The sequence below is a fragment of the Eulemur rufifrons genome, chromosome 7, assembly GCF_041146395.1.
Source record: "Eulemur rufifrons isolate Redbay chromosome 7, OSU_ERuf_1, whole genome shotgun sequence".
Classification (NCBI taxonomy): Eukaryota; Metazoa; Chordata; class Mammalia; order Primates; family Lemuridae; genus Eulemur; species Eulemur rufifrons.
This window is the reverse complement of record NC_090989.1, coordinates 87292895-87437073: the sequence shown is the minus strand read 5'-3', so window position 1 is coordinate 87437073 and position 144179 is coordinate 87292895.

Here is a 144179-nt window from a genome sequence, read left to right as displayed (position 1 = left end):
TATATTAGTATGTACAAAGTGGCTAGAACCATGTCTTACTCAAAGTAAGTCCCATAAACGTATTAGCTATTATTGTTTGTAACAGCTGTAAAGTACTATTTTCTGGTATATAGATATACAAAAAGTGTATTCAACCAGAAAACCCCTAATGAAATAATTGATCTAGGCAATGATCATCAATATATTCTAAACTCTTTAGGTGAACAATGGAGGGTGATCAGACAGACAACACCTGAACCCATTAATCAATGTTAACATTGAAAAGTGGGACAACAGTATTTGCTTACGGATTTGATGTAATACGAAGTATGAATTGTCCAATTTCCTTAAGTGCTAAGTTTGACAATTGATATCTCTGACATTTCACTTTGACAATTCTAGTTTTATTTTTATTGTGAAGGCACATCCTCAGTCTTACAAATGCAAATGCACATTTTGACTTGTGATTATCTTTCAAATTTTTTTAGAGCAATTTTTGTGAAACCATGGATAAGTCAAAAATTCGTGTTATTTTCGAATATGAGTTCCATCGTGAAACCAATGCAGCACAGACAGCTCAAAATATCAACGAAGTGTTTGGAAAGGATCTGGCTAACGAACGCACAGTATGTCAAAGGTTTGAGAAGTTCCATTCCGTTGATTTTAATCTTGAAAATGAGCCAAGTGGGCGACCTGACACCAAGGTGGATAATGAGGAGCTGAAAGCTATAGTGGAAGTGAATCCATCTCAACCTATGAGTGAATTAGCAGCAAGGTTTGATGTTACTATTCCAACAATAGTGGACCATTTAAAACAAATCAGCAAGGTAAAGAAGTTGGACAGATGAGTTTCGCATGAATTAAATGAGAGTCAGAAGAGAAACCGTCTTGAAGCTTGCATTCCTTTGTTGTCAGTACATAAAGGCGAACCATTTCTACACAGTATTGCTACATGTGATGAAAAATGTTTTTTACAGTTTTTTACAACTCTAAGCGTTCAGCACAATGGTTGGATAAAGATTAAGTGCTGAAACACAGTTCATAACCAAATATTCATCAAAAAAAGCTATTGATGTCTGTTTGGTGGTCCAACACTGGTATTATCCACTACAGCTTCATGAAACCTGTTCAATCAATTACAGTGGATATCTATGGCCACCAACTGGACAAAATGATGAGGATGCTTGTAATTAAGCAGCTGAGATTGGTCAGTATAGACAGGCTAATCCTTTTGCAAGACCACATGTTGTAAACACAACAGTGCTCAAACTACACAAGCTGGATTTGGAAACTTTCTGTAATCCACCATATTCACCAGACCTTGCACCAACTGACTACCACTTCTTCCAGGCTTTGGACCACCTCTTGCAAGGAAAAATATTCTCACCAGAGTGGAAAATGCCTTTCTCAATTTCATTGCCACTCTCTCTCCAGGCTTCTTTGTTGCTGGCATAAACAAGCTACTGTTAAGTTAGCAAAACTGTGTCAATAGTTTAGGTGCATTCTTTTACTAATTGTACCGCTTCTTGTTTGAGATATAATAAACTAAACTTTTGACTCAAATTCAGACATTTCATGTTTAACAATCTAATATTTGAGCACCACCAAAATATATTTTTATCCAAATAATTTAACTTAAAATCTCATAGGCCTTCAGGATCTAATGTCTTACAAGTTTGTAAGAAAAAAATATGAGGTATCAAATAGTATATTCAATAAAATGACAAACATACAAATAGCTAAATCCAAATGCAGAAAATGCTATGAAACAAACAACCAAGTTTCTTCAAGTGGCATGACAAAAAGGGAGAGAGGGAACAGTTATAGATTAAAAGAGACTTGAGAAACATACCAACAAAAGGTAACATGTAGATTTTGTCTGGATCCTGATTCAAATAAATTTGCTATAAAAAAGCATTTTTGAATCAAAGAGAAAATTTAAACAAGTGGGTATTAGATATTAAACAATTACTATTAATTTCCTAACTTTAATGATGATATTGTAGTTATGATTTTTAAAGAATCTCTACCTGAACTATTTATGAGTGAAATGATATAATGCTAAGATATGGTTTGATAGTGTAAGAAGAAAAAAAGTGGAGGGGTGGATGGATAAAATAAAATTGGAAAAAATATTGATAATATTTTAACGTGATTGGATGAGTTCCTAGGGGTTCATTGCACTATGCTATCTAGTTTTATGTATGTGTGTATTTTTTGTCATAATAAAAGGTTTTCTCATTAACAATTTATTCAAACTTTTTCATATTTAGAGGCATTTACCTACTTCTAGTTTTTTAAGCCATAGGAAATGTGCAGTAATAATGCACTTGTGGATATGTGGTATTATATACAGATGCTTGTAGTTTTACAGGATAGATTTCCAATAGTAAAATTACTAGATCAAAGGCTATGTGTAATTTTTTTTCTTGAAAATCTATTGCCACATTGCTTTCTAAAAAGACTAGTTTTTGACATTTCCATCATTACTGTATATAGCTTTTTTCTCTCACGCTTACCAGCATTTGGAGTTAACACCACTTTTAAAGTTTACCAGTCTGAGAGACGAAAAATGGTATTGCTTATTGTTTTCTTAATTTACATTTTCCCTACTGCTAGGGATGTTTAGCACATTTTTAGTATTTAACAGTCATTTAGATGTGTTCCTTTGTGAATTGCATTTTAATATTCTTAGGATTTTTTTATTGGGATGTTTCTTTGTTATCAATTTATACGAGTTCTTTCTCTAATAGGCATTAACTTTTTATCTATTTTTGTGTTTCAAATATGTTTTATTATCTTTAATTTGACTATCAACTTTGTTTATAGTATATTTTTCCAGGCAATATGTCTTAATGTTTATATAGCTAAATATGTCTATCTTTCCTTTAATATATTTTGGGTTTTCCATCTTGGTTAAATAATTTTCTCCAAAACCTACATTATACATGTAATCTTCAAACTTTTCTTCCAAATTTATATTGTTTAATTTTATTTTTACCATCCAGCGGGAATATATTAATCAAACTTCTAAGTAGTTTACCTGTTTTATTGGACTTTTTAGGAGTCAGCTTTTAGATTTCTTCATCCTATCTATAATTGTTATCACTTTTCTATTTCATTAATTTCCGCTTTTAGCTTTAGCAGTTCCCTTCTCCTATTTTCTTTTGATTTTACTGTTCTTTTTTAAACTGTTTTGACATAGACATTAAGCTCCTTTTTTAAATATCTTTAACCACGAAGGGATTTAAGGCTAGACATATTACCCTGAATATTTTTTGCAGTGTGCCATAGGTCTTGAAACTTTTAATTCATTTCTGGATAATTTGTAATTATGCTTTTATTATCTCCTTGAGCTAAGAATTACTTAAGAGTGTATTCCTTAATTTCTAAGCAATTAGGGTTTTATGGTAAACTTTTATTATTTATTTTTATTATTTATTTTTAATTGCATTGGTTTGTGATTATATTGTAGAATGTATCATAAAAATCTCTCTCTAAAGAATGTGTTAAAGTTTCCTTTGTGTTCAAGGAGGGATTCATTTTGTAATATTCTTTGAATATATGAAATTTTTTCTCTTAAAGGATCTAAAGATACATAAATATATACGTATGCATGTTTATATACATAACCAAGTTTGTTAACTATCTGCTTTAATTTTTCTAAGGTTATACATTTTCTCTTTAGTCGAATCTATTAAAAAAAAATTTTAAATATTCCATTACAATTTTCTTCTTCTTGGGCTCTCATTATATTTGTAATATTTTTGCTTCATATATTTTGTGATAACATGTTTGAAGTACAGAGATTCATTGTACATTCAATCACTAAAATAAATCTTTATCCTTTTTAACATTAGATTACAAATTAACTGACATTATTATTGCAACTCTTTCTTTTAGGTTTTATTTGCCCAATATCTCTCTACTACCACCTTTCTTTAAAAAAAATTACATTTCACCTTCCCCCATCACATTAAGTGTTTTTTCTAGACAACCTATACCTAGGGATATTTTTTAACTGAAATTTTTGGGTTTTAATGCCATTTGTGTCTTTGAATTCGAAAATTTAGCACATTCATATTTAGATAACTGATATAATTGATTTATTCCTTTCATTTCATTTCGTTTCCTGACCACTTTACTCTTTTCATTTTTTCTCTGTCTTTGTGCTTTTCCCATCCTTAAGTTCCTTAATTTTTTCCTTGCTAATTTAGAGTTTTATCTCATTTGTCTATATTTATTTATCAACTATCACAATATTTTTTAAATTACTCATAATCAAACATATATCTCTTCCAAAATATGAAAACAAGATACCAATTTTTTTCCTCAACACACCATATTCCCCAATAGCTTCCTCCTTCCATCCCAGTAGGATGAGAACTTATCATGCTTTTACTTTCCAGCACACAATCCTTACCAACAAATCCCCAGTTTTACTGGAATGGTTTAGTACTTTTGTCGTCAAACTTTTTTAAAGTTTTCTCTAGAAATACATTTTCTACTTAGAGAAAATCTGTCTATCTATCCAGATCCATCCATCTGTCTACTTACAACTGTTTCCTCTTCATCCTCCCTTATCACAAGAACTCTCTTCTGATTCGTTATTGGTTAGGTGGTATCCTTTCCCAACCATTGACTTCACAAAAAGTGAGTGGAGATATGTTTTCTCTATTCCTGCAGCTCTGCAGAAATCATTCCTCTCATCCCACAGATGATGTCTAGGCTGAACTGCAATCCTATCCTTCCAGATATCTGTGTCTATAGCTCCACCAAGTTCTTGTTGATGAGAAATTCAATGTCAATCTGATTTCTTTTACTTGGTAAGCAATTAGTTCTTTACATCTACAGTTTGTAAAATGCTTTCTTTATTGTTAGAATTCAGATATTTTATCATAATACATCTGAGCTATCTTTTCCCTTCAACCCCACATGGAATTTCCTAAGCTCCTTCAATCTACAGACTCCGATCTATCTTCAGAATAGGACATTTTCTTCTATTGCTTGTGAAATTATTTCCCCTTCTCCATCAATTCCCTTTTCTTCCTCTATAACCCATATGACTTGAATTCTAGGATTCCTAAAGTTATTGTCTTTTATAACATTCCTTATTAGTTCTGTTTCCTTGTGGGATTTTTTCTTTTATTTTAAGACATTTCTTTTACCTAATCTTCAAGCCACTAGTTCAAGTCTCAACAGTGATAATTTTTGTCATAAAATTTCCTATTAAATTTTTTACCTCAAACACCAAGTTTCTCAATATCAGAAATATATATGTAAATACTACGTGTGTGTTTTTATATATAAACACACATACACTATTCATCTCCTGAAGTGTTCATTAGTCCCCTCCAGCTTGGCTAAGAACCACCATCGTAGTATTTAAATTTTCTCAGTGGGATTTGAATGAAGATGCAGTTGTGTCTGTGTCTGTAGGCCTCTCAGACTTTAATGTACCTGTGAGTCGCCTGAGTTCTGATTCAGTAGGTCTGGAGTGGGGCTGTTTCTGCATTTCCACTAAGCTCCCAGGTAACTCCATTGTTGCTGGGGTCAAGGACCACATTACGCATAGCAAGGGACTAACAGGTACCATCCAGCAGGTTGTCAGTCCCAAGTGGAAACATCACAAAAACTTCTTCCTGCTTATAGTCTTCTCATGTACAAAAGCTAGCATTTTCAAGGTCTTGGTGTGAGAAAGGATCTTTATCACCAGTTTGGCTATCGCTGCTGGACAAAGGGACCAGCAGGTTTTCCCAGGAACATTCATCTTTCCTCTTGGAGATTTGTGGAATTCTGCAAGGCAAACTCTCTCCGGGATTCATAAAATTTTGATCAGTACCTCATAGCTAGCTCTCCACCACTGGTCTCCAGAGGCATCACTAAGACCAGAAGGGGAAAAGGTCCTATAGTTCTCTCCGTCTGTCCTTGGAAGAACCTGTCTCTTAACCTCCAGATCCCTGCAGATTGGTCCAATAGCTGCTTGATGTGGATTTGAGAAACAGGTTTGAGCTGTCATCTTCATTTTTAAAAAGCCTCTACTATATATTTTAAATGAAGAAATGATTTTCATAAAGAGCACATATTAAGCAGAATAAGGAAGGAAAAGATCAGATGAAATTACATCGTTGAACTGTAAAGGAAAAGAGCTAGCATTCTGTTAGAAGAAACTCCCATTGACATTTCACTGAAGAAAGTCAAGATGATATTTTATACCTTGGGGTCCTGAACAGCTAGAAAAGAAAACAGAAAAAACATAAGTAAATGAACATTGAAAAGAGTCCAGAACCCCCATATTCTTTAGTCCCTATTTCTTCTCTGGGAATATCCTGACATTGTTGAGCATATAAGTAATTGAGAATGAAGTTTGTATATTCAGTTTTTTCCGCCACGGAGTGTGGCATCATATATGTACCTTTCCTTGAAATAAATAGCATTGTAAAAGAGGAAGTCAAATATACATGCTATGCAAATTCTAGCAGCCCTGTTTTATGTCTTTTCATTCCTGGAGATGTCCAGATATAGCCTGTAAGATTTTTTTTTCTAAATATCAGAAATATATTTTTTTATATGTATCATAACCAGTTAAGCCAACAGTGATGCACTTTCCATAGAAACCATTTTTACCTGATTTTAATAAAGTTGATCTGCATGGAGTACAGGGGAACAAAGAAGCTGTGGGTAGAATAAATGGGGTTGCAATGGAGCAGGAAAAGTTTCCCTTAGGAAAGAACTGTGCCTTTAACACTGTGACCTAATGGAAGAGCTCCAGACATACGAATTCAGCCTTCAAGCTTTCATTCTTTCCTAAGGCCTTGGTGAGAAAACCTCCAGAGAGACTGTTAAAGAGCAGTGGTGTTGTTATCATCATCCCTATGTAAAGAAAAAACATCTTTTATGTTAAAAGGTGTTTTGTTTTGTTTTGTTTTGTTTTTTTCCATTTTATCAGGGATCTTTGTTTGGAGACTTCAAAATACGATCTTAGGACTCTGATTCTAACTGATACACTAGTTCTAATATATTAAATGTTCAATTTCTGCTACTCAGTTCATCTCTACTTAAATTCTTTTCTTATAAAAGTTCAAAAGACAATCTACTTACAGACTTGATACTACCTCTGGAATGCTATGGCACACATCTGAACCAATAGCAACACAGTCAAATTTCATTGACTTATAGATAATAAACTCTGCAGTGAGGAGAACTCATGTATTAAGGTATATTTCACCTTCTCTGTTGGGGGCATAATTGTAAGACTATAGATCTGAAGAAACCCCTAGAGACTATCAGGTTTATACATTTTTCTTCAAATATCTCCATACCATTTGATACAGATGGTGGTTTGTTTTCTTCATAAAGATGTTCCAGGACAGACATCCCATAATTTTCAAGATTTTTATCATCCACTTCATAAAAGGTCTTGCATTTCTCCATCTAAAAATCTCATTTGTATTAATACTATCATTTTGAAAAATGTAGAATTTTTATTTTCTGAGAGAACCAGAGGCATAAAATGAGGAAACTGAGCCTTTAAAAGAGTGAGAATTAAAACTTCATTTTCTGACTGCTAACTCAATGTTCTCTCCAGTATAATATGCTACCTCAAAGGTGAACAAAATATAATGTATATAATAGTATTTTAAAAAATCTTCATGTGGCTCACGCCTGTAATCCTAGCACTCTGGGAGGCCGAGGCGGGTGGATAGCTCGAGGTCAGGAGTTCGAGACCAGACTGAGCAAGAGCGAGACCCCGTCTCTACTAAAAATAGAAAGAAATTATATGGACAACTAAAACATATATAGAAAAAATTAGCCGGGCATGGTGGCACATGCCTGTAGTCCCAGCTACCCGGGAGGCTGAAGCAGTAGGATCGCTTAAGCCCAGGAGTTTGAGGTTGCTGTGAGCCAGACTGATGCCACGGCACTCGCTCTAGCCCAGGCAACAGAGCAAGACTGTGTCTCAAAAAAAAAAAAAAAAAAAAATCTTCACAAGTTATTATTTAGAGTGACTTTGTTTTTTACTTTTTGTATCCTTAGTTCTGTCACCTTGTAGGCACAATATAAGAAAGAAATGATAAAGAACATATAAATGCAACATAATTTTTTAAAAATGATATGTTGCAATTGGTTAACAAGTTCTCATAAGAGAAAATTGTTTAATGCAGACTATTTTACTTATAGGCAAAATGAAGAAATTGGACTAGATGATTTGCAAGATGTCTTTCCATTGAAGGGGTTTCAGAACATGTCACCCCAAAATATGTCACTGTGACATATTAATTATTTTGAGCTTAAAAAATTAAGAACAAACCAACATAGGAAAAGTTCTTTACTTTCCCCTCAACTGAACAAAATAAAGTACAAATTTCCCCTTTTGTAAAGGACATTTACATTTATAAAGGAAATTTTCATTAGTAAAGTTATTTATACTAGGCAGAGTGCTACTTCAGGACAATTTTTGTCAGCTGAGAGACTTTTATCTGCATAACAAGGCAACTTTCATTCACCCTACATTTCCTTCCTCCCCTTACCTTCCCATAACTTGTCTCTACTACTCCCCTAAAAGCCCACACCCCTATTTCTTTCTGTATGATATGATTATACAAAAGTCTCAATTATATGCCGTTCCTTGAGCCTCATATTCTGTGGGACTCCTGTGCATATGTACATTGTTTTCCTCCTGTTAATTCATTTTATGCCACTTTAATCCATAGAGCAGCCAAAGAACCTAAAAGAGTAGAAGGAAACAATTTTTTCTCCCCTACACTATTTTAAAACTGTTTGAATCTATTCAGTTTTATTTTATGAAAATTTGCCTGTGCTTTTCAATGCTAAATGTTACCTACCATAACCATCATGAAAATATCTAAGACTTCGTGGAACCATAGGGAAGGAAAAAATAATTTTCTCTCTACCCTGTATAGTTCTTAATTAGGATAAATCACTATAACAAAAAACAGATTAATAAGTTAAAAACAAACAAGTTTATTATCATGTATACCTCATGTACACACAGGAAATAGAGAACTGAGTAAATTTCAAAGAAGTGGCTTTAAAATCAGGCTTAAATACCACCTTGGGTTACAAGTAAAGAAGGGTGTTGGGCATGTTGGCGTGGATGTGGAGAGACAGGAACACTCATACACTGCTGGTGGGACTGCAAACTAGTGCAACCCCTGTGGAAAGCATTATGGAGGTATCTTAAACAGATTCAAGTAGACCTGCCATTCAATCCAGCAATCCCATTATTGGGCATATACCCAAAGGAAAAAAGGTCATTCTATAACAAAGACACATGTACCTGAATGTTTATAGCAGCACAATTCACAATAGCAAAGATGTGGAAACAACCCAAATGCCCATCAATACATGATTGGATTAGTAAACTGTGGTATATGTATACCATGGATTATTACTCAGCTATAAGAAATAATGAAGATACGACATCTCTATGGTTCTCCTGGAGAGAGTTGGAACCCATTATATTAAGTGAAGTATCCCAAGAATGGAAAAACAAGCATCACATGTACTCACCAGAAAATTGGTTTCCCTGATCATCACCTAAATACACATCTGGAATCGACACCAATCGGATATCAGACTGAGGTGGGGGGTGGGGGAGGGGATACGTGTATGCCTACACAATGAGTGCATTGCGCACCGTTTGGGGAATGGTAACGCTTGAAGGTGCTGACCCGGGAAGGGGGGTTGGGGAAGGGAGGGATATATACCTACATGACGGGTGCAACGCGCACTATCTGGGGAACAGACACGCCTGGAGCTCTGACTTGGGGGGAAAGGCGGTACATGGGCAACATATGTAACCTGCAATTCTGTATCCCCCATAACGATAAGATGAAATAAAAAAAAAAAGAAGGGTGTTGGGGAGACCAGTTATGGGAAGGTGACAGGAAAACCATGGTAAATGGTAAATAAGAGTAGCATTTGTTATGCAGATTTCAGTCCATGCCTTCTCTGTTGATTAGAGTCTGTAGTGATTTAGAGTCATCTTTCTCTTCCAGATACTGAGAGGAAGACACTCTTACAAATGGAGATTTTGCTTATAGACATAAATTTTCCTTATAAAAGGATAACTTCTACTCTATTTTCCGAGCTTCTCCGATGGCTACGGTTTCTCAAAATAATCCTTATGCTAAAGAGGCATATTTTGGGGTGGCTTATTCTGGTCTCTTATAATGTGTACCTTTATAAAAGGAAACTGACATGAACATTACAATTTAATGGAGTGTTATTCATAGAAAAGATCTCTCTGAACTCAGCTTGTGTTTCATTAATACTACGGATTTTGGCTTTGAAGTTATGATCTTACATTTTGTTTTCCAGTTCTTTTGTGAGGTCCTGAAAAACTTGTAAGAAATCAAGGTTAATCCATTGATTAATCCATCAGAGACTAGTATGACAGTCATTTGTAAATTACAATTACTTTTTATATTTCAAGGTTCTTCTCTCACCCTCAGGAGTACACTATAATTTCAATGACATATTCTTTATAAACAGAACACAGAAATGAATGGGACTTAGGGAATGGATAAGAATTACTCTTTGCAAAATAAGAGGCTCTCAAGTTGCATATTCTTATGATAATCTGTACTGAATGAATACTATTGTGAGTCTCTTGCATCTTATAGCAAGATTTCTGCCTACTAAACTCAAATCTACTAAGAATGGGATGGTATCTTATACCTACGGTACAAGGAAAAAGACTAGAAAAAAATGTCAAAATCATCACAACTTCCTTCAACTTTCCCCACTCTACTCAAGCCTTCAACTTCCAATCATCCCATTAGTGCCCTTGCTGCCAACAGATGGTACAATATTATAATAATGTTGCTATAATAGGGTCTCCTGATTATAATTTCTTCAACTTCTATTTCCACCTGAAATCTCTATCATCACAGATTCTGTTTTCTTCATTATATAGAAGCCAGGCATGACAGACAGGTCTGTCCAGTTCTATTACGTACTAGCTAAGCAACCTTGGCTAAGCAAGCTAAGCAAGTTATTTAGTCTCTCTGATCCTCCGTTTCATTAAAATGGAAATAATATTGCTTCCCCCACAGGATATTGTAAAGATCAGAAATACCTCTCTATAGAGAGGTGTTGGGGCTCAGAAAACAATACCCCAAAATGAAGACCTCAGAAGCAGCCTCAGAAGAAAAAGGATTTCTCTGACCTTCTCCTGCCCTCTTGTCTGTCAGTCCCATTCTCCCGCAAGGATAGCCATAGAAACCAGAATCTTTGTTCCCCAAGGTGAAGCATAGAAACCATAACCCCTTTTCCCCAAAGCTAGCCACAAAACCTAAAAATATTACTCTAACTTTCCCTCTGCCTTTTTGTATAAAATCTGGCCATAAAGAAATTATATGACCTACCTTATTTGACTATTGGTCATAAGATCCCCATTCCAGAGAGGGTCCTGCCTCATACCCAGAAAAAAAGAAATGTATGTTCAGAGGCCAAGACGAATCTAGAAAGACAGGCCTTACTGGGTTTTCTCACTCAGTCTATTAGCATTAGATCATACACTTTTTGTCCAATCATATTTCTAAATGTCTGTCCATACTTTGTTGAATCTAAGCATAAAAATGAACAATTTTCCCTGTATCTTTGGGTCTTCATTCTGAAGGCTCTCGTATGTACATGTTAAATAAATTTGTATGCCTTTCCTCCAATTAATCTGCCTTTTGTCAGTTAATTTTTCAGAGAACCTTCCGAAGGCAAAGGGAAACTTTCCCCTACAATGGTACGCTTTAAGTTACTTAGAAGATTTGCTCTAGTTAGCGCATTATAGGTGTTATAGGTGCCCAATAAATGGTTATTGCTGTTTTTATCCCTGAGGAAAAAGTATCTTTCCCCAGCAAAGCTAATTTCTCTAAGACCATGACCACTCTTACTCAGCTCTTTAGTCATTAAAATTAAGTTTCATCTAGGTGTACAAACATGTTCAGATAAATATTTTTTAGTGTATAGTATTGTTTTGACAAATGTACACTGTCATATAACCACAACCACAATAAAAATAAATAACAATTCTATCACCCTCCAAATCTTCTCTCACTCTCAGCTCCTGGAAGCTGTTGATTTGTTTTCTGTCCCTATAGTTTTGCCTTTGCAAATAACACATATATATGTAATCATACAGTATATAGCTTTTTGACCCTGACTTCTTTCATTTAGTATAATGTATTTGAGACTCAGTCATGTTGTTGCATGTCTCAGTCATTTGTTCCTTTTGAGGTAGTGTTCCATGGAATGGAGGTACCATAATGTGTTCACCCATTCTCTATTTTAGGGGCATTTGAGCTATTTCCAGTCTTTGGCAAGTACAAATAAACAAAGGCTGAGTTTTAAACTGCCTTTGTTGTTCAAATTATTTTTTCAATTTTATCTTTAATTATTTGAGGTTGAGAAGCAGTTACTACCTCCATTCTTACAAATCCATAAATTCATTGCTTCTCTCTATTACAGTCCCTTTCATTCCTGCTTGCAAAGGGGCAATTTCTATCTGAGCTAACCTTATTATAATATTTTGCCAGACTCAGACTATGGCAACCTAATCATACTACCATCATTCTGTTTTCCATTCTTTTTCCTCTAGAACAAAAAAGTTCATTAGGTATATAATCTGCGATCTCCATCATTGAGAGCAACAGTTTCACCAAAATTTTACTACAGCAAAACATGATGAAATATTCCAAACTCCAATAATATTTTTCTTGTCACCTGCTTCCCAGACTCCATGGTAATGCAAGAAATTTTGAGTTTTTATTATAATATCCCCAAAATTCTAGACACTAATTTTTACATTAATCAAGTAATGCTATTGGTGGCAAAATCTAGTGATTTACCACTACAAAAATTTACTTCTCCCTTGTGCATCCTATTTAATGCAAGCAGGCAGGGGGATGTTCAGCTCATTGTGCCATGCAGAGCCTAACAGAGGTCCTATCTCAACATGCACTTCTATTATCACTGCAACAGCAGGAGAGAAAAGGGACAGTTGCATATCAATTGCGTAGAAGAGACACATTTTGCTTCCATGTGAAAGTGACACTTGCCACTTGTTCTTATATCTCATTGGCCAAAACAAGTCACAGGGCCACACCTAACTTCAAAGGCAATGGGGAAATATAATCCTACCATGTGCCCCCAAAAAGAGAGCTAAAAATATGTGATGGACAGCACTAATGACAACTGCAGGGTCTAGTTTTTCCCCAAGCACCTAGCCAATTTTTCTAACACTATTCATTAAAGATTACACTCTTTGCCCAGCCATTTTAAATGCCACCTTTACTCTCTATCAAAATCTCCTGAGAGATTTTGAGTTTGTTACTAGTCTCTGTTCTACTTTGTTTAGCTCTTTGTTGTTTCCTGTAACTGTACCTCAAACTGTACCTCATAGCTATATAAAACATTTTGATAGTGGTAGCGCAGGTCCTTCTTCACTATTCTTCTATTTCAAAATATTTATGGAATATTTCTCATATTTATTCTTTATAAGACTTATATTTTATCTACTCTAAATTCACAGATACTAAATGAATAAAAATAATCCAACAATAACAAAATGCATATAAATAAAGCGAGAATGCTCCTCTGCAGCCCCCTTTTCCATTCCCACTTTTCTGTTATGAAGTAATCTTTGATCTATATTCTCCCAGTTCTTTTTCTATATATGTACATGTATATTTTTGTATATTTATAAAATATTGCTAACTTAGTTTGTGTGGACTGCTATAACAAAATACCACAAATTGGGAGGCTTATAAAAAACAGAAATTTATTTCCCATAGTTCTGAAGGCTGGGAAGTCCAAGATCAAGGCACGGGCAGATTCCGTGTCTGGTGAGAGCCCACTTCCTTGTTGCTAGATGGAGGGCTGTCTTCTCACTATGTGCTCTCATGGTAGAATAGGTAAGGGATCTTTCTGGGGACTCCTTTATAAGGACACTAATTATAGTTATGAAAGCTCTACCTTTATGACCTAATCACTTTCCAAATACACCACCCCTAATATCATAACCTTGGGGATTAGAATTGTAACATATGAATTTTGGGGAGACACAAACATTTATATCATACATATTGGTTTGCTAGATTAATATTATTTAACATACACAAGTTCATACCATACATATTGTTCTGCTACATTTTTATTACTAATTTAATTTGGTTATAGACAGAAAACATAATTTTAAAACTTTGAAAGTTTTTAAGATTTGTGGTTCAGCATATGATTTATATTACTGCATGCTCCATATACTCTTGAAAAAAATGTGTATTTTTCAGTTGTTGGATATAGTGTTTTATAAGCATAAATTAAATCAAGTTGATTGATAGTCTGGTTTTAATAGTCTGATGGTTCGTATTGGTATTTTTTTCTACCTGTTCTATAAATTTCTGAGAGAAGTATTAAAATCTCCAGCTTTAAGGATTTCAATTTCTCCCTTTAATTCTGTTCATTTGTGCTTCATGTATTTTAAAGTATTGTTATTAGGTATATTCACATTAAGTTTGTTATGTCTTCTTGATGAATTGACCCTTTTGTGATTATAAAATGACCCTCTTTATATCTGGTGACACTTCCTAAGATCAGTTTTTTGTTTTTTTTTTTTGAGACAGAGTCTCGCTTTGTTGCCCTGGCTAGAGTGAGTGCCGTGGCGTCAACCTAGCTCACAGCAACCTCAAACTCCTGGGCTTAAGCGATCCTACTGCCTCAGCCTCCCGAGTAGCTGGGACTACAGGCATGCGCCACCATGCCCGGCTAATATTTTCTATATATATTTTAGTTGGCCAGATAATTTCTTTCTATTTTTAGTAGAGACGGGGTCTCCCTCTTGCTCAGGCTGGTCTCGAACTCCTGACTTTGAGGGATCCACCCGCCTCGGCCTCCCAGAGTGCTAGGATTACAGGCGTGAGCCACCACGCCCGGCCCAGTTTTTTTTTTATATTGACACAGCACACTAGCTTTCATTTGCTTAGTGTTTGCATAGTGTACCTTTCTCCATCCTTTTACATTCAACCTGTCTTTGTCATTATATTTATAGTGGATCTCTTGTAGGTTGAAAATAGTTGGGGTTTGCCTTTTTATGCAGTCTGATAAACTCTGAATTTAAATTATTACTATAATTGAAATTAAGTCTACCACAGTGCTATTTCCTATTTGTTCTTTGTTTCTTTGTTCTTCCTTTTCTGCCTTCTTTTAGATTAATAAAATTTTTAATATCCTATATTATCTTCTGTGTTGGCTGTTTAGCTAATACAGCTTTGGGAGGAGTAGCATGTTTCCCCTACAGATTACAATATACATTCTTAATTAATCATAAAATTCCTGAGTTAATATTATGCCACTTGTATAATACATTTATTAATATAATGTAAAAAACAGCAGTAAAATTCAATTTGCACTGCTCCTATGCTTTGCAATATTATACCATCTATTCTACTTCTACACATCATAAACCTCACAATATATTGTTTTTATTTTTGTTTTAAGTAGTCTATGACTTAAAGAATTTAAGAAAATAAATAAAAGATAATGTTTTATATTTACCTATAACCTTTGTATTTAATGTTTCTAGCATTCTTTATTCCTTCCTGTATATCTGAATTCCCATCTGGTATCGATTCTCACAGTGTGAAGGCGTTTCTTTAGCATTTCTTTACAGTGGCAAATTCTGTAGGCAACAAATTCTCTCAGCTTCCATTTTTCTGAAAATATTTTCTTTCATTTTCAAAAGATATTTCTGCTAGATCTAGAATTCTAGGCAAGACTTTTACTATGTTCATGAGAGAATAAGATGATCTAGAATTACTCCTTGTTGTCAGCTAGAATACAGAAAAGTTATAGAAAACAATTTTCAGATAGTGGATGCTATAGTTTGAATGTTTGTCCCTCCAAACCTTGTGTTAAAATTTAATCCTCAGTGTTAGAGGTGGGACCTAATGGGAGGTGTCTGGGTCACGGGAATAGATCCCTCATAAATAGGGATGTCGTCCTAGCGGTAATGAGTGAGTTCTTACTCTCTTACTTCCTGCAAAGGGCTGGTTGTTAAAAAGAGCCTGGTACCTGCTCCCCTGTCTCTCTTGCATCCTCTCTCACCACATGATCTCTACACACACCAGCTCCCCTTCACCTTCCACCATGAGTGGTAACAGTTTGAGACTCTCATCAGAAGCAGATACTGGCACCATGCTTCTTATACAACCTGTAGAACCCTGCTGAATAAGCCTGTTTTCGTTATAAATTATGCAGCCTCAGGTATTCCTTTATAACAACGAAGGACTAAGACAGTGGGCAACAAGCAGCACAGGACTCTGATCCTTGAGAAAAAGGACACAGCTGAGGTGAGTTCTATCATTGCCTTGGCTTTCTGAGTGGAAGTTATTCCCAGATTTTGGCATCAGAATGACAAAACAAAAAAGAGTCCACAAGCTCACTGAATTGAAGAGACAAATTAGAGGCCAATGCAGCTAGAATGTTTAGAGTTCAGAGAAAAGCTACCTAGAGAGTGAGTTTTCACAATCTACATAGGGACTTTTCCTTTCAAGGTTCAAATCTCTCCAGTTTCTATCTGACTTTGGTTGCTTTTAAACAAGCTTATTTTTAATATGTTCCCTAGAATTTATAATTGTTGTCAGTAGGATGATGAGTTTGATAAACCTTTATTAATATGTCCGAATTCCTATGATTTGTTTTTTACCTACAATATGTCTTAAACATCTTTTTCACCAGTATTGCATATCCCATCTTTTTCTTTTTACTATCTGCAGAGTATTCTATAGCACAAACATAATCTGATTTATTTAACCGTTCTTCCATGAAAGACAAGTAAATTATTTACAGGACTTTTACCATTAGAAATAATGTTATAATAGCCTTATAAATATGTCTTTTATACTTTTCTAAGAATTTTGTAGACTAGAGTCCCAGAAGTAGAACTGCTATGTCAAAGGGTCTAAATATTTAAAATTTTTATAGATATTTACAAATAGCCTTAACCAAATTAAATTTGATAATATATATTTTCCTGTTTCATTTACTTCTCAAGAAAAACTTTAAAATCAACTTATCAAATTCTTCTTTTAAATGCTATTAGAATTAAATTCACAATATTATCTAATTTTATATATTAATATGTTCTACATTTATTGTAATTTTATAAATTTACAATATTTATATTTGTAATTTTATAATTTTAGCCCATCAGAATTTTTGTTCATGGTGGTGTTGGGGGTTAGTCCTACTGTTAATACATTTGGTTTTATATTTCCAGCCTAAATTGATTAATCATTAATTAGGGAAAATCTAAAAACACAAAAGAAAAAAGTTTTAAATGATGGAAAAAAGTATTCATTTTCTTTTATCTTAGATAAGAACATTTTCTTTCAATCTTTTTTATATGCACAGGTTTGGGTTTTAAATAATGTGATCATACTGTATATAAACAATTGTAATATATTTTTCCATTTAACACAATATGAGAAGCATTTCCTCTCTTGTTAAATAGTCATATCCTTTTCAGTTTTTCTTATTTTATTTTATTTTATTTAAGACAGTGTGTTGCTTTCTTGCCCAGGCTGGAGTGCTGTGGCACAATCATAGCTCATTGCAATCTTGAACTCCTAACGTGATTCTCCTGCCTCAGCCTCCCGAGTGGCTAGAACTACAGGCACACGCCACTGCACCCAACTAACTTTTTAAAAAAAAATTTTTTTTTAGAGACAGGGCCTCACTATTTTGCCCAGGCTGGTCTGGAACTCTGGGCCTCAAGCAATCCTCCCATCTCAGGCTTCCAAAGTGCTGGGATTACAGGCATGAGCCACCATGCCCGATCGGTTTTGCTTATTTTAAATAACACTACAGTCATTTTTCATGATCCCCTTATAATAGTTTCCCAGAAGTAGAATTACCTAGTCAAAGGTACAAATTTAATAATATTGCTAAATTGCTTTCCAAAGTGTTTGGATACTTTACATTCATATTATTAAGTGTCTGTTTCATTATACCCTTGACAATGAGTTTTTTAAGTGTTTGCTAATTTCATTGACAAAATAAACGCTTTCTCATTTTTTTCAATTTAGTTATTGAACTAAATTTAATTTCTATTTGATTAAACAGAACTAATTTCAATTTAGTTATTGAATTAAATTGAAATTTTCAATTTAGTTATTACTTTACTAATTGTAAAATTGGACATTGTTTTATAGGTTTATTAATCAGTTAATTATACTCTTCTGAAGATCATTAATGTCTTTCAACCATTTACTTTTGGTCTTCACCAATACTAACATTCTGATCACTGTCTTTCATGTATTAAATGCTTTGTAAAATCATTCAGACTTTCTTAGATTCTGTAATTATTCTGGTTATCTATCAAGCTCCATCTAATATGTTTGCCTCTCATTTTACTGACTTCCTCACTTCTACTGACTTCCACCTCCACCTTGTTTTTGCCTAACGCTTCTTCTGCCACAGCTGTCATTGCAAGTACTTCAACTCTGAAGTCTTAAAATTCCTAATTGCCCTCTAACCTTAAACTCTCTCATTCTCCCAGCTCTCCTACTTCATTATTACCATAACACCCTGTCTTTACCTAATTATCAAGTACTTAAGAATCATCAATATTCTCTCTGTCAAAATCTATTTGTAATCTGTCTGTAAAATACCTCTTACCATCAGAACCACATCAGCTCCATGAAATAATTCCATAATCATCCTTTAGTTTAGGCTCTTATCTCTCTGTTCCATTGTCTTCATATATATACATATAAAAAAGATTATATGCACAAACATATATTATATAATATATAATATATTTAATATATTACATTTAATATTTATTATATGAATATATATTATATATATATATATTTAAAAACTCAACCCAGCTCAATTCACCTATCCTTTTCTCTGACTAAATTTTGTTTTGTGAACACTGATGACTGACCCCACTACAAATTGAAGGCCTTTTGCCTCAATTGGGCCTTCTGTGCTTCTCAGGAATCCTGTATATTTCCTGTGGTTTCTTTCTCTTCCTCTAATTCTCAACAATTAGTACCACAAATTTTCTTCCAGCTACCAAGATACATCTTCCAGTGTCACTTTCAGAACATGATCTCAATCATGACTTCATAAAAAATGGTTGCCAAATGTTCCTCAACTTCCTGCCACTCTATTTTTATTTTACACTCCATTCTTCCTTCTTTCCTGACATAATTAGAAAGGAATTCTTTCTCCTTACTAGGACCAATGGCTTTCATCCTTGCTTTTCTGATCACTGTGCTCCATCAATCACTCCAGCTCTCTCATATGTCTTCAATCTTCCGTGATCAAGTTTTTCTGTCAGCATTTAAATTTACTCAGGTCTCTCCCTGGTGCCAAAAAGGTTGGGGACCAAAAGGATATACCTGACCTGACCCATGCACCCATTGTTTTGAAAACAAAGATCACACACAAACATAACAAAGTAGTATGCATGTACATTTCCTAATCATACAATGTAATGAAAAAAAGTTTAGCTCTTCAACAGAGGTAGAAAAGTGATAGAGAGATAGAGAGCTCCTTTAGTTAAATTCCAAAGAATTGTAATATGTAAATTTGTTTTACTTTCTTATGACCTTATAAACATACAGTTTGTGTATTCAGGTGGGCCCCAGGTTACAAATGATATATATTCCTGAGAACATCTTTGGGTCAAATGTGTATATAACTTGGATCCCTGATGAAGGGCACATATGTGGTAATAATAATAATAATATTATAATGGCTCATGTGTGCTAATAATACAGTGTAATACTTAATAATAATAATACCCTTGTACTGTAATAACACATTACAGAAACTATTATGCTCTTTTAATTCAAACAAACAAAACATAAAGACAAATTCATATAAAAAGTTTAGAAAAGAGATAGGAGAAATTTTTTAAAAAAATATTAAAGGTTAACACTGACCTAATATTGCATGAATGTCTTACTTACTGGAAGAGCATTTTTGAGACAAGAAAGTAGCTAACATTAGTCAGAAGATGGTGATGGAAATGGTTCTGGAGAGAATGGAGTGGGTGCTGGAGAATCAGGATTTGATTCTGTTGCTGGAAAAAGGGAGCTTACCACTAACGGTTTCTTTAAAAAGATATCTAGTGTTGTTTCCACAACATTTTTCTTTCATCATAAATGGCCTTATAGCAGCTGATGTTCTCCCTAACTGCACTGTAAACCTTTGTAAACCACTCAATGTTAGGATCTTGCTCCTCAAGCTTAGCAAATCCTGCTTCAATGAGAGGAAAGACCAGCTAATTCTGTTGCTATAAATTTTCCTTGCTCTAGATCTTCTGATTGTTTGTGTTCTTGTTTTACTATCAGCTGCTTCTCTATCTATCTATGAGACTAGCTGCTAGTGTAAAGATGCGCCCCAACGAACCGCTTACACCTGAGGTCCTCAACCCTGGGGCCCACAGACCGGTACCAGAATCGCTCGCATCACCACCTGAGCTCTGCCTCCCCCCATACACTCTACCCTTGACCATGGAAAAATTATCTTCCATGAAACCGGCTCCTGGTGCCAAAAGGTTGGGGACTGCTAACTTACACCATGTGAGTTTGTTTACATGCTTGAAAGAAATGAATTTCCAAATTATAAATTTCATTTTTTAATTATAAGTTATCCTTACAGCCTTGGGAGCTGGTTTATAAGTACAGAACGTTGTAAGTTGGGTCATCCATAACCTGGGGACTACCTGTATTTATATTTTATTTTGTTCTGTTTTTTGTTTGTTTGTTTGTTTGCTTGTTTGTTTGAGATGGAGTCTTGCTCTATCGCCCCAGCTAGAGTTACAGTAGTGTCATCATAGCTCACCGCAACTTCAAACTCCTGGGCTCAGGTTATCCTCCTCCCTCAGCCTCTCAATAGCTGGGACTACAGGCATGTGCCACCATTCCAGGCTATCTTTTTCTATTTTTAGTAGTGGGTGGTGGGGAGCAGGGGGTGGGGAGGCAGGTCTTTCTCTTGCTCAAGCTGGTCTCGAACTCCTGAGCTCAAGCAATCTTCCATCTCAGCCTCCCAGAGTGCTAGGATTATGGGCGTGAGCCTCTTCGCTGGCTGTGTTCAGATTTTAATTGATTGTTTAGAAAGCAAATTTTGTCCTTCACAAATCCTGAAAATCTTTGACTAGGTGACAACTTTAAGGGGAGTGATTTGCATATAAAATATTGTCATCAGTGCACATCAAAACAGCATTTCTTCTGTAAATCTATTAATCTTATCTAGTTACTTGGTTTCATCTATTAAAAGAGTTTAAGAATTTTAGTCTCAAATTCTTTAAGTGTTCAAAGGGAAGAAATTTTAGATTTATTTTAACAATAAAATTAGCAACTATAATCTCATGCTACATATGGATTTTTGTAAAACCCAGACTACCTTTAGGAATAGAGTCCTTAAATTTCAAATATACACTAAGACCTGAAATTCACCGTTTTACACACCAGATGTCACTGTTTCTCCATCCTAGCAAAATGGACCAACAAATTTTGGCAGTTAAAAAACCCAAGTAAGTTAGGAATGATGGTGTATGCCTGTAGTCCCAGCTACTTGGGAAGCTGAGGCAGGAGGATTGCTTGGGCCCAGGAGTTCAAGGCCCACCTGAGCAACATAGTGAGATCAGATCTCTAAAACTATTTTAAAAAGCCAACTCAACTTACCCTCTATTTCCATTCTTAAGTATATAGTCAACAGAAATTAACAAACAAAAACAAGACTGAAACTGTTCTAGTGACACTATTTGTAATATCCCAAACTAGAAACTACCCAATGCCAAGCAAGAGTAGAATGGGTAAATACCCTGGGTGCATGTAACACAATGGTATACTATACAGCAATGAAAATGAAAAAAACTACAACCACATACAGCAAATCTCAAAAACACTGAGCAGAAGTCAGATAAAGTCCAAAAACATGCAAAACTCATATATAGATTAGAAGTCAGATTCATGATTACCCTTGGGGGCAGCTTGTGACTTGGAGAGGGCAAAAAGGGACTTCTGCACTGCTGGTAACATTCTGTCTCTTGACCCAGGTGGTAGTTATATGGGTTTGCTCAGTTTGTTAAAATTTGTTGAGCTGTATTTTTATGCTTTATACAATATTTTTTATGTGTGTTATACTTTAAAACATCAATAAAATCAATTCATCTATGAAGAATTAGTTGAAACTGAATTATTAACCCCCTGAAGATCTACTAAAAATATAATTCAAATTTGATGATTAAATATATTGAGAATTCCCAAGCTTTTCCCTTCAGGTGATTATAAATCACAGAATATTTTGATATGATTCCCATGGCTGCTCCCTCCTGTGATCCAAGGAAAATTCCTTCATCATAGCTTCCCATCTCATTATTCTATGTATCCAGGGAATGTATCTTTCAATGATTAGCTCAGTGTGAGCATGGTGGGTCACACCTGTAATCCCAGTGTTTTGGAAGGCTGAGGTGGGAGAATTGCTTGAGGCCAGGAGTTCAAGACCAGCCTGGACAACACAACAAGACCCTATCTCTACATTAAAAAAAAAAAAAGATCAACTCAGTTCTCCATTATTTCAATCATTTCCTTATTTACTCTTTCCCCTTAGCATATAAACATGTTTAAGTTTTTTCAATCTTCAAAAATAAAATATCCTTCTCTATTTCTCAGCTTCCTCTAGCTAGTATGCCATCATTTTTCTGCTTTTCACAACCAGGCTTCCTTTGCTCCATATTTTGATCTCCCAAGCACATCTCCCATTAAACACATAACTCCATGAAAATTGTTCTCCCTAAGGTCACCAGAAGCCTCTACATTGTAATTAGCCTTTGTGTTATTCCCTGAGACATTTCAAGCTATTAATAACCTTCTTTGGGAGGAACTAAACTGTCTAAAACATATAAGAAAGAGATTTCTATAGTGGTAACATTTGAGTCATTTCTCTTTCTTATTTGTGTGTTTGCTCTACCCAGTGTGTTTTATACTTTCATGCATTTTTGTACTTTTAGATATCACACAGTCCACAGTCGCTTCCAGTTATAGGACTCCCTTAAGCATTTCATGTAGGGCTAATCTAGTAGGGATGAGTTCTCTAAGCTTTTGCTTGTTTGGGGAAAACTTTATTTATCTTTCATTTATGAAAGATATTTTTGCTTGGTATAGTATCCTTGACTGGCAGGGTTTTTTTCTTTTAGAACTCCGAATATATCATCTCTTTCTTCACTAATAGCAATAGAAAAGGCTTGTAATGTTTCTGCTCAAAAATCTGTTGGTATGATGGACATTCCCTTATAAGTGACTGGACACTTTTCTATTGCTGTTTTTAGACTTCTGTCTTTGTCTTTGACTTTTGATAGTTTGACTATAATGTGCCATGGAGAAGACGTTTTTGAATTGTATTTCTTTGGGGATCTCTGAATCTTCTGTATCTAGATATCTAAATGTCTTGCTAGACTTAGGGAATTTGCAGCTATTACTTTATTAAATAGGTTTTCTAAGTCTGTTGTTTTCTCTTTGTCTTCTTTCTATGACACCAAAAATGTTAATATTTGATTACTTTATGGTGTCCCATATATCATGTAGGCTTTATGTATTTACTCTTTTTTATCCTTTTTTTTCTCCTTAATTTTGTCTGCCTATGTTATTTCAAAAAGACTTGTATCTTCAAGTTCTAAAATTCCTTGTCCTACTTGATCTGGTCTATTGTTGAAGCTTTAGAATGTATTTTGTATTTCATTTAATGAATTCTTTAGTTCCAGCATTTCTATTTGGCTCTTTATTATGTTATCTGTTTCTTTTGAAATTTTCTCACTTGTGTCCTTAATTGTTTCTCTGATTTCTTCTTATTGTTTTTCTGTATTCTCTTGCATCTCATTGAGCTTTGAAAGCATCATTAGTTTAGATTCTTTATTTGGGATTTCATATATTTCTTTTGATTGGAATTTGTTTGTGGAAGAATTGGAAGAATTATTGTCTTCCTTTGGAGGTGTCATGTTTTCTTGCTTTTACATGTTTCTTATGTCCTTATCTGTGCATCTGGTGTAACAGTTACTTCTTTTAAATTTTTTTAGTTTGTTTTTATAGGGAGAACTTTTTCCTGAAGATATATCTATGGCATTGTTTGGCTAGGGCACTGTTGCTTTGATTCTGGGTATACACAGTAGTGTATTCTCCATGTAATTTCTTAGGCTATAAAGAGCGTCAGTGGTGTCTGTGATTTCCTCTTTGGCTTAGGGTATAATTGTTAGTGGAAGTTGTAGTGAAGTTTTTCTGGGGAGGGGTACATCAGGGGATGGGCCTGTCCATAGTTCCCAATGGCAGCAGTAATAGGCCAAGAGTGCCTGTCCTTGGGCCCCAGGGTGAACATATGCTGGCATCATCGGTGTTAATAGGTCCAGGCAGGCTCATTATTGAGCCTCTAGGAGGATTTCTCAGGTCCCAGTAGTGGCAGTGGTGGGCCAGACAGGGAGGCAGGTTCTCAGGCCCCTGGGTAGCTGGTATGGTATGGGCAATGCAGTGATAAGGATGAGATTAACCTCTGGTTCCCAAGTGGTCCATGCTGGTATTAGCAGTGGCTACAATAGGTTAGACATGCTAGTGCCCAGGCCCAAAGGTGGCATGTGTGGGTGGTTGCCTGCTGTAGTGGTAGCAGCAGGTTGGGTGGGACCACCCTCAGCCTTCCAGAAGGAATCCCAATGGTGGTGGACTGGGCTGAGCAGATTCTAGGTCCTAGGATGGTGTGCCGTGGCACTGATGCTAGGGGCAGAGCCAGGCTGGGTGAAATTGTCCTTAGGCATCCTGTTGGTGTTCTCAAGCACTGGCTGTGGCAGAAAGGAGTGGGGTGATCCCCAGACCCTCAGGTGGTATGTGTGGGTGGATGCCTGTTGTTGTGGTAGCAGCCAGTCAGGTGGGCCCAACTTTATGTCCCAGGCAGAATGCTCAGGTGTACCTATGGTGGACTGGGCAGGGCAGTACTGAGGCCCCTGGATGGTATGCTTTGGCACTGGGGTTGGGGAGGTGGGGCTGGTCCAGCTAGGCCTGTACTTAGTCCCTCTGAGTGGTGCTTACAGGTGCTGGTTGTGGTAGACAGGGATGGTTGATTCCCAGGCCCAAATGAGAATACTCAAGTGGAGGCAACAGAAGCTGTACTGCAGCCCTGCTACTGGCGAGGGCAGGGCTGCTTTCAATAGCAGTATCCATACACAGGTGGCTGGGAGCGTGCACTTCACTAGCACTTTGGCCCTGAGCTGTTGCAGTCAGGGGCATTTATCCCTGAGACACTTGAAAATGTGCAGCAGCATCAAGGCTGGGTGCAGTGGAGAGGTCTTTGCCAATGATTGCACTTCGGCCCTGGAGGCAGCAGTCAGTCCTGGTCAGCTGTGGCTAAAGGTGAGTAATGTCATTAGGGCTCCAGGGACATGGAGATGTAGGGGATGTTGAGCCCCCAGGCAGGATGTAGTCTGGTGGGGACTGAGCTCTCAATATGATGTTTTACTATAGCTGCTTAGGGCTCAGGAGGTTTGTTGAACCCAATGTGACCTCCCTCTCTGGAGCAAGGCCTTCATGGGGTCTCCAGGCATCTTCGTATGTTAGTCTTAGGCCCACGATGGTCTAAGGGCTTTCCTGCGGCCAGAATACAGGAGTCCATGGCGGGAATGTGGACTGCTGGGGGTTACTCACTTACCCTTTCCCCACGTTGGTGAGCCTCTCCCAGCTCCCAGCCAGTCCTGGCCAAGCAGGCTGCCTCATTTCCCTTCCTTCCTTGCTTTAGGTGTTTCCTATCACTTCTCTGTAGAATTGCAGTGTTCTCTCTGAGATGATATATTTAAAGTGTGATTATTTGCTATTTTGGTTCTTCTTTGTGAAAGAGGCATGTATCAGAAGCCTTTAGACAGCTATCTTGAAGCTCCTCTGAATGTTTAAATATTTTCATGTGAACTAACCCCCGAAATTTTGATCTCTTATCCTCTTCTCTTGCCTGCCATCAACCATCACACTCTCTTATAGGTAGAAGCCGTGCTTAATTTACCTTAAATGGTTAATTATTCAATTAGTAGAAAAAGGAGTATAGTTTCCTCATGGATAAATTAGTCAAATAAACTATTCACTTGGTGGCAAAGGGTGTGTGACAATAATTATCTCTTCCAGGCACAGATCTAAAAGCTTTGATGTATTACCTCAATTTATCCCTGCTATGAGGAAATATACATTATCATCTTCTTTTTATAGACAAGGAAATTTAAGGGCAGTGGAGTTAAATAACTTGCAAGATTACACAGATAACTTTTAAAATGAAAGAATAAATTGAGTAAATGAATTCCCAATGTCCTCCCTGTGTCTAGTGAAATTCTTCCTATGAAAGACAACATTATATGTACATCTCATACAAACAGAATATTAGTGTAGGGTGTGTCTACCTAATTCATGGTTTAAAGTCAAGAGATGTGGCTGAGTTTATTGTCACATGGAATGGATCCATAAGCAATAGCTGACACTATCAAATCTGGTTTCTCTTTTTGCCTGTTGATTTCTTTTTCTTTGCAGATTTTCTATTCAACAGTCAGGATAAGAGCACATCTCATAGAACACGTATCTATTTCTAGAAACAAAGAATGTGAGAAGAGGCGTGTCTGTAGGTTGGGAATGTCTTCAGAATGTGCCTCTCTTTTTGCCTTCAGATAGGAATCCCGAAAAGAGGCTGGTAGAAATCTACAACGTTAACCCTACATGCTAACAGTTCAGTTAACTACTTTTATCTTTAATAGCCTTAAAAATTTATACCACTTTAAATGAATAACCCCCAGCAGATGTCTCATTTTTCTCAGTATTACAACTTTTTTTTTTTAAACTCAAAAACACATTAAATAGATTTCTTCATGAAGTGATATTTCAACACTACGGTTTCAGACAAGGACCAATTTATTTATTACAAGAGTTCTTAATGAGAAAGTATCATGTGATTAATTGGAATTGCACATTGTGTTTGAATGCATCCAAGAGGAATGAAGAGGTAGCTGCTTCTTTGACTTTTTGGTCTGTCATGCTCTTGGGCTATTTCCACATGCTTTGTAACACTCACATTTTGGTTGTATTTTCTCTTAAATGTCTTGATCCTAAAGGTTCTAAAGTTGTTTGACTGAGTTATAACCTTATTTTCAAATAAAGTTTTGTGTGCAATAGCTATGAAACTCAAAAGGACTGAAAAAATAGTTTTAAAAATGGTATAAAGAGAATGTACCTGCCAAAGAATGATTCCCTTGTACCCTTCCTCTACTATTCTACCAAGTTTTTTCCCTCCTTTGGCATACATAAGAAACCTCAGCTCACTGCATTTAGGGACCAACTATATTTACTTTCAAAGTTTTTATTATTAAATTGTTTTTGTTATTTAATTGACATACTTTTCTATTTATGAACATTCTTTGGTTACCTTAAGATGAAACACCTCATAAGTTTTTCCATTTAAACTAAAGCAAAAATTGTTTAATATAAGAGGTTTCACTGTGTTACAGTTTTCAGGAAAAATCAAAGTTGTCATTCAAAAGATAGATGTATTTATCCTTGACTTCTAAATGCAAACTCAGATTGCTTTTTTTCTATCTTCCCAGGGCTGTGGTAAAAGAGCTCTCACTGTACAATGTGAGTCTGAGGGAGGTGCCGCTGACGTGACCTGGGACTGTAATTGCTATTTAATCCTTTGTTCCCACCAAGAGAACAGAAAGGGAAAAGAAGATTCACTTGTAAATATAACATTTTGATTGAAAATTTTCTCTCTTGTTATCTAAGAATCATAGTCAGGGATTTCTGGTAACATCTTGTAGTTTACATTATAATTATATCATGATTAATTATTTGATAAATCAAGGAGAGGACAAATTAGGAAAGTTAAGCACAAATTAATGTTTCCATCTATAAATTTTATCTGTATTTGCTAATAAAGTATTCTAAGAGATATAGAGGATGAGAACACAAAAGCCTAACTAATTTCCCCTCTATGGCTAAAATTTTTTTCTTTCATCCATACCTACTAACCAGCCCCCAATTCCCACGAATAAAATTATCAAGGGAAAATTAATAAGTAGTATACCAATGTATTTATGTATAAAAGTGTAAAACATTGTTAAGCATTATGATAGATACCCTAGTTTATAGAATGCAAAATTATGCTGGCTTGAAAATTCTTTCTTGCACAAATGTATTAAATTTTCAACCAAATTTTATTTTATTATGAGTTTTTAATTTATTTTCTTTAAATTTAGGCATTGTTCCTACATCATTAGAAGCTAAATAATTATATTTTATGTGGGAAGACACTGCCGTTTATATCTGTTCAACTGCTGTTTAACAAGGAACTCCCCAAACCACATCTTTCACCTTATTCTGCTTTGTGTAACTTGTCTAGGCTCTTAAATTTGATGATAATGCATTAGATTAGTTTGCAAAACTAGTCTTTTTTGTCCCTGACTAAGAAAAATGGACATAGTATGAATTCATGTGAATGCAATGGCCTAGAACTACTCATTGTATCTCATTTAATGAACAAAGATATTAAGTTATGAACAAAGTTATTAAGCATCTGCGCCTGGCACTGTGCTAAGCACTGATTATTGAGAGGGGAACCAAAAAGATGACGGAATCTCTGCCCCTATGGATCTTAAATCTAGTGGGAGCGTGAGATAGATGATAACCAAGAAAACAAGTGTACAATTACTAATGGTGATGAGTGCTATAAAAAAAAGTTAAAATCTCAGGACCCCCCAACTCCTTATGCAAAAAGAAAGGTCAAGCGTGGAGGCACCCCCTTGCAAATGAATAGCTGTTATTAGCATTATGCATTAGCCAGATTTCCAGGGAAAGGTAAAAGTCCTTAAGGAGTCTATGAAGGACTGCCTCCACAGATCATTCATAAGGAAATTCTTTGCTGGCATAATTGGTTCCTCTTTTACTCCCTTTTTCTCTTCTAATATTCACATTATCTTATGCAAAATGTAGCTTTTCTGGGCCTCACAAGAATGTAAACATTTACTTCACTACCCACCCGCCTCCTCCATTTTTTTTCTGTGTGCCCTCTCCCCTTAAATACTAAGCTACAAAATCCCTCTTCGGGGGGGAAAAAACAGTCACAGACATATCTGTGGCTTGTGTTTCTCCTGGGTATATCCTCAAATTTTGGCTTAAGGAGAAAGTTGAGCACATTCAGAGGACTGATTAAGCTTCTCCTTTCTGTCTTCTTCCCATGATGAGATTGGGTGATTTTGAATATACGGTCCCTGTTACTAAGATTTTCGTAAGGATTCTGTATAATAGGTAAAAACTAGGGTAACTGTATCCCTCCTGTCATGTATACTAAATAGCCATACTAATAGTTTGTATAGTAATTCATAATTCAAAAATCCATACCTTTTGTGAACTCATTTTCTAATTAAAACATTTTGCCACCAGGGTGACAGAAATTTTTACAATAATTAATTTGTGCTCCCCCTTCCTCAAGGTAACAAAGTTCTAGGTAGCATTATGGCAGCAAAAATAATTGTAGCTATGCAAGTAAGCCACTGAACAAATGTGATTTGCAGGCCTACCTTGCTCTACCCTGGTAGATTCCCCAAAATGTTTTTAGGATTGGCCTTTGTTCAACTCTTGGGATCTCAGCTCTGACCTCTTGGAATATTCTTCCTGATTAAAAAAATGTTTTATACCTAAGGCATTGATTAACACAGTACCAGTTTAATCAGATAGTTTATACTAAAAATGTAATTAATGGTGAATGCCTCTTTTTGCTTGGAGATGTCGTGGTCTGAGTATCCGCAGCCAGTCACTCAGGTACTGCTTACATACATGATTGATCCCCAGTAGAAACCCTGGATGCTACGGTTCTGGTGCATTTTCCTGGTTGCCAACACTGCCTGTGTCTTAGTTCGTTTTCTATTGCTATAACAGAATACCATAGACTGAGCAATCTATAAAGAAAAGAAGTTTATTTGGTTCACAATTCTGGAGTATGGGAAGTCCAAGAGCATGGTGCTAATATCCGGTGAGAGTCTTCTTGCTGTATTATCCCACCGTGGAAGGATAGAAGGGCAAGAAAATATGTGTGAAAACAAGTTTGCTTTTATAACAAAGCTACTCCCATGATAACTAACCCACTCTCATGATAATGGCATTAATCCATTGATGAGAGTGGAGCCCCCATGTTCTAATCACTTCTTAAAAGTCTTACCTCTTAGTACTGTTACAGTGGCAATTAAATTTCAACATGAGTTTTGGAAGGGACATCCAAACCATGGCAACATATATTGGCAAACATCATTTCTGGGAGATTTAAGCACGTCCATGTGACTCCACAGGGAGAGTACACCTGGAATTTTTCACTTGGTTTCTCCTTGATTTCACCCCAGGCACCTGTTTCCTTTGCTTATTTTAAGCTGTTTCTTTTCATGATAATAAACTATAACTGTGTGTATAACAGCTTTTCTGGGTCCTGGGGGCAGTCTTGGGGACCCCCAACACAGTATCTAACATTTATATTTTGCTTACTACATGCCAGGCACAGTTCTAAGCTCTTTAGCAATATTAGCTCTTATAATCCATGTCTTAATCCATTTTTTGCTGCTATAACAGTGCTGCAGTTTCAGTGATTGTCCCTCTAACCCTTGTGTTGAAACTTGATCCCAGTGTTGAAGGTGGGACCTAATGGGAGGTGTTTGGGTCCTGGGGGCAGATCCTCATGAATACATTAATGCCCCAATGTGGGGATGGTGGGGGACTAGTGAGTTCTCACTATTAGTTCTCATGAGAACTCATTAAAGAGAGCTTGGCACTTCCGCTCTCCCTTTCTCTTGCTGCTTCTCTCTCCATGTGATCTCTGCACGTGACAGCTCCCCTTCACCTTCCACCATGAGTAGAAGCAGCCTGAGGCCCTCACTAGATGCTCAGTCTTCCAGCCTGCAGAATTGTGAACCAAATAAACCTTTTTTCTTTGTAAATTACTCAGTCTCCAGTAGTCCTACATGGAAAATACTAAACAGACTAAGATAGAAAATTGGTACCGAGGAGTAGGGTGTTGCTATTAGGATACTTGAAAATGTGGAATTGGCTTTAGAAGTGAGCAATGGGCAGAGGTTGGAAGAGTTGAGCGGTCAGAAGAAAACAGAAAGATCAGGGAGAATTTGAAACTTTTTAAAGATTGGTTAAGTGGTTGTGGCCAAAATACTGACAGAAATATAGACAGTAGAGGCCACGCTGACAAGGTCTCAGGTGGAAGTAAAGAACTTATTGGGAACTGGAGCAAAAGTCACCTGTGTTACATCTTAGCAAAGAACTTGGCTGCATTGTGTCCATGTTGTAGGGCTATATGGAAGGTAAAATTTAAAAAGAGTAAACTAATTTTTGTTGCAGAAGAAATATCTAAGCAGCAAAGCATTTAAGAAGTGGCATGGCTGCTTTTAACAGCTTACAATCACATATACGAGCAAAGGCATGACCTAAATTTGGGATTTATAATTATATGGGAAGCAGAGAATAAAAACTGGAAAATTTGCAGCCTGGCCATGTGGTAGAGAAGGAAAAAGCATTTGCAGGAGGGAAATCCAGTGGTGCTACAAAGCAACTACTTGCTAGAACGAGTAGCACAAATAAAAAAGAGCCAGGTGCTTATAGTCAATAGGAATAAGGCCCCAAAGGCATTTCAGAAGTCTTTCAGGCCATCCTTTCTGTCACAGGTCCAGAAGGACAGAATGGTTTCAGGTGCCAGGCCCAGGGCACTGCTGCCCTGTACCTCCTAGGGATGCTGTTCCCTGCGTTTCCACCGCTCTGGCTCTGGCCATAGCTCAAAGGGCCCCAGGTACTGCTTGGACCACCTCTCCAGATAGCACAAGCTGTAGGCTTTGGTGGCTTTCGTGTGGTGCTAAGGCTTGGCAGCTTCTACCTAGATTTCACAGCCTGTGTCAGAAAGCCTGGGTGCCCAGACAGAAGCCTAATACAGGACTGGAGCTACCACAGAAAGCCTCTACTATGGCAGTGCCTAGTGTTGCCAGGAGAGCAGGGCCACTGTCCTCCAGAACCCCGAATTACAGAGTGACTGGCAGTGTGCAACCTCAGCCTGGAAAAGCCCCAGGAATTCTATTCCAACCTATGAGAGTAGCCATGTAGGCTTCACCCCGCATAGCCATGGAAGGTGGGGGTTTGACCAAAGCCTTGGGAGCCCACCCCTCACACCAGTGTGCCCAGGATGCGGGACATGGAATCAAAGAAGATTATCTCTTTAATGCAGATTGGTAAGCTGTTTTTCATGGAGATAAGCATTGGAGAGAGTGAGAACAGAATTTTATCAGTGGAAAATAGAATTACTATAACACTGATTGTACTATAATACTCTTTCCCTGATCTCAGAATATGTCTTCAAATGGTGCTGGTAGATGAAAGTATCCCAGTGGGGCCCCATTCAAAAGAAGAAATTTTAAACTAGAAACAAAAGGGGATGGAGAAAGGGAAGAAGCTAGACCTTAGGCAATAGAGCTATTTAGTGCTCACAAAGCAGTACAAGGCACGTTTATAAATAGGGAGTGTGCTTGCTGGCCAGCAGAGGAAACCCTAGGACCTGCAGAGATTGTCACCACATGGAGACCTACCAAGCAGAGAGAGATCTTGCAAGTACTGTACTACAGAGTAACCCTTGGAGAAACAGACTTCTAACTACCAAGATAAATCCCACTGCTCAGCTGCAAGGAAGAACATGGGAAAGAAAATCCTGATCTTATCCATTGGAAAAGTAAAGAAATACACCCAGTCCCACCTATTTGGATCTGCTCATATAATTTGAAATAAATATTAACTTTATTAGATTAGAGCAATAAGTAGATACTATAGTAATGAGATCATTGTAATAGCTGCTTCATTAACCATTTGCAGGCATTATTTTCTTTTATTTTGTTCATAACAATGTATGTTATTTTATTTATTTGCTTATGGAAATATAATTTCCTTGAGAGCAGGGAATTTGGCTGTCTTACTGACTTCTGAGTGTTTATTGACTAGAAGAGGAATTGACTCAGAGCAGAGGCTCAATTAATAAACATTTGTTAGATGAGTGAATGAATGGTAGACAAGTATCCCAGGGATTCATTTTGAGCTTTCAGGAAGAGAGACTAAAGCAGAGGTTCATAGTGGCAGGACAGCAGTCTGAAATGTCCGTTCTTGGTGTGCTCTTGGCTGAAAAACGACCAATCACACGGAAAGCAAGGTAAGCACAAAACAAGGTTTATTGAGGAGACAAAGATAGGATTATAGAGCAAGAGCAAGATATAGGTTTACAGAACAAGAGCAAGATACATTTACCACAGACCACAAATGGACCCCTTATCATAAAAAAAGGCCTTGATCCTGGTCTGGGATCTTGTTTTACAGCTTCTGGATTAGGACCTCCTGATGGTTCAGACATCATCATGGAACCACTTTGATGGACAGTTGGGAGTGATATGACCTGAGTCTTACTGCACATGTGACTCTCCCATGAGCCTCTCTAGGAGCCCATTTGGGGGGATGAACTGCAATATCGATTTAAGCTAATGACATAATTAGCTTTAGGTTGTCCTAGGTCACCTTTCAGACTCCATTGTACCTATACTGTGTGGCCCATGGGCTGGAGAATGCTCTGCATTTTTTGTAGTTGGTTTGCTAAATTCTGATTGGCAGATTCATACGGTGTTCCCTTCTCTCTCAGATATAGCAATTGCACCCAGCTTTGTCTCCAGGAGGGGCCAGAGGTCCCTGGTTGTCTACCTAACAATAAGAATGAGAGAAAGGTAGTAGTATTTCACTGTCGATAAAAAGAAAAGAGAGGCAGCCTCACCCTTGCCATGGCATTGAGATGGAGATGGATGTTAACAGATTCACAACTTTGAAAACAATCATCACAGCCCATGGCCCTGATGTACTGATTTACCAGCCTGGAGGTGTCCTGAGCTCAAAGCCTATAGGGGCTCAGTGTACCACTGATAAAATCGGCCACTTTAATACAGAAAGTACATATTAGAAGAAAAGGAAAAGAGCCAGGGTCAAGATAACCAGAGATGTGATAATATTTGAGTCATTCAGACAGAGAGAGGAGTTTCTATTGAAGCTATAGTAATGACCAAACTGGTACCCTGTTAGAAATGAAAGTGACTTGGGCAATATTAGGATTCCTGAAATTATTTTTTGAGGGCTTTGGCCAGAAACAAGTGTGCATTCCTATTGTTTTTCTTTTTAGTGCAATATCAATATTCATTGATTTTTTTTTTTTTTACCCCTTCAGGTTGATGGACTGTCGGGGTGTTACCAATTACATTTCTTATTCCCTAATGAGATGGGATCTAGATTACTGATTCAACTCTCATTAATGACTTAAAGATAATTTTTACTTAATATGGGGAGTTTTCTTCCTTTTATTCCTTCTTCTCCCCATATCTTTTGGTACATGTGTAAAATAGCACCTTTGGTTATAGAAAACCAGAAACCTTTGGCATTTTTGGCAAATAACTGATATCTAATTGACTCTTTCAAAGAAGTAGATATAACCTTCCTCTTTTCTCCATTTCAAAATTAGCTACACATTCTTGGGACCATTTAAAATATTGACCCTAGCTATGTTATCGAATAAAGTAGAGTTTTGTTGATATCTTGGGAGAAAATCTGAAGTAGCTCCCACCATCTAAAACCAGAAAGGAATTTTAGCCAGCAATTTGACATTGATACGTAACTTAGTGCTCACTAGCAACTGAGTTACCTGGAGTCAATGTACCATTGAGCCACAAAGGCATTTCTCACCCAGCTCGCAGGACTCAACACCTGCAGGGTCCCTGCTACCTGTTCTTAACTGGCATTGTCCAAGACAACTTTCCCCCAAGTTGAATGCTTTTAGATCAGATAAAGTCATTCATGCTTCTAATCTATCTAAAATGTAGACTTTTCTGGCATATTACTCTGTCCTCTCGTTTGAAAATCTATTCTCCCCATTCCAAGCTATACCTCATCTTCTTGTTAACTGCCTTCCAAACCCTTTCTTCCTGACGGTCCTGGACAGCGTCATGCCCACAGGAATCAAAGAATTTCTGAATCCACTTATGACCCTGGCTTCAAGATATCCCATCCCACCTTTTTGTCCCAAGCCAATGTATAACCTCCACGTATTAATTTACTATTTTGCTTGCAACTTCTGCTTTCCTGAAATGTACCCCACCCTTAAAAATGCTGGCATGTAAGCCATAGGGGGAGTTCAGGACTTCAGTGTTAGCTGCTTGCTCTTCTAGCTGGGTGCCATGCAGTAAATGCCTTTTTCTCTCGCAGCAAATCTTAGCATCACTGTCTGACTTTACTGTGCTAGATGAATGGAACCAATTTTGGTTCAGTAACACTCTCTGGTGTCTCATTCTACTGGCAATGATGATTACTATTATTATTATTATTTTACATATTCACCCCCTTCAGAGAAAATTCACTTTTTTGGTCTGAAGTAATGTTTCTCAAAGATGATTTCAGGCTATTCATGTATAAATATTTAAATTCTAATAGTTGCGTTTTATTTTAATGTGTATTAGGCAAATATATTTCAGAGTCATGTTTGCATGCATATTGTCACAGAAATTAAAATTAAAGGATCACTTTCATTAAAGAAAAACATGGAGGAAAATAGTTAGAGGTGATGTAAAAAAAAAAAAAAGAAAGCAATAGTATACACGGAAAGTAAAAATGTCAAAAATCTTGAATGACTGAAGTTTAAAAAGTGCTGCCTTGATGTAAACCTGATTTTCTACTAACAACTCCAATTTCGCTGTCCTTTTCTCCAGTGCATGCTCTGCTTTCTCCTGTATCCCAGCTACCATAAGGCCAGGAGATGTCAAGGGGTCAGGTGTACTCTCTCATTATCCTTTCCAGATCTGTCTGCCTTCATTTGGAAACTGATCTCCTTTAAAGCTCACACCTTCAAACCTTAACACTCGAGAAGCCCCACTTTTTCTCTGTAGACTCCTGTCCTTCAAATCAGTCTCTTACAGTTAATCACTCTCCTGTGCTTTCCCCATGAACATAATAAACTTGCTTTTTTCCCCTATTAATCTATTGTCAGTTTATTTCAGCAGACTTAAACCTTCAAAGGGGGAGGGAAAATTCCCTTTGCCTCTACAATATTATTAATGTTTTGTCATTTACTTTTCAGATTTTTTTATACTTCATCACTGAACAGTACATCTGAAAAGTTTTTAGATGTTATACATCTTTATAGCACAATATAACAAATCCCTAATGGCCTAGTATAAATATGTACTGTCATTTAACCAACCCCCTATTGTTTGTTAACTTAAATAAGTGACTGAAAATGAGTCACATTCAACTGAGGTTTATTAAGCCAAGATTTTAAGGACATGCCCAGGAAAAGCACAGCCCACTAAACACCTGTTGTGGACTGGGCTCTCAGTAGAGGAGGAAAAATTTTGCATTTAAAGAAGGGGTGCTGCAAGTGGGGAGGGGGGTGTAAGGGAGGAGGGAAGGGTGAAGGAGGTAAGCAGTGAGGCAATTTATGGTATTCTTGTGAAGTTCTATTTGGTGCTCAGTAAATCTACATAAGATAATATGAATATTCAAAAAAGACTATAGAGGAAATAGTCAATGCTGTGATCTCAGGGTGGATAGAAGAGTGATCAAATCTCTTCCTTGATTTGCATCTGTGGAGATAAACTTGTAATGGACATTTAAGAGTTTATTTAGCCTACAGTCCTAAGGTTATAATTGACCTGCACTCATTTTATAGGGACTGTATAACTTGAAGGGCTTTTTTTTTTAAGCCTGAAGGAAATAAGAAATATTTTAACCCCAAATACATTTCCTTGTCATATTATGAGATGGCTGTGGGCAAACAGGACTAATGCTGTCTGCAAGTCAAGGTAGGGAGGCTGGGGAAGAGATTTGCATCTGTAGAGAATCTCTGTTAAACGCCGCCAGGTGCTGCCTATTTGGTCTGGGACAGGTTTGCCAAGAGTCTGATTCCCTAAAAGGTCTGACTGAAAACATTTCCCTGAGGACTGTTATTGTGAGACTTATCTGCATAACAAGACCACATTGCCAGCCAGGCTTCCTTTCTCCCTCCCACACCCAGTCCACCAGAAAACTCTGTTTAGTCATCTTCTAAGCCCGTTCATTTCTTAAAAGAGGACCCCTGTTCCTCATTGGGTAAAAGGTGGCAGTGCTTGTGTGACTCAGTTCTCAGGCTCAGTTCTCCCTTGTGGCATAATGAATTTTCAGGGGGTTCTAAGATTTTTATTTTTCCTTTACATGTTAGACGTTTGCATAATAATAAAATTTCATTACTAAATAATTTTTGCAATAAATATTTTTGGGCATAATTGATTGTATCAGTTTAAATTACTGCATTAGGCTAGATTCCCAGGAGAGGAGTTTCTAGGTCAAAGGTCATGAAAAAATTTGACTATAACTGGATAAACTCCCCAGGAGCATCTATAAAGAACAGTAGATGGTTAGAATATGGAAAGCAACCCTGGTTTTGATGCTTTTGTTGTCTAAAGCTATTCCATCAGCTCTCAGGCTTTTATTATGCTGAGTGGGCCATGGGAACTGGATGGACTTTTTGAGAAAGCTCCAGTTAGAAACACTGGGAGGAGTAGGAACAAAAGTAGAAAAAGGGAGAGATGTAATACTGCAGGGATAGTGAAACTTTGTGAGAAGGAACAGGGATGGTTAAAGGGGATATAATGAGATTTAGGACAAATCTTTCATATGGAGCCTACATTCTCTTTCACAAAAAGCTTGTAATGTTTGTTCACACTCTGTCTTCAAGAAGTTCAGGCAGGTCACATGGAAATTTACAGAGGCTGATACACAAAGACATATATAAATGCAAACTTCAAAAGAATATCTGCAAAGCTTGCATGCTATGAATCTATAAAGTAGGTATCTGGGTTAAGGCTATAAGCTTCTAGAACACAAAAAGCCATAAAAGAAGCTTTTAGCTGCTGTCTGGTGGTTTTGAATTTGGGAGGTGGAGGTGGCGGGTGGGACTTATGTAGAGCCCTGAAATTATATTTTCCAAGTTTACATCTTAAAGAGAACTAGTTACAAATATATGCAATTTTTAACCACATTTCCCCCCTCATCCCATAAAAAAAGGGTTTGATAACTTTTAATGGGCCAGCCTAAGATTTTGTTTAAAACCATGTGTTAGCAAGGCATCCAGAGTACTTGCCATTTCTTGTTCATCAGGTTCAATTAACATGATATCATAAATCTAATATACCAATATATTATTTTGTGATATATTCACATGATCCAGCTCCCTTTTGACCATAGTATGACCGAAAGCAGGAGAATTAACGTAGTACTGATGCAAGACCACCAATATATACTGTTTTCCATTCAGTGAATGCATTGCATCTGATCCCCATCTTTGATGAGAATGGAGAAGAATTCATTCCATGTGCCAGAAGCTCTGTTAATCTACCTAGGAAGATACCACATCTGGCACCATAGAAACAATTAGGGCTACTACTTGGTTAAGTTTGATGCAGTCGACTGTCATCTGCCATGATCCACCCAGTTTTTTCACAGGCCATGTTGGTAAATTAAATGGAGGTATGAAAAGAATCTTCCATCACAATAGTTCTTACTTTAAGTTTAGTGAACCAATGTGAGGGTTCTCAGTTGCTAAGAATACCCATTTCAATTTTACATTCAGGGACTGGGAAAATTACCACCATTTTAGTTCATGGACCCAATATGAGATGGACCTTAACCAGATCTCTTATTCTAATTGGAGGAGCAACATTGGGGCTCTGGTCCTGGGTAACTGCACCAATTCAGATCTTGTAGACAAAGTCTTCAAAACATATAGGAATTCCCCTTTCCTCAGTGTATGATTATTTGAGTAAATGGCCATAGGTCTCTTTGAATAATGACAGAGGAATTGTGACTATATGCATTTGCTGTGATATTTTTGTTCTGCTTCATGGGAGGCCTCTTGTTCAGTCAATGAATTGTGAGTCTGAAAACTGGCTGAGATCTGAAAATTGGGAATGAGATTGGGACGTTCTACTGGGCCAGCTGACTTTGACCTTCTTCTCATTCATTTTTTATCTCTTTTGCTTATATATATTAATATTAAGCTGTAATCTTGCTGGCCACCTATCAATATTGGCCCTAGGAACCATGCTTTGTAAACTATTTTCATAAAGTCCTTCAGATCAGACCCAATAGCTGATATTTCGTATTCTAACATTGCTGCTCATTAAAACAATTACACCTGTCTTACTCCTGCTGCGTAAATGCTGCTTCCCAACTGCTATTCCAAGAAAGATTCTATTACTCTCATTGCTACCAGGGAGCCCAGCATCTCCTACTCATTAGTCTTGTGACTGCTCACCCATGCTTGCTTTATCCGCCTGGTAAAAGAGAGTTCTTGGGTCCCCCCTGAGGATCATGGTCAATTGGTGAATATTTTTTAGCCTTATATAGTTGACACATTTTTGCATGCTTGCTTTTCAAACTTTAGATCTCTTCATCCACAATTTACTTCATTTATTAAGGGCCATTTATTTTTTTCAAGCTTTTAAAAGCTATCCCAGTAGTCTAATAGAGCTGTCATTGAGGTTCTTCCCAGGATGTTAAATCCTATATAATGGTGAAGTGCCTCCATATCAACAAACTCTCACTTACCCAGTTTTAATTTTTGCTACCCTCACCCATCACATACAACATTCCCGGAAACCACTTCCAGACATATTTTTCTCATTCATGCCCATACATGTCAGCCACATCCTACAACTATTTTGATGAACAACTCCTTCCTTATCTGAGCAGGCCCAGCACTTCCCAGTGCTAAGCACTGATCCTAAATAGGAGTCTGATAGACAGGAGGGGAGGTGGAGGCAGATCCTGAGGAAGGTAAGCGTGGTCTTTAAACGTATCTGTTTCATTTTAGGCCACTGCGTACGTACTATTTATGTACAGAGGAATTCCTATCATGCAACAAGGAGAATGGGCCAATTTTGCAAACCAAGAAAGTTCAGGGGAATTTGAATGTTCAAGATTTTAAACTGCATCTATCCAAATATCCCTATCACAATTACCAGGATTCCACTACATCTCTACCGGAGGCCTGACTTTAGTATAGGGGACTCACATAAATTGTAAATTCAGCCTTCTCTGCGGTTCTTAAAATTATGTTTTATGCTTGATCTTCAGCTTTGTCTGTCCACCAGTTGCAGATGAATGGTTTCTTTAAATACTTTCAAGAAGGCTCTTTGACCCTTACAATTAGTTTTAAGTTGTTGATTAATAGATCTGAATCTGTCTCTTTGTCTTCCAAACGTCCATGGCACTCAGTAATAGTCATCCAATTTCACAGTGTTTAGAGCTGCCATTTATCCCATACTTCTAAAATTCCTGAGACAGTATCCCAGCGAGCACATCTCTTTTCATCATCCCAGTTTACCAGAGGTGAAAGTATTAGCAATTGCACTGCTGTGGAATACTCTACCTCCCATTCATGGCAGGATCCTTTTTGCCATCCAACTGTGAGTGCCCCAATTCCAGAATTTTTGACTTAGTGTCTGCTTCCTAGGGCAATTCCTGCCACTAACTTAGTTCAGCTTAGAAGCAGGGCCTGGAACAAAGATTTGTGTTTAAGTGATTTATTGAACAATAGAGGAGTGCTTCCAGGAGAGTGAGAGAAGCGGGATAGGCCAGTGGAAAATAGCTAAGAAAAAGGTGGAGTCTCACTTGGAGACTAGCTGCCATCTGATGCCCAAGGAATCCATGTGCCAGTCAGTCAGTCATTAGGTCAGCCAAGGTTTTCCTCCTACCATGGTGGGGGCACAGGGGGTGGAGGGTGACAGAAGGCACAGACTTCTAGGGGAAGCAACTCTCATTTTGCCAAGAGCAATTCTTCAAAGAAAAGAACTGTAAATTATAAACCACACTTACAGCATCAAAGAGATGAGTACACCAGCTGATAAATAGTATCCATGCAGAATTCCAATAAGGAAAAGACATGATAATTGAGTTGGCTTTAAAATATCTCAACAAGGAAAAGGAAGGAAGGGAATGAGCAAGGGAGGGATTGAAGGAGAGAGAAAGAGGGAAAAGGAAGAGAAGAGAAGGAAAGGAAAGGATAAAGAAGGGAAAGGAAGAAAGGAAAAGGCTTATGATGGGGGAAATACATAAACAAGAGCAGTAGGGATTTGACAGTTTTTGAAGTTGAGTATATGGTATGTAGGGCTTCACTATATTATCTCTTTTGTGTGGTTTTTAAAAAATTTCCATAATAAAAATTTCCCTTTGTCTTTTTAAATCAGTCTCCAGCATTTCCTAGCTGCATAACTTTGGGCAAGTTAATTAACTTCTCTATGGCTCAGTTGCACCATCTGTAAAATGCAGATCATAATACGAAGATCTCACAGGTTTATTTTTAGAAATAAGTGAGTTAACACATGTAAAGTAGTTGGAATGGTTCCTGATGTGCAATAAGCATACAATGTTATTATTGCTGTTTTTAAAATATCTGTCCCACACATACATTTGTCCCATAAGTAGAGTTGTAGAATTCACAGGCCACTGTCTGTATCCACTAGGTATACTATCCATCAACTTCTACAATTCATAACTGTCTGGAAAATCTCTCTGTTAACCTAGGGAAAAAAACTAACATCTGACGAACATATATTATCTTTTGAACTTAGGACTAGTGAGTACTTCAAGGATGGTACAGGGAGGTGGAACTAAACATTATGTGACTTCACTCAAACTTTCCTTTTCTTTATATTTATAAGGTCTGTAACAAGTCTAAGGAGCATTAAAAGATTAGTTGGTATTCCCCTTGCCTTCCCTAAGCTAGAAAAGTATAGAAAGTTTTGTGTTGTGAGTGTGATATAGTCCTCCTCAGTACAGTTTTTTTTTTCACCAAGGCTTCTATAAAGAGATTCGTTGAGGTTTTGGTAGCAAGACTGTGCTACAACTGTCTTCAATGTGGGTACAGAGCAAGAGCAGTGATTGACAGAGAGGTCCTGTTATAGTTAAGTTACACAAGGTTCTTGATCCAAATTGCCATATTACTACCAGAAAAATAGATGATTTATATGCCCAACAACAATGTATAAGATTCTAGTTTTTTTTTTTTTTTTTTTTTTTTAGGATACAAGAATTTCACCTTTTATTATTTCTTATTTGATTTTTCAAAAGACCCATGAAAATTTTGATAAGATAAAAGAAAAACTATACAGAAATCAAAAAGGGTTCTTGTAGCTACCTGAGGAAATTAACATTATTAAGCAATTTAGAAACCTCTTCTTTTATGAAGAACCAAGCTTCAATGAAAAAGCCAAAGATTCTAGTTTTAAAATATCCTCCCCAACACTGAGAATTATCCAGTTTTCACCTTTGTTCATTTGATAAACAGATAATTCTGCCCTCCTTTTCATTGAGAAAAAGAGAAATCATTTGCACATAAATTCCATACACTCCATACATTTATTTCTCACATACAAAGTCCAAAGCAGATGTTCTGGGTCAGTGGTTCTCCTAGTGGCTCACCTCTCATGAGAACCTCAGTGACACAGGCTCTTTTCATCTAGTGTCTCCTCCATAGAAGGGACAGAGATATGACCCCACAGGAATGCACATTTGTTCTGGATGAGAAGTACCTTTAACTGCCAGCAATGCTTTGGCCAGTACCATGATGCATGGACTTACAGAACACCATCTTGAAGTCCCACTCAACACTTTTATAACAAAAGAAGTGTGGCAGAATGGCATTCACTGGTCTTTCCACTCATGTCATTGACTTGGATACTCTGCTACAGTGTACAGCATATGTTTTGAAAACATATGGTGTTATTTCTTCTAAAGCCAGAATGCATGGCTCTGAGAACTGAGGCAGAAACAGAAGTGGCTCCTCTTACTATTACACCTAATTGTATATTTACAAAAGTTTGGTTCTCATCCCTGAAACTTTGGACTCTACTGATTTAGTGACCTCAGTTCCCAAGAAACTAAGAAATATTCCCACTAGGAGATAAAATCACTGCTCCATCGAATTGGTAGTTAAGACTACCACCTAGTCATTTTGAGCTTTTCATGAATTTACTGTTAAAGAAGGGGCTACTTTATTGGATGAAGTGATTAATCCGGATTATCAGGGAGAAACTAAGTTGCTGTTACGCTATGGGCACACAGAAGACTCTAGGCAGAATCCAGTGGATTCTCTGGGTTATCTTTTAACATGTACGTATTTAACAATAAAAATTAAGGAAAAACAACAAAAATACAATAATGCTAGAATGTCTGAGTCATTAGAACCTTCAGGAAGAAAGATTTGAGTTACTGTACCAGATTAATAACTATGACCAACAGAGACACTGGCTGAGGTCAAAGGAACATGCAATGAATAATGGGAGAAATTATAATTACCAAATTTCTTCTGACTAGTAACAGAAACAAGGACTCTAGCAACTTTGCAATAGTATTTTTCCTTTTTCTTCTCTATGTCCTTAATATTTTAAACAAGAATTGGTGGCAATGATTAGTGTTTTTACTTTGTTGCTCAGTTATAGAGTATCTGGGATGAAGTTATAACTGAACCACTAGAGGAACTAACCCAACTAATAGATCAATAAAGTCATATTGACATTCTTATCCATGTCTCCTTTTTATAGGCACAGAATAAGAATATTTTTGCTGAAATAAATGGTGGACTTCAGTACTTTTAAATTTATGACAGGGAGATTACTCAATTTTAAAATAATTTTTCCAGCTTTACCTGCTTATCTTTTATGAACATTTTGAGCATTTGAGATTTTTGCTATAGAAATTTAAAAACATGAAAAGGGATGTGCACAGAGGCTGAGATAACAAAGGTAAAGAGTCTGCTGGTTATTTGCCTATTGACTTGTTCCAAATTCTATAGTATCGTATGTAGTGCTAGTTGCACACCTGTATGACATTCCTGAGACATCTGTTAATTTCTGCTAACAGGTTTTTGGAAGGTGGAAAAGGAGCAAAGGGACTTCCTTTTTTTCTGTCAGCATGGTTTGAGCAGCAGCAGTTATATACCATCTAAATTGTCCTTTGTCACTCTCAGAACTGGTCTCATATTCTCTCAGCGGGGTCAGCTGCAGCCAACTGTGCCCCCTATTAACTAGTCACAGTACCATCTTCTGGGGATCCTCCTCTGAGCTCCTGAGGCACAAGAAGTATTAATAGCTGGGAGACACCTTATAATAGAGTCTGACTTCATTTTTTGATCTTTGACTTCTGACTTATTTTCAGTCTCACTTCCTCTTTCCCATTTGTCCCCACATCTGGATATGCTGATAAGAAAGTTCAAGTGGGCCTCCTCCTTTGGCATCAGTGGAAAATTGAAACCTTGCAAATTTCCAACCCATGCATAGAAACTTTTCCCCAGTCCTACTCTCTGGCCACAGTTATGACTCAACCCACTCTCTCTGCCTCACTCAAGTCATCATGGACCTGCTTGTGCCTGTTATTTTTGCCCCAATAGTCTCAGTGTGAGTAATAAGCTTTCTCTCAAATTCATCTGTTGTGTGAAATATTATCAGCCTCTATACCCTACCAATACTAGGGAGGGAGTTTATCCCACCTTTACGGGTGACCATAAACTATAGCCGTATCTCAGAGAACTGACCAAATTACATATGATTATTCTCTGAGTTCCTAGGTTTTAGTAGCCTACCTCTTCCCTTTGCTCCCCCAATGTATTTGTTATTATTGCTGCAAAAAAATTTACCCAAAAATTAGTGCCTTAAAGCAAATGTTTATTATTTCAGGTTCTGAGGGATGGGAATGTAAACACAATTTAGTTGGGTGCTTCTGTCTCAAAATCTTTTGTGAGGCTACATTCAAACTGTTGGCAGGGGCTGCAGTCTCATCTGAAGGCTTATTGGCAGAAGGAGAAATCAACTTCCAAGCTCTCTCACATGGTTATTGGCAGGCTTCAGTTCCTTGTCACGTGAGCCTCTCTCTCCACTGGACTGCTTCATAACATGTTGGTTGGCTTTCCTTAGGGGGTAATCCAACAGAGAGTAAAAGAGAACAGGCCAAGACAGAAGCCACTGTCTTTTTATTTGCTAATATTCCAAGTGACATCTCAGTATGTCTGCTTAATTCTATTCATCAGAAGCTTCATTAGGTCCAGCTCATACTTCAGAGAAGGGTATGGCATAGGGCATGAATACCAGGGAGTGGGTTTTGGAGGTCATTTTATGAGCTCTCTATTACACCCAGCCTAGGGATAGTAGCTGTTTCATGTTATTATCTCTGAGTTACTAAGGTAACTTTCTGCTTCTTTGTCTTCATAGATTACACCTCTGTGTAATCAATGTCCCGATATTAACTTCTTTCTCTTTGAATAAAAAGTATGGCTTAATTTTCCTCACTTAATGCTAAGAGACATAATACTTAGGGTCTTCTGGTGGAGTTTCTCTAACCATTCAGCTCACAAATAAAGCAAGCATGGCATAATTTTGTCCACATTCCATTGATGAGAACTCAGTCACATGACTAACATAACTGCAAAGGAGGCTGAGAAAAGTATGGCATACATAGATACTAGTGAGATTAACAGTTTCTGCCACACTGATTAATTTTCAAGAAGTCATACACACATTGTCAACACTTCCTGGATACCACTTTCTCAGCTAAATAACTTTCTTTACACAAATAAATTTTTGCAAAACTCAAAACACTCTGCAAGCATAGTGATTCTAACTTATTTGTTTTTTTCCCATTGGATTTCTCACAATGAAGTCATTCATTTCCCAAAAATGCATTGGAGGTAGTAGGAGCTTTATGTAGTCAATAATTTAAGTCTGTGATTCAAAGGTAATTCAATATAAGAATAATTTTCTTTCAGTTATTATAGAATTAAAACATTGACATTTGCTACTGTATAGTTTTTTCAGCAAGAAAAATAGTAAATTGTAGAAACTTTAAACAATTTATAAGCATAGAAAACACTGTAATTCGTGCATACATTTCTCTATTTTTTGGAACTTTAAAATCATTAGAGAGTAATGAAAATGAATCTTATCTGTGTGTAAGAGCTTATCTGCTATTTTCAAATGCTCTGTATCTTAATAGTCAAAACAGATGTAGATAGAATCCATAGTTTAGTTACCAAGCAGGAATTTCTAATGGTGGACTTTAGTACTTTTAAAGTTATGACAGGGAGATTACTCAATTTTAAAATAACTTTTTCAACTGTACTTGCTTATATTTTTTGAACATTTTGAGCACACCATGTGTAAAGATATAATTTTGTGGCATTAACAACAAAAAACAGTGAGGCCAAAGCTGTAAAGGTACCGAGTTTTTATATGTTATTGAAGTTAAGCTGGTATAAATTGAAATGAGATTATCATAACTACAGAATGTTAAATGTAATCTGCATTATAACTACAAAGAAAATAGCTATAGAATATGCTAAAAAAATGGGAAGGGAACTTAAATGTTTCACAGTAAATAATAAACTAAGCAAGAACCAAAGACAGAATTGCAGAAAACGAAAGACAAAAAAGCTATAAAGCATATAGTAAACAAATAGCAAAATGACAGAAGTTAGGTTCCTCCTTATCAGTAATTACTTTAAATATAAATGGATTAAACTCTCCAACCAAAAGACAGAGATTATCAGAATGAATAGAAAACTTGATCTGACAACAGTCATGTACCACTTAACAAGAGGATATGTTCTGAGAAAGACATCATTAGGTGATAATATCATAGAGTGCACTTACACAAACCTAGATGGTGTAGCATACTATATATTTAGGCTATATGGTATAGCTTGTTGCTCCTAGGCTACAAAACTGTACTGCAGATCACTATACTAAATACTGCAGGCAAGAAGATATTTCATGCAAATAGCAACCAAAAGAGAGCAGGAGTAGCTATATTAATATCAGACAAAATAGACTTTAAATCAGAAAAGTTTATGAGACAAAAATGGACAATATATATTAATTAAAATTCAATACAAGATATAAAAATGATAAACATTTACACACCCAAATAAGACCTTCAAATATAAGAAGCAAAAACTGACAGAATTGAAGGTAGAAATAGTTCCACAACTACAGTTGGAGACTTCAATACCCATTCTCAATAACGGATAGTACAACTAGATGGAGTAAGGCAAGAGAGGACTTGCAAAACACCTTAAACCAAACAGATCTAACAGACATACATAGTACACTCCACCCAATGACAGAATATACATTATTCTCAAGTGTGCAGGGGACATTTGCCAAGGTAGACGGTATGTTAAGCCACAAATTAGGTTTCAGTAGATTTAAAAAGGTAAATATTGTACAAAGTATCTTCTCCAAACACAATGGGATGAAGTTAGAAATCATAACAAAAGGAAAATGGGAAAATTCACAAATCTTTGGAAATTAAACATATTCTTTTTTTATATATTTTGTATTGCTTTATTTACTTTAAATATCTGTTCCCAATTCTTTTTTTTTTCATATTAAGAGATTTATCACAGGGAACTGGCTTATGTGATGGTGGGGGCTGGCTGGGCAAGTCTGAAATCCACACAGCAGGTTGTTAGGAGGGACAGGTTGGAACTCCTGCCCACAGGCTGAAGCTGCTGTCCACAGCTGGAATTTCCTCTTCTTTGGGGAAGCCTCATCTCTTAAACATATTCTTAAACAACCAATTGATCAAAGAAAAAATCACAAGGGAAATTAGAAAAACTTAGAGATAAATGAAAACAAAAACACATCATACCAAAACTCACGGCACACAGAGAAAGCAGTACTAAGGGGGAAATTTATAGCTATACATGCTTATATTTAAATCCAAGAATGAACACAAATCAACAACTTTACAACTTAAGAAACTAAAAAAAGAAGAACTAAATGCAAAGCAGGCAGAAGGAAGGAAATAACAAAGATTAGAACACAGATCAATAAAATAGAAAATGGAAAAATGATAGGGAAAATTAATGGAACAAAAGTTGGTTCTTGAAGAGATCAACAAAATTGATAAACTTTAGCAAGATAGGCAAAGGAAAAAAAAGGAGAGGACTCAAATTACTAAAATTGGAAATGAAAGTGAGGATATTACTATTGATTCTACAGAAATAAAAAGGAATATAAGGAAGTACTATAAGCAATTCTACATGAACAAATTTGACAATCTAGATGATATAGAAAAGTTCCTAGAAACACAAAACCTATGGAGGTTTGAATAGACTGAATAGACTGAATAGACCTGTAACTACTAAGAAGACTGAATCAGTGTAAGAGATATAAGTAAGGAAACCAAAGTGTGTTTTTCCTACTTTTATGTACTTAATACAACACAGAATTTCTCCCAGCACATCAAGTAAACAATTCTGTAGAGACACAAGCTGAGTGTTCTTATAATTCAACTCCATTGTGCAAACCTCTACCTGGTGATAGTGTCAGATCCCACAGACTGAGGATTCTATCCCACAGGACTACCCCCTACTTCAGATGCAAGTCAACTGCAAGCACAGGTTATGACCTGTACTTCTAATTAATCAGCTATAAATTGGGGTTTCCACAACTCCTGGCTTTGAGTAATTTGCTAGAGTAGCCCACAGAACTGAAAGAAACACTTACTTATGTTTACCTATTTATTACTGAAAAAAAATTACAAAGAATACAGATGAACAGCCAGATGGAAAAAGTACACAGGGCAAAATATGTGGGAAAGGGCACAGAGGTTCCATGCACCCCTCCAGGAATCTCTGCGCATTCAGCTCTTCAGAAGCTCTCTAACCATTTCCTTTTGGAGTTTCATGAAGGCTTCATTTTGTAGGCACAATTGATTACATCAGTTGCAACTGGTGATCAAATTAATCTTCAGCCTCTCTCCTCTGTAGAGGTGGGGAGTGTGTGGCTAAAAGTCCTGACCATCTAATTATGCCTTCCTCTTTCCTGAGACCAGTCCCTATCTTGAGGCTGTTAGGGCCCCAAGCCACCAGTCATCTCATTAGCATACAAAAGACATTCTTATCAATCTAGAGATTCTAAGGGTTTTAGCAGCTGTATGTCAAGAAAGGAGGATGAAAACCAAATATATATTTTACAATGTCCCTATCAGTAATTAAAAATCTCCTAACAAAGAAAAGCCTTGGACCTGATGGTTTTACTGTTTTTTTTCCTACCAAATATTTAAAGAAGAACTAATACCAATTCTTCTCAAACCCTTCTACAAAATTGAAGATGTGAGAACACTTCCAAACTCACTCTATGAGGCCACTATAACCCTGATGCCAGTCAGACAAAGACATTACAAGAAAAGAAAACTACAGACCATTATCCTTTATAAATATTCATGCAAGTATCTTCAACAAAATATTAGCAAATCAAATTCAGCAACACATTAAAAGGATTATACATCTTGACCAAATGGGATTTATTTTTGGGATGCAAGTATGTTTGAACATACAAAAGTTAATCAGTGTAATATACCACATTAACAGATGAATGGGGAAAAAAATCACATTATCACTTCAAATGGTGTAGAAAAAGTGTTTAACAAATTCAACACCATTTCATGATAAAAACCCTCAACAAACTAAGAAAAAAAGGAAACTACCTCAACATATTAAAAGTGATACATAGCCAGGCATGGTGGCATATGCCTGTAGTCCCAGCTACTCGGGAGGCTGAGGCAGTAGGATCGCTTGAGCCCAGGAGTTTGAGGTTGCTGTGAGCTAGGCTGAGGCCACGGCACTCTAGCCCGTGCAACAGAGTGAGACTCTGTCTCAAAAAAAAAAAAAAAAAAACCTACAGTGAATATCATGCTCAATGGTGAAAGACTGAAAGCCTTTCCTCTAAGGTCAGAAACCAGGCAAGGGGCAAGGATGCCTACTTTGCCACTTCTATTGAACATAGTACTGAAAGTTCTATGCAAGAAAACCCTAAATATTCCACACACACACACAAAAATCCTGTTAGAATTAATAAATGAATTCAGAAAAATAGCAGGATACAAAGTCAACACACAAAAATCAGTTGCATTTCTACACATGACAATGAAAAGTCTGAAAAAGAAATTATAAAAACAATTCCATTTATAATAGCATCAAAAAGAATAAAATACTTAGTAATTAACTTAACCAAGGAAATGAAAGACCTGTAATGGAAACTACAAAACATTGCTGAAAGAAATATAAGAGGACATAAATAAATAGAAATACATCCTATGTTCATGGACTGGAAGACTTAATACTGTTAAGAGGTCAATACTACCTAAAGCAATCTATAGATTAAATAAAATCCCTATCAAACTCCCAATGATATTTTTTGCAGAAATACAAAAACTCTTCTTGAAATTCATTTGGAATCTCACAGGACTCTGAGTGACTAAAATAATCTTGAAAAAGAAGAACAAATCTGGAGCACTCACACTTTCTGGTTTTGAAACTTTCTACAAAGCTACAATATTCAAAATAGTGTGGTATTGCCATAAAGACAAACATATGGACTAATGGAATGGGATAGAGAGCCCAGAAATATTAGGCCTAGCATAGTAGGTCAAATGATTTTTGACAAGGATTTTGAGGGTATTCAATGAAGAAAGGACTGTCTTTTCAACTAAAGGTGCTGAGGAAACTGAAAATCCATATGCAAAAGAATGAAGTTGGACTCTTACCTATCACCATATATAAAAACTAACTCAAAGTAGATCAAAGCCCTAAATATAAGATCTAAAACTATAAAACTCTTAGAAGAAAACATAAAACAAAAGCTTCATTATATTGGATTAGGGAATGATTTCTTGCATATGATACCAAAGGCAAAGGCAAGAAAAAAAAAAATAGACAAACTGGACTTCATGAAAATTAAAATGTCTTAGGCAGACAGGGTGTGGAGGCTCACACCTGTAAACCCAGCACCCTGTGAGGCTGAGGCAGGAAGATCGCTTGAGGCTGGGAGTTTGAGACCAGCCTGAGCAAGAACGAGACCATATCTCTACTAAAAATGGAAAAATAAGCCAGGCATGGTGGCACGCACCTGTAGTCCCAGCTACTCAGGAGACTGAGGCAGGAGAATTGCTTGAGCCCAGGAGTTTGAAGTTGCAGTGAGCTATGATCATGCCACTGCACTCTAGGCAAAAAAATCAATCAATCAATCAATCTATCTATTCATCTATCTTATACATCAAACTCAACAGAGGAAGGGAGCATGTATTTAGGGCAACTTGAATCTATGTGCCTAGGTTAAAATAATAATAATAAAAATAATTTTTACTAAAGAGTAAAAAGTATCTCATAGAATGGGAAAAATATTTCCAAATCATATACATGATAAGGGATTGATATCAAGTATATAAATATAACTCCTTAAACTCAACCCAATTCACATATGGTCAAAGGACTTGAATAGACATTTCTCCAAACGAGATAAACAAATGGCCAATAAGCACATGTAAAGAGGCTCAACAATACTAATCATTAGGGAAATACAAATTAAAACTATATTTTGATATCACCTCACACCTGTGGGGACTCAAAACTCAATACCCCAAAGTATGGTACCTTGGCATGCTGAGTGCTTTGAACTGAAGGACATTGGCAAGGCCTCAAAAGTAAGGACTTTCTAACCTTCTTCTGTCCTTTTGTCTTTTGCCCCCTTGCTCCTCTGAAGTGAGTCATAGAAATCAGAATTCCACTTTTGCTTGGTCACTGAAACTAGAACTCTTTTCCCCTAAAGCAAGCCATAAAAGCTAGAAAGGTCACTCTCTTCCCTCTTCCTCATCCCTTGGAGACTCTTATTCTAAAGGGGTCCTGCCCCATACTTAGGAGAAAGGAATGCTACACAGAGCAGCCAAGAAGAATTTTAAGACAGGTTTTGCTGCATTTCCTCCCTCAGTCTACTAACATTAGCTCATACCATTTTTGTCCTATCACATTTTTACATGGCTGTTCCTTCCTCATCTAACCTAAGCATAAAAATAGACAGTTTTACTTAGGTGTTTGGTCTATCTTTTTGAAGCCTTCTGTATCATGTAGAACTTGATTAAATAAATTTGTCATGCTTTTCTCTTGTTAACCTTCTTTTGTTATAGGAGTGACCCTTATGATGACTAAGGAAATGTGTCACATCTGTCTAACCCTACATGCCCATTAGGATAGCTAAGATCAGAAAAACAAAAAATAACAAGTGTTGGGCAGGATGTCCAGTAACTGGAACCCTTTGCACTGTTGGTGGGAATGTAAAATGGTGTAGTCATAGTGGAAAACATTGTGCCAGTTCTTTAAAAAATTTCAAATAGAATTGCCATGTGATCTAGCACTTTCAATTCTGAGTATCTACCCCAAAGAACTGAAAGCAGAGTCTCAAAAAGACACTTGTACCATGATGCTCATAGCAACATTACTCACAATAGCTAAAACATAGAAGCAATCTGAAGTGCCTATTGAAGGATGAATGGATAAGCAAAATGTGGTATATATTACCACATACAACAGAATATTATTTGGTCTTAAAAAGAAAGAAAATTCTGACGTAAGTTACAATGTGGATGAACCTTGAGGATATTATGCCATTATTAAATAAGCCAGTCACCAAAAGGTAAATACCGTATGATTACATGAGGTACTTAGAGTAAGTCAGATAACTAGAATGGTGGTTGCCAGGGGCTGAGGGGAACGGAGAATGGGGAATTAATTGTTTAATTGGTACAGAGTTACAGTTTTATGAGATGAAAAGAGTTCCGGAGATGGATGGTGGTGATGTAATTATGAATGTAATTATGAATGTAATTAACACTACAGAACTGTATACTTAAAAATTGTTAAGATGATAAATTTTATGTTATTTGTATTTTACCACAATAAAAAAATTCAAAAAAAAAGATTTGGAAAAATATTTACAATTCTTTTATAATGCAATTTATAAATTTAAATTATCTAAGAATTTCTAGTTTTTTCTAAAAATTAAAATCATAAAATGATCATTTAAAACCTACCTCAAATGTCTACAAAGGTCAGAGTGCTGTAGATTTAATAGTTTCAAGCAGACTTCTTCTAATATATGTACAATAGGTTCCATAAGCACATACATGTGTTGATAGAGAACAAGAATCTGCATTTTTAAGGTTGTCCTCACTTATTGAGCTGGATTATCTAGCAATCTTGGAACACAATGTTGTCAACTAAAGCTCAGATTTGGCTTGGCAACCACACTTCAGCTTTGATACAGTCTAGTAGCATTCCTGAAATTAGTTTCCAAAACTATAAATTTGCTGAGGTTATTTGGCTGTTTAACTCATGCTTCTCTTTATGTAATGATTTAGCAATAGGTAATGTTGTAACAAAGTGTTTGGAATGTGGCAGGAAATCCTCACTATATTGAGGTTTTAAGTTGGAGAGAACAATATGACCTTTTGAAATCAAAACAATTAATCTTTTCTAATATAATCTTCTATGAAATGTTAAGTGAAAATCACATTAGCACACTAAGGTTAAATTCAATTGTGTAAAAGATATTTGCAATGTTGTCAAATTCATATGATAAACTGATCAGAATATGCTTTAAATTATTAACATTAATTAATGTTGGATTTAAGAGCTTTAAAACAAACACTAGTCAAAATCCACTTTTGGATAAATTCACATGTTCAAAACATAAGAGTCAAGGTTCAATTTACAGAATGCCAAAATCCAACTAAACAATGCACTCAAGGGGATTCAGGTGATTGAGGTATTTAAATGAGAACACAGACTAGGTGGTGAGTTTTTGTTTTCACTTAAAATGAATGGAATTTTCTTCTCAGACCAAAGTGTTTGAGGCAAGGGTAAGCTTTTTATCTGATCTAACCAGATTTTCTAAATTCCCAACTTTAGTTTGTGTTGCCTATTTGTTTAAAGCAAGTGAGTGGCATTCATTTTACAGCCAAAAGTTCAAAGGTTCCCCTCAGAAAAGTCTCCTAATCTCTTTCTCTATTTTCTGGGCCTTGGTTTTGTTTTCTTGCTACTTTTAGGTTAAGAGCTTCCTAGCATTTAAGATTTTATCTTTTTTTTTTTTCTTCACATTAATAAAGGTTTAATGATAATCTGTTTCACCCTGAAGGCTCTGCAAAATGGAAACAAAGGGAATGGGATTCTTATGTGTGTGTGTGTGGGGGGGGTTTGCTTCTGCAAAAATTGTACCCTCAGAAATTTTGCTTCTGCAAAAGTATCCCTTCAGAAGGTGTAGAAAGAAGCACCTCCAAGTGTTTTACCCTGCAGGTGACCTCCTAGGGTAATGCAAATCATTAGAAAAAACTAATAGAGGTTTTAATTTTTTTCCTCTCTTTTATTGGAAGGCTGGGTGGTGGATGTAGGCACACATTTTTCTTTATCTGATAGGGAAAACTTTTCTAGTCTTTGGTTCTTGCAGTAATTAAGCAACGGAACTGTTTCTGATTTCTGTTCTATTCCCTTTCACTCCAGTGTTATTACTGTTTTCTTGTTTGTCAAAAAAATCTTCAGATTTCACATCTGCCAGCTTACTCTCATTCTCATTAAAACTTCATCTAAAAAACCTTTCTTTCAAAAAGTTTTACTCTCTTGGAGAGGCCTAGCTAAAATTCCTTCCATTCTTTCATGTTAATTAAAACCACCTTTCCTCTAGACAGTTTCACTGTAAAAATAATATAATAAAAGCAGAAACAAAGGAGAGGGAAAATGAAAGTGGGAGAAATGGTTACTTGTTTTGGAATCTTTAACTTTAAGCTGGTGGTGGGTGGATACTCATATTAAGTAACTAGCTTGGCTTTTATTTTCAAATTCACTCCTCAAATCTTTATTCAGACTCCTTTCTTCTAAAATGGAAGAAGTACAGAAGGGAACATCACATAGTTATTAAAACTAACCAGAATGTATCCATCTGGCGTGCCTTTCAGGAAACCAGCCCACTAATATTTGCTATGGGTTTGATGACTCAACCTCTCAAGATGCAGCACAAGGATGAATTTACTCATTTTGCAGAACTGCCAAATCCCATTCATTGGAGCGAAGGCTCCTCATTTCAGTCTCATTTTTAGACAGTCGTTTGTTTATGTATTTAAAAAAATCTCTGTCAGCGGATGGATTTTGTCATGAATTTCTAAATAGCAAGTAAACATATTCCTCCACCCCCCTCTCCTCCATGAGCCACTTCAGCTTTTTGGCCACGAAGCCTAGTTTTGTTTCTACTTCCTTCTTTCTTCCTCCCTTCCCAATGAATCTAGTTCTATTCTTCCACCTTTCCTTATTTTTATTCCTTCCTTCCTTCCCCCTCTTTTCAATTCAGCCACATCTTTAGCCTCGTTTGTTCCTTGGAGGCTCCAGTTTCAACTCTTCCATTGCATTTGTCTAATTTGCTCGTCTTAAAAAAAGAGTTTTTTCTCTTCTTTTCGAAACTGTTCAAGTTTCTATCCGCCTCCTCCCTTTATTTTAAAATAATAATAACGTTTACTGAATGCTGAGTGCAGGCACGATGCCAAGCACCCACCCTCTCTATACTCTCTCTTGAGGGAGGTACTTTTATTATCCTGTACCTTGGATGAGAAACAAAGGCACAGAATTCAAATAACGTGCTATACCCGGCAATTTGGCTCCAGAAGCAATGCACTTTAAAATAAAAAAGCTCTTTAAAAAGTTTTACTAGCTACAAAGACCGTTTGTAAAATACATGCAAATTATAAATGAAAATCATATCTTTTCACGGGGCACCACGGGGCAAGTTACCAGTTTTGCCCACTTTAAAAAAAAAAATTATTTTCCTACTTTTGAGCCCCCTGCCATTTAACATGGCTTTTCGAGGCCGCTCTTCTCATTTGGCTCGGCAAACGTGTCTTTTATTATGACTCAGCGCAGCCCGCTCCTTGCCAAGCGGCTGACGCTCGCGGCGGAGGCGCCGGGGCCGCCGCTCGGGGGCGAGGGCTCGCGCCCGCTCCTCCCGCTTTACGGCTGCTGAAAACCCGGCCCGGCCCGGCAGCCGTACCGCAGACGAGCCCGCGCCCGCGCCCGCGCCGCTCAGGTAATCCGAGTCCCTCTCTTTTCAAAGTTTTGCCAAAAGCAGCTCTGAGGCGGCGCGTCCTCGGCCGAGCCGTCTGGGGTTCCTCGCTCCTCCTCCTGCCTAGGCTGGAGCGGCTGCGGTGTTGGCCGCGCCCCTGCGCGGATCCGTGGTCGCCTACCCGGCGTGAAGTACCGGGGCCGGGGGCGCCCGGGCGGCGGCGGGGCGAGAGCGACCCCGCGGGGTGGCGCGCGGGGCACCTGGCTGAGGCATACCCGGGCCCGGTGCAGGTCAAAGGAACTACCACCGTTTCGAGGCCCCCGCCCACTTTTCAACGCCGGCTGTCTTAAAAGTGAGCCTAGCAGGTCCCAATTCCCGGCTTCTGACACGTTCCCAAACGCACGCACTCCACGACGGCCGGGCTGCCGGTCTAGCGCTCTAGCGGGACGCAGGTAAACAAGCGGCCCCGCGGACCGGTGCTGTAGGCATGGCTCGCCTCGGAGTGACGCCCCCGTGTGTAGAATGCAGCTCCAGAGGACGAGTAGGGTGGCTTTCTCAAGGAAGTTTATGAGAGGCCATTGAAAGCAGCCTGTGATTAGAGCCTGCCCTAGTGTCTGGCTTACTACCGTATTTGCCCTTCAGTTTCACTGTTCCACAGCTCGTCCCTCCTGTTTTCCCCCACATTTAAAATTTTTTTTCTTTCCTTTTTATTGGGCATCTCATCTTTTAGTGTCTTGTGTTCTTTTGTCCCTTTCACTGTTAGGATAAGAACACGGTAACAACTACACATAAAATATCCTTTACATTTCTCTTCTATTGTCCTTAGTAGTTAGTCTTTTCTTACTAGGGTTTGCATCCTGAGGAGTGGATTACTCAACTGTGGATTAAGTTACTGAACTGAATGCTCTGCTGCAGTTAGCCCTGCAGAACAGAGAAGATAGATTTGTTTGAAATGGCCTTAGAGACCTAGATGATGGTGTTGTTTCTGTTTATAGACTACATCTTGACAAACATAAGCAATTATGTCATAGGTTTCTGTAGTATTCACTATAGTCAGTTCAATTCAGTAACTGAATGTCATCCACAGGCTATATCCTGTGCTAACTGGAGAGAAATTCAGTTCCTGTCCTCCAGAAACTCCATGTCCAGGAGAAGGGAACATAGTGAGCACTGGGATAGTGGTACAAAGTGCTCTGGGAGAATGGGGAAGGAAAAGAAGAAAGAAAGGGTTGGGTTTTAAACTGGGTGTTGGTATTTGAGTAGGATTTCCCCCTTTTCTTTTTTTCTCCCCGCTAAGAATTCTTAATGGAAAGGGGAGTTCTTTCACCAATAGCTTTAAACTATTCAGAGATTTTTCTCCTTTACAATAAGCAGTAATCTCTTGTCTGAAGACTTCTGGGAAATATAAAAGTGACTCCTCTTGATAAGGGTGATCTTATGCATTTCCTGATCCCATCCAAAGAGTATTAAAGACTTTTATTATAGGACCAACAAGAGTGAAATGATACTATTTATTAATTACATAAAGCATTATTATATGCACATAAAGACCTTAATATTTATTCATTCATTTAGTCAGCAATTGTTTATCAATTGCTTACTGTGTGCCAAACACTGTTCTTGGCATGGAATAAAGCAGAGAACAAATTTCTGTCTCCTTGGAACATACATTCTAGTGAAGGGAGATAGGCAGTATATGTAATAAGCAAAATATAAAGGGAATACTGTAATAAGTGGTATGGAGAAACATGAAGCAAGAAAGACTCTGTGTGTGTGTGTGTTTAGCAGTTTAAAATAGGATTGTAAGGGAAGTCCTCAAGAGAAGGTAATGTTTCATTATACCTGAAGCAGGTGAGGGAGTGAGCTTTAGGAGATTTGAGGCAAGTGCTTTCCTGGCACAGAGAAATAGCAAGTGCAGACGCCCTGTGTATTGGTGTGTTTAGGCATCAGCAAAGAAGTCTGTGTGGCTAGAGTGGAATGAAGGAGGAAGGAGAAGTAGGATATGTGGTCTTAGGGGCTAGATGATACCAGCCCTTAGGTTTATGTCATAGGGGCTAGATAATACTATATGGTCTAGTAAGCTGTTGTAATGATAGCCTTTATACGAAGCCATATGGGAGGCTATTAGAGCATTTTGACCAGAGAAATGACATGATCTAACACATCCCTTTAATGCCATTACTCTGGCTACTGTGTTGAGAATAGACTGAAGGAAAGCAAGGACAGAAGCAGGGACACTAGTTAGGTTATTATAATGATCCATATGACAGGCCATGGTGTCATAAACCAGGATGGTAGCAATAGAAGTGGTGAATAGTTGATTCTGGATATATTTTGAAGGTATAATCCATAGACTTGCTGACAGATCAGATATGTAGTATGAACGTAAAAGAAATTAAGGAGAACTTAATTGCCTAAGTACCTGAAAAGATAGAATTTCTGTGAAGTGAGATGGGAAAGACAGCAGGAGGGAGATGTATGGTTTGGGATTAAGACTTTGTATTTGGACATGTTAAGTGTTAGATAAATTTCATTATAGATATACAAATGGAGACATCAAGCAGGGAATTAGAAGACCAGGCTAATGATAGATGTTTAGGACTCTTCATCATATAGCTGGTTTTAAAAGCAAAGAGACTGAATGAATTAATCAGCAGTATGTGGGTTTAGAAAATTGAAGAGGACCAAGAACTGAGCTTTGGTACACTCCAGTGTTATGAGATAAGGAGGAACTAGCAAAGGAATGTGAAAAAGAGCTGTATTAGAGGTAAAAGGAAAAGCAGGAGAGTATGGAATCCTGAATGTCACATGAAGTGTTTCAAGAAGTAGGGAGCTGGTCAGCTGCTTTAAAAATGAGGATTGAGAATTGATTTAGCAAAAGTTTTCGTGGGGTGGTAGAAGAGAAAGCTTGGTTGGAATGTGTTTGACAGAGTTGAATGACGGACATTGAAAAGGATAATGGTATACAGCCCTTCAATATTTTTCTTGAAAAAGGAGGGAGAGAAACGGAATATTAGTTGTAGGATCATATGATGTAAAGAGAGTTTCAAAAATATACAAAACAGTGGTATGCTAATGAGAAAGAGGCAATGGAGATGCAAAATTTTTAAATTTATTTATTTATTTTTTAGAGACAGGGTCTCACTCCATCACCCAGGTTGGAGTGCAGTGGTGCAGTCATAGCTCACTGCAGCCTTGAACTCCCAGGCTCAAGTCATTCTCCTGCCTCGGCCTCCTAAGTATCTGGGACTATAGACATGTGGTATCACACCTGGCTAATTTTTAAATTTTTTTGTGCAGACAATATCTCACTGTGTTGCCCAGGCTGTTCTCAAACTCCTGGCCTCAAGCAATCCTCCTGCCTCAGCCTCCCAAAGTGCTGGATTATAGGGATGAGCCAGCGTGCCCGGCCTGAGGTGGAAAATTTGATGATGCAGAAGAGAGAGGGGGGCAGTGTTCTTGAGTAGATGAGAAGGTATACGTGGGTACAACAGGAAAAGTTATCTGTTGCTAAGATCATCAGCTATCTATCTGCAGTAATAAGAGGGAAGGAAAATCATGTGGGCACAGATGCAGATGGGGAATGTGAATGTTCTCTTTGGATCACTTCTCTTTTCTCATTGTGAGAGACAGTCATGGTGCATGAGAAATTTGTGGGAATTGTTACATTTTTTCCCATTTGGTCTTTGAGATCCTGAGAATTGCTGGAAGCAAAGAATTTTGTGTTTTGCTGAGGAAAGAAGAGGGAGAATTTCTACCTTGTGTTCTGCTTGGGAAAAGACTTAGAAAGTTGAGATTACAAGATCAAAGTTAGCTACGGGAGAAGGAGGAAATAAGACAAGCTGGATCATATGGTGAAATCAAAGAAAGGTTCTAATGAGGAGGTTAAGAACGTTGAATATCACCTCCCATGCAGTGGATAACTATGGTAAAGTTCTAAGAATATTACCATTATTATCAAAGAGACCGTTAACTTTTTAACTACCAAGTATGATCAAATGGAGAACAGTGTTGTTGCTGGTGGTGAATCTAATTATGAAGTGGTGGTTTTGAATTTGGGAAGAGATGTTAGCTAGGATTAGATTTCAGATTGGATTTTGAAAATGATATAAAAAAGACAGGATTGTCAACAATAGGCTGTAGAGAATGGTAGCATTTTGACAATGTTGCTCATGGATATTGAGCAGTTTGGCAAGATGGAGAGAGTTGTTAATGGAAATGCACCTTGTTTGACTTTCCTTCAGTTATTTAGGGACCATTAGTTTGATGAATCCTTGTTATAAAATAAGGTTCTGTGTGAGGTCCTGGCAGGGGATGATGACTACTATATTCATGATGTGATTTCTGCTTCAAATTACTATTTCTTAGTACAGAAAGGAGAAGAGAATATATGCAAATAATTCTGATCAAATTAATAAATACCTTATGAAGAGTACTGAGTACTTTGAAGTTCCTGGGTTCTAAAAAAGTTTTTATTATAGAAATTACCAGACACTCAAAAGTAGAGGGTATAGTATAATGAACCCTATTATACTCATTGCCCTTCAAAATCCATCAATTTTCTGCCGATCTTGTATGTTGTGGAAGGGTAGAGAAACAAGAAATTGTTTTTGTTGGTAGATCAGGACATGCAGACTTCATGGAGCCTCTTCTATACGGAGAGGTGGGCAGAACAATGAGTTGAATTGTAGAGTTCTTGGTTCTAGCTCTGTGTATGCCAGTAACTTGTTAGGTAACTTTCTGTCACTTCATTTCTCTATTCTTCACTTTTATTCTCTATAGAATGTGATTGTTATTCTACATCAGAGGTCTGCAAAATATGGCCTTGAGGCCAATTCCAGCTTGCCACCTGTTTTTGTAAATAAAGTTTCATGGGCATACAACTGTATCTATCAGTGTATCGTCTATGTCCGCATTTGCCATAGACCATAGGGCTGAGTAGTTGAAACAGAGACTGCATGATCTGGGAAGCCTCAAATATTTACTGTCTGGCCCTTTACAAAATGTCTGCCAACTACTGTTCTACATGATCTCTGAGGTTCGTTTAGCTCCAATATGTTAATTTATTAGATGACTAAAAATTAGTAATAGTAACTAATATATTTGAGCATTTACTAAGAGCTAACATTATTCTTTTGCTTTGTGTGTAATCACTTATTTTATCTTTACCAAACTATCAGATAGTTTCTGTTACTTTCACAAATGAAAAAACTAAGACATTAGGTAGATAACTCGCCCAAGGTTACAAAGTAATTAATGGAGCCAAGCAGTCCTGTTTCAGCATCCATGTCCTTAGCAATAATGGTATATTATCTTTGTATATATATAAAAAAATATATATGAAAAGAATTTTAGCCAATCAGAATGAACATTAATTCATAAATCAATGATTTGCATTTAAGTAAGGTCCTATATTGTAATGATAGATGTAAAGGCTTTAAAAGGTGACTAAATTCTAAATGATTCATTACAGTTGAATAAAGAATGAAATCCAAATATACCTGTATAGAAACTTTTAGTATATAATCATTTTCTCATGACATCTTAGTGGATTTTTGAAAGCAGAATGCTTTACTTAAAAAGTAAGTAAATATAAAATAATATAGCAATATGAGCCTATCATTGTTTCTCCTGACAATATTTACCAGTTTTCAGGAGTTCATCTCTAGTATAGTAGGTGATTGGCACAAAAGATTAGGGAGTTAGGGGCCAGGGTTCTAGTCTCAGTTCTGTCCCCAGCTAGCTTTGTATACATGTCTTGCCTGGTTTTCATTTTTTTTTTTTTTTTTACTGAAAAATGAGAAGATAGCTTGAGATCATTTTTAGGGCTTTCTACAGCTCAAAAATATTATGATCACATAATTTTTTACATAGTACATTCAAAGAAATAAATGAGGTAGCTTTGTGGGAATGAGGTTTGTTAAGACAAAAATTTAAGATCCCATTTTTCCTCTCTCTACACACACAAACACATGTTTAGATATGTATACACATAGATGTCAGCATGCACATATGATGTAACTAAAAATTGATTCAATTGTTTTTATGTTTGGTTTATTAAAAATCTATATAGTCATATTTGGTGTACAGATAGTAAAACATATATCCTTATGTATGTGTGTTTGTGTTTGTATTTGTATGGGGGAATAGATAACTTTTTTTCCCCTGAGCCAAAACCATGCAGTTGTATGGGAAGTGAGTCTGATGAATTCTTTGACCTCTGTGATCTGGCAGTGTGTCTTTTTCTTTCTTTCTTTCTTTTTTTTTTTTTCCCCAAAATTGAATTCATTGCACAATTTGTTTTTCAGTTAAAAAGTAAACAGTATTCCTGAAATCAGCGTTTTCTGTTTTGCACTGTGCATGGGATGTTGATGTCAGACAAAATTGTAAATTAATTGTTTTGACATTTTCATCTGAGCGGTTCAGATAAGAAAGGTGATTTATCTTTCATAGAACCCTAGTATTTTGAGCTCAGCATAACTTTTCCCTAACTACTTGTTTATAAATGTGGTTTCAGTTTTAAAAAGTTAAGTTTTAATCATAATGAGAATTTATGCTCTTAGTATTAATTACCAAAGTATGATTTGATGGGAATACATTAAAGATATTTTAATTTTAGATATTCTATCATGAAAGACTTCAGAAGTGCTAAGAATCCTTTAAAAACAGATAATCAAAATTCCATAATTTTAAACTTACTTTCCTTGTATGTAATATCACATTTTTTTTTTTATATCATGGGTGGCTTTTTGCTTTTTTATGGTCTTGGTATGTAAAATTACTCATGAATTTCTTCTGTTTTAGGACTTTATTATATTGGTCCAGCCTTTTGGTAAATTTATGCATAGGCTGTGCTTTCTTACTCCTGTGCATCAAGTACAATTATTATTGGTGATGAAATAACCTCAAATAATGTACCCCTAAATGTATTCTGGGTCTCTTTATCTTTTTATACTTAGAAATTGCAGAAAGATCATTGATAAAAATACTTTTAAGCAAATCATACTATCTCTGTAAATTGTGTGTGTATTTTCATTTCAGTTTAATACACTACTTAGTAATTTGACAACTTGGTATCTGGTTCTAAGAAGCACTTGAATCTTAGTCAGTACCTAGTGGGGACCATTCAGGTTTTTTGAACCAAACCTTAAACATATTCCCTGCTAGGCTTCAAAATGCTCAAACCAAAGTAAACACCTTCTGGGGCACTATAACACTTTTTTGAAATGCTGGTCATAGATGTCAGTTTGAAATTTTTGATCATAATCAGGTGATAAAAGCCTCTTTTATCTGATCTTCTCAGATGAAGAGATGTGATGAAGAGATGAAGATTGAGACAGACTTTAAAAACCTTGTGGTCTTGGACCTTTTCCTTAAATTTAATTATGTTAGCATCCCAGAAAACTTTAAAAATAGGAACCAGATATTTTCAAGCAAATGGCTACTAATTATGCAGGAAGCCTACTTTTGTGTTTATATGTTTGAAAATGCCTCAAGGCTTTACTTGCTCTTGTTTAGTGAGATAAGACAGTATGTGAATAGTATTACTTAAGGAGGCTCTGTTTACAGAGGTACATGATTCTGAGGATAAGCCTGTTTTTTTTCAGTATGGCATACCTTGAATTTTCCCATCCCCCCTCCCCCCACCTGCTCGATTTCTGATGAATGTTATTTCCATATGTGCATATAAGTGTTGATTGATTAGTTCCAGTTTAATGATGAGTACATTGGTGTTTGTTTTTCCATTCTTGTGATACTTCACTTAGAAGAATGGTTTCCAGTTCCATCCAGGATAATAGAGGAGGTATTAGTTCTCCGTGTTTTTTTTTTTTTTTTATGGCTGAGTAGTACTCCATGGTACATATACCACATTTTATTAATCCACTTATATATTGATGGACACTTGAGATGTTTCCACATTTTTGCAATGTGAATTGTGCTGCTGTAAACAATTGAGTGCAGGTGTCTGTTTTATAGAATGTTTTTTTTTCCTTTGGGTAAATACCCAGTAGTGAAATTGCTGGATCAAATGGTAGTTCTACTTTTAGCTCTTTGAGGTATCTCTGTACTCCTTTCCGTAGAGGTTGTACTAGTTTGCAGTCCCACCAGCAGTGTATGAGTTTTCCTGTCTCCACATCCATGCCAACATTTGTTGTTTTAGGACTTTTTCATAAAAGCCTTTCTCACTGCAGTTAAGTGATATCTCACTGGGGTTTTGATTTGGATTTCCCTGATGATTAGAGATGTTGAGCCTTTTTTCATATGTTTGTTGGCCATTAGTCTATCTTCTTTTGAAAAGTTTATGTTTATGTCTTTTGCCCACTCTTTATTGGGGTGGTTTAATTTTTTTTTTCATGCTGATTTGCTTGAGTTCTTTGTAGATTCTAGTTATCAGCCCTTTATTGGATGTATAGCATGCAGATATTTTCTCCCATTCTGTAGGTTGTCTGTTTGCTCTCGTGATAGTTTCGTTAGTTTCGTTGGCTGTGCAGAAACTTTTTAATTTGATCAGGTCCTATTTATTTATTTTTGTTGTTGCTGTGATTGCTTTTGGGGTCTTGTTCATAAATTCTTTGCCTATGCTGATGCCTATAAGAGTTTATCCAACATTTTCTTCTAGAATTCTTATAGTTTCATGTCTTAAGTTTAAGTCTATTATCCACCATGAGTTGATTTTTGTGAGTGGTGGGAGGTGTGAGAAGTGTGGATCCTGCTTCAGACTTCTACATGTGGGTATCCACTTTTTCTAGCACCATTTATTGAATAGGGATTGTTTTCCCTGGTTTGTTTTTGTCTGCTTTGTCAAAGATCAGATGGCAATATGAGGATGGTTTTATATCTGGGTTCTCTGTTCTGTTCCATTGGTCTATGTCTCTGTTCTTGTGCCGATACCATGCTGTTTTAATTACTATAGCCTTGTAGTATAGCTTGAAGTCTGGTAAATTGATGCCTCCCAATTTGTTTCTTTTTGCTAAGGTTGCTTTGTCTATAGGGGGTCTTCTCTGGGTCCATACGAAGTGTAGAATTATTTTTTGTAGATCTGTGAAAAATAATATTGGTATTTTGATAGGGATTGCATTGAATCTGTAGATCACTTTGGATAGTATAGACATTTTAACAATGTTGATTTTGCCCATCCATGAGCATGTTTTTCCATCTGTTATGTCCTCTGCTGTTTCCTTCTTCGGTGTTTCATAGTTCTCCCTGTAGAGGTATTTCACCTCCTTAGTTAAATATGTTCCTAGGTTTCAAGAATCTTTGTTTTGTAAGGTTAGATATTCAAATCCTTGAAGAATGGGACCAGGTGATATCATGTGGTCTCATCTGTCTGTGTAATCTTTGTATATGTGCTGGAATTTGAAAGGGACAAAACTTAAAAGGGAAAATGGGGGAGCAAATACAAGGAGGACTTTTGTTAAAGGCCCTAAGTATCCACACAGATTGTATCTTCCTGTGGAACCTAGAGTTGGAGGAAAATAACATTTCAACATTATCTAAAGCACTATTAATGACATTGTGCCACATTTGGTTTTATAGGTGTTAATGTCACAACAACTACGTTAAGAACACTTTCTTATTTTGTTTAATCAATATTATATGAGGATAATTATTATATTACTAGTGTCTGAGAAATGATCTGGGATTTTAGTCTCATGTATTATTATATGAACAGTATAAATGTATTGTCAAAGTACGGTTTACATATATCTTATTTTTAATGGCTTATAAGATATTTTGAGCTTCATTTATTTGAAAATTAATGATTTGTATTTATATGAAATAGCTACTTTTGGTCTAGATTTCAGCTATACAAGCAATGAATTGAAGACTGGAAGATTGGAGATACTGTTGAAATTTTGTACTATAATAGTAGTAGCCACTTCTCCAATGGTCTTTTCCAATTCTTTTTAGGTTATCTGAACAAAGCAAAGAATTTCTTCTTCTCTTTTTCAGTTTTTAGTCTATCTGAATGTTCCTCATAATATTATTGTAGTGATATTTAAACATTAGTTCCAGATCATTGTCATCTTTATTATATGTCTTATCAGTTTTCCAAGGTTAAAGCAGAAATATATAAGCATATAGTTTTTTTTTTTTCCATTTGCTAGAAGAATGTTGAGTTTAGTGCTTAGGAAGGGCAAGACAGAGAGTGAGCATATTCATCTCCTCAAGTAGATTTTGAACAGCCCATCAGTTGAAAAGGATATAATGTTTTTCCCAAAATTCTTAATTTCATTGAGAATGAAAAATAAAGTAAAAAATGAATTTATTTTAATGATTATTAAATCTTGGACATTTTCAAGGTATAAAAAACCTGAAATTGTATATATACAAGGTTGCTTTGTTTTTACTTTTACCAGGGATAGTATAGTATGCTGACATATGCCTCTAACCTCTGTAGCAACCTCAATTTGGTGATATTGCTGTGAACTCTGCTAGTACTGAGGGTTTAATTTATTGCTAATATTAGAGACAATGACATTAGTGAGAGTCAAGTTACTTATCACCACCAGTTCTTCCCTTGAATGGAGAAAGTTGCTCTTTATTTTAATTTTTTAATTTTTTATTTTTCCCTCCACCCCTCCCTGCGATAGAAAGTTGCTCTCGATTTCATTGCTCCTAGGTTTATATCTATAAAAAAGCAGCTGTTCTTTTATTTGCTCAATACCAAATGTAACATCTAATTGTGTGATTTTTCATGTAATTGTTATCAAGAATTCAATTTTAAAGGAAGCTGAAAACTACATAATAGAAGCTTGATATGTTTGTATTATAATCTAGACATTATCTTAGTATGTATCCAGTTTGAATTCCGCTAAAGCATTTTTATGATGAAAACGCCCATCACATTGTGTTCAGGGCAAAATAGTTAAAAATCCTGTAAATTTACGTTTGATAAAAAAGGTGTGTAACTCTGATTATTTAAAGACGTTACTTCACATGCCTTCTTTTTGGTTAACATATTTTTTGGAGGTAGTGAAAAAGAAACCTTTACTCATTTTCACAACATATATTTTGACTACAGTGCTCATCCTTCACTTTAATTTAAAGACAAAAATAGTATTGAAACCAATAATACATTGTTTATTAAAGCAGTGCCAAGGACATTGGAGATATTAAGGAAGACAGACTGACAGACACCTGTCAGTTTGATGTCTGCATTTTAGTAGCTTGCTTTTACGCTGTTGTAAACCATGCTAGGATGTCTGCTTTGTCTTTGTCTTTGTCTTGCACAACATCTCTTCCTCAACCCATAATAGTTCACTATGTACGAATTATTGTGAGACTAAGGTAGCCTGTGGGAAACTGCATTTTCTTACATACATGAGTGTCTACATACATAGTTTGTAGTTAGTAGGAGTTAGTCAAGTTTGGGTTTAGATCTCAGTTTTCCACCTCAGTATTATATTTCTCTGTGTTTCTTGACAACTTGGTTCACCTATATTTTCCCCTCTCTAAAATGGGAATGATTTTTCCTAGATCTGAAGCTTGTTTTGTATGTTAAAGAACCTACTATATCAACTGGCATCTAATACTTAATAAATGTTATTGTCCTTTTCTTTTCCCTTCCCTTTTTACAATTTTCTCATTCTCCACAGTCTTCAGGAAGGGAACCTGGTAAGATCAGATATAGGCTAGGAAGAAGCCATTTTCATTCTCTGTTCTTTGCCAAGCTGCAAAAAAGGGCTTACTGATCAGTAAGGTAGGATTGTAAAGTTTTTGTCCAGGTGTGTGAGACAATTTCCTTGTTGGTGGAAGACTGGGGAGATTTTACAAGTTACCATTCATCAACATTTGTCTGATATTCAGTCATCTAATAATGCCACTACTCTGTTTAATAATCTCTGGTGGCTGCTTCACTACCTTTTGGGTGAATGAATGAGGCCACTGAATGAGGCCAGTTGTAATCTGGCCTCTATTAAAGACTCTAGCCTCATCTTCTGTCCTCTATCCTAAACATAATCTTTAATCTAATTCCCCCATCCTCACACCAAATATAATCCTTTTTATTCTCCCATCTTTGCACACATGTGATCCCTTTGCCTGGAATGCCTTTCTCTGTTCTCTAAATGACAGATACCTATATATCCAGCCAGATCCAGTGAAAATATTTTGGTTTCTGTAAATGCTCCTTACCCCCAGAGCCAGTCACACTCCCTCCCTGTGGTTCTATTGATATCTTGCCTTGTATATATAGTTGCCTCTACTAGCACAGTTTTTATTACATCTTCATTTTCCCCCTCACATTCCATTTGCTACGTGGCTAGAGACAGTATCTTTTAATCTTTGTCTCTTTACGCATCTAGCTTTAATTACAGTGCCCAGAGTGTGCTTACTAAATGAATTTATCTTTATGATAAAACATAAATACCCTATAATATTCTATAACACAGCAGCCCAAACTAAAGCTACTCCCTAATCTCCACTCCCCACTTTGTGAAAATGTACTTCCCTAATAGATTATAAACTCATAAGTATACTCAATTTAGCCTTGCCAGTCATATGGAGGTTCCCAGGCTAACTTCAGGTAGGATTGGTGGCTGAAGATACAACTTTATCTTATCATTTCATTGTTGTTGCTGCTTAAGCAGAGTTGGTGTGCTTATAGAGGAAGATCGATTAATAGGTAGAAAGTGGGGATTTCCTTTATCTGAAGTTGTCTGACAGTGCCAGGGGTTGCCCCGGTTTGCTCATTTGTAAGCTTACAAAGGAGGATAACACATACATTGTGTGTGTGTGTGTGTGTGTGTGTGTGTGGAGTGGGGGGTGGGGAGCATGGAGGCGGTATAGGAGTAAGGAAGACAAGGAATCCCAAGGGTCATATGAAGGGAAGTCTGTTTCTAGATAGTCCCCAGGGACTTGAAGTAAGAAGGTAAGGGGAACTTTGTGAGTAAAGAAGCAAGAACTTCAGAGTATGAATAATGTTCAAATGTTGTATTAAGCAGGTGGAGCTAAACAGAAAGGAATGAGTAACGGTCAATAGCAGAATTGGATTTGAACTTAATTACAAATGGACCACATACAGGTCTCACGAATGCCATCTACTGGGTCCATGCTTACTTCCTGAGACACTTAATGGCACCAGGTTACATTGTAATCAGCTGGTTGTGTTTTTCCCAGAATAAATACTGAGATAAGTGGTCTGGAATATGGTCTGTGGACGGGTCCTGGAAATCAGGGATTTTCATAGTGATCATAAATAACTAGATACTATTTTGGCCTGTAATTCAATTCAGTTAAGTTCTGTTATATTTAGAAACATGGAGTAGCTACCTTTTGCTGGACAAAACAAAAAAATAAGATGGACCCTGATTTGATCCTTACAGAGTTTATGGTATAATTGGGGGAGTGAGAAAAGAAACAATTATGAAAAGGGAAGAAAGGGAATAATAAGAAAGGTAAGATTTTTTTTTTTTAATTCACAAAACTGTTTTTTTTTTTAACTTATAAAGAAGAGAAATTTATTTATTACAGTTCTGGAGGCTAGGAAGTCCAAGATCATGCACCAGCAGAATCCATGTCAGGTGCAGGCCTCCCTGCTATGTCCTCACATGGCAGAAGGGAAACTCACAAAATTGTGTTCTTATCTGTGACATTGATTTCTGTTTTATTTTGTGGAGAAGCGTGATGATGGTTTGATGCTGATGTTGTTACATACCAGTCACTTATGTATTTAGGATTTGCTTTTTCAAAAATTTATTATGCCTACTCCAATTTGCAGCTCTTTTGTTTCTTCTATTGATATTGAACACATGAATATGAAAAATGAGATTGGTAAACTTGAAAAAAAGTGTAATATTTTTAGAACATTGGCTTTTTGTTTAGTAGCTTTATTTTGTGTGTTCTTCATTAAAAGCCATGTCACATCTTTCTTGGAAATATATTGCTATCTAATGAAATAAAACTAGTAACTACAAGTGTTGGTTTACAAAAATCAACACCATTTTTACATTTGACTAATTGCATTAATCTTTAGAGGACATGATTCTTATATTCTTAGAGATATAGGTTACTTTAAGAGAACATTTAGTTCATGCCTTTTCATTTAGAAAGAGGTATTACATGACCTGCTCAGGTCTGACTCAAATGAGGCCAAGCTGGGACTAAAAATTGGTATTCTGGCTCATAGTCTAGTCTCTGCCACTATCTAAATTCTATGCATTGGTTAATTTTTTTTTTAATTTTTAAAAAGCCTTGTTATAACTAATGGTCTTTCCATGTTTACATGTACTTTTAATGTACTTTTATTCATTATTTCGCATTAATTTGATAGAGATACTGAACTACTCAGGATTGCTTTTTAATTTAGTTAATATTTTCTTCAAACTTTTGTTATGTTTCTTGGGGCTACAAAGACGGTCAAAGTAGCAAGCCAGCATTCTTCCAAGGTAGAGAAGAGCCTTAGAGAATGGGGAAGGTGGGTTGGAGGGAAGGAACGGTTCAGCGGAGTGGTTCCGAAGTTCTTTAGGAAATTTTCCCTTGTCTTTGACAAAATGAGAAAATAAGGATTATGCAGTGAGCTTTTCCATTCTCCTTTATTCTGTGATTCTATCTGTTCTACTCTTTTTAATGATGTTATTGACAAAAATAAAAGCTACTAATCCTTTCATATATTTCTTTTATTGTTTTGTTTTTAACTTTATGGGCCCATGAAGTCTAATGATGTATAGAAGATGCTCATCCAGAATCTGTAGTTCTGTTTAGAGAGGAAAAAGCCCACATGAGGCCTTACAATAGAAGACTGAGGGATGGATATGAGGGACTAGCTGCCTGGGATGAGAGAGATGCTAACAGAACAGTATGTTTTAACATGGAGGAGATGTCAGGTTAGAGAATAGTGGGGAAGAGGGAAAATGAAAGGAAGGTTAACTATTTATTTCTTGGTTTTCTTAGTGTCAGTGAGGTTTGCATGTGAAAAACATGCAGTGGACAGTGACTTGAAAGAATGCTTATTTGGAATTCTGGGAGTCTGGACTGGGTTCATTCAGTAATCTTAGCTCAATTATAGAATTTCTGAGTGCTTCACCCTCAAAATGTGAATTACAAATGCTAATTTTTAAACCACTTTAGATTCCTTAAATGAAGTGTACCATCGTAAGTTTCAAAGATAGTTTCTTCAGTTGGATGCATTCTTGAAATGTGATTCAACTGAAGCTTTACAAAGTAGTATTTGAGGCCCCAATGACAGACAGCAATCTTGCCTTTTTTTCATGTTTTCAAAACCACCTGCATATTATGTTGTATGTATTCTGTAATTATGAAGTGATGTGAAAAAATTATTTAATTTTTTTTTAAATTTGTTTTTAACATGTTAATGGATACTGGCAACATTATGAAGATTAAAATGAAACCTGTTTTATAGATGATTTGATTTTATAGGAACATAAATGCATGTTGCTAATGCAAAATAAAAACTAAACCAAACCAAAAACATTCTTCCTTTCCTCAATAAAACCCATAAATAATTCTTAACAAATAAGAGGGATTATGATAGAGTATGTTAAGAGTCATGGTATTTGGAATCAAAATATAGATTAGAGCATACTAAGAATTATATTTTATTTTTTTTGTCATAGCATATAAATTAAAGCCTTAAATGTGTTTTCTTCTTGGATCAGGGAAAGAATTCAAAGATCAATTTTATATTTGGTTAGCTTTTCTGTTCGTGTATAAAAATAGTATGGGAAAAACGGAAGCATTTAGCATTTATTTCTATTTGAATAAATTTGCATAGAAAGAACCAAATGATACAGATCATGTATTTAAGACTCATTTATTGTATGATTTTCTGATAGAAAAGTACAATTATTTAAAAATAGAGTATCACTCTGATCTATTACATTAATTTCAAATTGACTTTCAGAGAATTTTATTGAAAAAGGAACATTTTATGTTTATATACATTTTTTCTAATCAAAATAATACAGTTATTATAAAACATTCATAAAACCTGAAAGCTTATAAAGAAATGGCAAAACAAACAAAAGACTTACAAATTACAACTTAGAGATGCCCTGTTAAATCCTGGCATTTTTTTCTTCTGGTCTTTTTTTTTTTTTTTTTTAATTTCTTACATTTTAGAGATCATACCAGAAAATGTAATAGTTTGCTTTTTTACCACAACTTATAGAGAACATTTTAAATATCATTTTAAACTTTGTAAATGTAATTTTGATGACTACATACTATATCATCTGGCTGGGCCATAATTAACTATTTCTGTGCTGTTGGACATTTAAATAGTTTTCACAAATATTAAATTTTTAAATTAATGCAAGTTTTCTTGAACCTTTCCTCTTCAATTGAGTAAGCTTATTTAAAAGAATTTTCTTAAGATTAGATTTTTCTATAATCTTATCCCCCCAGTTACATGCTAGCTCATTCCTGGAATGTTTCCTTCCCTATTCTTTATAATCTGGAAAAAGCCTTGTACTCTACTACTAGTATGTCAGCTTCAGTTTACTTGTAATGGATGTATTGCCATTGTACAATGGAAATCTATATATGGCTCCTTTCATCCAGTTACCATGAGCCTCAACAGGCAGTCCTTATGCTGCTTGAGAGCCATAAATGTGCTTAGAGATAATATATGTGAAGATCTATATGGAATGTTGGGAATGAAATAGTCCTTATTCATTGTACAGTTCAATTTTTTTTCTAGTATCAAGCATTTTACCTGAGTTGTATGCAAACTGAAGCATTTTATGCCAATATTAATACTGATGGATATATAAATTAAGTATTGATTTTTTATGTATAATTTATTTTTTATTGATCTCAAGAGTACAATAAGAGTTTCTCAGTATTATAAACATGCTATTGGCTATATGGGTCATATCTGAGTTTAATAATTATATCCTTTTCGAAAAAATTTATCACTTTGTAGGAAAAGAAGGATAGTGTTGTAGACAGCACTACTGAACAAAATGCTTGGTCTTTATCCCCCTTGCAGGCTATGTGGAGTTTTCCCTGGTTTAAGATCTTTTTATTCACATTGGAAAAATACTACAACTTTGGGCAAAAGTAGATTGCTCTTGAAAATAATATATGCATTTTTTGGAAACTTTCCTTTTCTCAATATTTCTTTTCTCAAACTTTATAGTAATTTATTTTGAAAATAAATGAAATAAAATTTAATTGAATGTTGAAATTATTTTTGGAAATAGTCACAAAATATGATTATTAACCAAGGTCTCCACTTAGAAGATGCTTTTTGATAGCATTGGAGTTTCTATGCTACAGTTCCCTTATATACTTTAAAGAACTTCTAAGACAATACTCTTTCTGTCTTTCTCTCCCCACCCTGTTATGTATGTGTGTGTGTGTGTATACATGTGCATGTGTGTGAGTTTATTCTTTGAATATCTATGTGTGAAAATTACTTTAAAACATAAATAGCTTCTTTGTCATCTATATACTGTTAATTTCATATCTTATTAAAATAATAATTTGAGGTGAAAATAATTGTGTCTTCTTATGGTTATCTTCTAATGAGATTATTTTAGGAATTTGTCATATAATAAGATGTGATTTCTTCTTTTTCAGGTTTTCATTTGTAAAAAATATTTCTCATTTTTAATAGTCTATTCACTTAATATCATTGTTTTATATAGAAAGCATGGGAAAATTATTAATAGTTTACTTATAGAAGAATCTGGTTATTGTTTTTAAATATTTTGTTCTTAAATGTTTCTTCTTAAATGTTATTATCTATTTCCATAAAGGAATATTTATTATCAGAGCATTTGTCCTTGGTTGTTACAAAATCCTTCAACACAAAAACGGCATTAATGAGTAATTGAATAAAATGATGCAACCACCATCTTTCCAAATGGAAATCAAATCAGTGTACATAATCATTAGTTTTTATGAATCTGCTGAAAGCAGAAGCAAAGTTTCTTCTCTCTATGATTTTTTTAAATTGATTTAATAATAGAGCCACTTTCAAAACATTTAATAAATGCTTATTGAGAATACTTTTTAAAAATTTCTTTTTAAAAAGAAATTTTTAGGAACAAAAATATGGAAGTACTATGAAAACCAATGAAAAATTGCTGCAATGAAATGGAAAAATCTTTAGTATTGTAGGTATCTCTCTATAAAGTGGCTGATGCTCTGAGAAATAGAGATTTGGATTCAAAATTAACAAGAATGAATTTAGAGAATTAAATCAGTACTGGTAGAGAAGTATCAAGATATGCATCTTTGAGTTAGAGATAATAGCTCTAGCAACATTCTCTTGAAGTAGAAGTAGGAAAATGTGAATGGACCTTTAAGAACAAGATTAGCACACAATGAAGTTAGCTAATATATGCCAATTCATATTATAGAGTTAGAATAGAGAAAGATCTTAGAAAATTAAAGTTTTGTTTTTTTAATTGATCATAAAATAGAGGTGCTAGTGGACTTCAGATTATAAAAATGATAATTCAGTAATCCCATTGCTTTATTGTCAGTGTTCTGTCATATTACAAAACCACTTGTGAACAGTCTGTATATCTCTGGGCTTTAATTTGTCATGGGAACATGCAGAGTTTAAAAGTAAAAGTAATTGCCCAGCCTCCAATAACTTGTGTGTAGTGAATCACCTTCTTTAGAAGAATGCTACATAGAACAAACCATTGTACAGAGTAGACAGTTAAGAAAATACAGTTTTATTACTGGATCTGCAGGGAAGGATTTGCAGATTTTGTGAGATCCTGCAGGGAGTCAGGCAAAATCCACCTTATATCACATTATCTCTTGTGGGGAGGAACCAGCAGGATTGCTTATGGTTCTCAACTATCTCTGCTCACAATGCTTTTGTCTTACTATGTAGAAAGGCTTCTACTTGCTGGAAACAGTAACAGTGTTGGAACACAGAAGGAAAAGGATAAAAGAATAATGAAAAATAATCGTCTATGTGAGAAGGACCTTTATAGTCAAGCTTGACAAGAAGACTGGGAGTCAAATTGAAGAGTAAGATTAACTGATATGAGTTTGCTTACATTCTTTAAGAAATGGCTATCAAATTGGAAGGGGGAAAAGCCATTAGGTTGAGTGAAGAATACTTGATTTGTAGGCATATCTGAAATTCTTTTTGTGAGAATCCTAAACACTACATTTAATACTATAATGATTATCTTCTTCCTGTTTTGTATTCAGATTTTAAAATTTTCTTTTTCTCAAGCACCTGTTTAAAAAGAATTGATTGAAGAATGTAAAATAAAGTAAGAAATTTAATCACTGGAGGTTAGAGACATTTGAAAATTAGGACACTGATCTATCCGTGGGGAAAATAAGGAATTCAGGAAAACCACCTCATAGTTTTGAACTACATTATTTCTTTGTTTTAACCTTTATTATTTGTTTATGTAAGCCTTATTATCTTTAGTTTGGAGGCTTATTCTACAAACTAATGTTCAGGTCCTCTTAAAATGTTTTATATTTAAATAAACAATGCATATGAGTCTGATGTATTCCAACCTTATTCCAATCTTAATTCTAACCTGTATCTGTAAAAATTTTTTAGCTTACAGAGTAATAATTTTTGTAATAAAAATCTTTAAGTTTAACTCGGAAATGATCATTTAAAAATTAGTTTCTAGATTCATTCTTTGTGTAATTTTACCCTAGTTTCTTATATTTATAATTTCTGGCATATAATTTCTGGTAACATTTTAGGGATGAAGGGGAAGGAGTCTTATCATTAAGCCATTTACATTGACAAATAAAATAGAAGTTATTTTTCCTTCACATAATAGTGGTAGGTTTAGTCCAGAGGTAGGATAATTTGTAAGCTTCAAACAATTTTTTAAAATGAGTAAAATTATTACACTTATGTTTTCACTTGGCAGAATTTAATCCAACAGCTAGTTATTCCAGAATTTTAATGCATTAAAGTTAGTTGAAACAAACAAAATGTTTGATTTTGATAATATTTTAAGTGAATGTTAAGATAGATTAATACATATGATGTATAGAAAAAAAAATTTTTTTTTTTCCAGACAGAGTCTTGATCTGTCTTCCTGGCTAGAGTGCAGTGGCATCATCATAGCTTACTGAACTTCAAACTCCTAGGCTCAGGTGATCCTCCTGCTCAGCCTTCCGAGTAACTGGGACTACAATTTTTTTAATTTTATTCATTTTTCTTGAGACAGAGTCTTGCTCTGTTGCCCAGGCTAGAGTGCAGTGGCGTCATCATAGCTCACTGCAACCTCAAACTCCTGGGTTCAAGTGCCTGGGCTCAAGCGATCCTCCTGCCTCAGCCTCCTTAGTAGCTGGTACTACAGGCACTTGCCACCACGCCTGGCTAATTTTTCCATTTTTGATAGAGACAGGCTCTCCTTGCTCAGGCTGCTTTCAAACTTCCGGTCTCAAGTAATTCTCCTACTTCGGCCTCCCAGAGTGTTGGGATTATAGGCATGAGCAACCAAGCTGGGCCTCTTTTTATGGGATTAAATATTTGTCATTTTCAAGTAGGTAATAGCATGCTAGGATATTATATTATGATTCAGTCTTCAGGTGAAAATGTTAATTGAAATATAATATCAAAGTTTTTAGACCATGCTTTCCTTCCTATAATAATTAGAATAAACTCATTCAGTATAGAAAGGAAGAGGTTAGTGGCCATGCTGTTATTTTTAAACATTTCACCATCTTTACTGAGCAGATGGTTTATATATAAAGGCCTAAGAAACTTTGGTATCTTACTTCAGGAGTAATGCTTTAATGACTAAGAGTACTTTAGTTGGTAATTTTAAAGTATCTGTAATGTAATTTTTAATGTAAAATATAATTGAAAATATTTTTTAATTTTGAAACTCATTTTTATGTACAATGAAAACTTTCTTGAATGATCCTCGTATTAAAGAGATTGGATATATATGTATGATTCATTGTGTATATGTGTTTGTATGTGTGTTTAAAATAACTGTTCAAGTAACTGATATTGATAAAAAGTAATTTTGATACAATTGAACTGAAAAAGTTTTATAAAGATATATTGCCACAATTAATGAAATTTGGTAGCGATCGTCTCCCAAACAGGGAATGTTTTTATAAACTTTTGTATCCCCGAGTCCAGCACAGTGCCTGTCTAGTACAGAGTACATAGTCAGTACTGTTTACTGAATGAATTTTAGCATCTTTTCCTATACAGTCTTATCTACCACTGTTTAATTCAAGCTGAAATACGAAATTTGTTATATAGGCCAGCAGTCCCCAACCTTTTTGGCACCAGGGACCATTTTCATGGAAGACAATTTTTCCACGAACTGGGGCAGGGAAGGATGATTCCAGAATGATTCAAGTGCATTACATTTATTGTGCACTTTATTTCTATTATTATTAAATTGTAATAGATAATTAAATAATTGCACAACTCACCATAGGTTGGGGACCCCTGATATAAACTACTGAAAGGTTAAGTGAATTTAAATGTTGCTTTTATTCTTACTTCAAGTTTTTACCTTTTCTTTAAATTGCCATTACCTAGTCTTTAGTGTGTTTATATGCCTGTGTGTTTGTGTGTGTCTGTTGTGTTTGCAGAAACAAAGTTGCTGTACTAAAGAGACCCAACATTTACATTGGCTTAAATGAGATAGAAGCTTATTTTTTTTCACACAAAAGTGGTAGGGTAGTTTAGGCTGTCAAAGTAGTTAGCTTCACAGGGTTCCTGGGTCTCAAGATTTTACTGCTTTGCAGTCTCCTACGATGATGTCCTTGTCTGCAGAGTTAAATTTGGGTCACTGTCATGTCTGTCTGCATCCTAATTTGAGAAAACGGGGAAAGAGCAGAAGGTAAGCAATTTTCCTTTAAGCAAGTAGTCAGAAATTTTCACATTCTGTTGGTTAGAACTTTGTCACAGGACTACATATGGCTGCAAGAGAAGCCAGATATGCAGTCTGTATATGAGTGGCCACTTGTTCAGCTAAAACTGTGTTACTATTAAGTGAGGGAAAAATGGATTTTAGGTGACCACTAGTAGTTGCCACAATGCATTTAACTTATATTGTGCTGTTTGGTAGTCTTGTCTCATTTGTACTATGAGGCAATTAAGGAAAGTATCAAGGGACAAATGGAATATTCCTGTTTTTCTGGAATGTGCCTGCTGTGAGCTAGCAGCATGGTGTGTTAACCCTAATTAGCAGGACTCCCAAAGAGAAAATTGAATTTTAGGACATGGTAGTTGTGCTTAAGGCCCAGGTGATCCCTCTGCATTTGTGAACTTTTCTTTTGTTATCAACTTTAACAAAATTTGGAGAATTCATTGGGTTTGAGGTATTTACTAAGAGAGATTAGGTTTCATATAGGACATCTGTGTACTATCTTTAAACACATGTACTTCTTTATATTAATGTTACTGCTATGACTTGCTTCATTTTTTATAACACTTTGGTGAGGTTGTAACTCCCAATGATACTTTTAGAATATTGTCTAATGTCTGCACTCTCTTAGGTTAATGAACACAGGACCTATTAGAACACTTTTTCTTTATGGTTGATGTAGTCTGTCTTGGAACGAGAGACTTTCAGATTAAAACAATGTGGAACTCTGTATTGTTAAAGCTAAGGGACTTCAAGGACTCTTATATATTGCTAGTGGGAATATAAAATATCAGTTATTTAGAGAGCAATTTGTTGATATTTACGAAAATTACCAATACATATACCCCTCAACACAGCATTTCTATTTCTAAAGGTAGTGTCACATGTGAGACATGATGGATTTATAGCATTATTTTTACAACATTCTTTGTAATAGCAAAGATTAGAATCAACCGGAATAATGATTGATTAGGGATTGGTCAACTAAACAGTTGTACTCCCTAAAATGGAATACTATGTGGCTATATAAAATGATGATGAAATTATTTAAATACTGAAATGAAAACTGAGATTTATTCTTATGTGAAAGAAGCAAACTGCAGAACAATATGTGTAATAAGATGCTTTCTTGTAAAAAGAAGGGAATAAAATAATACACATTTATATATACTTATATGCAAATATAAGTTACAAATAAATATGGTGGAACCAAAATATTTTTATTTGGGAATTACACTCTAAACTCTCTTTTAGGAATCTTAATTCTATCCTTGTGAAATTATGTATGCTTTGATGTAATAAAGGGGATTTTTCTTCATTAAGGCAAAAAATCATAGAGTTTTTATTTTAGAAAAATACAGTATTAGTTGGCTAGTTCAACTCTGTCTCATGAAGAGGTTCTCTTCTACAGTATGCCTACTAATTGGTTACCCCTCATATGTCTGAACACTTCTATTGATAGGGTCTTGACTAACTGCCCAAGGTAGCCAGTTCTATTCACTTAAATACAGTAAGAAAGACCAAAGATGATTTATCTAGGGTAGGACAGAGATCTGGGAATAGGATATTATGAGAGGTACTAAATTCAAATTCACATTGCCACTTTGAAATAAGGGGTCAGATTGTCATGAGGAATGTTGGTGTGAAGAGATTTCATCTTTCCTACTTGAGGCAGTAAATTCCATTGCTAAATAGTGTTAGAGTTCATCTTAATGTGAGACTAAATCTACTCCGATTTACCACATTGGATCCTAACTCTATTCTGTGACCATTATTTAAACAAAAGTCTTTCAGTTATTTGAAAAGAGATATCAGGTTAAAGGTTCTTTATTCCTTTGATTATCCTTAATATGATATAATTTCGAGACTTTGTCATACTGCTTCTCCTCTTGACATTCTTCATTGGAAATGTGGTATGCAGGAGTGAACACCAGTCTCCAGATAGGGTTTGAATATATAAAAGATAGTAGAGCTCTTACCTGCTTTCTTGTAAATGGTGTGTGTGTGTGTGTGTGTGTGTGTGTTTGTGTGAGTGTTTGTGTTTTAATTTTAAGATTATATTAGTGCTTTTGGTACCTGTAGCACATTGGTGTCTCGTTTTGAATTTGAGGTCCATTAGAGTACCTAGACATTTTTCATATTGAAGGAGCTAAGGAGATTTCACCCTAAAATATGACTCCTCGGTATAAAGAATGTTTTGAATTAAAGGCCATTTGAGATCAAAAAGCACTCGAAGGGCCTTTCCCTCTATCTGCATAAACTGTACTGACCTGATCAAAATATTAAAGGGGGCAATTGACTTCTCTTACTCTCCCTGTTATCTCAATATATTGCAGGAAAGAAGATCAAGAATGTGGAACAGATCCAGCCCAGGCCCAAATTATTATAAACACAATACCTGTCCCTCGGGATAATTTCATTTGAAAACAGAATCATTTACAAATCAATCTGTCTCCGCCATCTGTTTGTCCTCCCTATCACCATTTGTCACCCCTAAATGGGACTACCTGTACTCTACATTTCCCCTCCCCTCCAAAAAGACGGGTATACAATTATCTAAACTTCACTGGGATATTGAGTAATCACTTTGTGATTCTCCCTGTGCACATGGTAAATAAACCTTTCTCTTATTAATCTGCCTTAATTGTGAGTTGATCTTTTAGAAAACTTTCGGGGAAAGGGCAAGTTTCCCCTCACCCCTACAACATGAACTGCTGTTCATTTTTAACACAAACTGCTATTAATTATTGTCTCTACAGTTACCATCTCTAGTACTTTTTAGCTTTTTTACATAAAATATTCTTAAATTTCACATTCATCATAGAAAAATAAAAAATTTTAGAAAAGCAAAAAGAAAATTCCAAATCATATTCAGTTACAGCCTTTATTAATACTTGTTGTATATCCTTGCAGGAATTCTTTAGAGTAAATGTTTTCAAACTTTAGAATGCTACCCATTATTGGACTGTGAAGTCAACTTAGTGAGTTACAACTAGCATTAAAAAAAAATAGAATAGTATAAAATGGAAAATATATAGTGTTACACACAGAAGGGTAAATATTGTTATATGACAATATTTTAATGAAATACTTTTATATATACATGTGTATAGTGGACCATGTTATATAGTGCACTTATTAAAATGAATCACAGTGGGGCCAGGCACAGTGGCTCACGCCTGTAATCCTAGCACTCTGGGAGGCCGAGGCGGGAGGCTTGCTTGAGCTCAGGAGGTGGAGACCAGCCTGAGTAAGAGCAACACCCCGCCTCTACTAAAAACAGAAAAAATTAGCTGGGTGTGGTGGCACACACCTGTAGCCCCAGCTACTTGGGAGGCTGATGCAGGGGGATCTCTTGAGCCTAGGAGTTTGAGGTTGCCGTGAGCTAGGCTGATGCCACAGCACTTCAGCCTGGGCAACAGAGTGAGACTCTGTCTCCAAAATAAATAAATAAATAAATAAAATAAAAAACAATAAAATGATTCACAGTGAAAAAAGAGTTTTATTAGTGGATGGACTTTCCCTCTTTTCTTTTTCTTTTTATCTCTCTTTACTCTTTTACTTTCTGTTTCCTTTCCTTTCTCTCTATTTTTGTTTACAAACATAGAATCCTATTTTGCATGCCATTTAAAATGATTATTTAACCATGTTGTGAATATCTTTCTATGACAAGCATTTGTCTCTAGAGACTTTCAAATGAAGTACTCTTGATGCCCTGTCATTTATTGATTCTTTTAATTTGTTTTAATGTTTTCTTTTTGTTGGACATTTTGGTTGTTTCTAATTTGGGCTATTATAAATAAATAAATCAATCAGCTGAATGCGTTCACATATCCTTAGTTTTTTTTTTTGTAATGAACAATTCCTAGAAACAGGATTAATGGATCAAAGGACAGGCATATTTAAAAATCTTTTTGTAAAAAGTTCCCAAGTGCCCTCCAGCAGTGCTCCTATCTGCAGTGTCTATTAATTTGATGGTTTAAAAATGGTAGATTATTGCTTTTCATTTACATTTCAAAGTTTATTTGTAATTATAACTTAAAGTTAAGACCTTACATTTATTTCTTTCATATTTCAACATGTAAATATAAGCTTTTTGTTAAATCCTTCTGGGTCCTTTTAAATTATCCTCTAAAAAATAAGTTGTAACTTCAAGATTTATGCTGTTTGTAAATTTATTATTTGTAAACCTACTATGTCTTCATTCAGTTCATTGATAACAATGTTGTAAACAATATGAGTCCAAATAAGAATCCTGAGGCATGAAACATTTACTTCACATTGATAAAGATCTGTCAGGTTTTAGTCTGAAATGCTGCTTCTTAGTGTGTTCATGGCTGGAAGAAAGATCAGATGCACCAAAGTAAGGCAAACATGAGGTGAAGTTTATTGAGGGGGAGCAAAATAGGATTACAGAGCAAGAGCAAGACATAGGTTTACACAGCATGATACATGCACCACAAATGATGACCGGACCCCTTGTTGCAGTAGAGAGCTTGGTTATGGTCTGTGTCTTGTTTTATTGTGTAGATAGGGACCTTCTTGTGGTTCACATGTCACTATACAACCACCTTGATTGGACGGTTGGGGAGCTGCATGACCTGAGTCTTACTGTGCATGTGGGTTCTAGGTCACTTTCCGGACTTTATGGTACCCGTGCTGCTTGGCCCATGGGTAAGAGAGTCCTCTGCATTCTTTTGCAGCTGGTGCACCAAATTCTGATTGGCAGATTCGTATGGCATTCCTTCCTTCCCCAGGTATGGAGAATTAGGGTGGGGCAGGACCAAGATGGGGGCAACAGGACCCACTTTTGTCCCTGGGAGACCTGGAATCCTTCACTGGCTACCTAACAGATCTACTAATCATTAGTTAGAGTCCTGGGCAGATGTTCAGCCAGTTTTGAAACTACCTCACTGAAAGGTCATTTAGCCTTTGTTTTTTGTCTTTTCCACAAGAATTCCAAGTTTTTAGACTAGCAAAACTTTTTTCTATTAATAGATACCTTATATGAGGCAATACACATAGAGGTTGTAAGAATAAGCGCTCTGCAGGTAGAGAGTTCTGGGGTTGATTCGTAGCCCCTACAGTTAAGTAGCTCCGTGACCTTGGGCAAGTTGCTGTAGTCTTTGTATGCCTCAATTTCCTCATCTTTCAAATGGCAATAGTAATATTTTTTTCTCATTAGCATTCTATGAGGATTAAATGAGATGATATTTAATTCTTGGTATAAAGTAAGTGCTCAATGAATGTTGGCCATTACTGTTAATAACTTTGTTGTGTCCACATTTCCCAGGTTAGTAATTCTAATAAAAAATAAAAGAAAATTAAAATATGGCATGACCTCTTAATGAACTCATGACAGCTCTTGGTGATCAGTGTTTCCTTTTTATAAAATTTCACAAATCATCTATTAAATATTTTTAAAAGGATATGTCATAAAGGTTTTTCTGGGGATTGCATGGCTGTCTCCATTTTCTATAGTTCCTATTTTATACTTTATTTGAGAAAAAGGATTTCTTTTTTGGTCTCAACCTCTGTCACAGTCAGTGATCATATCTGTACTTCATGAGAAAATTCTGGGTCAGAATTGGCTGGGAGTGAGGAGTTGAAATCATTTGTGTAAGACAGTCAGGTACTCTTACTGTCTCCATTTATCTTAGCCTTCAGTTAGCTCTTTACTATGTTTATTAAACTTTTTCCAGTTCGAATATCATTCTCCTTGATAAAACTAAATAGGAATTGAATAGTTCCATTTTCTCAATTATTTGTTTCCATTCATTCAGCAAGTATTTATTGAATAGCTAAGTCCACAACACTGGTCTGGGTGCTTGTGAAATCAAGGCCCTGGAAACATGACTTGTCTTCAGCCAGTGTACCAGTATCAGTTTGAGTGTATGTATGTGGGGGAGTGTATGTAGGTAGATGAGTGTGTGTACGGGGAATTGGTGAATGTCAGCAAAAGAAGGAGAGATCACAAAGTTCCTTTTATAATATTTCTCTTTGTTTTAAAATATCAAGATCACTTTGTTTCACTGTATTTACTGTTTCATTAAACCTGAGGACAAAATTATTGTTCTCAAACTTGTTTCCTGATAATTACTGTTACTTTAATTATACTCTTTGTTGTCATTTTCTTTCACCATCTGGGATTTTAATTTCCCACTCAAATTTGAGGATTAGTTTACTTTGTTAGTATCTTCCATGATATTCTCAGTGTGTAACACTAGGGCTAAGTTGCATCTTACAGTGGAATGAATCCCAAGCCTTGTTCAGAGCCAGATGTTACTCTTTGTAAAGCAAGCTTTTCCTTTTTCATATTTGTGTTTATTTTCCAATATCATTACTTCAATGGGTAGGAGATATGGAAGTATCACCTAGATTTCATTGTCCTGTAATTTTCTTTCTTTCTTTTTTTTTTTTTTTTTTTGAGACAAAGTCTCACTCTGTTGCCCGGGCTAGAGTGCCGTGGCGTCAGCCTAGCTCACAGCAACCTCAAACTCCTGGGCTCGAGCAATCCTTCTCCCTCAGCCTCCCGAGTAGCTGGGACTACAGGCATGTGCCACCATGGCTGGCTAATTTTTTCTATAAATTTTTAGTTGTCCACCTAATTTCTTTCTATTTTTAGTAGTGACGGGGTCTCGCTCTTGCTCAGGCTGGTCTCGAATTCCTGAGCTCAAATGATCCACCCGCCTCAGCCTCCCAGAGTGCTAGGATTACAGGCATGAGTCACTGTGCCCAGCCTGTCCTGTAATTTTCTATCTAGGACTTTATTGATTACTTCTGATAGAATCATTTGTGGATGTGGTATAGTGGAAAGGACATAGAGTTTAGAATAAGAGAATCTTCTGTTTAAACCCTTATACCTCTTCCAGTTAACAGTGTGATTTTCCCTGTTTCTTAAAAAACTTCAAAATTTCCATATTTGCAAGGTGGAGTTAATGATACTTATCTCAGTGAATGTTAGTTATCTCTTTTTTACCCTCCATTCCTTCCTGCCCTGCCTGCCACCGTGGATCAATAGACCTGGTTAGTGGTTGAGGATTGTTAAATTTTGAAAGGCTCTCTGACAATCTTAGGTGATCTGCTACAAGAAAATAACACTTTCTGCTTTACTTAGTCAACGCTACAGAGGATCATTGATCTCCTACTCACTTTTCAGAGTGTCAGGAGCCACCATCACATGTTTTTTCCTCCTCTGGGTAATAATAGCAGTCATCTAACCTTAAAGATTTCTTTACTATGAACTCTCCTTATTTTTCTATGTTAATGGAATTTTGTTTCAAAGTTGGAAGACTTGGATCTTTTTCCTTTCATGATTACTTTGTTTCCTTGCCAATCAGTTCTTATTGAATAGACATGTAATATGCATAGTCATATTTAAGAGCCTTATAGATTAAATTTGTAGTTAAGAGATTGCTGTACCTGTTGAGAATGTTATAAAAAGTTGACAGAACTATTTTTTGAGAGGGAAAAGAGAAGGAAGAGGAGTGATATGGTAATAATGTTAACCTTGGACTAAGAAACATAAAATATGCCCATTTGTTTTGGAATGCGCTAATTAGATGTTATTTGAAATGAAGAAAGTTTTCCTGAGAAATTCATATTTTGAGGCCAATATAAAATAGCATCTCATCCTTTCACAACTCAGCTTAATTGAAATTACATATGGTCTCTAAATAATGCCTTCATTTAATATATTTCTAGTGAAAATTTCCTCAGGCCTTTGATTCAAAAATTTTAGTTAACAAAGTTGAAATTTATATTCTTTTAAAAACACTGAATATAGTCATGAGGTTTTAGACTTTAAAATTTAGGATTGCAAGTTTCCCTTTATAAATGAAACATTCCCAAGTCATGTTAGAGAGAAGAATTTTTGACTGAAGAATTAGTATGTGGTAGTTTATGAGGAATGAGACAGTGTGTTTTGTTAGAATGATTTTTGTCATTACTAAAAGTATGAACCAATCTAACCTAAACTATAAGGGAAGTTACTGAAAATCAATGATACTTACATAGTAATTGGTATGAATAGAGAGTTGATGAAATCTGTGCTTTTATATTTTTGTGTTTCTTGTAAAATTCTCCTTTCATCTCACTAACTTTTTTCATTACTTGGAAGAGTCATCTACCTTCTTCTATTTAAAGCCTCTCTCTTCTCATGGGACTCTCTATCAGTTTTGCTGTAATTCTGTTCATTTCAGCAAATGCTTTTTGAGTCTTTGTGCCAGGCACTAGGCTAAGCATGTGGGATACAAAAATGAGACAGATAGCTTTGCCTTCAAGGGTCTTCTAATATAATAGGGAAGAACTACATAGGCATTTTCAATGTTATATTTAGTTTTTAATTTTTATTTATTTATTTATTTATTTTTTTGAGACAGAGTCTCACTCTGTTGCCCCAGCTAGAGTGCTGTGCTGTCAGCCTAGCTTATAGCAACCTCAAACTCCTGGGCTCAAGCAATCCTTCTGCCTCACTCTCCCGAGTAGCTAGGACTACAGGCATGCACCACCATTCCCGGCTAATTTTTTCTGTATATTTTTAGTTGTCCAGCTAATTTCTTTCTATTTTTTTTAGTAGAGATGGGGTCTCGCTGTTGCTCAGGCTGGTCTCCAACTCCTGAGCTCAAACAGTCCACCTGCCTCGGCCTCCCAGACTGCTAGGATTACAGGTGTGAGCCACCATGCCCGGCCTCAATGTTATATTTAAATCTTAGAGCAGGTGAAGCAATTGAGAATTTTGTTATTAGGAAGTATTTATTAAGTGCCTAGCAGTTTATTCCGATGTATTGGATGCAGCACAAGTTTGTTAACATAGGCAAAGTCCCTGTCTCTTAGTCATTCTCAATCTGATATAGACATTGCCCTCAATAGACATCAGTAAGACCTGATTATATATAAGAATATGAAGATATTATGAAGGAAAAAATTTGTTAGGAGAGAGAGAATATTTAATACATGATGCTTGGAATTTTTGTTAGGGAGTAGGAAATCATTTAGAATCTCACCTAACAGCTTATAGCAAAATAAATTTCACCTGGATAATAGTAAAATAAAAAAAAATTAAGCCATTAATAAATTAGAAAGAGTAAAATTTCATATTACCAAATACCTGGAAGGGAATTTTAAAATCTAAAAGCAAGGGAACAAGTCATTAAGGAAAAGATGGACTGACTTGATTAAATGAAAAAAAAATTTCTGTACATAAAATAATTGAAAGTGAAAGAAAAAACTATTTACAGGAAATAAAGTGGACAATACTGATGTTGCAGCCTACATAAAATGCATTTTGAGAAAAAATATTACATTATTGAATGAATAAGATATATAAGGGATGGCCATAAAAATAAGGAGTCTAATAATTGTGAAATTAGTTTCTTTTAGTTTCATAAAAATGTATTTTTGAGGACTAAAGTTAGAACACAGTAATTTATTTTTGAAAGGATTGACTAAATTTCCAATTAATGATACAAGCTATTGCACTGGTAAGAATCATATACTCTGAAATTCCAACATAAATTAAGCACTCATTTCTTTAGACATTATTTCAATATTTAATATGTATCAGATGCTATAATAACTGCTAAAATAAATATAAATAATGAAAGAGCTCTTAAGAAATTCACACTTAGGGACAGAACACTTCTTCCCCCTTTTTCCTCTTTTCTTCCTTTGGTAAGTCTAATCTAGCAATCTATCCACCCATCTATCCATCCAAAAAATACTTAATGAGTCTTTAGAATATGTGGGGCCTTGTGATAGTTGTGGGAATATTAAGATAAAAAGTAGAATTATCAGGTTTTAGTCTGAAATGTGGATTCTTGGCGTGCTCATGGCTGAAGAATGACTAGAAACGCCAAAGTTAGACAAACACGAAAATGAAGTTTATTGAGGAAAGAAAGATTGGATTATAGGGCATGAGCAAGATACAGGTTTACAGAGCATTGTACATACACCACAGATGACAACTGGACCCATTGTCACAGCAGAGCAAGCAAAAGGAAGGGCAAAGAGAGAGATTGGCTCTGGTCTGTGCCTTATTTTATAGTGCCCAGGCAGGGACCTCATTTGTGGTTCAGAGGTCACCATGGAACCACTTTGATTGGACAGTTGGGAGCTGCATGACCTCAGTATTTTGTGCATGTGCATTCTAGATCACTTTCTGGACTTTATGGTACTTATGCTGCTTGGCCTGTGGGCTGGAGAGTGCTTTGCATTTTGTAGCTGGTGTGCCAAGTTCTGATTGGCAGTTTCGTAGGGTATTCCCTCCTCCCCCAGGTATGCAGGATTAGGGTGGGGCAGGACCAAGATGGGGGCAACAGCATCCACTTTCGTCCCTAGGAGACTTGGAATCTTTCACTATCTACCTGACAGAATTATCATTAAGGAGTTTAATCAAGGAGATGGATAGAGGAAACTGATTAAGAGTTACAAGAGATAGATTCCCTTCAGAGAATAGATTATCTCTTGATTTATGAGGGGAAAACATATGCTATGTTGGCAGATCTTAAAAATTAACACTAAAATATTAATGCATTTTATTTGTTCAAATTTTACATTCCAAACACAAGTAAAATGTTTTTATTCTTTTCAAATACAATATTTAATGAGTGAAATAACCAAATAATCAAATGTTTATGAGAAAAACATTCAGTGCTTGTCAAAAACCCCTTGCAAGTTTATTACGGTATAATCAGATTTTGCTAAATATCTGTTATTATAATTTGTTAATGGTCATTTAAAGGCTAAAAATAGAGGAACGGTCTTCTTTTTGACATAAAGGGCAAAATTATTACCTACAGACTTACCTGTGTGCAGAAAAAGAGGAACAAATTATCCAAGAACTTAACCAAGATCAGTTATGATATATTTTTCCTATTTTGTGCTGTTATTTTTGTTTGATACTTTGTATTTGTCCTGTGGTATTTTACTCTTGTCATTTTTAGCCTTTCTCTCTTTTCTTTAGGTTTATATTTTATAGTTAATTTGATCTGTCCTCTAGTGTTTCATTTTAATGTACTGATTTTCTCAAAGTTTATTCAAATCGTCAATTTTTACATTTAAAAAAGTTTTTTCTTATGTATATAAATGCTCAGAAATGGCTACAGTTCTTAAAACTTGCTTGTGTGCTGTATAAACTTTGACATAAACTATGTATTTTTCATGTTACAGAAATACTAGGGTTAATTTTTTTAATAGTAAATGAATGTTCAGAAATGGCTTAATTCTTATAAACTGTCATTACCTACTTGTTAGTGTCAGTATTTGTCCATTACATTGTTTTTATTTTTTCCTCCTCATTAGTGGGTATATATTTATGCATTGGCTAAACTGATTTCATGAACCAGATGAACTTTGGCTCAACAAACCTAAGTGTTTTAAATGAGAATTACTGAGGAGGAATGGTGGAGAAAAGTAAATGTCTGAGGAAGGTGTGAAAGACTCAGGGACTAGATATCTTTTGAGTTAGGTCTCTAAATATTTCCTGTTGAAATTCACCCCAATAGCTTATAATCAGGACTAAAGTCTATGAAAATTTAAGAACAAAATAAATAAATGAAAAATCATCTACACACATTAAATTTGTTTTGAAATGTACATAAAATCTTGAATTTATGAAATAACCTTCCTTATGGCCATTTTGTCATGTAACTGGAATTTGGGCCAAATATCTTTTTTTTTTTTTTTTTTTTTGCTATAGAGTTGAGGTTAGAATCTCATTCTTATGATTCCTAGTGCTGTGTTTTTCTCACACATTTTTCCGATTGTTTTTTTAATAGTATTGAAAGAATCAAACCACATAAAATAAAGCCATGTGGCAGAGATAGGAAGTAAAAATAAATCAAAACCCATACTTAACGTATGCATCCCAGCGGAATGCTTGTATAGGAACTTTGAGTCACTTTAAACAGCCACTTGCTAAAGATGTACACTTAGAGATCCACATGGTAGAATCACAAAACATCATGTTGGGTGAAAGTAAGGGGCAATGATTTGCATTAAGTTGCTGCCTCAATTGGTTAATTGGCTTTCTACAGAACTCCCTTGTTTAATTTGTTTTTGAAATAATAACAGTTACAGCATTAAAAAACATGCTTTCAGGGCAGGAATTTGCATGCTGTAGCTTAGCTGTTCAGTTCTTATTATCAGGAACAAATCTGCAAGTGCCCTAGAGCAAAAATTACCCACACATAGATTTTCTCTGGGGAAGGATTAAAACTGGAAAGTCAGTGAGTTAACCAGATTTAGCTTCTTGGTTTATAAACATCCTGGATAAGCAAATAATTGTCCTAAGGAACTGTACAAGTACTATTCTTTAACTGTTAGCCATGAATATGGGAACTGTTAAAGAACAATTGTAGTGTGAAGGTGGTGAAAATGAAAAGGGGTTTCATGGATTAATGGAGTGAAATCATTGCTTATATCTATGCAGGTAGAGTGTAATAGGGAATTGAGTATCTACTCTAATACATTTAGCTGAAAATAAAAATACCTATTTTCCTCAATTATTGGTTGTTTAAAGTAAAATATGGCCTATTATTTTCCATTTTACATGTGATCTATTTATGATGCAAAATTCAAAATTACCTTTGACAATACTTTGCAAATATTGACTAGCTTTGTTTTCAGAAACTTATGAGTGATTTAGAAGGGGAAATATTTGTCTTATGATTTGAGTTGTGTCTTCTGATATATTTTTGGTTATAGAAATGTTGTAAGGTTTATGGTAATTTAAATTTATCCTCTAGATAACAACACTTTCCCCTAGTGACAGCCTCAACAACATTTCTGAGAATTTAAGCGTTAGAAAATCAATGCTATCTTATGTATTGTGCAAATATACAAATACTTAGAAACTATTGAGATTGTCACTTAAACTTTTTATGGTATATATAGGAAAAATAATATTTATGATATCACTTGTTAAAATTGTGGTAAAATGAGGTTGGTATTAGAAATCAGATGTACTTTTGGGACTTTCCCCTGCTCCCCTAATTCTATAACAATATAGTATTCATTGACAACCTCAATAAAATATATTAACAGATGTGTATTAGATTATCAATTGGAAAATATATTCAGTGGTAGTATTCATGGATAATTAACAATATGTTTATATATACTGTATATATTTTAAATGCTTTTATCTTCTTTAATATATTTTTATCTTTTTTTTTACCTAAATACTGTTTTTTTCGCGTGTGTTCTTTTAAAGTATGACCAAGAATACGTAAATTGGTTTCTGAAAATCTTGCTATCTATTTATTATACTAATTTTCTTTTCTGGGAAGTTATTTTCATGCTTTGGAGAATTATTTTACATATATCAATGGATTACAGCTTTATTTCTGCCTTACTTTAATATCTTATCTCACCTTTCTCCATTTTATAAGTATGTATATAAAAGCTTTGTGAACTAAAATAAACTCTTAAGCCTGGCCCCTATATTGGCCAAGGGGATACCCTAAAACTCTGGTACTGGCCATGAGAAGGGAGATCAGACAAGCCTTATCATGCCCTCCTCCCTTCTTGTAGATATCCTTTGTCACTCATTAACAGGCCTAAGGCTATGCAAGACAAACTTGCAGGTCCTCAATTTACATCACAAATCATTTGAGTCTGGATATTTGGCCAGTGGCTTGTCTCTGATTAACAGACTTCAAACATTCCAAGCCTTTAGACAAAGCTTCATTTCTTTAACCAATTACAAATCAAAGAGTCTTTAAACCCACCTATAACCTGTAAAACCCTCCCCCCACCCTAGATATCCCACCTTTTCGGGCCAAACCAATGTACACCTTCCATGTATTGATTTACGACTTTATGTGTAATTCCTGTCTCCCTGAAATGTATAAAACCAAACTGTAGCCCAACTACAGTCAGGCCACTTGCTCAAGGCTTCTTGGGTATAGCTCTGGGCCATGATCCTCAAATTTGGTTCAGAATAAACCTCTTTAAATTTTTTTTTACAGAATTTGGCTTCTTTTCCATTGACAGCTTCATGCTGTGAACTTCATTTTCACACTTGTATTTATTAAAAGATGATTTTATTTTCATTTGCATCTTTTTTCTTGTCAGTTTCTTTAGAATACATGTGAAATGGCTGATTTTACACAAAGACTTAAATTTTGAATTAGGACATGTTCATCTTGAATGCTCCCAATTCTTTATGTATCCCTCAGCCCTACAGGCTTTAGTGCCTACATGCTCTTTACTTTTACTGAGAAAATATTAGATAAAGATACTTATACCAAGATAAAACTAATTTGTTGATATATTCAGGCATTACTTTCATAGTCATAGTTTGAACGTTCATACATGTTGGGTGATGGTAGAAGTATTGAGATGATACAAAGGTGACTAAGATTTAATTCAAGTTTGATGTATTATTCCCTTCTAACCCCACCTCTGAATGAATGCATGATTTTCAAACATTCTGACAATAATAACATTTAATGAGTACTTAATTTAGGACTAGGAAATACGCTAAGTATTACCTATTTATTCATTAAAGTAGGCTTATAAGAGAACATTGTTATTGCTGTTTTTCACATAAGAAAACTGAGGCTTAGAGGGTGAAGGAGCTCAGGAAATTTCCCCAAAATATGACTCCTTGTTATTTTGAATTATGGACCTTAGAGATTAACAGGCCCTTGAAGAAGAACAATGGACTTTCCTTCCTCTCTCTGTTATCTCAATATATTACAGGAAAGAAGATCAAGAATGCTACCTGACCTGGCCCAAATCATTTAAAATGTAATACCTGTCTCTCAGGTTAATTTACAAGTCAATCTATGCCCCCACTCCCCCCATTCATTCTCCCAAGTATCTATTCATTCTCCCTAGCAACCATTTATTTTCCCTAAACAGAATGACCGGTACTTCTCATTTTCCCCACTCTGCTCTAATAGGTGTGTGTAAAAATACCTGGATCCTCTTGGGATACTGAATAATCACTCTGTGATTCTCCCCTTGCTCATGGTAAATAAACCATTCTCTTATTAATCAGCCTTAATTGTGAGTTGATCTTTCAGCAAACTTAGGAGGAGAGGGCAGGTTTCCCCTCACCCCTACAAGGGGTTGAGTAAATTTCTGAAGATCTTAACAAGTAAGCTTGTGAGCTAGGATTTTGCCAGGCAGTCTCATTCAATAATCTGTACCTCTTATCCAATATGCAAAAACTTTTAAACTTTTAAATAATCTTTTGAGGGGTAAGAGGGTCTGGTCTGAAAGTGAGAATGGTCTATCTAACATTTCTCAAACCTATAAAGTCTACTACATATTATATGTGATTGTGTTTTCCCTGTGCTTGCAGAAAGTTCTTTAGTTCTAGTAGCCAAGTGTAAGCTAGCTACTTCATTTTTTTCCTGGATTTCTAGATCATATCATCAAGAATTTTTTTTTATTAATTGCCTACTGTATGCAAACCCTAACTTATTGTTGACTATAGTCATTTTGTTGTTCCATCAAATATTGTTCATTCTGTCTAACTATATTTTTGTACCCATTAACTATTCTCACTTTATCCCTGTTCCCACTACCCTTCCTAGCTTCTGGTAACCATCATTCTACTCTCTGTCTCCATGAGATTAATTACTGTAATGTTTAGCTCCCACATATGAATGAGAACATGTGAAAATTGTCTTTCTATGCTTCGCTTATTTCACTTATGATGATGTTCTCCAGTTCCATTCATGTTGTTGCAAATGACAGGATTTTATTCTTTTTTGTGGCTGTATAATATTCCACTGTGTATATGTACCACAATTTCTTTGTCCATTCATCTGTTGATGGATACTTAGGTTGATTCCGAATTTTGGCTATTGTGAATAGTGCTGCAATAAGCATGAGACTGCAGATATCTTATCAATATACTGAATTCCCTTCTTTTAGATATAGACTTGGAAGTGGGATTGCTGGGTCATGTGGTAGTTCTATTTTTAGTGTTTTGAGGAACCTCCAGACTGTTCTCCATTGTGGTTATACAACTTTACATTCCCACCAACGGTGTATGAGGGTTCCCCTTTCTACACATCTTTGCCAGCACTCATCATCACCTGTCTTTTTGCTAAAAGCCATTTTAATTGAGGTGAGACCATACGTCATTGTAATTTTGATTTGTATTTCTCTGATGACTAATGATGAGTTTTTTTTCCATATACCTACCTGTTGGCCAATTGTATGTCTTCTTTTGAGAAATGGCTATCCAGATCTTTTACCCATTTTTTACTCAGATTATTTGATTTTTTTCCTGTTGAGTTGTTGGAGCTCCTTATATATTCCAGTTATTAATTCCCTATCACATGAGTAGTTTGCAACTATTTTCTCCCATTCTGTGGGTTGTCTTTTCCCTTTGTTGATTGTTGCGTTTGCTGTACAGAAGCTTTTTACCTTGATGTGATCCCATTTGTCCAGTTTTGTTTTGGTTGCCTGTGCTTTGGGCATATACTCAAGAAGCCCTTGGCCAGACTAGTGTCCTGAAGTGTTTCCCCAATGTTTTCTTTTAGTAGTTTCATAGTTTCAGGTTTTAGATATAAGTCTTTAATCTATATTGATTCTATTTTTGTAAATGAAACTCGATAAGGATCTAGTTTAATTCTTCTGCATATGAATATCCAGTTGTCCAGCACCATTTATTGAAGAGACTGTCCTTTCCCCACTGTATGTTCTTGGCACCTTTGTTGAAGATAAGTTCACTGTAGATATGTGTATTTATTTCTGGGTTCTCTACTCTGTTCCATTGGTCTGTATGTCTGTTCTTATAAAAGTACCGTGCCATTTTGGTTACTACAGTCTGTAGTACAATTTGAAGTCCAGTTTTATTCTTTTTGTTCAGGATGGCTTTGGCTATTCTGGGTCTTTTGTGGTTCCATATAAATTTTAGGATTATTTTTTATGTTTCTGTGAAGAAAGCCATTGGTATTTTGATGACGATTACATTGAATCTGTAAATTGCTTGGGTAGTATGGACATTTTAACAATATTGATTCTTCCAATCCATTATCATGGAATATCTTTCCAGTTTTTTGGTGTCCTCTTCAATTCCTTTCATCAATGTTTTATAGTTTTCATTGTAGAGATCTTTCACTTCTTTAGTTAAGTTTAGTCCTAGGTATTTTATTTTATGTGACATTTAACCCTTTTTAATCTCTGTTTTGTTACTTCTAATAAAAATATAATAGGATTAACCTCTTATGGTACTCATGACAATTAGGCGAGATAATATATGTAAAGCAACTGAGATAGTACCTGGGATGGAGAGTGCCTGTGTGTAAGGTCTCAATAAATCCTTCTTAGTTGTAGGAATTGATGCTTTTAGTGTGTTGCCAGGCCTTTAAAAATACATAAGCCAGTCTTTACTAAGTATGCACTATATGGAAACTCTTTTTCTAACCAAAGAGGGCATATTCGTCTCAATTTCATATCTTGGGTATCTCAGGTAAATCCATAGTCTATATCTTTACAGTTGTATGGCATTCACCCAAATTTTGTCATATCTTCTTTGTTTGTATTACTTGGTTTCCATCTTCATTTCTTGTTTCACATCCTCCATTGGATCTAAACTCCATACTTCTGTGGTCCCTAACCTCTGGGCCGTGGCCCAGTACCGATCTGTGGCTGAGCTTTGTACCACATCCTCCTCACCCATAATGCCTGCCCCCACCCCCCGTTGGTGGAGAAAATTGTCTTCCATGAAACCAGTCCTGGGTGCCAGAAAGGTTGGGGATCCCTGTATACTAAACCAACCTACTAAATAGGTGGTTCTTATAGCCTGCTTAGTTCATGCTATTCACACCCACAGATACCTTACCTTACCCTTGGAGACTGCTTCTCATACATCTTCAAACTAGATGGATCACCTAAAATCTCTCCATAGCCACCTGTTTGAACTTCAGTCGTTATTACGGTTTAAAAACATGATACCATTGCCCCCTTGCAAGATTGTAGCATTCTTCCCCTTCTAATGCATTATCACCATTGGTATTGATATTGACATTGATGCAGATAGAGTCTGTATTTCATTGCCACATTGTGTCTTTAATCTGAATGTTGGTCAGCCATTTCTTTACCCCTTTGCTGGTTGCTGGCTAAATCTTACAGACTATGAAAATAGTATATCTTGGAAATTTTTCAGGTCATATTTTCTCCTTAAATATTCTATTATTAAACTCAAATTTATAGTGAATTGCTTTTAGACAGGGTTGCCAGAACAGCTCAATGAGGAAAGAAGAATTCCCCCCCTCCCCTAGCAAATGGTGCTGAGGCAACTGGATATCCATATGCAGAGAATGACATTATATCCTTCCCTCACACTGTACACAAAAATGAACTAAAAATGGATCATAGATCTAAATGTAAGAGCTAAAACTATAAACCTCTTAGAAGAACATTTATGAATAAATCTTCATGATCTTGGGCTCTGCAATGGTTTCTTAGATATGGGGCCAAGAGCACAAATAACAAATGAAAGAGTAGATAGATTAAAGTACATCAAAATAAAAAAAAATGTGCTCTAAATTATACCATCAGGAAAGTGAGAGAAAATTGTGTGAGAGAAAATGTTTGCAGATTTTATATATGTTATGGGACTTGTATCTAAAATATATGAAGAACTCTTACAACTCAGTACTAAACTGAAATAACCAAAATGGACAAAGAATCTGAATAGACATTTCTCATAAGAAGACATACAATTGGCCAGTAAGCACATGAAAAGATGCTCAATATCATTATACATGAGTAAATTGCATAACAAAACCACAATGAAATATTAATGCTACTTTACACCCAGTAGGGTTGTACAAAGTCAAATAATAGCAACTATTGGTGAAGATGTAGAGAAATTGGAACCCTAATACATGGATAAGGGAAATATAAACAGATACCACTGTTTTGGAAAACATTTCAAATTGTTAAACATAGACATATCATATGACCCAGCAATTCTACTGCTAGCTGTATATCCAAAAAGAAGTGAAAACATAAGTCCACACAAAGACTTGTACATGAACATTCATAGCAGCATTATTCATAATAGCCAAAAAGGGATGGCAACCCAATTGTCCATCAACTGGTGAATGAATATATAAATAAAATATAATATATCTGTACAATGGAATATTATTTGACAATAAAAAGGAATGACTTATTGGTACATATTACAATGGGGATGAACGTTAACAACATGATATGTGACAAAGAAAAATCCAATTACAGAAGACCACATATTGTGTGATTCCATTTATGTGAAATGTGGAGAATCGGTAAATCTACAGAGACCAAAAGTGGATTATTGGTTGCCTAGGGCTGGGAGAAGGAGGAATGGGAACGACTGCTAATGGGTACAGAGTTTCTTTTTGGAAGAATAAAAATGTTCTAAAAATTGATTGTGGTGATTTTTACAACTCTGTGAATATATTATAAAACATTGGATTATATACTTCAAACAAGTGAATTTTATTGTATGTGAATTATTTCTCAATACAGGTCTTTTAGAAAAAGTCAAGAACCTCTAGTTTCAATTTTAGAGGAAAGTGGCAGCCTATGACTTTCAAAACAATTGGAATGCATACAGGAAATAAATGCTAGGTAAACTGAAAATAATGAAATGAATTAAACAAGTAGGGGTGATTTCAACTTCTCTTCTTTTAGGTAGAGAGAGCCTTTCTTTTCAAAGAGCACTCTTTTGAAATCCTTTGTTTGGGTATCTGATTGAATGAAATGGAAGTTAGTATGTTTCTGTTTCATGACTAGCAAAACTAGTTGACAAGTTAATGTTTTTATATATACATATATATGCACATATGCACACACACACACACACACACACACACACTTTAGGAGTATTTTATAGGTATCTAAAGTACTTGCATCATCCAGACCTGTTGTCAACAAGAATGAGTAAACCACTTTCTGGGAGCACTTAGCCATAAGAAGTGAATCAACTGTATAAGAACATTGGGGCACCATCCTGCAAGAAATCACTTGCATAATGAGTTACTGCTTAAATGGAAGAATTACTCTGTCAATTTTGGCTGATCAGTATACTCTCAGAAAGTACACTGTAAACCTCAGATCACCATAACCTACATTAATATTGCTGGTGTTCTCTGTTCAATCCTGTATCATTTGTCACTATTATATTAATTCCTGAATCTTATAATTGTAGGACATGATTATATATCCTTCTGCCCCGTGCTCCACAGTATCTTTCGACTATCCACAACAGTAGCAGTCTGAGCAAAATTTGTAAATCTTAGAAGTGTCAGGTAGTCAAAGCTTCCTTTTAGACTCAAGCTGTTAATTAACACAGTTTTTTAAAAATGTGTTTTATATTCTGCTTAAATGTTTCATAATGATAGAACTATGTGAATAATTTATCATCATTATCATTGCCAAGTGTTGGATATTGAAGCTGTTGCTTTTTGATATTGGCTCACTTGTTCTCCAATGTCAACTGTATGTTTAAATAAATTGCCAATTTAGTATATAGCTGGTATCCTCAAACATTAGTCTCAGTTGATAATGTAACATAAATGTCCCTTCAAAGGAATTCTTTGTGTCCTAAACCATCTTTTAAAATATCAACATGTTTTTTCCTGGCATCGATGTTTCAAATTTCCTAATATATCAGTCTTTGTGCTATAATATTCCATGATTATTTCTAAAAGTAAATGTTTATATGAATCATTCTTTTTCAACCATTTTCTCAAAACTTTTGATTATTACAACCTGTATCTATTAATAAATGATAAAATCATTTTTGTCAAGAGAAATGAACTTTTTCAAATGCATGTTTGTTTTTCCTGTGTTTGTTTTGATTCAGTTGTTACTTGTTGTATTGAAAAAAATAGATACAGTGGTGTGTGTCTTTTTAAATTTACTAGTTCAGAGTACCTGGGCACCATTTAGTAGGTGAACAATTAGATGCTTTGAATTTTATCATAGAATTCAATGAGAATTTTTATAAATTGCTGTATAAGTTAAATCCTATAACCTGTTTTGATAGGTTCTATTTTTTAGCATTAAGTTTGGAGAAAACAAAGACTGCTGGAATAGTCAACCTTGATGAATGTAATTTTGGGGTAGTATAAGGCACTGCCATGAAGGATACCTACTGTAGGCATTCTTGGGGGTCTGGGGGAGAGACTGAGAGAAATATCCATGTGCATTTATAATTCCCAAAACTGTCTTTAGAGAGTAGATGAAATTTATCTAAGAGTCTGGAAGGTTCATACTCTTCAGCTGTGTAAACATTTCCAACCTCAACTGAATTTATTATAATAATTCATTTAAATACATGTTTTTGTGTTATTTCTAGGTCTCTTCTGAGGGTGCTAATTGCTATGGCAAAGTAAGACAAGGTAGAATCAGAGTCTTTGATCTTGTGGAATTGCAGGAGGAGTCAGTCCAGCCACTTCCCTTTCCAGGTAATGAATTGAAGCACAGATTATTTAACTACTGTGTCCAGGGCAAATTCAATGGTTAATGTTTGAACTAGGACTAAAATCAATCCAGTTATTCTTCTTTAGCTCTAGCTCTAGTGCTGACTTTGATGAAAAGATTGGGCTTCAAAACCACTGTTAGAGACTTCAGGGATTTCTTCTTATATAGTTAAAGGTAATAGGAAATATTCTGAAAAATCTGGCTGATTATTTAGAAATGTTCTGAAAAGTTTGTGAAACATTACTGTACCACAGCTTTTTTATTTGATAGAGGATTGGTGTTATGAGCTGAATTATGTCCCTCCCCCCCAATTCATGTTGAAGTGCTAACCCTTAATACCTCCGAATGTGACCGTATTTGGAGATAGAGTCTTTACAGAGGTGGTTTTCTTAAAAGGGGAGTTAATAGGGTCAACCCTAATCCAATATGGCTCGTGTTATTATAAAAAGAGAAAATCTGGACATAGACACAGAGGTAAGATGATGTAAAGATACAGGGAGAAGGTAACCGTCTATCAAGGAGAAAATTCTTCTCTTGTGGCCCTCAGAAGGAACCTACCATGATCTTAGACTTCTAGGTTCCAGAACTATGAGATAATAGGTTTCTATTGTGTAAGCCACTTAGTCTGTGGTACTATGTTTTGGCAGCCCTAGCAAACAAAAATAATAAGTTTTATTTAATTGGATCTAGGTTATGCAGGAACAAATGTGTCCTGAAAGGCCTAAAAAGTAAAAAGGCAAAAAATTTTATGATTGAACCAATTACATATACAACACAAGAGGGAACTTAGTTCTTCCATATTTTTAAATTCATTCATTCACTTATTTTTTCCACCAACATTTTGCTTATTGTTAAACATTTTGTTAGGTGTTAAACATTTTGTTAGGTGCTATGGGTACAAAAGTAAATTTGGTATTTTATGCCCTTGAAGAGATCAGATTCTAATGATGGTAGCAAGGAACATCTAAATAAGTCATTAAAATATTGTTTGAAAAGTGCTTCATATAGGTTAGACAGAAAGGTTTTTCACAGCCTTTGAAGCCTTGAAGGAAGCTTCCATGCCTGGTAGAAAGTATCAGGGAGAATGTTATATTTCATGAAAGAGGTAGAGAATGTGGTAAAAGTTAAGAGAATTAAAAATTAGGTTGCACTTGAACACTGATAAGAGTTTAAGACAGGAGATTTAAGGAATCTGTTGGGGGATGTTAGGGGTTGCTGGAGATGAGAATCAAAAGACTTGTATTTTAAGGTGTAGTAAAAATATGGGTTCACTTGAATGCCATAGGACATCACTGATAGGTTTTAAGCGGGAGTGAGAAATGATCAGATTTACTTTCTAGAACATTAATTTTGATGTCATATGAAGGAAATATGGAAACAAAAAGCAGTTAGAAGTAGAGAGCTGTGAGTTCAGGCACAAGGTGATGAGGGTCTATAATGAGGTAATGGCCATAGGAAAAAGAGAAAGTCATGAATTTGAGATTTGTTTAGGAGATATATTTGATTAGACATCCTTATTCATTGGACATTTTAGGTAAGGGAGAGGGAAATTTAATATCTTGTTTAGATTGGGGGAATAGATTATAATGCTGCTAATAGGCAATATAGGGAAAGAAGCAGGGATGGCTGGGGAACGCACTTTATTTAGATTTGGGCATTGATGAGTTTGAGGTAATCATGGAATTTTCAAATGGAGAATTTGCTTTGTACAAATTTATATTCAGTTCAATGGCAGCTTGCCCAAGTCAGCAATATGTTATTAGACCCCAAAGACCACTGCTAAACCATCTAAAAGTGAATCTAATGGTGTTATTAATTTGATGAGAGATTCTTGTTAGCCAAAATATCTTACTGGGGAGTTATCAATATTTGTATAACAGCAACACTGAGAGAAAGTCCCACATTTATTGAACATATAAAAGTCCTGCCATCTATTTTTTAAATTCAGAGCCATTTTGGAATAACTGAAAGATTGAGAAATATATATGGAGTTGCTTAAGGAAAGCTTGTATTGAAAAACAGCCTTACTACATTCATAAGGGAGGCAATTCTTGGGTAAGCATTCTTCCTCATTTGAGAATGCTCAGGGTGATGGTTTGTTAGATGGTTTATATGCCAATTCAATTTGATAAACATTTAATAAGCATTAACTATTTTACTAGGCTCTGTAAGTAACTACATAGCCCTGCTCTTGAACATTTATATTCTCAAAACCTTTTTATGTCCTCTAATTTCTCTCTTGAGTATTGTGGCACACTATTTTTGGTTTCTGAGTTACCACTAGGGCATGAGCTACTTGTGTTGGATATTGTTTCAATTACAAGGGCTGCCAAAACACAGATATCACACGGGTTATGTTTGGCACTTTGACAAGGAAGGGCGATGTAAATGGACTCACAGAGAGCTTATTGAGAGGTCACCCAGGGAATACTGAGTCTTTTAGAAAATCAGGGATTAGAATCCCTGCTGTATGTCTTTTTCTGCTGCAATTAAAATTTTAAATACTTAATAGGAGACTTCTTGATGTGATAGCAAAACAACAACTACAACAACAACAACAAATATAGCTGGGACTCAAGAGATCCTACTTCCAGTTTAGTACTAGTGAGCTGTGATTCAATTTCAGTGGAACAGTTTCCCTATCCGTTAAATGTATGCTTGAATTAGATCAGTGGTTCTTACGTATGCATGTATAAGCCTTTGCATTAATTTCAGGAAGTTCATACAAACACTGACATGCAGCTTTGTGCACATTGAACTATATTAACTCTTATTGTATGATGCTTGTGCTCTTGAACTTGAGTGATGCTTTCTTTTGGTTTGACAGCTGCTCTAGGTGGGGCATCTCTGGTTCTTCTAGGGTGCCTACTGAACAATCAGCAGCCCAGTTGCATTGATTTGTTCCATAACCTCATTAAGTATCCCTCAGTATTTCCCAGCTCAGTCTGTGCACATAGTCTACTACCCTGAAATTTTCTTGTTTGATCTACTATGAAAACATTAGACACATCTCAAAATACTGAATACGCCAAGGAAAAAATGTAACTTCCATTAGAGCTTTGGCTCTCTTTGTGTTGACATTAGAGGTTGCTGATGGTTTTGGGTCATTTCTTGTATATTTTCATGATCATAATCATAGGGATTCACTTTTCCTTTGACTAGATTATGGAACAATGAATTCTTTCCAAATGTTAAGATATGTATTCATTGATGCCAGCTCATGTTGTATATGTGTGTGTGTGTGTGTGTCTGTATATATGTATATATTTATATATCATTTATGTGTCTATAAGAGAGTTGGGTAAAGGAAAGGATTATTTAGCCATCTATCTATGTTATAATCTTTTCAATACTCAAGGTTGGAATTATTAATCTTTTACATCTGCTGAGTTAACAGTGTTAAATTCTAAAGTTCCCATCTTAGCTTATTGCTATCCTTGACCTTGACGAGATAACCCACAGTTCTATTATTCTGATGGATACTGCAATAATTTAATAATTCAATAAAATTAACCCAAATTGTGTTAGAATACTTCCATAACTATTCTTCCTTACCTTCATAACATCCACAATTCCTGTGGAATGCATTGAGGGCTACAACACACCAAGAAGTTAAACATCAGGTTATCAACAATAAGGTCTAGAATGAATGTGTTCATTAATGCATTAAATAATTCATCCTAAGTGATAAAAATAATAACATAGCTGGCATCCTGATACATTCTCTATCTTAACCCCATTGTTTACTGTTCCATTACTTGCTCATTAATAACAAAGTGTAATTACCTATTTAAGCTAGTTATTTATAACTTTAGATTTTTTTTTATTTCAAAATACTACAGAGGTACACATGTTTTTGGTTACATGTATCAATTTTGTTATGTATGAGTCAAGGTTATAAGTATGCCCATCACCCAGATAGTGTTCGTTGTACCCATTAGATAGGTTTTCGCTCATCCCCTGCTTGATGTCCACTGAGTTTTACTTCCTCTGTGTATATGTGCTCATCGGTTAGTTCTGGTTTAATAGCCAGTATATGTGGTATTTGTTTTTCTATTTTTTAGATACTTAGGATAATGGTCTCGGTTCCATCCAGATTGTTACAAAAGGCCTTAATTCATCCTTCTTCATAGCTGAGACCTTTGAATTCTTATCTAGAGTCTCTTAGCATTTGCTTATCAATTATTTTTCCAAAATATTTCAGTATCTTAAAAGTATAGCTGATAATGCGAATAGATAATACTTTTCAGAATCATCCTTCTTCTTTAGATATAAAGGGATATCATTATCATATATTTACTTTTATATTCATATTAAAATTTTCACAGTCTTGGAACTTACTATCAGTGTCCCTTTGCTCTTTTACAGACTGCTTTTATGGTATCATACTAAGAAATCTTTTCCTATCCCTAGTTCACAAAGTCTTTCTTCTATGTATTATTCCAAAAGTTTTATGGTTTTAAGTTTTAAATTTAGATCTGTGATCCATTTTGGGAAAGTTTAATGTATGAAGGTTTGGATCAACTTTCTTTTTCTTTTGTTTGTATATGGATTTTAATTGTTTCAGCATCAATCGTTGAAAAGACTGTCCTTTCTCCACTGAATCACCTTTTTTTTCCTTTGTAAAGTTGTCTGTATGTCTCAGTTGTCTGTTTATGTGTGGGTTTCTTTCTGGAATCTCTGTTTTGTTCCATTGATCTATTTGGCTGTCTGTGAGTTGACATTACACTTTCTTTTTTCTCTGAAATAGCTGTAGTTTTAAAGCTAATCTGTAGTGACATGAACACATCTCCATGAAATCTCAAGGTCATGTACCCTGCCATCATCTCAGAAATGGAATACTTGCATTTTATTTATTGATTTTTATTTATTTTTATATATATATATATTTATTTATTTATTTTTATTTCAGCTCATTATGGGGGTACAAAAGTTCAGGTTATATATATTGCCCACATCCCCCCATCCCCCTGAGTCTGAGCTTCAAGCATGTGCATTCCCTAGACAGTGCGCATCGCATTCATCAAGTAGGTATACACCCATCCCTTCCCCCTCAGCCCCCACCTCTGTCCGATACCCACTTGGTGTTATTCCCAAATGTTCACTTAGGTGATGATCAGGGAAACTAGTTTGTTGGTGAGTACATGTGATGCTTATTTTTCCATTCTTGGAATACTTCACTTAATAGAATGTGTTCCAACTCTCTCCAGGAGAACCAAAGAGATGCCATATCGCCGTTATTTCTTATAGCTGAGTAATATTCCATGGTATACATATACCACGTTTTGCTAATCCATTCATGAATTGATGGGCATTTGGGTTGTTTCCACATCTTTGCGACTGTGAATTGTGCTGCTATAAACATTCGGGTGCAGGTGTCTTTTTTATAGAATGACTTCTGTTCTTCTGGGTAGATGCCCAATAATGGGATTGCTAGATCAAATGGTAGGTCTACTTGAATCTGTTTAAGGTATCTCCGTATTGCTTTCCACAGGGGTTGCACTAGTTTACAGTCCCACCAGCAGTGTATGAGTGTTCCTGTCTCTCTGCATCCATGCCAACATATATTGTTTTGGGACTTTTTGATAAAGGCCGTTCTCACTGGAGTTAAGTGATCTCTCATTGTGGTTTTGATTTGCATTTCCCTGATGATTAGAGATGTTGAACATTTTTTCATATGTTTTTTAGCCATTTTTATATCTTCTTTTGAAAAATTTCTATTCATGTCCTTTGCCCACTTTTTGATAGGGTTGTTTGATTTTTTTCTTACTAGTTAGCCCTACAACTTTGTTCTTTTCAAAGTTATTTTGGCTATTCTAGGTCCTTTGCATTTCTACATAACTTTTAAACTAAGCTTTTAAATTTCTATAAAAATCCTGGGATTTTGTTTGGGATATGTTGAATCTTACATCAATTTTGGGAGAATTATCATTTTAACACTATTGAGTCTTCTGACCTATGGACAATGTATGCCTCTCTATTTACTTATATCTTTATTTCTCTTAGTAATGTTTTGTAGTTTTCACTTTACAGGTCTTATACACCTTTTATCAGATTTATCCTTAAGTATTTCATATTTTTGATGTGATTTTAAGTGGTATTTTTTTCTAAATTTGAGATTCTGATTATTTGTTGCTAAAACATAGAAATACAATTAATTTTTATGTACTATATGTTGATCTTGGATCCTACCACCTTGCTAAATTCATTTATGTGTAATAGTATTTTGGTAATTGTTGGACCATCTATAAAAGATCATAATGTCCTATATTATCATTTATAAAGACAGTTTTAATTCTTCCTTCACAATCTGAATCCCTTTTATTTTTTATCTCCTCCCATTCCTCAAACACACACACACACACACACACACACACACACACACGATTCTCTGGCTAGAACATCCAGTGTAATGTTATGTAAAAGTTGTAAGATAAGACATCTGTGCATTGTTCCTGATGTTAGGAGGAAAATATTCATTCCTTTACTATTAAATATCATGTTCAGTGGAGGTTGTTTTTTTAAATGCCCTTTATCATGTTCAGAAAGTTTTCTTCTAGTGTGCTGAGAATTTTTATCATGAATGGATATTGGATTTTGTTAGTAATTTTTCTTCATTCACTGAAATAATATTTTTTTTCTTTTTCAGTCTTTTAATATGGTTAATCATATTGATTACTTTTTGAATGTTAACTAACCTTGCATTCCTGTGATAAATGAATAAATCCAACATGGTCATTATATATTATTAAATAAAATTTTGTTTTGAATTTGTACATTTGTTTACATGAAACATAACAGGTCTGAATTTTTTTTTCTTGTATTACAATGATAGTAGAGTAATGCTGGCCTCATAGAATGAGTTGGGAAATATTTCCCCTCTTCAGTTTTCTGGTGAATTTTGAGCTTTAAGATTTGAGATTTTTTCTTTCTTAAGTGTTTCAGAAAATTTTCCAGTGAAGCCATCTGTGTCTGGATTTTTATTTGTAGGAAAGGTTTTGGTTAAAAATTCAATTTCTCTAAAATGTATAGCAGTATAAATTACTATTCTTTCTTGAATGAACTTTGGCAGTTTGTTTCTTTGAAGGAATTTTTCTATTTCATTTAAGTTGTAGAATTTATTAGCATAAAATTTTTCATAATATTCCTTGTAATAGCTGTAGCATTTGGAGTGATACCTTATCTCTAATTTCTGACACTGGTATTTTTTGTCTTCTTTCTTTTTTTCTCTAATCAATCTGGCTAGAATTTTATTGTTTCCTCTCTAATCTTTTCAAAGGATTAGTTTTCAATATTTAATTTTTCTATTGTATTCTGTTTTACTGATTTCTACTAAATGTCTCATTTCTTTTAGTTAATTTGGTTTTAGTTTTCTGTTCTATTTTAAAAGGAGTTTATTATACTTTTTAATTAAAGATTGTTTATGTCACACATATTTTATGATTATGTTGAGTTTATTTTTTTCTTGGGTTAATTTTATATTTTGTAGGTTAAGAAGAAAATTGAGCGCTTGAGTCAAGGTTACTCTTTTCTCTTCTGGAACAGAAAGCTTTAATGCATGCTTGTAGACCAGTGTTTTCCCTTCCATCACTTTCCCATGATAGCCTAAAAGCAGTCATCTGTTATAATATAATATTCTGTCTTATTTGCAAAATATATAGTCTCTTAATTTCAGATTAACCGTGCTAAAGAGCATTGGTCTAAATGAATATATATTTTTTTGCTATAAAATATAATAGTTACAGTAATGTCAAATTTCCTGTGATTTCAAAATTTTTTTCTAACTTTACATTTCTTCTGCCATCCTGACTACCTGGAGAATTTATGTTTCTTGGAAGACAGCATATTCATCTAATAACTATATGTGGTGGCCTAATAAATGCTGGTATAGCATTTTTGATGCACATTATTTATGGTCCTTATATTACTTCAGATCTTTTCTTTTTTTAAATTGTATTTTTGTTTGTTATTTTCATTCTAAATATTTATTATTAGCATGTATGCATATTTTAAGCTTCACTGTTTTGGATAAGGGAGCTTATTAATTGGGGAGAATAATTTCCAGTTTCTCAGTGATATTATACTTTTCTAAATATATGGTTCTGAAGCACACAATACAGGCTTGATATGACACAAAAATATCTTTTATATTACTGCTTTCAGAAAACTTTGACAATGCAAGAGGGGTGGAGTGGTCAATTCATAAGTAAGGCAAATAGGAAGGAACTATTTGAGTATGCTTAGTCAGGTGTCTGAAAGTTGAAGATAAAAGTTGTAGGGCAATGAGGACATGTAGGACATGAGGAAGTGTTTTACACCTCCCAGGTAGCATGCTTTGGTACTGTAATATTATAGAAAATGTCTGCCTTATTTCTTCATTTATGTAAGGGTTTTTCAGATGCTACGAGGAGCCCATAATATCTGTTTTTCTTAAGAACACCTAACCATAACTTAACTATTTATGCTTTTCACCTTATTACCCAGTAAAAACAACACAAACCAAAAAAAAGGAGTTCATCAAAATCAGCATTTGTCTTAAGTACAGATAATATTTAGTTTTGGAGATTTGATTCAGTTTATATAACAGATAAAAAATGTAATTGTGCAAACTCTTATTTTTGCATTACAGTATTTGTACTTCTTAAAAAATATTTTTTGAATGTTAATTTAATAATTTGACTACTTAAGATTAAAATGGCTGGCCGACATTTATGCTCATTTTACTTAATACTAGAAATGGTATTTAAGAAAAAAATGCAATTTGGAACAAATGAAACTATCTGGAATTGGTAAATATTTTACTGGATTGTCTTCTAATATAAGAACAAAACTAGATGTCCTGTAAAAGTTTAATAATTTTGTAAAATTAAAAAGATTTCCAGTTTCATCTCAAATTTTTCCTTTTATTAGGATATAATGAACCCTTTTTTTAGTGATTCTTCTGCTAAAATATACAGATTAATAGAGATGTATATTTGATATTAGATTATTACCAATTATTTTTAAAAAGTTGAGATTAGAGGTCTCTTCACCTCGATGTAATGATTATTTTCATTTTTGCATATTATTATAGAACTTCAGTTAATATATTACTTTAAGCTGTTGTTGTAAAAGCACATGATCTGCTCAATTCTAGGGTACTCTAGTCACTCAAAGGAGAGCTCTTAACTCTCCTGTTATTCTGTCAGTTTACATATTTTGCCAATGTTTGAACAAATAAAAGATCAGTTAAAAGTTTCATTTATATCAAAATTATATTGTGAGGTAATCATCATGTTCTATGTTGAGATAATATATAACTCAGTCTCCTTTAGAGAAACAAAGTATTTATTCTACAGTTAGATCCAATACCCCAAATGCAAATGTTCTGTGGGAGAGTAGCAATTTAATTTTCTTTTTAAGGAATGTGGGACGGTACACTGGGGATACTTAAAAGTTTTTCTAGGAAGCAGTTGTCTCTAGTTTGGTATTCAAACCTGACATTACCCTACATGCAACTAGATACTACTGGTGGAATTGAACACTCAAGTGAGCATTTCTTAGTTTTTTCAGAGTAGAGGAGACTGGTCTTTAGTCCTCCATCCTCCTAACTATCCGTTTAAACATTGTCTTCTATTCCAGGGAATCATCTCTTAACTCCTTACATTTATTGTTCTAATTTTTGATTTATGTACCCACCATTATAATATTCTTTATTTTTTTAAATGAGTTTTCTATCCTCTCTTACTTAAAGGAATGACAGTGTATGTTTATTTAGTGCCTATTATAAGCTGGTCAGAAGTAGCATGCTAAAAGGAGATTCTGAAAGAATATGGGTATAGATGGACATCACGAGTCTACGCTACTGGCATTGGACCTGATCTTAAGGAAGTAAAGGAGGGAAGATTCACTGAAGGTAGTTACCACCTACTTAAGACTAGCTCTTCATCATTATTGGTAGTGCAAGTTTATTTCCAACCTGTGTCACTGGGCATCTTTGTGTAGAGAAGTGTTTTCTGTTTTCACAGACATTTTCTTTGATTCTAGCACTATCTTATGAAGGCATGTAGTTGTCAAAAGTCGAATCAGCCCAAAGTATCTCCACTAATGGAAATGTTTCCAAGTATATAAATTGGTCATAACATTAACTCTGTATACAGAAGGCATTACTTTAACAAAACTTGAAATATGGTGTAGGTCATTACTGTTATCTTAACAATGATTATGTATCTTCAACTGATAAGTTGTCTCAAATAGAGATCCATTTTGTAACCTAATATTATGGAGTGAGGGGGAAAATCCCTTTGTAAAAATTCTTCACCACTATCTCCATAATCTCTACTTCACTGAGTTTCATCGAAGTGCGAAAATGAAAAATTATAACCTGCCAAGCATCAGTGGCAGAGTGAAATGAAAAAATTGTGAGTTAATAATAGTGATGCCTCAAAAAAATTTCTTGACCAATTTAACATTGCTTCATCCAAGGTCACTTCTCAGAGTGATTATTTTTAGTAATTTGTAGATGAGACCATTCTACCTTGGTCATGGTTAGTGAAGATCAAGAAAATGCCAGAGAAGGTTTAAGATTCAAGGTTATCTGTATTTCTTAAATAAGGCACAAACCACAGTTTCACATTATTTTCTTAAGACCTAGCCAAAAAATAATGTTCAAAGAAATGAAACTTAAAGCCTGTGCTACCTTTTATTGGGGATATAAAGTCATTGTAACATAAAACATCAGGGGTAAGGGTAGCAGAAGGACACTGTTTAGTAGGTCCTTAAGTAGCATTTCATGTGGAAAAGAAATCCTCAAGGTATTTTTCTAGTATTTTATTCTGATGCTTTAAGAAAGAATCATTGTAGATTGTATTTTATGTAAACATTGATTATAATGACCAGCTCATTAAATTTTAGAAAACTTCCAAATTTACTTTCTGTTGCCTAGTTTGAAATATGAAGTAATATTGTACATAGTCCTTAAAAATCTTTTTACACATAAATAATTTAGATAATATAGACAAATATAAAGAAGAAAAGAAAGTTTTTACCTAATTTTACCAATGGATAACTTGTACTGATCTTTTAGTGTATATTTTCCAGACCCATGTGCATCCATCCGTGTGTGTGTGTGTGTGTGTGTGTGTGTGTTTAGAGAAAAGAGGCAGATGAATAGGAAGATAGATTTCTTTTTTTTTTTTCAATTTAATTTTACAGAATCAAAGAGTCTAACAGTATATCTTGTTAGATACAGTATGTCCTCATAATGTATACATTATTTCTTGTACAATGATATGAAATAATATGGGAAATATTCATGATAAATTATTAAGTGAACAGTGCAAGTTAAAAACAACAGTTTCATATTTTTTTTTCCCCACCCCCCCCTTCCCGAGTCAGCACCTTCAAGTGTTACCACTCCCCAAACGGTGCGCAATGCACTCATTGTGTAGGCATACCCCCATCCCCTCCCCCACCCCCCACCTCAGTCTGATGTCCAATTGGTGTCGTTCCCAGATTTGTATTTAGGTGATGATCAGGGAAACCAATTTTCTGGGATAGATTTCTTTTTAATGAATTTACATTGAAGATATCATATTTAGCAACTTGGTGTGGACATCTTTCTGTGTCAGTAATTCTTGGTTTACATCTTCATTTTTAATGGCTTCAGAGTGTGTCTGTAGCATCTGATATTGACAAACATTTAGAATACTTAGTTTTTCACCATATAAACAATTCTGAAATAAATACAGCTTTTGATACTACCAGATTATAGAATAAATTTCAAAAGCAAAAATTATGACAATTTAGACATTTGATACTTGCTACAAAATACTGTCTAGAAAGATATGAGTTTATACTTCCAACAGCAGTATTTGAAAGTACACCTTTATCACATTCTTACAAGTGTATTCTGTAAGTAGGTGGGTGAAATTGGGTATTTCAGCATTATTCTATTTATTAGTGATATTGAATACATTTAAAAATGTTTAGCAGCCATTGTACTATCTTCTTTGAATATCTTGTTCATATATTTTGCTCATTTTTTCTATCGGTATGGTTCTCTTTTTCTTATTGCTATTAATAACTTTATATTTATTAAGGATATTAATCATTTTTTCACCTATTTTTCCACTAAATTGCCAATTTTAATTTTATTTATATTTTCCCTCAATATTCGTTAATATTTATCTTATTTCTGGCCTTATTTCTGTCTTCTGGCTATGGAGCAATGGTTACAAAACTTTCTCTACACAAAGGTATATTACTAATTATTTAATTTTTTTCTTCTCCTACATTTTGATGTTTAATGTTTAATTCAACAGGAATTTACTCTTATGTATGATTTAAAGCTAAAATCTAATTTTATTTCCGGTGGCTAGTACCACTTAATGAATAGCCCAGCCTTACTTATTGATTAGAAATGTCTCAGTTATCACAATAGATGTTTTCAAACTGTGTTCTGAGAAGGTTTAGGCATTCTGTGATGTGCCCTTAGGGGACGTTGTTCAGGAGCTGGAAACTGAATAAGTTTTCTTCCTACCTTCCTTACATTTCCATTGAAATATATGTGATTTTTTTTCCTATTTAAATTTTTTACATATTTTGATACAATTTCTTGTTAATATTTTAATCAAATTTATTGAAATATAATTTATATATACATATCAATAGTTAATAGTCACCATTACATACAAAATAGCGAACACTTTCATCACCATAACAACCTCTCTCATGTGTTTTTGCAGTCAGTCCTCTTCTGCTACTGCTAGCATCTGACAACTATTGAACTGCCTTTTACACAATAGTTTAGATTTTTCTAAAAGTTCATAGAAATGGAAAAATACAGCTGGTGGTATTTCATGTTTGGCTTTCTTCACTCAGCATAATGCTTGTGAGTCATCCCTGTTGTTCATGCTCAAGTAGTATTCAGTTATATGGATATACCACAATTTGGTTATCCATCCACGTATGGGTATTTGGGCATCATGAATTTAGGTGAGTTTTTGACTGTTATGAATAGAGCTTCTATGAACATTTTCATAAAGGTCCATGTGTAGACATATGTTTTCATTTTCTTGGGTAACTACAAAGGAGTAGGATTGCTGAGTTGAATGATAAGTGTGTGTTTGTATGTGTAACTTTATAAGAAAATACCAAATAGTTTTCTTAAGTGTCTGTACCATTTTGCATTCCCACCAGTAATGTATGAGAATTGTGGTGGTTTCACTTGCTTGGTAGCACTTAGTGTGGTCAGTCTCTTTAATTTTAGCCATTCAAGTGGGTATACAGTGGTTTCTCATTGTGTTTTAACTTGCATTTTCTTAATGACTAATGTCCTTTGTATTTCCATATAATTTATAGGAGCAGCATGCTAACTTCTACAAAGAAGCCTGCTGAAATTTTAATTTTGATTTTGTTGAGTCAATAGAACAATTTGAGGAAAATTGATATTGTAACAATATTGAATCTTCCAGTTTATGAATGTGGTATGTCTTTTCATTTATTTAGATCATCTTTTAACTTGTTTAAGCAGTTTTGTAGTTGGCTGGGTACAAGTGTTATGTATATTTTTAAAAAATTTATTCCTACATATTTCATATTTTGATGTCATTTGAATTAGCACTTTAAAATTTTAATTTCTAGTTTTTTTGCTAGTATGTAGAAATATCATTTTTGATTTTCCTATATTGACTTTGTATCTGTTTACTTATTAAACTCATTTATTCTAATATCATCGTGTAGATTCCCCAGGGTTTTTTGCATGGACAATTTTTTTTCTGAAAATAAAGTTTTTCTTCTACCTTTCCAAACTGTATGCTTTTATTTCTTTTTTCTATGTATTTTACTGGCTTAGATATCCAGTACAGTATTGGATATAGGAGTGGTCCTTTTTCGTTCCTTATCTTAGAGGGAAAGCATTCAGTGTTTTCATTATTTCACCATGTGAGAATGATGTTAGCTGTGGGTTTTTTCAGAAATGCTATATTAGTCTTCTCAGGCTGCTCGTATAATAAAGTATCACTTACTGGGTGGCTTAAAAAATGGAAATTTTATTACTATGGGGAGGTTAGGAACAGAGAGAGAGAACTCTGGGGTGTGTTCCTTTTTTTTAAGGGCACCAGTTCTATCAGATTAGGGTCCCACCCTTCTGACCTTATTTATGTCCTTAAAAGCCCTATCTCTAAAAGTAGTTGGATTGAGGGTTAGAAAGTCAATGTATGAATTTTGGGGGGATAAAATTCAGTCCATAATGTCCTGTATCAGATTGAGAAGTTCCTTTATAATTTGGTTAACATATTTATTATGAATAGGTGTCAAATTTCGTGAAATGCTTTTTGGCATCTGTTGATATGATCATGATTTTTTTCTTTTCCTTTTAACTATGTTAATATGAGTAATTACTTAATTCATTTTTTGAATGTTAAGCCCACCTTACATCCATTTGGTGATGTTTTATTATGTCTTTTGTATATTGTTTTAAAAATATTTGTGTTTTATATCTATGATTTATATATTACATATTTTATATTTAATGAGGAATTGAATTTGCTAAAATTTTGTTAAGGACTTATTTTCATGTCTATGAGCATAAGAAATATACGAATTTTTAGTTTTCCTTTCATATAATGTCTGGTTTTGGATCAGGATAATGTTGGCTTCATCATATAAGTTGGGAAATGTCCCCTCATCTTCTATTTTACAAAGAGTTTATGTACAATTGATACTGTTTTTTCACTTAAATGTTTGATAAAAGTCCCCCAGTGATGCTGTCTTGATTTGAAATTTTCTTTTGGAAAGTTTTTTAAACTTGAATTTAACATCTTTCTTTGATAAGGGCTGTTTGTGTTACCTATTTCATGTTGAGTCATATCTTTCAAGGATTTTTTGTTTCATCTTAGTTATTGAATTTATTGGCATAAAGTTCATAATATTCCCTCCTATGCTTTTAATGTGTGTATAATCTGAGTGTTGTCCTTTCTTAATCCTGATATTTGTCATTTGTGCCTTTTCTCTCTTTTGTTTTTGTTGATCAATCTGCCTATTTTCCTCTTTTTGTTTATTTTGGGTTCAATTTCTTTTTGTTTTTTAGTTTCTTAAAGTGGAAGCTTGAGGAAAATGATTTAAGAGTTTTCTTCCTTCTTTCTAATATGATCATTTGATGCTATAAATTTTCTTCTCAGCAGTGCTTTAGTTGCTTCCCATAAACATGATATGGTGAGATTTTATTTTCTTTCACTAAAAATATTTCCTATTTCTATTATAATTTTTTTGATCCATGTGTCATTTAAAAGACTATTGGGATTCTAATATTTGGGATTTGCTAGATATATTTCTGTCATTTATTACTCATTTAATTCTATTTTGGTAAGAAAACATACTTTGTATGATTTTCATGTTTTAAATTTATTGAGATTTGTTTTATGACCCAGAATGTGGTTCATCTTGGTGATTGTTCCACACGCATTTAAAAACAATGTGGAATGTTCTACAAATGTTAATTAGATTGAGTTGGTTGATAGTATGACCTCTTCTGTATAACTTACTGATTTTTTGCTCTGCTTGTTTTATCAATTGCTGAGAAAGACATTGAAATCTCTATATTTATATGTTTTTCTGGTTCAAGTTTATCAGTTTTTGTTTCATATATTTTAAAGATCTTTTATTAAGTGCATAAAACTTTAGAACTATTATATCCTCCTGATGAAGGAACCCCTTTATCGCTATATAACTATCCTCTTTATACTAATATTACTCATTGCTCTCAGATCTTCTTTTCTGATGTTAATATATAGTAGAAATTTCAGCTTTCTTTTGATTAGCGTTTGCATGTTATTTCCTTTTCTGTTCTTTACTTTTAATCTTCTTTCATATTTAAAGTTGTTTTTGTTGTTAGTATATTAGGATTTTTATTTCAATTTGACACTCTCTCCCTTTTAATTATTCAGATCAGTTAGATTTGATGTGATTATTTCTATGTGTGGATTTAAATATATTGTCTTGGTATTTGTTTTCTGTTTCTTTTATCTGTTTTTGTTACCTTTATCCTCTTTTCTCATTTCTTTTAGATAAAATGAACATATTTTATGATTCTTTTTTATTTTCACTATTGTCTTAGCATCTATACCTTTTTGTTTTATTTGGTAGCTCCAAAGACAACATGATTTTTAACTTATCAGCATTCACCACCAAGTAAATTATATTATTTTATTTCATGCAGAAGAGTAAGGATCTTATAAAAGTATACTCCTATTTTTTCTTCCCTTCCCTGTTTTCTTACTTTCATAACTACCTCTACATATGCTATAAATGCTACAATAATGCACAGTTATTTTTGCCTTAAACAATTATCTTTTAAAGTGATTAAAATGAGAATCATTATGTTCTTTTTTTTAAAATTTATTTCAGTATATTATGGGGGCACAAATGTTTAGGTTACATATATTGCCTTTGCCCCACCTGAGTCAAAGCCTCCAGTGTGTCTGTTCCTCAGATGGTGCACACCACACCCATTAGGTGTGAATATACCCATCCCCTCCACCCCCCTCCTGCCAGCCCGACACCCAATCAATGTTACTACTATATGTGCACGTAAGTGTTGATCAGTTAATACCAATTTGATGGTGAGTACATGCGGTAGTTGTTTTTCCATTCTTGTGATACTTCACTTATATTCTATAATGTTCTATATTTATCCATGTATTTGCCATTTTCATAGCTCTGTTACTTTGTATAGATGCCATTTCTATTTATATCATTTTGCTTCTATCTCAAGAACTTACTTTAACATTTCTCATGTAGTAGCAAAGAATTTTCTCAGTTTTTGTCTGAAGAAATATTTATTTGCTTGAATCATTAAAAGATATTTTTGTTGGGCTTAGATTTCTATATTGATGATTTTATTGTTTTGTTTCAGCACTTTAAAGTATGCTCCACTGTCTTCCATACTTTCTTATGAGAAGTTGTCTGTAATTCTCATCTTTCTTCTTTTGTATATGATATATCTTTTTCCTTCAGCTGCTTTCACTAAGGCATGACTCTCTGGGGTCTCTTCTGAGGGTCCCCAGTATTCTTTGATGTTTCTATATTTTAAATGGTAGAAATCTGTCTTCCAAACTATTGTGAATTCTGAAAATTGTTTGCACTCCTGTTTCCATTGATTCTTTCCCAGGTTCCAAGTGATTTCTGATCACACATGGGCAGATCAGTTAATGCCTGAACTGGACCTCCATGCAGATTTTTAGAGATATCTTTATCTATATAGCTTTGTTATCCTCAGTATCATTTCCCACAAATTCTAGCTGCGTTAGCCTCCCCAAATTCTGAAGTCTGTCTTCTCAACTCCACGAGAAAGCCAATCTCTATTTGGCTTCTTCCTTCCTAGCTACCCCTTGGAAACTGCCTCCAGGCAACAAACTGGGGCGATCATAGGGGATTCATTTTTCTTGCCTCCCTTCTCCCAGAAGTCACAGGTCAGTGCTACCTATTGTTCATTGTCTGAAAACAGTGTTATTCTGGTTTTCTTGTTGTTAAGAGAGGTCACAAAAATCTGGAATCTATTACTTCAATGTTATTGAAGTGGGAACGTGTAATTTCTTTTGAACAAATTATGTCCCATGTCCAAAATAAGCTTGAATTCCAGTGATGTGCTGATATCTTATATACCTCTATCTGTTTCTGGATAATTCATTCTAAGTATCTGTGTGTCTTATTTATTAATTTATTGTTCCCCAGTACCACACCAATTTAATTATTTTATCTGTTTTTAATGAATATCAATATTTTAATTATACTTTTATGATTATGTAATTGACATCTTTCTAGTTTCATGTAAATTTTGACTATTCCTTTAAGGGCTACTTTTAAAAAAATATCGGTAAGATCAACTGGAGCCCCAAATCATGTACTTTGGAATTACAAAATTTCTTGCAGAGGTGGAGGAAATAGATATTTCATATTTTCAATATTGCTGCTTTCTATGAGTTCTTGCTTTTACTGAATATATTCAGTTGAGAGATCCTCTTGTCATATTGTGCTTGCTAAGTTTTTTCTCTATTGTGCTTTCCCAGATTTAAAACACATCTTCATTTACCAAATCTACTAACAAAAGGCATATTAAATTACATTTTATTAAATATCTGTGTTTGGAGGGACAGTGTTGCAGTGTAGTAATAGAAACAATTTCACATGAAGTGTGAGACATCCCTGTTTTGAAATGCCTTTTGTTATCCCAACATCAGATTTTTATTTTGCTACTTCCTTTAGCCATCAGCTCTACCTTTGTCACATTCAGTATTGTTGATGTATTTTTTTCCTCCCTCTCTTCCTCTTCTGTCTACTTACCTACCCTTAAATGTTTTCTTGTTTCTAAATCAAAACAGTTTAGCTATTCCTTTGGGTATATTGGAACCTGACATACCAGGCCTTCTGATCCTACTGTTGCCCCAAGTGAATTATCAATGATTTTTTTCTAAATTAATTCCCTTTGTAAGAATGATTCTGTTGCTCACTGTTAGGATAATTTGTTTTTCTCCCCACTACCTTTGTAAAATGATGCTCTGTATTTTGCTTTTGAATCTTCTATTTCAATTTTTAAAAAATTGAAGAGTTGTATCTTTCTTAGGAGATTTGGTGGCTGTGGTGGCACTACTAATTCTGCTGCCTTGGACATAATCTTGAGCAAGAGCAACAACATAGTCCCTATGTGTAAATTTCATAAGAAAAACAATTATGTAAAGAGTTACGTGAAAAATATTTGCAATATAAAACCAATTGCTACATAAAATTCCAAATTGAAGATATGGGATATAAAATACTTACATACACTTACGCCCATGAATCTAATTGAGGATTATCTGCATTTTTACGTATTTGACCATCAATAGAATTGACTAATTACGTTACTACGCAGTAATTGAACAGTCTTTTTTTTTTTTAGAGGAATTGTTCTTATATTTTTCTTTGACCATGTTTATTTAGCATGTTTTATTATCATCTTCAGAAAGAATAAATAAAGATAATTCTGAAAATAACAGTACTACTTTTTACTCAGTAATACTCTTGCATTGATTTGTGCTTTTCCCAAATATAGGGGTTTGTTAGCTTGGTGGGTATGAAGTCAATAGACCTAGCTAAGCTGGTTATAGCAAGTATATTTGGCATAAGTAAGGAGCACACTGGGGATAGTTCCCAAAGCAGTGTGTCCCCAACCAAGGTGGCTAGACTGGTTTTATAGTCAGAGGGTAATGAGGTGTGATATGATAGGATCTTGCAATGGGGTGATACCAGAAAATATACTCTGGCTGGATCCTACTATGAAGTGGTGCCAGGGCTCAATCTGATTGGATCCTAGATTCTGCCATGTGGTGTCTGCGTCTTAATTCAGTCCTTGCTCCTCAGTCCAAGCACTTAGGTTCTGCCCATGGTTGTACGCTTGGTTCATATGAGCATGCCTTCAACCTGAGAGTCCATGGCAACTGAAAAACATTTCACAACTTTATTACATAGAAGTTAACTCAGATTAGTCTGGTGTGGTTACATTCCCCAAAGAATCACTTATATGTCACCATTAGTAAATTACTACACTAGGTACCTGAGGCTAATCAAAAGAAATATTGGCTTGCTACCTGCTTCCAAGGGTTGTAATATCTAGTTAAGGTCATAAAATAGTCACTTGTGAAAATACTTATAAAGAATGTTTACAAATGAGCTCACTTTAATACTCTAAATAGATTTCAGAAATGAGGCATAGATTCTAAGGGAGCACTTATAAGGAAGCAATATTAATCAGAAAGGAATCATGAGGTAAGTTTGGAACAAGTTGTAAATGAGAGAAAAACAGTATTTTAGAAAAGGATTTCAGGTGGGAAGAATGAATGAATATAGGAAGATATGAACATAGTAGAAGCAAAGGGTACCCCTTTTCTGTTGAGCTTATAATCATTCTTCTTAAGAGATTTAAGACTTAAGACTTATAACTGTTAAAAACCTAGGTTTGGAATCAAATAAATCTTGCTTGAAATTCTGTTGTATCACATACTGGTTATGTGGCCTTTATCAAGTTTCATTTTTCTCATTTTTAAAAATGGGGACAAAATTATCTACCTTGAGGATAAATCTAAATGGTGCCTCTAAAGTCTTTAACATGCAGCTAGGCAAATAGTACCTACTAAGTTAGTTACATTACAGCTCTTAGTATGTGTTTTCATTATAATCAGTACTTACCACATTTTACAGTGCTTATTTGTCACTCTGGGTAGGCTATAACACTTTGAAGGGGTAGCTTTTATATCAGGTACTATATTAATGAATGTCATAGGTGTGCGACCAATTTGTACAGAACAGATAATTGGTCCAAAGTAGAGAAACTTTTTGGAAAGTAACTGGTTGAAATCAGAGAAATGACAATTGGAGGACAACCTTAAAGTCTGATTGGATATAATTGGATTGAATGGAATTCTATTTGGGGAACATCATTAATAGCAGTGATTCAAGGTTATCTCAAGCTAGTTTGGAAATTGTCTTACTACAATGCCTAGAAATAGGAAAGAACCCTCTTTAGTTGAGTGTTAGTAGTAGTCTTAGATAGCAATAGACATTAAACATGGGCAAAAGAGAAAAAAAGTGAGAAGAAAGAAGATGTAGAGTAGGAGAGAGTAAAAGAAATAACTTAAAATGTGAATAGAGATAAGTGCCTCTTTTGCTACCAGAACAAATTTATTATCAATTTTCATACTAATCTACAACTACGTTGATAAACAAAAATACATTTTATGTTTCGTACTTTCCATACCATGGCCCTTCATTTTCTCTTAGTGGAGCTGTAAATGTTATTAATATATTCCAGGAACAAGCACCTATGAAATATGGACAGTGTATTTTTAACCCATTGTATCTTTTCAGCATTCTGATAGTAGTCTTATTTGTTATTGAAACTTAGTCATTATAGTTTGAAAATCTTCTGTGTTCAGATATCAGTTATGTGTCTACCCATTTGACCCACCACTGTATATATGAAAGGGAATACTACCTACCTAATGAGACGTCTTTTTTTTTCAGAAGAACACTTACTGCTTTGTAATCAGTACACAGTAACTCACCTTTTGTTTGTAGGCACTTCAAGTCTACCTGATAATTCCACTTTACTAACCTAGAGTTAGTTTTGGAAGGACTCACAGGGCTTTAGGAATTGACTGGAACTGACAACTCATTTCTCACAGATGTCCTAGAAAGATCACCTCATTGAATACGTATCTTAAAATTCATTTGGATTAATTTGAAAGGCTTCATGTGAAATTATTTATTTAACAAAGATGATAAAAATTGCTCTGTTGTCTAATAAAAGTGGTTTATTTTAATATCACTTTTGCTTAAAATCATGGATATGTATAGTTTTAGAACAATCCTATGATATATAGTACTGTTTTTGCTAAATTATTAATTTATCACTCAGTGAAAGAAGAGAGTCATGAAAGACATGTTTTTATTCTTAATGGCAAGGAACTTCAAACTTAAGTCATTTCTGTAAATGGTGTTATATAACTGGAGGATAGTGATTTCTTTTTGAAACTTGAAAAAAACAAAGAACTTTGAAAAAAGGAAAAGATCAAAAAATGAATAGATTTGAAAGTCTAAAATTTTACAATATTTATTGTAACTTTAAATTATTCTTTGTTTTAAAAACATTTTAAAATGTAATATTAGCTAGGAATTAATTGTGAAAAGCTGCCTTGGTATAATCACTTTTAAAAATTAATTTTTAAATGAATGAGATTTTCATGTAGCAAAACATATGCCTTCATTGAAGGTTGTGATGTGAAAATTATTTTTTATTTTATTTTCTATATTCTTATTGGAGAAGATGAACAAAGTTTCATACACTGAGATTTATATTTATGGGTTTTTTTTTTTGGTTGTTATTTACATATTATCTACTGATTATGAAATGTTACGTAAGTGACTTGTCTGTGCCACTGAAACATTCTTTTACCAAAAGAAAGCATTATATATTTTCATCATTAATTGGAGCACTTTCAAAAACAATTATCCCAACAGTCATTTTCATATTCTTGGAATTATGTTTGCCTATTAGATTTAATTGAAAATATTGGTGATACAAATATTAGGGTGCTTTTGTGGTAAGGTAATACAAAATGGCAAGTGTTTCTGTTTATTCCTTGGGAATTATGTTCTTTCTCTTCATCAGTTTAAAAAAATTATCTGAATAAAATCTAGATGAGGAAGTTAGCTAATGAATAGCTGATTTTGTATTTGGTTAGTTTTGAGAAGTTTTACCAGGTTGAACTTTTAAAGATTACTTTTTCTTTTTTGGAAAGATGACATTTGCTTTTGTTATAAGACCAAAGTGACACCAAGTTATGTGTGGCATCAGGCTAAGTAAAGGCTTTGTGATTACTCCTTCATTGATGTTACAATGGATTATTCTGTTAACTTTCATGTGTCTTTGTACATGTTTCTTTAAGAACTGTCTAGTATATTGTGTTTCTGTTGCTCACTGATTTCCTCCTGAAAACTGAATATCATTAAAAAAACAAAATAAAATATTGACATATCCTTTTATACACAAGTCTCCAACTCAAATATCTATAGAGACCATGTAGGTAAAATATGACTGACATATAGAGGTGATCACTGGTGACTAACAGATGGCATCCATGCTGGTGAGAAAGTAGGAAGTTGTGGGGACTCTAGAAAACTGGGGAATATATACTCTATTTAAGGGGAGTAATCACTAACCAACTTTAGTCAGTTTATATTATGTGGGAATGATGGCCCAGGGTTTCCAGATCTTCCAGTTATCTAGAGGAGCTAAACAACTGTGTGTGTGTGTGTGTGTGTGTGATTTCCTGATTTTTAAAGTGTGGCAAATAAGTTTTTTTAAAAAAAACACTGTATGGACCAACACAGTTTGGCATATTAGCTACTCATAAGCAAATTGCTTTAAGTTCTCTCATTTAAATATTTGTCTTTAAAATAAGACTTCCTAGTAATGGTTTAGGCATTTTTTTTAACGTGAAATGATTTTTAAATGCATTTTTGATTTCCAGATTTTTAAACTCACGTTTCATCTGATTAATGCCAGTGCTTCCTAACAGGTTTCCTTGCTTGTAGTCTTTCCAAGTCCATTATCACATTTCAGACAGAGGAATGACCTAACTGTGAAGTAAATCACAGCTCTCCTTCATGTCTTTCAAGGATCTTCCATTAACCTCAGAATAAAATCTAATCACCTTAACATGACCTGCAAGGCTTCTTATTATCTGGCTTTTGGTTACATGTTTAACTTCATCTCTTGCCATTCCTCTTCATATTCCGTGCTTCAGCCAAATTGAATTCCTTCAACAGTTAGGTTTTCTCTTCTTTATGGACCTTTATAAATGTGGTCCCCCAGACCAGGCTTCTTCCCCTACCCATTCTGAATCAAGTTAATATATGAAGGAGAAGGCAGGTAAACCATAAAAATAGTTTAGATTTATTCTAATTGCATTGAGTGCAGGATTATCCTTGTTGCCCTTTGAAAGACCATAAGCCTGGTCAACTTTTTAAGAAAGCAGAGGTAAACTGCCCTTACATAGTAAGTCTCTTTGTATTCTGCATTTTTTTTTTTCAAGGCAAAGGCTCTATGATTTGAATTATCTAGAGTAGAAAAATCTCTGATGACATTTTAAAGGTGTATCATAATTTCCCTGAGTCAGCAAGGTATCCTTCTGTCTTTGTCTTTCTGTCTCTGTCTTTCTGTCTCTGTCTCTCTTTTTCTCTGTCACCCACCACCTACAAGACATCGAATAATCAAATAAATAAAAATACTTACATGAGTTTTATTAGAAGTAATAATGTTCAAACCAACATTTGGTGATTGTGCTGAATATACAAATTTTACATTCTTAAAGATGAGGATAACATTTCAAAGGAAATAATTTTTCTATAGGTCTTTGAAACACAAGATAATTTAAAAGTTTCAACATTGAGATCAAAGTTAACCCCCAGCAAAGTTGTTGAAATGAGGGAATGAATGGCGGTTTTTGTTGTAGTGCTTCCTGTCTTTCTTTCATTGCCCTTCTCTTATCCTTTTATTTTCAGTATCTTTTTCAAGGATCTATATGTCCCGTCGAGTATAGTGGGATATTAATCTTATGTGTCCTCCGCTTTGTTTTGGTGTTAATGCAACCAAAATGGAACTGACTGTTGCAATGAACTGAATGTTTTATTGCCCCCCGCCATTCATACATTGAGATCTTAACCCCAAGGTGATGGTATTTGCAGATGGGGCATTTGGGAGGTTATTAGGTCTTCAGGAAATGAGGTTAATGTCCTTATAAAAGATATCCCAGAGAGATCCCTTGCCCCTTCAACCGTGTGAGAGCACAGCAAGAAAGCACTGCCTATGAACCAAAACGCGGGCCCTCACCAGACACCAAATCTTCCATCACACTGCTCTTGGAATTCTAGCCTCCAGAACTGTGAGAAATAAATTTCTGTTGTTTATAAGCCACTTAGTCTAAGGTATTTTGTTATAGCAGCTTGCATGAACTAAGACACCTCTTTTTCATAGTCATATCACACTGATTGTTAACTTGAAGACAACTAAACTTGTTAGATGATGAGACTGCTGTTGAACAAACTCTCATTTGTTTTATTAAAAATGCTTAAATAATGGCAGTACCATTGGAATTAATATGGAGTCTCCTATAAGGAAAAAACATAATTTGTATATATAAATTCTGATTATACTTAATAAAACAAATTTTTATATTCATAACTCTTTCTATTACTTCAGTTTAATTTTGGCTTAATTCGCATCAAAAATAACCTCCATTAAGCAGAGATCAGTGATGGTTGACAAATGAAGTATTTGGAAATTTTATCTACATCTGTTGTACAAATGTACTTTATTTAAGCTTTCCTGTGATAAAGATATGTAATAGGTTGGCTTAAGTTTGAAAACAGAGCCTAAAACATGATGACAACAATGGAGTGACTAACTGCTTGGTACTAGCTTGATTGTTTGAGAACTGCTGAAATATAAGTTGTCTCATGGGATTTTGCTGCCTGCTAGAACTAATTGCACTAACTTTAACCCACCTGAGGATTTATACTGCCTGTTTATCTCATCTGTGGGAATGTGTCTTTTTCATTATTTATGACTTTGCTGCTCTTGAATTGCCAGATGATGGCTAACTTGTGTTCAAATATTGCAACATAATTATGTGTCTTATTATTTTAATCATCATAATCGTATGGTTGTGTAACATTATTTTGCTTTTTTTCTTTTTGAAATTCAGGTTGTGAATGGAGTAGAACAAGTATGATGTATACCTCATTATCTCTCTTAAGAAAAAATCAGAAAATTTAGATAATGTTATGAATATGGTTTATTCCTTAATTCTTCATTTTTTGCTCATATCTACATCTATCCCTTTTTTTTGCTCTTTGAGTTAATAAAAGCTTCTTGAAATATGATCTGTTTCTTTATGATTGTGCACAATGTTATATAGTTAATATCATCATGTTAGAAATTTTACTGGAGTATAATTTAGCTACATTAAAATATGATTGCCACTACCTCTTATTTAATGACTAATATATCAGATGACATCCAGTAACACAATTTTTTTCTATCTTTGGTATAACAAGCTCAGACAGAAAATGATAAAATGATATTTATATGCCACAATGGGGAAAACAGATGACTGAAATTGTTTTAAACTGAAAGTGAGCAGATGAGGGTAGGAGTAGGATATTCAGACTGCCATAGGGCCCTGTAGGCTTTCCCAGGGCTGAAGGGATCTTCACAGCATACTGTAGCCACAGACAAGGTAGGACGCTCTGTGAATTGAAATAATGTCTTTTTTTTTTTTTTTTTTTTTTTGAGACAGAGTCTCACTCTATTGCCTGGGCTAGAGTGCCGTAGTGTCAGCCTAGCTCACAGCAACCTCAAACTCCTGGGCTTAAGCAGTCTTTCTGCCCCAGCCTCCTGAGTAGCTGGGACTACAGGCATGCACCACCATGCCTGGCTAATTTTTTCTATATATTTTTAGTTGTCCAGCTAATTTCTTTCTATTTTTAGTAGAGATGGGGTCTCACTCTTGCTCAGGCTGGTCTTGAATTCCTGACCTCAAGTGATCCTCCCGCCTCAGCCTGAAATAATGTCTTAATACTGTTATGTGCTGGGTAACAATGTTTTGGTCAAGTACAGACTGCATATAAGAAGGTGATCCCCTAAGATTATATAATGGAGTTTGAAAGTTTCTATTGCCTATTGACATTATAACTGTTCTAACAGATAACATTAAAGCACAACGCATTACCTTTTTAATGTTTATATATGTTTAGAAACACAAATATTTACCATTTTGTTACAGTTGACTACAGTATTTAGTATGGTAACAGTAAACTGTACCATATAGCCTAGGTGTATGGCAGGCTATACAATCTAGGCGTATATAAGTACTATCATGTTCACTCAAAGAAGAAATCACCTAATTTGCATTTTTCAGAACATATCCCTGTTGTTAAGTGATGTATGCTTGTAGTTGTACATGTGTAATGGCTTCAGATGAATGTGGAAAATTCAATATTTTAGAGAATTTGTCTCTTTGATTAATCGTAACTTTTTTTCAAATTAGGTTTTTATCAAATGGTAGATAATCAGTAAATTTTGTGAAACCCAAAGTCATATAGACAAGTCATTCAGATGGTTGGATAAATTTTTAAGATGTCTGATATCTCTTCAAATTATCGCTAATATTTTCACTTCTGTAACTAAAAGCAAATAAACAAAACTTTGAATAATAATAGCTACCATTTTGGAGGCACTCACTATGTCCCAGGCCCTTATGAGCTCATTTAATTCTCATAATTGCCCTGAAATATTGATTATTATCCTGTTCTTTTACAAGAGGAGTCTGACTGAGTTTCCTAGATTTTTAAGTAGTCAAAAACTTGCTAGTAAGTAGTGGAGCTAGGATCTAAACATAGGGTAATCTGATTCCAGACCCTGAAATAAATATGTTTTGCATGTCTATAAGGAGGACTTAATGCCCTGTTGCATTTGTTGAATAAATGACTTTTGGATCCTTAGGTATAAATTTTCAGAAGCTTCCCTCTTCCTTATCATCTACCAGTTGTGGCTTGTACTTCTTGTTTCATCATCTTCTTTGCTAATGGTTGTATTTTTCAGGCATAGTGGGCATAAGGGCTATGTCAGTGAGTAGCATTCATATGCAAACACTGAATCATGGCCTTAGCCTCATTAGCATTTGGAGCCTAGAGCATCAGCTTTTAAATCCTAACTCTGGTACTTACTAATTGTGTGACTTTGGACATACTACATAACCTCTTTGTGGCCCAGTGTCCTTGTCATTGTATAATGAGAGTAACAATGGTACCTACATTACATAGGATTGCTTTGATTATTAAATGGTTAAATAAATGTATAACACTTGACATATTGCCTGGCATGTAATAATATATATTAACTATTATTTTTGATAAATGAATCATGGTAATAGAATCACTTTTATAATTTTTCTATGGGTAAGAATATTAGAAAAGTAAGTCTTATGTTGATTTAAATAATAGCTAATGTTTAGCAATTATTAATATATTTTGTAATACTGGAATTTTTATTAATGGTTTATCACTGAAATACCTGAGAGCCATACTGTAATTACTAACATTGTCTGGTCACAATTTTGAACATGTTACGATATATGATAAAAGGTGTAGTGAAAGGAATAAATAATAATAATTTTGTTCTGCTCTACCTTCTGATGTGGTAAAACATTTGGATTTCTAGGAAAAAGGTAAGAAAATAGGCACATATAAGTGATAGAGATCTTTTATATTTCCTTGAAATGTAATTAAGCTTTTAATTATCAAAATTTGATATGTAGACTGCTTTGTCAAAGCTATCTAATTGTAAAGGAAATTTTAATGACAGGAAATTTAGCAAGAGCTTTGCCTGGTTGGTAGATTGTAAAGAATATACCTAATGGAGGGAATAATTTGCATGGATAATATAAAATAATAAGTAATAAAAACATCTGTTACATTTCCTTGAAATTATATTCAAAAATAAATGTTTCTGATGTTCTGGGATTTCAGAGAGTATCTTTAAAAGTTCTACCTTTCTTGCTACTTCATATTGAGAATGGGATGCATCACTTCTCAAACTGATGAACTAGGCCAGCAGTTGTCAAATTATGGCCCCTAGGCCAAATGTGGCCCACCACCTGTTTTTTTAAAGAAAGTTTTATTGGAACACAGCCAGGAAAATTTGTTTACGTATTATCTATAGCTGTTTCTCAATGGCACAACTGAATAGTTGCAACAGAGACCATATGGCCAGAAAAGCCAAAATATTTACTATATTTTATTATGGAAAAGTTGGCAAATCTGAGAATATACAGATCTAAATTCACGTGAGATCTTCAACTTCATTTTTATACTTTTTTGTAGGGAACATTTTCTTCTCCCCATTAGATTTTACTAAGAACATCAATAGTACTGATTAAAAATGACTACTGTTTCATGTATGTTAGTCTTCTCAATTTTGTATAGATTATAAACTCCCACAATGTGCCTAGCATTGTAGGAATATCCTTCTTATATAACATATAAAAGATTTACAAACATAAATGGTAGGAAATGTAACTTAAAATATTGAATGGAACAACTGATTAATCTCTTGCATCATGATCACATTATTTTGTGAAACTATAAACAAATTTGTTGAAACAATTTATTGAGGCAAAGCACACAGACTTATATAGTTCATATGACTTGAGAAGAAAACAAAATTACAGGTATTAAAAAGTATTAAAATAAACAAACAGGCTATCATGAACATCATCTAGTTTGCTCCCGTTAGTGTCATTAAGAAACTTATTTATCGATGTTACAGTTTGTCCCTGTGTTTGTATGCATGGTATATGTTTCTCCTAAGTATTTTATCAATTTTCATCACATTTTCTTTCATGTTTGCTTGTTTTCAGCCTTTTTAGTCATTATTTCCATGGCTTACTACATTTTTTTTGTTGTTGTTGGATTCTTTTAGTTCTTCTCTTAGTTTGGAGTCCAGAATTCAGAACAGTGCTCAAGTAGGGCTCTCATCAGTGCGAGGGTGATAGTGGGATTACCTTCTAAACTCAAGTAATCTTGTGAAGAAGAGGCACTGTGCATTGTCATTATCACCAGCAAATAAAATTCTTGTAAAGGCCATCTACCTAAAGTCTGCTTTCTCTTTTTATAAGTAAATTTGAACAAACATTGGGGCTAGAATTTACCAGGAGCAGAATTCATTGACAGTTAGTCTTTTGTGAGGATTTCAGAACTTCCTATAGTTCATTTGTAGGTAAGTATAGTTTACCTGCTCTGGGGAAATGATGTTGATTATTTAAAAATCAAAGATGAAAGAAGAAACCCCAAAGTAAGATGATTTATTTGCATTTTGGTAAACTTGATTCTGTTTTGTAACCTTTGAAACACGGATTTTATGAGTGATGCTATTAAAATTTATACTCCTTCTAGAGTGTATTGTTAATCATTATTGCTATGCTGGGCCTCCAGATTACCTGTCTGCATTGTAATGCAACATTCCTTAATATTTACAATTGAAATACCAATGGTTCTTAAGACTGCTCATATTTCTATGAATGAAATGGGATTCACCAGGAATAAGGGCTTGCCTCCATAAATAATTTCAGACAAGATCGGGCATGTTCAGGCTGGTATGGCCGTAGACCAGAAATAATTTCAAACTATTAAATTTCTCATAAAAATTCCTAGAATTTTTGAAACCACTGTTGATTTTATTCTTCTGAAATAAAATATTGGACCTTAATGGTCCAATGTACCTTAATGCTCCAAAATGTAGATGAAAGAAAGCATAAGGGCAGTTTTAGTACAGATAGAACAACAAACAATAGGTACTTCATTTCTAATTTATTTCAATGTACCAGATGTTTATTTAAGCCTCTACTTTGTGAAAATCCTTTTCATTCAGGTGGTGGGGAAGGGCATGGGATGTAGTGATGATGTCAAGTCCCTGTCCTAGGGTGAGAAAGACTGAAGACAGACATGAACACCTGTAACTTCTTAGAGTATGCAGATCCATTACTAGGACACAAAAGTCTTTTGCAGAGTGGAAAAGATACAAGAAAAGGAGCTCAGACCTCCAGATGAAGTTCAAGAAAACGTACTATAGCTTTCTGGAAACTTTATTAGTCTTATTAATAATAGTTGCTAGGAATTGTGTTATGAGTAGGTATTGAGAATTGAGATGCTACCCCTAGACCTTCTACGAAGCAGTAAGTGATCCAGAAATACAGAGATGATCCCAAACCAAACTCAGCCCATGAGATTTCCAGTTGTGCCAAGTCCTGATTACTCTTGAGAGGTCAGTTGTATAAATATTTGAGTAGAAAAGGAAAGGGGGCGAGGTACAGGGATTGCCTAAATTTTGGAGTAGGAAAGACAGAGACCCTTTTTGGAGGAGCTCTCCTACTGGAATCAAATTCAGTCATTTATTGAATTCTTTTGGAATTCTTGGAGTACCATTTTCGCTTATAGAATAGTGAGGAGACAAAAATGTAAACTGAGGTTTTCCAAACTACACTGAGGGAAAATTCACTTGAGCTTCTGTTTTACCACCTGATCTATTCAGGGTAATGGAATGTTCTCTGAGAATTTCTGCATTTTTCCGTACTGTTTTCTGTATTCACTGTACCCTCTTACTCTCAGCCTTTCTACTCACTTGGTTCTTTACTAAACGATATGCTTTATTGTTTTTGTAAGAAATTCATTACATTAAGCATGCCATGGCAGTTATAGATTTATAAAATAATTGAAGATTTGGTGGGTTGTAGGGGAAGAGATCATGCCATCAAGGCCCATCACCAGCCCCAAGTCTGGTTTCTTGCTGTCTAATCATCTTGGTTGGCTCCCAAAAGCTACAACTTATAATACATGTCACTCTTTCTGACAAATCCCATCCACCAAGGGTAGTCTAGTCTCGCCCTTTTCCTGAAATAGTGGTGAAATGTTTTTATTTATTTTTATTTTTTATTTTTTTAGTTGTCCATATAATTTCTTTTTATTTTTAGTAGAGACGGGATCTCACTCCTGCTTAGGCTGGCCTCCCAGAGTGCTAGGATTACAGGCATGAGCCACCAAGCCCAGCCGTGAATTGTTTTTAGAATGTTAAATAACACAGGAGTCATAGAGGGGTTGGAGAGAGGAAGAAGCAACAAAAAGGAACTTGGAGAGTTTGGAAATACCAGATCTAAATTGTCAAATTGGAGCACGTATATATCACTTTCAAACTTCACAGTAGATTCTGGAACAAATTCTGTTTAATCTCATTCCAACTGTGTGGTTGACAATAAAGCATCATTCCAAAGTATTCTCCAGTATTCTCTTGTTCAGAAAATTATTGCTTAAAGAAAAGAGAAGACATTTCAGAACCAAAATTGTTGGCTGGACTTTTGCGAATAAGACATACTACTTTCAAGAAATGCAAGCTATCCATAGAATCAATTAAAAACAAGATTATTGGGAAGTCATGTGATTGTTGTGGTGTTGGGTATTAAGAAACTCGTCTTTCTCCACTTTAAAACACCATATTCATGGCAACAATTAAGCAAACAAATGCATGCATTTTTATATATCCGCTATAGGAAAAATATTTTTATTTAAAATTAGATATTTTATATGTATATAAAAATTAGAACAAATTAGTACTTCTAAAAAAGTATTCAAAGGACAGAATCTATTAAATTTCTTATGTCTGTGTACATACTATACAATATTTCTTAATAAAAAGGGCCGTAAAGCCACTTAAATAACACTAGAGCATTAGTTTGTAAAAAAAAAAATGAGGCATTTATCACCAGTTGGTTTAGTCCATAAAATATTTCAAAATATGAAAAATAAAAGAAATTTTTTACCTAAACTTACACTTGGGATATAGTGCTTTTTTGTTTGTTTGTTTAGTATTTGGGATGCTAGCTAAGTTCATAGTGTTTTGATGCTATTTGAATTTATTTTATATAACAATGCCAGAAGTGAGGCAAATAAATTGAGTAGCTGAATGACATTGTCACAGATTCTGTTTCTTTCTATCCTTCTGCTCTGCTATCCTCAGAATGTTGGTTTTGTCCTTAGACTAACTTCCTCCAGATTCACAAGTTGGCTAGAGAAGGTTCAGGCATCATGTCTGTATACAACAGCAGGAGAAAGGGGATTTTGTTGGGAGGGTGGAAAACTTTGTTAGAAGAGGCCCTCAGAACACCTTTCCTGCCATCTTATTGGCTAGATATGGATGACTTATGTAATCTTATATTGACACATGGCAAAGGTAATGGGACTACCATGATTGACTGAGTCTAATTAGGATTATCATGAATCTGGGAATACAGTCATCCTCTCCAAAGTTGCTTGGAACAAAGAGACAAAAGGGCTCTGTATAATAGAGAAGATGAAGAAATCATTTGAGTAGGAAGCCAACAGTATTTATTCGAGAAACAGTATCAGACGGCGGCCAGTTGTTCTCAGTCCTAGCTGCACATTAGAATCATCTGGGGAACTTTTTTTTTTTTTTTTTTTTTTTTTTTGAGACAGAGTCTCACTCTGTTGCCCAGGCTAGAGTGAGTGCCGTGGCGTCAGCCTAGCTCACAGCAACCTCAAACTCCTGAGCTCAAGCGATCCTCCTGTCTCAGCCTCCCGAGTAGCTGGGACTACAGGCATGCGCCACCATGCCCGGCTAATTTTTTTTTTTTTCTATATATATTTTTAGCTGTCCATATAATTTCTTTCTATTTTTAGTAGAGGTGGGGTCTCGCTCTTGCTCAGGCTGGTCTCGAACTCCTGAGCTCAAACAATCCGCCCACCTCGGCCTCCCAGAGTGCTAGGATTACAGGCGTGAGCCACCGCGCCCGGCCATCTGGGGAACTTTTAAACAATATTGATTTAATTGGTCTGGAGTTGCATATAGATATTGGCATTTTATAAAAATCTTTCTGGTGATTTTAATGTATAGTGAAGTTTGAGAACCACTGCTCTAGGTCAATTGAAGATGGAATAAGGAGACAAAAACTTTAAAGAGTCTGCACACATACTTCTCAAGCAGTTTTATTTATGAGCTCTACTGAACATTACCTGAAAATTAACCGTCATCACCTGAAAATTAACCGTTGACTATCAGGGCAAAAATACCAACACAGGATTTTAGACTACAATTAATTAATCTGCCAAACTGAAATGGTGCTCACTGCCACATTCATGAGACATATTCCAAGAATGTATGATATTAGGGTACTTAACAAATCCAGACAGCTTTCATAGCCAAGCTGGACTGGAGGTTTATGTAAAGGTAGAAATACAGTATTAGTCCCATTTTTGTGAAGAGAAAACTGAGTTGCAGTTAGGCCATTAGTGCAAGAGAGAACACTAACGCTTATAATATTATCCTAACAGAGTTTCTTCCTTGTACTATTGTTGCTAATTTTGTTGTTATATTTAAGAAATGTCAGTTGTTTTGCTTAAAGCTTCATAATTATAGTAGCTATCATATATTGACAATTTACTATGAATCAGGAACTGTACTAGGTGATTTATTCTTGCTCCATCTTTTATTTAATCTTTACTACAATCTTATGAAATAAATATTACCAACTCTACTTTATAGATAAGGAAATTGGAACCCAGATTGTTACTTTTCCAAGGTCTTTTTACTTATTTCATTTCTCCGACATGTAGAATATGAATACATAATGACATGGTTTGCATCACCGTATATAAATTGTAGAGTTTACCAGTTCAACAAATACCTATTGGTTGACTAACAGGTAAAAGGTGCTCAGCTAAGCTCTGTATTGGATTGCATTTTCCCTATACATTATAATTTAGATTTTTAAAAAATGAGTGGGTTTACTCTAGTTGCTTTGAAGCTGTATCAAACATTTAGCATATGACCAAAGAATAATTAACTGAAAAAATGAAGTGGGATATTTATTATTTAAAAAATTTTTTTTTATTTCAATAGATTTAGGGAGTACAAGTGGTTTTTTGATATATGGATGAATTATATAGTGGTGAAGTCAGTGCTTTCAGTGTACTCGTCATCCAACTAGTATATATTGCACCTAATAGATAATTTTTGATCCCTTGCCCCTTTCACCCCCTCCCCCACTTCTGCATCTCCAAAGTCCATTATACCACTCTGTATGACTATGTGTACCCATCACATAGCTCCCACTTATAAGTGAGTACATGAAATATTTGTTTTTCGATTCCTGAGATACTTGACTTAGGATTATAGCTTCCAGTTCCATCCAAGTTGTTGTGAAATACATTATTTCATCCTTTTTTATGGCTGAGTAGTATTCCATGGCACATGTGTGTGTGTGTGTGTGTGTGTGTGTGTGTACACAACACATTTTCTTTATCCACTCATCAGTTCTTGCTCATTTAGGTTGATTCCATATCATTTGCAGTTGTGAATTGTGCTGGCAGTTAACATATGCGTGCATGTGTCTTTTTGATGCAATGACTTCTTTGCCTTTTGGTAGGTACCCAGTAGTGCTATTGCTAGATTGAATGGTAGGCCTACTTTTAGTTCTTTCAGGAATCTTTAGATTGCTTTAGTTGGGAGTTGCTCAAATTACAAAGGCTAATGAAATTTTACCTAGACAATGATTTCCTTTTCCTTAGGAACATAAAATATAAAAATAAAAGCCTTTTAAATGCAGCTTAAAGTAGACTCCCAGATATTTTCAAGTGAATATTGAATTACTGGAGAGTATGTCTTGAATTGTTCAGTTACATTACATATTACTGTTTTTAATAAAAAACAGCATTCTTAATGAGAAAGGGTAATTAATCAGTCTAAACAACTGACATTTATTTAGATACTTGCTTTAGAATGTTTTTTGCTGATTGAAAGATAAGGGGAAAATAAACTGGGCAATGGCTATTAAGTACTGGCTGGTTTAGTTTTTCATAGAGATAACATTTTTCAAATTACTGAGTTATGATATTGAAAATGAAGGGCAAGCTCCTTGTTGGGTGAAAGTGTTAGAATAGCCCTAATGCAGAATCTCATTAAAGCAACTGTCAGGATTCCTCTATTTTACCATCACCTCCCCTATTCTTTAAGAAGCAACTGTCGTTTTGAGTGAGTGTACTGCCAAAGAAGCATTTACAAATAAATGAAAAATGTCACAATTGATTTTACTCCTTCCAGAATACTGTGTGACAGCTTTGTCACAAACCGTCTTTGTTACTCTCTGTTTTAGATGTCCCAGCTGGACACTGGAAATAGCTTTTGATGGGTTAGGGCCTCTTTCATTTGACCCTAGGTGAGCCCTCTATTGGTGACCTTTTATAAATATTTGTAAAGCTGTTTGAACAGTTAGAGAAAATGAAAACACTGTCCCTCTTTCTCTTTGTAACTACTGTTTTTGTCAAAAAGCATTCAAGTGTCAATTGTTTATATACATATTTGGTCATTTGGGGAAATTATTCCCATTACATAGCATTGTGAACTTATACAATTATGTTTTACATTCTCTTCTTCAATACAATGGTTTTTTACTATGTCAAATCTATTAATAATGCAAATAACAATACTACTTGTAAATAAGATGTCTGGCTATGCTTTTCCTATATTTTGAAAGAATTCAATAATTACCTAAATTTATTTTGGGTATATGTCTTTCATATAATTCACATATAAAATCATTGATATACATTCATTATTTCCATCACTGTAAACCAGTCCACCAGCACTACTGCCATCATACTGACAATATTGAGGACTTATACTGAGACATACTATGCTAAAAAATTATGTTAGCTAGCTTATATAAATATATCAACAAAGATGTTTGAATCCTACATTAATATGTATTTGGAAAAAAGATAACTAATTAGAAATTGCCAGCAGTTGTTTTTTGATTATGGATATTAAAGAAAAGTAAATCTTCATGTATTAATAATTATACTTTAAGAGATTTTCATCAGTATAATTAGTTATAGATCATGCTGTCACTTGAGATTATTTAGTTTACTACTGTTGACTTGAAATATCATATCATGAGATGGATCAATTAGCAATACTGTTTCTCTTAGAAAACAGAAGTTCAAGCAACTTACTCATTGGGCAAATATTTACTGAGCATTATTAAGTGTCAGGTACTTTCCATTGAGGATGTGGTGGTGAAGATTGTGCATCTACTTGTTAAGAGTTTACAATCTAGTGGAAGTCAGTCAAGAAAACAGGCAAGTACAATATAGTGTAATGAATAAAACAATAGGGATAACATGGGTTGCAATGTGAGAAATGAGGTGGGCATCTCAGCCAGACTAAGGATGGCTGCTGATGGGGCAATGTGGCAGGAGAAGGTAGAAGAATATTAAATTTTGGTTACAAAGAGATTGGTATGTAGCTTTCTTTTTTTGTTGTGTCCTTTCCTGGGTTTCATATCAAAGTGATACTGGCTTCATAGAATGAGTTGGAGAGGATTCCCTCCTTCTCAGTGTTGTGGAATAATTTCTATAGTATGGGTACCAGTTCTTCTTTGTAGGTCTGGTAGAATTTGGGTGAATCCATCTGATTTGGGGCTTTTTTGTTGTTGTTGGAAGAGTTTCTTTTTAAATTTCAAAATATTAAGGGGGTACAAATAGTATAGGTTACATGGATTGTTTTTGTAATGCTTGAGTCCTGCCTATAGGTGTGCCCATCACCCAAATAGTGTTCGTGATATGCGTTAGGTTGGTTTATTCCCCCCCTCTCCTCCCTTCTCCCATCTGGTTCTTTCCAATAAGTTTTACTTCCCTCTGTGAACATGTGTGCTCATCAGTTCTTTCCAGTTTAATAATAGTGAGTACATGTGGTGTTTGTTTTCCATTTTTGCAATACTTCACTTAGGAGAATGATCTAGAGTTTCATCCAGATTGTTGCAAAAGGTATTTTCATCTTTTTTATGGCTGAGTAGTACTCCATGGTATACATATACCACATTTTATTTAATCCATTCATGAATTGATGGGCGCTTGGGTTGATTCCACATCTTTGCAATTGTGAATTATGCTGCTATAAACATTTGAGTGCAGGTGTCTTTTTGATAAAATAACTTCTTTTCCTTCAGGAAGATATCCAGAAGTGAGATTGCTGGATGGAATGGTAGGTATACTTTTAGTTCTTTGAGAAATCTCCACACTGTTTTCCATAGGAGTTGTACTAATCTGCAGTCCCACCAACAGTGTATAAGCATTCCTTTCTCTCTTCATCCACGTCAGCATCTGTTGTTTTTGGACTTTTTAATAAAAGTCAGTCTAATGAGGGTAAGGTGATATTTCATTGTGGTTTTAATTTGCATTTTCCTGATGATTAGTGATATTGAGCATTTTTTCATATGTTTATTGGCCATTTGTCTTTCTTCTTTTGAGAAGCTTTTGTTCGTGTCTTTTGCCTACTTTTGAATAGGATTGGTTGCTTTTTCTTGCTGATTTGCTTGAGTTCTTTGTAAATTCTGATTATTAGTCCTTTATCAATCGTGTAGCTTATGAATATTTTCTCCCATTCTATAGGGTGTCTATTTGCTCTGTTGATTGTTTCCGTAGCTGTGTGGAAGCTTTTTGATATAATCAAATCCCATTTATTTATTTTTTTTGTAGCCATGATTGCCATTGGGGTTGTTTTTATAAATTCTTTGCTAGGCCAATTTCTAGAAGAGTTTTTCCTACATTTTCTTTTACAATTCTTATGGTTTCATGCCCTAGACCTAAATCTTTTATCCATCTTGAATTAAGTTTCGTGAGTGGTGAGAGGTAGGGGCCCTGTTTCATTCTTCTGCATGTGGCTGTCCAATTTATTGTAAGAGTTTTATTAGTGCTTCAATCTCACTGCTTATTATTGGTCTGTTTAGGAGTTCTGTTTCATCCTGAATGTGTCTTGGAAGATTGTGTGTTTCCAGGAATTTGTCCATTTACGCTACATTTTCTAGTTTATGTTTGTAGAGATTTTCGTAGTATTCATGGATGATGTTTTGTGTTTCTTTGCTATCAGTTGTAACATCTCCTTTTTCATTTCTGATTAAATTTATTTGGGTCCTTTGTCTTCTATTCCTGGTTAATCTAGTTGAGGGGTCTATACATTTTCTTTATATTTTCAGAGAATACCTTTGTATTTCACTGAACTTTTGTATTTTTTTTGTTTTGTTTTCCATTTCATTTAGTTCTGCTCTGACCTTTGTTATTTCTTTTCTTCTGCTTTGTGTTTGGTTTGCTCTTTCCTTTTCTAGTTCCTTGAGATGTGATATTAGTTTGTCAATTTGTGATCTTTCTGACTTTGGGATGTGTGCATTTAAGGCTGTGAATTTTCCCCTTAGGACTCCTTTTGCTGAGTCTTACAGATTTTGATAGCTTGTGTCCCCTTTGTTGTTCAGTTCAAGGAACTTTCTGATCTCCATCTTAATTTTATTAGTGACCCAATAATCGTTCAGAAGCAGGTTGTTTAATTTCCATGACTTTGTGTAGAATTGAGTGTTACTCTTGGAATTGATTTGTAGTTTTAATCCACTATAGTCTGAGAAGATACATGGTATGTTTTCATTTTTTTTAAATTTGTGAGACATGTTTTGTGGCCTAAGATATGATTAGTCTTAGAGAATGTCCCATGTTTTGGGGTAGAATGTTCTGTAGATATGTTAGGTCCATTTGTTCTAGGGTCCCACTTAAGTACAGTGTTTCTTTATATATCTTATATGAATATAGATGCAGAAATCCTCAATAAAATACTAGCAAACCGAATTCAACAACACATCAAAAAACTAATCCACCGTGACTAAGTGGGCTTCATCCCAGGGATGCAAGGATGGTTCAACGTATGTAAATCAATAAATGTGATTCACCACATAAACAGACCATATGATCATCTCAGTAGATGCAGAAAAAGCATTTGACAAAATCCAGCACCTTTTCATTATAAAACCCTCAACAAATTAGGCATAGAAGGAACATATCTCAAAATTATAAATGCTATATGTGTCAAACCCACAACCAACTTCATATTGAGTGGGGGAAAAGTTGAAAGCATTACCCACCAAGAACTGGAACAGGACAAGGGTGCCCATTGTCACCACTTCTACTCAACGTAGTGCTAGAAGTCCTAGTCAGAGTGTTCAGGAAAGAGAAAGAAATAAAGGGTATCCAAATTGTGAAAGGGGAGGCCAAACTATTGCTTTAGCTGATGGTATAGTCTTGAATCTAGAAAACCCCAAGGACTCCACCAAAAGACTCATGGAGTTGATAAATAAATTCAGCAAAGTCTCAGGATATAAAATCACTGTATAAAAATCCGTAGCATTTCTATATACCTATTGAGTCAAATCATGACTCAATACCACTCACAGTAGCTAAAAAGAAAATAAAATACCTAGGAATGTCCTTAACCAAGGAGGTGAAAGATCTGTACAAGGAGAACTATGAAACACTGAGGAAAGAAATTGCGGATGACACAAACAAATAGAAAAACGTATTATGTTCATGGATTAGCAGAATCAACATTGTCAAAATGTCCATACTACCCAAAGTGATTTACAGATTCAGTGCAATCCCTGTCAAAATACCAAAGGTATATTTCACAGATCTGGAAAAAATAATTCTATGCTTTGTTTGGAATCAGAAAAGAGCCTGAATAGCCAAAGCAATCCTAACCAAAAAGAACAAAGCTGGAGGCATCACATTACCAGACTTTCAACTATACCAGGCTATAGTAACCAACACATCATGGTATTGGTACAAACAGAATAGAGAACCCAGATACAAAATCATCTACCTATAGCCAACTGATCTTTTACAAAGCAGACAACACCACACACTGGGGGAAAATAAGCCCTATTCAAGAAATGGTGTTGGTAAAATTGGGTAGCCACATGCAGAAGAATGAACCAGGAACCCTCTCTCTCACCACTCACAAAAATTAATTAAAGATGGATAAATGACTTAAATGTAAGGAATTAAACCATAAGAATTCTAGAGGAAAATGTAGGAAAAACTCTCCTAGACATCGATCTAGGCAAAGAATTTATGACTGAGACCCCAATGGCAATCACAGCAACAACAAAAATAAATAAATGGGACTTGATTAAATTAAAAAGCTTCTGCACAGCTAAGGAAATAATCAACAAAACAAGCGTACAACCTATAGAATGGGAGAAAATATTGGCAATACATATATTCGATAAAGGGCTAATAACCAGAATCTTCAAAGAACTCAAGTCAGCAAGAAAAAAAAAAAAACAAAAAACCCAGCTGCATTAAAAAGTGGGCAAAGACATGGAATAGAAGTTTTTCACATGAAGATGGACAAATGAAAAAATGCTCAACATCACTAATCATCAGGAAAATGCAAATTAAAACCACAATGAGATATCACCTTACCCCCGTTAGATCTGGCTTTTATTAAAAAGTCCACAAACAATAGACGCTTACGTGGATGAAGAGAGAAAGGAATGCTTATACACTGTTGGTGGGACTGCAGATTAGTACAACTCCTATGGAAAACAGTGTGGAGATTTCTCAAAGAACTAAAAGTATACCTACCATTCCATCCAGCAATCTCACTTCTGGATATCTTCCTGAAGGAAAAGAAGTTATTTTATCAAAAAGACACCTGCACTCAAATGTTTATGGCAGCATAATTCACAATTGCAACAATTCGGATTAACTCTAGTACCCATCATCAGTTCATGAGTGGATTAACAAAATGTGGTATGTTGGTATATCCATTATTTATACCATAAAATGTGGTATGTCCATTATGTATACCATCGAGTACTACTCAGCCACAAAAATGGATGAATGCCTTTTGTAGCAATTTGAAAAGAACTGGTGACCGTTATCCTAAGCAGAGTATCTCAAGAATGGAAAAACAAACACCTCATGTACTCTGTAATAAATTGGAAATAACTGATGGGCACACAAGTGTACAGAGGGAAGTAAAGTTATTGGAAATTAAGCAGGAGGGAGGAGGATGTGGGGAGGGACAAAACCCATCAAACGGGTACAATGAACATTATTTCAGTGATGGGCACATTTATAGTTCTGACTCAAGCCATTTATCAAAAATATTTCAAGCCCTCTTAATATTTTGAAATAAAACAACAACAAAAATGTTGGTTACACAATAGTTCATGATGTTAAGTATAGTGTATAAGACAGGGAGCAATATCTGAAGAATTCATGATGGGGCAGATTATGAATGTTCTCATGAGCCATACATATTTAGGAATTCAGATATAATTATGACCAGTGGCATTTAAATTGGAAAGACTTCATATGACATTGGACAAAGTGGTTCTGGTGAAATTCTCACAGCTTACCTTGTCTAATTCACCTTGATTCCCCAGGATCTATTACAATACTTTGCATATAGCAGAGCCTCAATATTTATAGGGTAAAATGATAAAATTGAATGTGGAAATCTAGGAAATAGATAGGTTGACCCAATAGAGGCTCTTTCAAAGTATTTGTGACTACTTATGACCATATACTCTTTTTTCCCTGACCGGTTGTCAAAAATGGCAAAATTCCTTTTCACGTCTCCTTTTTACTTTTAGATTCATGATGAGATTTTCATCAAAGACAATCAATATGAAATGCAACTTTTAAAATAAACAATTTGGAAATAATGATGTGTCAGTAAAATCTCTTTAAACAAACTTAAAAAGGTTTACTTTTTTAGTAATGAGGAAACTAAGAACAAGTGAAGAAAATAATTTTAACTAAAGAAGTAGTCAATATATTTACTTTTTTAATTTAACTCTAGAAAATATATAGTGAAAATACATTATGAAAGCTTCTATACAGAGAGAAATGAAATTATAACTATCATTAAATTAATCATATAATATACCAAGGAGATCAATTAAACTTGTTTTGCCAGAAAAAAATTGTTTAATGAGGAGCCTTTGAAAAATATGTCATCATAATTCACAATTCGCAAAATTTTTTTAATAGTGTATATTATTGTATAATGTGGACACTTTGGATTTAGTTAAATCCAACATGGATTTTGTCTGTCTTACCTTTGTAAAGTTCTTCATTCTACAGACTTACCTATGACCCACCTTTCTGGGGTTATTCTTGTAAAATGTGCTATCTTATGGCCACCTTACTGCCAGACTGAAAGCTGTAGAACGTTTCTGTGAATTTTTTTTTGGTGTGGCCACATCAGATACTGGAAGGACTTTGAATAGTCATCCAAGGCTGCACAGAGTAAGATATCAGCTCTTGTATTTAAAATTGGTCTAAGGATAAAGAGTCATGAACTGGTAGTTTCAATAAGCCCAACACCTTTTGGTAGGTCACTTAAAACATTTTTTTCCAAAATGAAAATAGCTTTTAAAAACATGAAACTTAGCTATATAGAATACTGAAGCAATGGAGAAAATATGAACAAAAACGCCAAGAAATATAGAACATCTATCAACCTCCAAATCTCTGTTGTCCACAGAGTATTCTTAACATTTTGCCAAGTGAGGAGGAGGAAGTTCTCAAAGAAATGCTGCTTGGTGTTTTGAAATAATGGACATTTATCTGACTTGCTTTCAGTGAAAATACAGCCAAATTTTTAAAAAGCCTCATGGAACAGTAGAAAAGTGGCAGAAACAAGAGCAATAGAACTGGGGAGTATTGACTGCCTAGTGTTCCATAACACACAGTCACGCTGAGCGCTGACGACCTGACTTTAGGAAGATTTAATGTAGGAACTTGCTGGCCCACAACTCCAAGATCAACACTAGGTCTGAACTAACTCTTGGTGTCTGATCTCAGTTAAGCAGTCTTGACTCTCTTGTCTACAGCTGATCTAGGTAAAATATTCTGACTAATGTGGAGATCAAATTTGAACCACAAGGACATTCTAAACATCTTCATAATCTCACAAAAATATGTTTTTAGCAAAAATAGGGCCATCTGTCTTTAACAGCAAGTATGAATTTCTAAATAAAATAAAAATTTGATTATTTTCTCTAATGTGAAAAAGAGCTCAAATTATCCAAAAGTCCCTAACACCTTATTAAATATATGATACTTTTAGCAGCAAATAGGAATTCCTAATAAAAATGATTATTTCCTTTACTATGAAAATGAGCTCAAACAAATCAGAAAAAACACTGGTTTCTTATGTATTTGGTGTAAGGAATTGAACTAAAAGTTCACAAAACAGAATTTCTCATAATAATAGAAAAAAATTAAAAAATAAAATAGGCAGAAGGTGAGGCCAGGCCTGCTAGTGGGATGTGTAAACACCTGTGAGCTGGGTGGTCAGTCAAGGGCTAGCTCCTGGCTGGGCCAGGTAGTGGTAACAGTATGAGACATAGGCTCCCTCGTTTTGGGGTCATTTCCTATGCTTATTCTATCTGTTGGTTTTCTTCTTTTGTTTCCACCTCCTGACTCTGACAGCACCTGTTCTACCACATTAGTTTGGCAGGCAGCCTTAATGTACATTTTAACAAATTGTTTGTGCCAAATTTTCTCTTCAAGTTGCTAAAGGTATTGTTAAAAAAAACTTGCAGAGCAAGTGGGACGAAAGTGTTGTGTGAAAGCTACAATAGTCAAGTATAGTACTGGCAGGAAGATGTTTTGAGAATTTTACACGCAACATTTGAAGCTGGCTTGTTGACAGGGAAAACTTTAATTATTTTTAATTGTTTCTTGCAGTGAAGATGTAAATCTCCTTCACTCCATTTGTGTTAACATGCCCAGTTGGCTTCTGTTTTCCTTTTATATATAGCTATGCAAATTTCCAGGAACTGAGACAAAAGCAGTTCTATTACAGTAGGACAAAGGCTTTTCCCAGTAATACAGTGTGACTCTTGACAACATGTTGCCTGGAGACTAGGGACTTTACATGTGGATTTTCTTAATAATAAGTATCTTTAGTTTATCTGTAGAAAATTCAATAGAATTTTCTTCTCTTAGCAGCTACAGCCCATCTGTGAACCTTTCACTCTATGGAGGAAGAAGGGGAAAATTAAAATGTCCCTCAAAACTGTGATGAGATAGTTTCTGTTTGGGACACCTAAACGTTTGTTGTACTGGAAGTAAGGTTTTATACACAGTAGAACCAAAGTTTTTCTAACATTTCTTTCTCTTACCATATTGCTCCTCTTTAACTCCAACGTCTTACTGAATATTTATCCCTAAAATATTAAATTTCAGGTAACATGAATTTCAAAGAAAGCTTTCCTGAAGCCCCTTTCCCTCAATACCTGTTATGTCACACTCGACATTCTGTTTAATTTTAATTCCATTTGACTTTAATTTGGAATGAAGCAAGATATAAATTATGAAGAGCATTTACTGATGAATTCTGTTGACAGACTATTTTTTGATTACCATAGATCTGAACGATCTTTTAAAAAAGTTTTACACACTGGTTTATGTTCTTCTAAATTAGAAAATTGAAATGTGTGACAACATAGCTTGGTATGTGCTAAAGTGCAGATTCATGTCAAAAAGATGAAAAGTGATGGTTAAATAACATGAAGGTTAATAGTCAAGGGATTTGACAGCTTTATAAGTACAATATGTTTAGTAAACATAAAGTGTGTGAATTAATCATTCAACATATTTCGAATGGGTAGTATATGTATGAAAATGCACTGGATGCTATGAAACTTTTTTTTTTTTAAAAAAAACAGTTAATCGAAAAGCACTAACTAGGTTTCATTTATGATTTTAATCATTGTGGAATATGAAGGAGTTCAGTATATTTCCTGTGATACGACTGTTTCTGATTATCAGAAAACAAAATAGGCAGTGAAAAATAATACCAAATTAAAGAATAAGAGCATATTTAGTTAGATGCTAACTATGAG